The sequence below is a fragment of the Phascolarctos cinereus genome, unplaced genomic scaffold (assembly GCF_003287225.1).
Source record: "Phascolarctos cinereus isolate Bilbo 61053 unplaced genomic scaffold, phaCin_HiC Scaffold_7;HRSCAF=346, whole genome shotgun sequence".
Classification (NCBI taxonomy): domain Eukaryota; kingdom Metazoa; phylum Chordata; class Mammalia; order Diprotodontia; family Phascolarctidae; genus Phascolarctos; species Phascolarctos cinereus.
The window spans coordinates 89589650-89733828 of NW_027556180.1; the positions used below are offsets into that span (position 1 = coordinate 89589650).

General features: G+C 39.7%; 2 long non-coding RNA genes across 6 annotated transcripts; one reads left to right on the top strand and one right to left on the bottom strand.

Moving 5' to 3' along the window:
- Window positions 1-2217: 2217 nt before the first annotated feature.
- LOC110197575 (uncharacterized) lies at window positions 2218-25562 on the bottom strand. The gene is made up of 3 exons (XR_002321529.2): window positions 25421-25562; window positions 4425-4511; window positions 2218-2363 (listed from the first exon to the last, which is right to left on the bottom strand). It is a non-coding gene; the product is annotated as an uncharacterized LOC110197575 (long non-coding RNA).
- Window positions 25562-85894, top strand: LOC144454804 (uncharacterized). 5 transcript variants are annotated; one of them, XR_013483352.1, is made up of 4 exons: window positions 25562-25980; window positions 31061-31143; window positions 51646-51718; window positions 85771-85894. It is a non-coding gene; the product is annotated as an uncharacterized LOC144454804 (long non-coding RNA). The 5 variants fall into 5 exon arrangements; XR_013483353.1 differs by lacking the exon at window positions 85771-85894 and adding an exon at window positions 80972-81041; XR_013483354.1 differs by lacking the exon at window positions 85771-85894 and adding an exon at window positions 53144-53239.
- Window positions 85895-144179: the final 58285 nt, after the last annotated feature.

Below are 144179 nucleotides of genomic sequence, written 5' to 3' on the forward strand. Positions count from 1 at the left end.
TTTTTTCCCCAATTGCATTTTTTAATTTTTTTAAAAAAAAGTTTTGAGTTCCAAATTCTATTATTCCCTCCCTGTTCCCCTCTCTGAGATGGTAAGCAATACGATATAACTTATACATGTGCAATCATGTAAAACATTTCCAGATTAGTCATTTTGTATAAGAAGATTCAAATAAAAAAAAAAAAGAATGAATGAATGAAAGAAAGTGAAAAATAGCATGCTTCAGTCTGTATTTAGATAGTATCAGTTCTTCTTTGGAGGTAGATAGCATGTTTCGTCATGAGTCCTTTGGCATTGTCTTGGATCATTGCATTGCTAAGAATAACTAAGTTATTCATAGTTCTTCAACATATGATATTGTTGTTACTGTGCACAACGTCTTCCTGGATCTGCTTACTTCACTTTCCATCAGTTCATGTAAATCTTTCTAGGTTTTTCTGAAATGATCCTACTTGTTGTTTCTTATAGCACAATAATATTCTGTCACAATCATATACCACAGCTGGTTTAGCCATTCCCCAATTGATGGGCATCAAGAAGTGACCTTTTTCACAAAGGTCAACCCTTTGACATGCTCACTTGACCCTATCCCTTTCCACTTTTCCCAGAAGATTAATCACGCTATAATTCCCTCTCTCTATCATTTTCTATCTCTCTGCTTTCTACTGGTCCCTTCTCTGCTGTTCACAAAGATGTCCAGACTTTCTTTATCCTCAAAAGAAAACACTCACTCGATCCTACCATCCATGCTGACTGCTATATTGCTTTTCCCCCCCCCAGCAAATCTCTATGTCAATAGTCAACTGCCTCAACTTCCTCTCCACTCACTCTCTTCTTTAACCCCCTAAAATATGTTTTTTGACTTTATTACTCAACTGAAATTGCCCCGATGGCAATTCTCACCTAGTTGCCTTGCTGTAGAATGGGAGAGGGAAAGGGGAAAAGAGGGTTCCAATGTTAGTTGGGTTGAAGTGAGAAGTGGGGAGAAAACAGGCAACCACAATTCAGAGACTTTCAGGAAGAGGAATTAGGTCTGGTATATAATATATATATACACACACACATATGTGTGCGTACATATAAATATATAATATATATATGTGTGTGTGTGTATATATATATATGTATATACACTCGCACACACATATATACATATATAAATATATAAGACTGGATCCTGGGTGCTGGTAATACAAAGATGGAAAACAACACAGTGCCTGTCCTCAGGGAATTTATAGTCTTATGGGCAGCAGAGAATGACACTGAAAAGATCTATAAAACACATAACATTGAACTTTGACTTGCAAAAGTTGAAATTCTATTTGGAATTTGACTCTTTCAGCAGTAGCTGGTTCAGTGGATAGAGCACTGAGCCTGGAGTCAGGAAGACCTAAGTTTAAATCCAACCTCAGACTCTTACTATCTTTGTGACATTTAGCCTCTTAATCTGTCTCTGTTTCCTTAACTGTAAAGTGGGGATGATAACAGCACCCACCTTGTAGGATTGTTGTGAAAATCAAATGAGATGATATTAATGAAGTGCTTAGCACAGTGCCTGGTTATTGCTGTTTAGTTGATTCATCATGTCCAATTCTTTGTGACCCCATTTGGGTTTTCTTGGCAAAGATACTGGAATGTTTCGCCATTGTCTTCTCCAGCCCATTTGATAGATGAGGAAACTGAAGCAAACTGTGTTAAGTGACTTGCACGGCATCACACAGCTAATAAGTGTCTGAGGCCAGATTTAAACTCAGGTCCTCCTGACTCCAGGCCGAGTCCAGGATCATACAGGCAATAAGTGAGGTCAGATTTGAACTCAGGTCCCCCAGGACCATCACTGTATCCATGTGCCAGCTAGCTGTCCCTACCTGGCTTAATAAATGCTAATTGCCTTTCTCTTTCCGTTTTGAGCTAAAAAAAAAAAGTTTTGTCAGGGAAACAACAGGACGTATTAGAAGTGTAGATGTTCTTACTTCTGTTTTCAAGACTAGCTAGAACTATAATGTCTAGGGGGTACATCTGAAGGGGGAGCTTTATCAAAGAACTTTAAATTCAAAACACATTCAATTCCCATAATTCAATCAATTCGTATTTATTAAGCATCTACTCTTCACAAGGCACCATGACTAGGTACTGAGAATAAAGACAGAAACAAAATTCTGTAGTCCTTACCCTCAAGGAGTTTATATTCTCCTGAGGGAATATAGGGGTGGGGGGGTGGGGGAGTGGTTTCTGCCGAGAATGAGCAGCCTCCTCAGCTGATGCAATCCCCATGGGGAAGAGGCTTAGGAGCCTTCCTCTGAAAAGGCACGATGACACCATGCTTGATCACAGGCCCTGCCGGCCCCCATTCCACCAGTGCACTAGAACACAGACAAGGAAACACAAAGTACACACGAAGGATTTTCAAGATGTAGAAAATGCTATCGATTTGGGGTTGGGGAAGCGATCAGGGAAGGCCTTGAGCTATATTTTGAAGGAAGCTAGGAATTTTAAGAGGTGGAGACCCTACCATTAATGCCACTGTTAATGCCATGGTGCCTCCTAGTGGAGGCATGAATTCCATGGGGCAGGAGATAGAACTTCGTGTGTAGAGAATAGCTGGTAGAGATTTAGAGTTGCAGTAGAATTTCGTGGTCATCTAGGCCGGTTCTCCCATTTCACAGATGAATAAACTGAGACTCAGAGAGGAAAAAGGTCACAGTTGTAATAAGCACCATAACTGGGATTCAAATCCAGATCTTCTGATTCTCACCTCCAGAGTTCTTCCCAGGGCACCAGCCTGGGACACACACACACACACACACACACACACATACACACACCACACACACACACACATATATACATGCATATGTGTATGTATATATAGACAGACAGATAGACAGATAGATAGATAGATAGATAGATAGATAGATAGATAGATAGATAGATAGATAGTTAATGATATGCTGGTAAATGTTTAACGACCAGATCTCTGTAAACCAATACACTTCTAAGTTTAATCTGCATTATTAAGATTTTCTTCATCACTTTCTTAAGTCTAAGCAACGAACAAAGTAATGAATCAGATATGAGACAGCTCATCACACAGTAGATAGGCTGGTTCCGGAGTCAGGAAGACCTGAGTTCAGATCCATCCTTAGATGTTTACTAGCTGTGTGACTCTCCACAAGTTACTTAACCTCTCTTTGCCTCAGTCTCCTCAATTAAGGGGTGGAGTTCTACATTGATGGAGGGATTTTTCTTACCTGGGAGTTCCCTATACCAATTAAATTACAGGTACGATTCTCATCCTTATTTTTGTTATAAGATATAGAAGTACAAAGAGGAGATGGTTGTTAGAAGTGAGAGCCATGCTGCTATTTTCAATTAAGTGTAATGCACAAACAATAATTCCCCATGTCTATACATTTCTGTGCAATGCATACATGTACCTTGCCTTGACTGTTAAGAAATTTCGTAGGATCACAAATCTAGAGCTTGAAGGTACCTTAGGGGCCACCTGGCAACTTCCTCACTTTGTAGATGAAGAAACTAAACTCCAAGGTCACAGGATTTTAGATTTTAGAATTAAAAGGGAGATCAGAAGTCATCTAATCCAATCCTCTAATTTTGCAGATGGGGAAATTGAGACCTAAGGAGATTCGGTGGCCTCTCCAAGGTCACGTGTCTAACAGAACAAGTGACAAAAGCCAGGGAGTGAACCCTGGGTCTTCTGAATTCCAATTCAGCCATCTTTTCTGCGTAACCTTGCAACCTTCTACCCGCTAGTAAGCTACATGGCACAATGGATAGAGTCCTGAGCCTGGAGTCAAAAAGACCTGAGTTCAAACCAGACCTCGGATACTTACTAGCTGTGTGACTCTGTGTGACACTTACTCTCTGTCTGCCTCAGTTTCCTCAACTGTAAAATGGGGATTTAATTAATTAATTCAGACTATTCATTGGAAGGACAAATACTGAAGCTGAAGCTTAACTACTTTGGCCACATAAGGAGCAGACAAGATGCGTTGGAAAAGACCCTGATGTTGGCAAAGATTGAAGGCAAAAGGAGAAGGGGATGGCCAAGGGGGAGATGGATGGATAGTGTTATGGGAGCAATGAACATGAGTTTGGACAGCCTTAGAGAGACAGAGGAGGATAGAAGAGCCTGGAGTGTTATGGTTCATGGAGTCATGAAGAGTTGGACAAGACTGAACGACTAAACAACAAAAATGGGGAGAATTATAGGGTTGTTGGGAGATTCAAACAAGATAATACTTGTAATGGTGTTTAGCACAATGCTTAGCACACAGTAGACACTCAATGAACGCTTCCCTCCCCTACTCCTCTGTTAGTAAGCTGCGCCAGAGGACTCTTGAGGATGCACAAAAATTATTAGTCTTACAGATTCCCCCTCTTTAGAGCTGGTATATGTTTACCATGGCTGGGGCCAAATCCTTCCCACCTCCTTCTTCCCAGCAGCATTTGGCCCATGTTTCTGAGATGACAAAGTCCTAGAGGAGAACCTGCCGTAAGACAGAACAGAGGTTACATTAACAATAACATCTACCTCTATTTCCTGCCCTAAGGCCATATTGACAACAGAGAAAATCTATACAGAAATGCTTTTTTTCCACCAAAATGTCTTTTTATTAGAGCTACTAGTCAGCCAGGGGATTGGAGTCTCTAGGGGATGTAGATAGAAGACCTGTTTCTTTGGGGAATTCACAGACGGCAAGCCTCATTTCCCATCTGTATAGAATTTAACACTTGGAGATCATTACATCCAACCTTGTTTTATTGTGAGCAAAGTGAATCTCAGAGAGGGGATACAAGACTTATTCAAGGTCACAAAGCCAGACAGAAACAGAGCTAGGATTAGAGCTCAGGTCTCCTTCTCTCCTATGGGTATCTTGGTTTTCCCTCTACAATACACTATCTCCCAGGACAAAGCATGTCTCCCTCTCCTATATGCTAGGAAAATAAGGGAAGAGATTAATATCCGTGGATGGGCTGCAGCCAGCTCAAAACAGAGTTTAAATTCTCAGTGTGAGTATTTACACCTCGCTAATCAGCAGATTCTACAAATCAGGGCTTTTTAAAAAATGTGTAAACTTAAGAAAATCATACAGAAAATGATGATAATGCAGATTAAATTTAAAAGTGTGTCAAGGATACATTTTTTTGGAGAGTCAGTTGTTAAACATTTACCAGATTATTTGCTGCCTGCCTCAGTTTCCTCAATTATACAAAGGGGACTTAATTAATTAATTCAGATTATTTACTGGAAGGACAAATACTGAAGCTGAAGCTTAAATACTTCATAATATAGAATACTTCATAAATAAAGCATCCCAAAAGTTTTAGTGCAGTTTTCAGCTTTAATAGTTACATATTATATTTTTAGTATACCCCATATGTTATTTTTATTCCACTGCATCCTTACATCTACTCGTATTTTTTTAGTCTCACACAGTCACCTTGTTAAGTTTTGTTGTTGTTCAATCATTTCAGTCATGTCTGACTCTTTGTGACCTCATTTGGGGTTTTCTTGGCAAAGATACTGGAGTGATTTGCCATTTCCTTCTGCAGCTTATTTTACAGATGAAGAAACTGAGGCAAACAGGGTCTTATCTAGGGTCACACAGCTGGTATACATCTGAGGCCACATTTGAACTCAGGAAGATGAGTCTTCCTGATTCCAAGACCACTGCTCTATCCACCACCATTTAAATGCCTACCTTATAAATTACTTTATCCTAATAAATAGTAGTGTATTCTATCCTTATTTGAACATGCAGAAACCGAGAAACTGAGAGTTGAAGGAACTTCCTCTAAACAACAGAGTCAGCAGTGTTTCGGATTTTGTTGGCTTTCAAAAAATATTAACTGCCATCCTAGAGAGCAGGGGGTTCTTAGAAACCTTTTTTGGATCATAGACCCTTTTGGCAGTCAGTCCAGTGAAGCCTATAGACCCCTTCTCAGAATAATATTTTCAAATGCATAAAATAAAATCCCCCCAGATTACAAAGGAAAGCAATTATATTGAAATACAGTTATCAAAATAATAATAAAACAAATTCATGGACCCCATGCTAAGGGCCCCCTGCTCTATAGACAGTTAGAACCTCCTGGCCCATTACTCTTTCTACTAGTCTACAATGCCTCCTTAAATGAAATGCTGGTCCAAATACCTTAACCCATGACTAGAGTAGTAACTATCACGTTGGTGTTAACACCAGAGGGAAGACTTTCTTCCCATAGAGGTCCTCTAGGCCTGCCAACCATGAGCCTCCGAGGCACCATAAAGGCCCTGGCCCTTCTCCAGGCCTGTACTCCCTTCCCCCTCAACCTTCTCTCCCCTCTCTCTGCTTCTTCCTGGGGAGTTGCCTGGAGCAACTGCCCTTAATGGGGACTGACTATTCTGTGCATCCAACCCTCACCCCTATCACCAATTTATCTTGGGTGTCCAGAGTTCTCCTTCATGCTCCAACAACCATCTTTTCCAAAGTTACTTCTTTCGTTATAACCTGGTTCATATAACCAAAATAGAATTTTTAAATTGCCAGGTGGCATTCTCAGGCACTTGGGATTATCACCTTTTGGTAACAAAAGGAAATAAGAAGGATTTTTGGATTTTTCAACACTGATGACCACTCTTTGGTCACTTAAATAATATTCACCCCCACCAATTTAGTAGACCTGTGTGCCCAGCTTTCCTCTAGTCTAGGCATATTTCTTCGTGACTCTTCCATTCCCACTTCCCTGCTCTGGTTCTCTAATTCTTACTGCCTGCTGAAGGAAAACGCCCTTTTTCCAGCATGATTCTCCATGGACTGGCCCCCCTTGTGTTTTCTAAGACAGAGCTGCCCTTTTGTTCTCAGCTCTGTGGGGAACAGACCCAGATACACCACTACAGGGCCTCTCTTCATGCCAGAATTTGTCCCTTCTTCAGCCTAGTTTGAAGGGAGGTGAAAGTCTGTTGGAAGCTGGGGCATATGACCAGGGGGATCTGGGTGCCTGTTTTTTTTTTTGTTCTGTTCTGTTTCTCCAGAAAGAAGTGAACGAACCATGGTGTAGTCCGCCTTACAGAAGCACAATTTATAGCCAGTAATCTAACGTGCTGAAGTATTCTTGCAAGACCAGCCTCTCAGATTACAGCTTTATGATTTGCCTAAAAATAAATCACCTATTTTAGGCCTAGACTCGAGAAAGAAGAAAAACAAAGTCTCAGGATAATTTTTTCCAAGTTTTCCATGGCACTTTCCATGACATGCTTCATGTTTTGTGCCAGGGGGAGGTACAGGGGAAAGCAAGTTGAGGTGTGTGTGTTTTTTTTTAATGGAGATAGAGGGGAATCAAGCAGAATTTTCCCCTTAGACTGTTTATGAGATTGAATTTCCCTCGCCTTATATATTATTATCCATTGTAAGACTTACAAAACTAATTTACCATGTGTTAAAAATTATTTTAGCTCATGTCAAATATATACACATATGGATATAGCTATACATATATGCATGAATATATATATAGTAGATATGTTAAACACACACATATATACATACATATATATATATATATATATATACATATAGTCAGAATTTTTCCCCTCAGATTCAGCTTATTCTTTGTAGATACTGTTTGTGTTCTCGTTGCCATGGTGACGGAGAAGGGTTAAAATCAGAGCCTGAGGAAATAGGGAAACTGTGTGGTAAAGTATTAAAAATTGTACACTTGCTCATTCAAAATATGCTTGTCAAATACTTCAAGAATTTTAATGTCACTTAACCGAAAAATAGTTTCCTGCTTCTGCTCGATAGTGCCTCTAAGAACAAAAGGAAGGGAGGGGGAGATAGATTAAGCAAACAGTCTGTGAGGAACATTCTAGGGAATCTGCTTTCTCACTCCCCAAACCTTCTTCTCTCCCACAGCCATTTGTCTTCACAGAGACAGAATATGCGAATGCCCAGGAAATAGCTCTGTTTTTGTTTTTGGATATCCAAAGAAAATGTCCCAAAACTATGAATCAAATTGGTTTCCTCTCTCTTTGATATCTCCCCTTTATATTCACCATGTAGGAGGAAGAATGTATGCATGTATGTTCGTGTGTGTGTGTGTGTGTGTGTGTGTTTTTCCTGTAGTTTGTTTTTCGTCTAGTTAAGAGCTGGATAAACAACCCTGGACCACACTGGACAGTGCCAAGAAGTTAAACATTTACCACCTAGAAGAATTCAAAAGCTTCTTTTTATCAGCTAAGAGATAGCCTCCTACAGATTGAAGGTCCTTCTTATTTCCTTAAATCTGGTGAGATTTTTTTTAAACACAGGTTCATTTTCCATCACTGTCACACAATGTGTCAGATGGCCATCATTGCTTTAAGGCACAGGGCCATTTCAACAACATTCAGTGCCTGGCTAGGTCAACAAACCCCATGGGATCATAGATTATAGATGGAAGGGGCCTTAGTCAGTTACCTAGAATACCCTCCCTCTTCTGTAGATGATGAAACAGGCTCAGAGGTTAAGTCACTTGCCCCAGATCACACAGATGGTGAAGTCAAGGCAGGCTTCAAACCTAGATCTTTTGATTCTAAAATATTGCCTTTTTACTCTTCTAGCCATCACCACCAAGTTCCAGAGAAAGACAGCATCCTTAGCAAAGAATGTGCATCTATACCCAACATTCCTTTACCTGGAAATTGTCCAGAAGGAGGAGAAAAGGTTTCAGAAGAGAATTTCAATTGAAAAAAAGTTTCAGTGGTATAGACAAAGAATGCCAGATTTGGCATCTGAGGACCTGGGCTTGAATACCTCCTCAGCTACCACACTCGCATTCTTTCGTTTATATCACTGAAACATTTTTTCAATTAAAACCCTCTTCTGAAACCTTTTTCTCCTCCTTCTGGACAATTTCCAGGTAAAGGAATGTTGACTATCAGTGGTTACTCTTTGCTAAGAATGCTGTCCTCTGGGCACTTGGTGGTGAGGCTAGAAGAGAAAAAGGCAATATTTTACAGTAGAAAGAGCATTGAATGTGGAATCAAAAGATTTGGGTTTGAAACCTGGCTTGGCTACATTAGCTGTGCCACATTGTGACTTAACCTTTGAGCTTTGGTTTTATCATCAGTAAAATGAAAATATTTCCACTACTCACCTAACAGGGTGGTAATGAGGAAAGAACTATAGAAACATGAGAGAGTATTAGAAATGTGTTGAATTGTTGACTCTCCATGTAGATTCCAGTCTTCAATCTCCTTTTCAGTTTTCTGGACTGTGTTTAACAGCTCCCAATAGCCTAGAACCCTGACCAAGTACTCCTCATTCTTTTACTTCTTAAGTCATACAAATAGCTCCTATTTGTTAAGAATTTTTTCTCATAAATAGTAACCATAAACAGTTTATCATAGACAGTATAATGAGGACAAAATTGTTGCCCTGCATTTGAGCACTAGCATGTTGTTTTTGGAGTTTTGTTTTGTTTTGTTTTTTTCTTCTTTTATACATGCCATTTCCAATATTTGCAGTAGTTAATGTGAAGCTTAACAGGGTTCCAGCTTTGATGTCTTGCCATCTAGTGGAGAAATAGATACTGGGAGATGAAGGAAGTGATCTGGCCTTCACTACAGAATTAAACAATAACGACAATAATAATATTAACTCACTTTTTATAGCACTCTAAGATTTACCAAGTGTCCTCCCCACAACTAACCTCATTATATAATCTCATAAATTACGAAATACCAATTATGTTTAAGGCACTGTAGCAGGTACACTGCCCAGTTTAAGACGGTGCAAAACACAATGCTTGACCTTGGGCAGATTTTTAACCTAGTAGGCAGGCAAGACAATCTGACACTAATTTTGGGCAGTCCATTGTATGTCTCTGGGCCTCTGTTCCCTCTCCTATAATAATGATGATGACTCACCTTTACACAACACTTAAGGTATTTTATTATCAAAGAAATTTCTTCACAAGTCTGTGAGGTAAGGTGTACAAATGTTGTCATTCCCATTTGAAGATGAGGAACACCGAGGACCAGAGAGGTTAAGTCACTCATCATACTTATAGCTAGTAAGCATTAGGACCATGATTTGAGCCCATTTGAGAAGAGAAGTTAAGTCACAGATCATACTTACAGCTAGTATTAGAACCATGATTTGAACACATTTGAGACAAGAAAGGTTGAGTCAGGACTCATACTTATAGCTAGTATTAGAGTTAGATTTGAACCCAGATGTCTGTCTCCTGATCCAAAATCCAGTCATCTTTTCATTATACAGTTGCCTATCATAAACTGGGCATTGGTCTAACTCCTTTCCAGCTACAAGACTTTCAGGTATAACATAAAATAGCCAGTAAGGGTAGAGTTCTAGAGGTATTTCAGAAGCTATCTAATCCAACACTCATTTTACCAATGAAGAAATTAAGATTCGGTGCTCAGTGTCATATAGGTGATACTTCAGGGGTGGGATTTAAATCCAGGGACGCTGACTCCAGAGCCATGGTTTTGCTACCATATGATGTCATGTCTAGGGTAATGTAAGTGCTATGTGAGTGGTACTTGGTGAGAGGTAAAGGACTACGGAAGGCCACAGATAAGATCAGACTAATGATGACTAAATGTAAAGGAGTGGGTCCTATATCAAGTGAGATAAAACTGATTCAGTTCCTTATACTTGACCTTTGTAGAGAATAAGCATTTTATGAGATAGAGTCATGAGAGATAAGCCCATAATAAATTACAAAGGAAAATTATGATGCATAGACCTGAGCTAAGTATTTCTTGACTTAATCAGTAAAATGAGGGTCTTGATCTCAATGGTTGCTTAAGCCCCATATTTCTTGCTGTTTGTCAGTTTTCTAAGAGGACCAATGACATCATGGGGTGATGTTTTGACTCGTTCGTGAATTGGATTTTTAAGTGAGGCAGAGTTGCACAAAGTCATTAGCCTCGCTCTCTCTTCCAATGTCATTGAAGTCCAGTGGTAGCACAAAAGTCAAGACAACTGGCGATGGCTAGTGGATAATCTTAGTGTCTTTGATGTCTGACCAAGTTTTAAGAGCTTCACAGTACCTATTTTGGCTGCCTTCATGGCCATGGAAACAAATTGTTCTTATCTGCCCATTCCACCATGGAAGTCTTCACATGCTTGGGGTAAACATCCCCCTAACCCACAGATGGGTTTGAGGCCTGTCAATTACCCTCAACCTGGTTTAATAACTGCCAAGACAGTTTTATCAGGGTGTAGCCACTAGGCGCAGTATAGCTTCTGGGAGCCACAGGTAAGAGTTGGGTGAAAGGTGGATACCAAAGGTGAATGAACAGCCCTGAAAAGGACATGGCAAGCCCTCACATCAGAGTTGCTAATTCTCTCTGCATACCCCATGCACTCCCTGATATGTCTACAATTCTATAAAAACAACCTGGTATACCATGCGGTACCAAACTCAAATAGGAAGGATCTCTGCCTGTGTATTGACTTAGAAAACAAAGAATTAACGTTATCTATGTTGCACTGTGTTTTTATTTGTTTTGTTAAACATTTCCCAATTATAGGTTAATCTGGTTTCGGATTATAGAGGAATTTTGCCATGGATAAAGTGGTAGGCTCAAGTCAGGAAGATCTGAAGTCAAATCCCATCACCAACACTTGTGACCCTGGGCAAGTCACTTAACTTTGTTGCAGGTCAGGAAATTCTCTAAAACTTAACTACTAAATTATAGACCAGTATTCATTAGCACTGATGGAGGGAGTTCCCACACTGGGAGTTCCCCAAGCAAATGAAAACCCTAGATTCTCCACATTTTTATGTATGAGAAGAACAACCCTGGTAGCCACGTTCCATTCACTGTCTTCTCTCAACTCCTATGGCACTCATTGCCTGTATCACACAATTCAACCCTCACTTATCACTACTTTGCATTGTTTCTTAAATGTTTCATGTGGATGAGTTTTGACTCCTCTTCCATCTAGACTGCCTTGAGGGTAGGGACTGCTTTTTTCTCTTCTTTTCTCCTTAGCACCCGGCACAGAACTGAGCATATCTTAGGAAAATAATGAAGACTTGCCAGATTAAAAAAAAACAAAAAACTTGAACAAAAAGCAAAGGCTTCACATAAACAAGAGTCCCTTTGGATGGGTGGGTAACTATTGAACTAATGAGATCGCGGGAGTGTCAAGAAAAGAAGGGGTAGGGTATTCCAAGCAAAAGAAAAAAATAATCAAAGGTATGCAGGGGTGGAGAACCTGTGTTTTTGCTGGGAATATTTTTTATTGCTTATTTTGCTTCTTTGGGGTGTGAATGTTTCATTTCCCCCTTGGAACAGCTGCAAAGCTGCTATTACAGTGTACAGATAGCTTCCCTGTTATCTCCATCAAATAGTGGCTCTCCTGTGCCACCCGTGCAGGGCTTTTCAGTATATTAAACGTTATATATAGTACAGTAATCAAGCTCTGTCTTTTGTCTATTCCTAGAATCATAAATCTAAACTTGGAAGGTCCCTCAGTGACTATCTAGGCCAGCCATCCCATTCTATAGTTGAGGAAAGGGAAGTTAAGGAGCAGAGCTGGAATTTTAACTAAACACCTCTGGCACCAGAGCTATTAATCTTTCTATTGTACTGCAGTGTCTCCATATGATAATAATAATTTGAAATAATAATGGCATTTATGTGGTGCTTTAAGGTTTATAATGTGCCTTATAAATATCTCATTTTATCCTTGTAACAACTCCGGGAGACAGGTGATGTTATTAATCCCCATTCTACAAATGAGGAAACTGAGGCAGAGGTTAAGCGTTTTGTCTGAGGCCAGATTTGAACTCAAGTGTTCCTAACTCCAGGCCCAGCTGCACTTAGCATTGGTTACCAGAATTTTACCGTGTTTCCCTAATTTTCTAAGAGTAAAATGGTGGAAGATTGATCTCGTACTTATTTGTTCTGGACAGATTGAGGTTGGTTCACCAATGGGACACTAGGGTCTGCTTTCTTTCTTCCATGTAAGTGAAGAGTTCTCTTAACTTTACAATTCTCTAGCTCCACCAGTCTAATGTTCTCTTCGTTTCTACTTCTTTTCAGCAATGAACAATAAGCTATTTGAAGGGTCGGACCTCCCTGAATAAACAGTTTTGAGAGAGAGAAAGATTTTAATGAAGATTAATAACCACATGGACTTTCATTCAGGGGAATTTCTGGTTCAAGATAAACATGAAAACCCATCAAAAATGACTCCTGTAAGTTGCAAATATAATTCTTAACTGTAACCCTAAAGATATAAGACATGAAATATCTCTGAAAGGAAGATGGGAGTGGATTTCCTCCCCTGCTTTCCCTGATAGAGATAGTCTGAGAGAGCAAGAAAGACGGATACCTGGTCCTTCCTTTGTGCATTATGGAGGGAGTACTCTAGAATGGCCCCCAACATTTGTGTTTCAAATAGACGACAGAAAGACCAAGAGGAGAAAAGGAGAGTATTGCCTTCTGCTCTGTTACCCACCAGAAAAAAAGAACTAGAGAGGTTAAGTAACTTGCTTGGGATCACACAGCTAGTAAATGTCTGAGGCAAAATTCAAGTTCAGATCTTCCTAACTCCAAGTCCCTCACCATGCCACCGAGGTACCAAGATGTAATACACATAATTGTCAGTCTTTCACATAGAGATGATAATTGACTAATTGGTTTGCTGTAGGGGTCATGGAAATCAAATCCCGCCTTAAACTTTGCGACGTTCTTCATAAAGCACTTTGACATCATCTTATTGACCCTTAGTTCATTGCTGTAGTGGTTTGTCCTTTTTCAAAGAGGATCAGTGACCAGGTGACAGCTTGACTCGTGTGAATTGGATTTAGGTGAGGCAGAGCTGTACAATGTCGTCGGCTTCAATCTCTCTTTCAGAGTCACTGAAGTCCAGCGGCAGGAGCAAAGTCAGGACTACGGGCGCTGGGCTGCGATGCAGTGGATGACCTTGGCATCTTTGATGTGTGACCGAGCTCTAAGCAATCCATAGTGCCTGCCACATGGCTGTTGAAACAAATTGTTCTCATCCACCCATTCTACTGGGGGAGTCTTCACATGCTTAGGGTAGACATCCTCCTAACTCACTGATGGGTCCATGGCCCATCAGTTACTCTCAACCTGATTTAGCCCTTCTGCTGAAATGGTTTACCTGGTTGCGGCTGCTGGGCATGCTAAGCTTCTTGGAGCTACAGATAAGAGTTGAGTGCCAGGTGGACACCGAAGGTGAATGAGCAGCCCTGAAAAGGGCTCATCAAACCTCACACTAGAGGTACTAGTCCTCCTTCAACACCCATACGGCCCTTAGTTAATTGGATTTAAGAGATGGAAGGAAAGCTAAATGGCACAGTGGATAGAGTGCTGAGTCTAGAGTTAGGAAAACCTGAGTTCAAGTCTGGCCTCAGACCCTTTCTAGCTGTGTGACCCTGGGCAAGTCACTTTGCCCTGTTTACCTCAGTTTCCTCCTCTGTCAAATGAGCTGGAGAAAGAAATGGCAAACCACTCCAGCATCTTTGATGAGAAAAACGCAAATGGGATCACAAAGAGTCAGACACAACCAAAACAACTGAAGAACAACAGCAAAGATGGAAAACACCTTAAATATTGGTTAATCCAACTCCCTCATTTTACAGATGACAAAGCTAAGACCGAGAAAAGAAGTGAGTCACCCAAGGGTATACAAGTAGCAAGTGGCAGCAGTTGAGATTCAAACCCAGGACCTCTGCCTCCAAATCCAGGACAATTTCTATTAGACCACACTGTCACTGCAAAGAGTGAAGAGAATGAAGAGGACCATGAAGGTCCTTAGGGAAGGGGTGAGGGGAGGGACCAGCCAAGGAGACTAAAAGAAACTTTAATTATCTTGACATTTGCTGGAAATATTGTTCTGCTGAATTCAAAACATCTGACAAATTCTTGGCCTGCCTTGCTGATAACTTTATTCTCAATATTCTACGCCTCTTATGTGGCATTGTGTGTAAGTATGTCGGTAGTTGGTGGACTACAGTTCAGACTGAGTCACTGCCATGGGAGGACCAGACAAAGGCCACCTCAGTCATATCCTAAAGAACAAGCGTGTGAGGTTGTTGACCCTGGGGAAGGCGAGTGGGAGTTTTAAGTCTGTATGTTCTCTGAAGTTACTTCATTGGACTTTTACCTTGTGCAGTGTTTTTAGCTTCTTATCTTGTGCACTCAGCACACACTTAGTTTAATTTAATATTTGGTGAAAATATTTTTCTTTTGTGGTAGGTTGGAGAATTTTGCAGAAACGACTAATCTACCATCTTGCCCACCATGTGATACTTGACAACATCTCTCATGACAAATGTTTGGACAAGATAGAGAAGAGTGGGTTGGGTGATACACCCATAACACATGATTTCAGATTTGAAAGGGGCCTCTGTAGCTACAATGTACCCAAAGAATGGTTATCCAACCTCCCTCCACTTAAAGACCTTCAAAATCTGCTACCTCCTGAAGTGCTCCATTCCTCTTCTGGATGGCTCCACTTGTTAGGAAATCTTTCCTGACAACCAAACTAAGTTGGCTTCTTCGCAATGTCCACCCATCGTGCCTAGTTATGTCTTCTGGGGTCAAGCAGAACAAATCTAACCCCTCTACTTTATTATTATTATTTTATTTTTAGGCAGTTGGGGTTAAGTGACTTGCCCAGGGTCACACAGCTAGTGTCAAGTGTTTGGTCTGAGGCTGGATTTGAACTCAGTTCCTCCTGACTCCAGGGCCGGTGCTCTATCCACTGCGCCATCTAGCTGCCCCTAATCCCCCTTCTAATACTTGAAGATGGCTGTCTGGTCCCCCAGTCTACTCTTCACCAAACTAAAAATCCTCCAGTTACTTCAACCAATCTTTCTTTACTCTTCATGCCATGGCCCTTATCTTCCTGATCCACTCTCCAATCTGACATTCCAAGCTCCTTCCTTGCTTCCCTAGGATCTCAATTGGTGAAGTTTCTCCCTATCTAGCAGGAACCCAGATCTATCACTTTGCTACTTGGCCATCTTCATTACTATACTGTGCTATCTGCTTGAATGCCCTTCCCATTAACATTCTCCTTTTCCCAACTCTAGTCCTGGGAACAGTTATCAAGTTTGCATCCTACCATTTTTTGGAAAGGACACGTGAATCAATTTTCCTATGGTTCATCCCTGTGATTTTATGATTTCTTAGGCCAAAGTATCTCTCCTTGGCCACCATTCCCATATGGCTGTATATATACATACACACTTATATATACACTTCTACAAAAATATACATATTGGGCAGCTAGGTGGTACAGTGGATAGAGCACTGGCTCTAAAGTCAGGAGGACCTGAGTTTAAATGCAACCTCAGACACATAACACTTATTAGCTGTGTGACCCTGGGCAAGTCACTTAACCCCGTTGCCTAAAAAAAACCCAAACCCACAAACAAAGGGGCAGCTAGGCGGCGCAGTGCATAGAGCACCGGCGCTGAAGTCAGGAGGACCTGAGTTCAAATCCAGCCTCCGACCAAACACTTGACATTTACCAGCTGTGTGACCCTGGGAAAGTCACTTAACCCCAATTGCCTAAAATACATACATACATACATATATATGTATGTGTATATACATAGTATATATATGTATGTATATATATGTATATATGTACATGTATATATGTACATATTTCATAAGTGCGCACACACACACACACATATGTAAGCTCCTTAAGAGGAGGGACTGTCTTCCATTTTGTATTTCTATAGATGCTTATTCATTCATTCATATGGCATGATCTATATCAGAGGTAGGGAACCTGCAGCCTTGAGGCCACACACGCCCCTCTGGGTCCTTAAGTGTGGCCCTTTGATTTGTTCTGGGAGCTTTGAATCCCGTCAAAGAGCCACACTTGAGGACCTAGAAGGCCACACGTTCCCCGTCCATGGTCAATATCATATCGTTTCACAATCCTGGTTTCCTTCCTCTGAATATTCTCCATCTTAAAATCCTTTCTAAACTGTGCTCTTAAGAACTGAACAAAATATCGACCAGGGCACAGGGCACCAGGACTGTCCCCGCTTTATCACTGGAAGCCGTGCCTTTCTTAACACAGCCCAAGATCTAGTTATCTTTTCTGGCTCCATATCACCCAACTCCACCCAATTCCAGTAGGTTGCATCCAGAACTAGACAAATAACCAGGCCCAAAGATAATGTATCAATACCAGTGTCAAGGGAAATTTCAAACCTCAATCCTGCTAGTGTTGATATTTTTCTAAGTGGCTTAAAAGAAGAGATAAAGGGCGTGCTTCTCAAATTTGCAAAGGTGCAACAACAACCACAAAAAACCCCCCAAAACCGAGAGGGATCATTAATAAATTGTGTGGTAGAATCAGGATCCCAAAAGGCTCAATAGTCAAGTATTTCTTGACTAATTAGCTAACTAGAAGGTGAAATTTAATAGGAGTAAATGTCAAATCTTCAATTTACATTTCAAGACTTACTGCAGAAGGTAGATACACCATAGCTGCAATGCTCTCACTCCTTGTCTCTACCTCCCAGCTTCCTTGGTTTTCTTCAAGTCTTTAGCTAGAATCTTACCATCTGTAAGAGGTCTGTACCAGTCCCCTTAATGCTGGTGCCTCCCTCTGACGTTAACTGCACTACTATCTAGTGATATAACATAGCTGTTTATTTGTTGTTTCTCCCTTTAGATTTCAAGCTCCTTGAGGACAAGGATCATGCTTTGTGCTCTTATTTGTATCTTCAGCGCTCAGTACAGTGCCTGGCACATAGTAAGCACTTAATAAGCTACTGATTGACTTGACTTGATGAGACTGGATTGCATTTCATGCGAAGAAGGCCTAGGGATTTTAGGATGCTACGAGCTCACTATGAGTCAACAGCCGTGAAAAAAAAATGTTATTGCGATCTTAGGTTGTATCAGAAAAAATGCCATTTCAAGAATGAGGACAGTAAAATCAGTGCCCTTGTACTTAGGACTGGTCAGATCACCTCTGGAGTACTGTGATCTGTTCTAGGTGCTTCATTTTGAGAGGGCATAGCCCAACTTGAGCAACTCAGTTGCTGTTTTATTGTTGTTCAGTCATTTCAGTCATGTTCAACTCTTCGTGCTTCCATTTGGGGTTTTCTTGGCAAAGATACTGGTGTGCCATTTCTTCCTCCAGATCATTTTACAGATGAAGAAACTGAGGCAAACAAAGCTAAATGACTTGCCTAGGGTCACACAGCTAGTAAGTATCTGAGGCCAGACTTGAACTCAGGTCTTCCTGACTCTAGGTCTGGTGTTCTATCTATTGTGCCACCTCACTGCCTCTTAGCCCATCCAGAGGAGGGAAATCATGATGTTGAAAGGAAAAGGAGTTGTGGATGTTTAGTTTGGAGAGATGAAAGGCAGAGGAAGACATAATCGCTGTTTTTAAATATCAAATGTTAAAGAGGGATTGGTTGTAAAGAAGAGAAGTAGGACCAAAGGGTGGATGTTTTAAAGAGATAAACTATAATTGGCTATCATGAAGACTTCTCTATCTCCTCACCCTAAAGGAGTCTGAAGGTGAAATTAACTGTCCCATCCTGGAAGATGTTTGAGAAGTTGAATGACCACTTCTCAGGTGTTTTGTAGAGTAAGGTTGTGCATTGGTTAGTAGGTTGACTTCTGGAGGCCTTCCTAATTCTAGGATTCTATGCTTCATTATTTCTTGTAACTCAGTATTTAGCACAGTATCTGGCATACAGTTAGCATTTAATAAATGCTTATCAATTGAATCTTTGCTGTGCATGTTTATAATGAAAAGGAGCATTTTTAAAATGATGATTTGGGGGGAAACGTTAGATTCTGAGAAACAAGGTAAACTATTTTTAAATACCCAGAAGATCTTTGTATGAGAAGAAATGGAGTCTCTATACTTGAACCGTCTCCAATTTCATTCCTTCACAGATTTATAGGGCTAAGGAGAGCTGAGTTGTGATAATGATCATCCTACTCACAACAGACTCAAGAAAAGTGATAGTCTTCTCAAATTAGATGAAATTCAATAATACTCTAGCTCTCTCCTAGTATATATCCAAATGAAATTTCTCCCCCACTGCTGCCAAATGGAGCTGTAAATTAAGGAGAACACACCATGCTTGTTATTGAATCATCTATAAATTCCATGGAAAGGTGAATTTTTACGCCAACAAATTCTGGCTGGAGACCTTGAGGACGGGAGGGGGATATATTTCCATAGTAAAAAGTGATTATTGGCAGAATCTGATGCTGTATGTTCCTTTGACTTCAAAAGGACACTGCCAAAAGGAAAATATGACACCCCTCAAAGCCTAAAATCATCAGTAGGAATAACATGAAGGAGAGGTGAAGCTAACTAAAGGAAAGACTTAATTTGAGACATTGGTAGATTTGTGATATTATCGGTCTGGTAATTTCCACATGTGACACAGCTACTCTTTCAATCCGTCCATGCCTTCTTATCTTGGGGCATTTCTATCTGCATGTTTTCATAAGTGCTGTAAAGAAGATCTGTCTATGCAACACGCACATGGGTAGGCACCTATCCTACAAAACGTAATAGTTTAACTAACCTTTGAGATGCCACACTCACAGCTGGCTGGTCTGTGTTAGACACACCAGAGTTTCTGTTACAATGGCTTCTGCTTAACACAGTTTCTTTACCCTGCTATCTTTCATCCTCTGGTGGCTGGATTTATGTGATGCCTCAATCCAATTTACTTCTGCTCAGCTCTGTTGTAGTCAGTCCATGAGCATTTGTGAATCACCTATAATGTGCCAGGAACTGTGCTAAGCACTGGAGATACAAAGAAAGACAAAGGACACTCCCTGCCCTCAAGGAGCTCACTGTCTATTGGTGGAGTCAACAAACAACCATGTGCAAACAAAATGTATACATGAGAAATAAGAAATAATCAACAGAGAAAAGATACTAGCATTAAAGAGGATTGGAAAAGGCTTCTTATAGAAGGTGAGATTTTTTTTTCTAATTTAATATTTTATTTTTCCCCAATTACATGTAAAAACAATTTTAACATTTGTTTTTCAAATTTTGAGTTCCAAATTCTCTCCCTCCCTCCCGTTACCTCCCCCCATTGAGAAGGCAAGCAATTTGACATAGGTTATACATGTGTAGTCATGCGAAACACATTTCCATGTAAGTCATGCTGTGAAAGAAAACACAGACATAAAAAAAGAAAAATAAAGTAAAGAAAAAGTATCTTTTATCTACTTTTAGGCTCCACTAGTTCTTTCTCCAGAGATGGACAACATCTTTCATCATAAGTCTTTCAGAGTTGTCTTAGATCATTGTATTGTTGAGAATAGCTAAGTTATTAACAGAAAGTCATCATACAGTATTGCTGTTACTGTGAATGTTTTCCTACTTCTCATTTCACTTTGCATAAGTTCATGTAAATTAGCTAAGACTGGAAGCCAAGGAAGCCAGGAGGCAGAGATGAGGAGGAAGAGCATTCCAGGCATGGGGTGTGGTCAGTGAAAATGCCCAGAGCTAAGAAATGCAGTGATTCAGATTTCATATTATAGAATGGACTATCCCTTGATTTAAACCCTTCTACAGTTTTCTCTATACTCAAGAAACTATGTCCCATCATGGGATTTAAAGATGGAAGGGACCTCAAAGGTCCCTAGTCCAACTAGTGGGCTAAAAAGGCTCACCCAAGGAGCTGACATCCTGGAGGAGAGGCACTCCACTCCCTCCCACAGAGACTGTTTTCCTACTCCCCAACCCCCCAGGCTTCTAAAGGGCAACTGCCCCAAGTCCACGCTCCACAGTATCCCATCACCCATCACCATAGTGGCCTTCTGAAGGACTCCCCTTATTTCCCATCCCTGTGGGGATGAGGTCTGGTCTGCTCCTTTTCCTGGAAGAACTACATCTGGGTCAGGCTGACATTTATGTTGCCACTGCCATGCCCTGCCCCAAATATTTTTAACTGTAGGTTAAAATACTACTAGTCACCCCTCAGAATCCAAATCCTTTATTTTACAGAAGAGAAAACTGAGAGCAAAAGAGGTGAAGTGGACCACTGTTAGTGAGTGGAAAAGCCAGGATGTGAACCCAAATGTTCTGTCTTCTCCTTCATCCTAGAGAAATCTTTACTTGCTCCAGTTATCTCGGGCTCTGCTTTACCAAACTTTCTGACCCTACCACTTGGCTGAAATGACTCTCTCCTAGGTCACCAGTGATCTCTTAGCTGCTAAATCCAATGATTTTTCTTCATTTCTCATCTTCCTTGAACTTTCTGTAGCCTTCCATTCAATTCAATTCAACAAACTTTGATTGTTTCTCTATCCCTTCCATTGTACCCTCAAAGGATCCCTGTTCTGTTATTAATAAACTGCCAGTTATGTTATCATATAAAGAAAACCTGAAGTTTACAACTTCAGGTACAAGTCAGTAAAAGACTTTAATTTACCCATCGTTATGAGTTGAGACAGACAGAACTATCCATTGACACAAAAAGAAGGAAATTTCTTTGGGCAACTGGATTTCTGAATTTGAGCCATTTACCATAGGTATGTAGAAAACTACAGATGCTCAAAAAAACCATATAGTCATTCCGAGTTCACAGCCAGTCACCACTGGGCTTGGAGGTAGTTTATTGTGTTCCTGGGGAGCAGACAGAAATTTCCCAATATTCTAAGTCTGTTGTTGGCCACAGTTCCTGAAACAAAGATGACTCTTTGTGCTTTGGCTGCTAGAGCATAAGAATTGGGGTAAAGGATGATAAAATAGGGGTTGTATGTGCCTGCCTGTTTATATGAGAATGAGGGCTTATTCTAGTATAGCATTATTCATGTTAAGAAAGGGAAAATGCAAGCCTCCCTGCTCTATGCCACAAGAATTCTCCATTTTGAAGCTTTCTGAGCTTCATCCAACGGTTTCCATCTTTATAGCTCTATATATGCACCATCAGCATTTGAAGAGCAGGAATTAGGGGGAATGGTTTCATGGTGTTACCATCTTTGAGATGTTGGAGAGCTCTGATTATGTACTTGGAGAGATAGAGGAAAGTAGAAAAGCAAAAAGGCAAAATGGGAATTGGATTGGTAGGAAGGAGACCCAAGGAGACATGCCTAGATCAGGAGATCCAGAGAACAGGACTCAATTTGAGTTTTTGGTTGCCAGATGGCATAGGAGTAGAGGATTCAGATGGTGTGAAGGCCATGGTGTAGTGCTATAGGATAAGAAGCATCCTTTTCTGAGAGTGTATGTGAAGGTAACATGCAAAATGGAGGAGAAAGGGGTGGCAAGGATCTTCATGAAGTCATTCCTTTGCCCTGTGATTTATAGGTCTATGTCTGGTGCTCTGATGGCAAGTAGCAATACTGCTAGGTAACAGAACCTGAGATGGACACTTCCAGGAGATTAAGAGGTGCTTTTCTCACTGATGGACCCAATCTTTTGATTAGAAGTTGTGATAGGGGGTGCCAGGTGATCCTGGAGCAACATTTGGTACAATATTATAATTGTGTCTGCTTAGAAATTTGCTTTGCATACATTTGCATTTAATTTTCAGTGTAAATGTTATTTTCCCCCAACAGAATTGAGGCTCTTTGAGGGCAGAGATGGTTTTATTTCTGGTCTCTGTAGCTCCATGACCTAACAGTCTAGTTCCTAGCAGATGCCTTATAAACACTTCTCAAATATAATTGCATTACTGTAATTGCACATTCCATTTTGTTGTTATAATTTCTTCTAATTTGATATTTATTTTGACCTTTGCTCTAACCAGTTGATCATTCATCTGCACAGAGCCAGCTGATTTTAATGATTGCCCTATCTGTAGACAGTTATTTCCTGCCCATTCATTTTTGTCCTCTTCATTTTTTTTTTTTGCTATTATTCAGTGCTTCTCATGTCCAGTGCTTCCTGACTCTTCCTGAGGAAGGCATTCACAGTGAACATGTGTGAGGCTTCTGAGTCTCCTTCAAGATGACTGTCTTCTTTTATCTGACCCCAAGGTTAACACTACCAGAAGGAGAAGGAGGTGGGTGCTCCATTAAACTGCACTGCTCAAGACTACGCTGATAATGAAAGCACATCATCTTGGATAGAACACCCATTTCAAAACAAGCCACTGTCTCTCTGACTTTTATAGCTTCTCTGTATAATCTTTTATTCTTCATGTAACCTGTATTGACTCCCCTAATTTGGCAACTACTGCTGCATTTGTTTCTTACTGAAGGTACTCCAGTGAACCATAGGCAACTTGGCTTTGGGAATAAAGCCATTCCTGCAGATAGGAAGAACTGAGATCAAATCCTGATTCAGACATTTACTAGCTCTATGACCCTGAGCAAATCACCTTACCTTTCTCAGCCCTGGTTTCCCTCATCTATAGAATGTGGCTAATTATATCATTTACCTTACAGGATTGTTCTGAAGATCAATTAAGATAATATACGAGAAGCCTCTGCAAACTTTAAAGGACTAGACCACACCCTCTTTTTCTCTAAAGGGTTCTTCCTTCTGGCTAGCAATTAAGGATTTTCCTTAATTGCTAGCAGATATCAGCCCTATTCCCCTAGATGTTTGCTCATCACATTATTCTGGACAAGTCACCCAACCCTGAATTCACTTTATTTTCCTCATCTGTAAAATAGAGAAGGTAATAGCATCTATATCACCAGGTTGTGAGGATCAAATGAGAAAATGTATGTACGCCTTTATAAACTTTAAAGGAATATAATACACACATAAATGTCTACCCACACACATAACTATATATACATATAGGTCTATACACACATATATAAGCATACACATATATCTATCTGAATACATAAACACATATATGTACATATACACAGCTATATGCATAGGTATTACTTTCAGAGATATCTCAGGTTCCACCTACAGTTCTTCCCTCAGGTCCTCTGGATTTCTTTTAATTACCTTCTGGTTTTAGTCCCCTTCCTCCAGGACTAAGTATTCCAAAGTATTTTTCTTTAAGAGATCCAATCTAATTCTCTACCCTACCCAAGCTCCCCACAATGGCCAACACTTGTTACCCTGGAAAGCCTCCAATAACAAATGAAGCAGTTTCCCAGAACTAGCTCTGTTCTGGGATGTGTTTACTGTCATCTAAATGGCGCAAATGGCTTCAGAAACAGGTGGAGTGAGTTGCCCTTCTTGGCAGTGCAGGGAAGTTCCCTCAAATCTTTCCCAAAGATCAACAAGTCAATCTCCCAGGGGTTCTGGGTGAATACAAATTGGTCATCCCCACCTCTGGGAACAAGCCTGGCTCCAAACTTGGGAGGTCCTGTGGTACAATCAGAAGAGTCCGGGATTTGAAATCCAAGAAGCTCTTTTTAAAAAATAAGCATTTATTAAGTGCCTACTATTTTCCAGGCACCAGCACTATGCTAAGCATCTTATAAATAATACCTCATTTTATCCTCTCAACTATCTTGGGAGGTAGGTGCTATTATTATTTTCATTTTACAGATGAAGTAACTGAGACAGACAGCAGTTAAGTGACTTTCAGCTCAGAGTCACACAGCCAACATTGCCACCTACTACTTGCATGAACTTGGACAAGTCAAATGTTTTTCCTTTGTTGATTATCTCCAAATTATTCTGTAGATATCTCATTTGTACATTTGTTTGTATTTTGCTTCCTCTGTTAGATTGTGAGCTCTTTGAGAACGCAGACTAGGTTGGGTTTTTTTTCTCCTTTCTTTGTATCCCCAGCATAATGAGGCAGCTAGGTGGCTCAGTGGATAGAGCCCTGGCTCTGGAGTCAGACCTAGGTTCAAATCCAGCCACAGATTTTTGTGACCCCAGGCAAGTCACTTAACCTCTGTTTACCTTAATCCACTGGAAAAGGAAATGGCAAACCATTCCAGCATCATTTGCCAAGAAAACCCCATGAACAGTTTTGGCATGCATGGTCCATGAGGTCACAAAGAGTTGGACATGATTAAACAACAACAACAACTTGGCATGATGTCTGGTAAACAGTTTCCACATCTGTAATATGATAAGATTGGACAGGATGAACTTATGAATGTCTACTTGTTCACATCCTGCTTGGTAGGACAAGTTGTTTGCTGGGCTATTCCCTATTTTACAGCTCATAAGAAATAGGTAGAGAAATTTCTCCCTAAGCTTCAGGAAATACTCAAATGCTTGAACCCCACCTTCTCTCAATTAATCTACAAATACCAACTTCTAGAGTCACTGGCTTCTACTGGAACAAGGAACCACGATAGAATATGATGCTATATTCTCTTGTCAGACCCAGTGTCAGGATATGGCATAGAATACTCTTATTTTGGTAAATCACTTTGTTGAGAACTACCTACAGTGAATTAACCCATGTGTAGATAGTCAACAAACTTCCCAAGTTCGTCCAACAACGTTGCTACATTGAGTCCTACCTGTGATTGTGATTGATGTCATAGGGATTCCTCTGCCCATCTCCTGGTTAGCTCTCCATTAGCTTAACATGTGACAGAGAACAGTCTCTACCATTCTGATGGTACCAGGCCTTGCCCATCCTTGCTGGAAAGATTCTGAGTATCTATGGATCAATCTACTTGTAGTTGTGAGTAAGGGTTCATGAAGTCACTCATTCCTCACTCTTTTCTAGATCAACCAATCTCATAGCTTCCACTATGATCTTACTGCCTCCAACCCTAAATACCATACTTTTAAACTATAGGAAACTAGGACATAGACAGAAAAGAAAGGGGCCAAGCATCTCCAGACCAATGTCAAACAAGCAGGTTAACATTGTTTAGCAAACTCAACATCACTGCCACATTCCAGTGGCAAACTACAACTAAAATGCTGTCATGGAAACCATGATTTAGACAATGGATGGAACAGCCACTGTGATAGGTCCTCCTGAAGACCATGCTTCAATCATCTAGTGACCAGTCTTCTGAGAAAGTCTTTTCCTGTCAAACAGTCCCTTGTTAATGGATGTAACATAAAAGTAAGTCTTGTTCCTTCAATCCCTCTATCTTATCCCAATAAGCACAGATCCAGAGAAAGAACTGATAAATCGAAGCATGTTTGGAACAATTTTATATACATATGTATAGATATAGATATAAATACAGATATATACATACATACACACACATTTGTATCTAATGGTAGTCATCTCTAGGGCAAGGGAGGAGAGGAAGGAAGAAAAAAAGAGAAAAAAGAAAGTTACATGGTAATTTTATTATATATTTAAAAGGAATAGCAAGTTGTACATAATAGATTTGCAGTTTCATGTACAATCATCTTTTTTATTCTACTATGTAATGGAAATGCTTGTATTATTTCACAAATTAAAAATAAAATTAAAAATGTAGTGAGAGAAACTAAAGGAACTAAGGAAAGGGAGTGAAAAGGACATCTGTCATTAGAACATTGTTATTAGAGTTAATAACTTCCTGAAAGATTTAGCATGTTTTCTTAAGTTGTCTGTCACTTCTCTTGCCATGAGTGTGTCATCTGCTGAGGGTTTAGGAGGCTGTTGTTCTAATGCTATAGTTCACAAGCCCCCACCAGTGTGTTCCCTCTACCACTATCAGTGATATCAATTAGTCAGCTAGAGTCAATTAGCTTTTAAAAATTAGTGTATTCTCAGGTCATGTATTAAAAACAGTTGGAAACAAAACCCACTGTCCCACTAGGACCTACAGAATCTAGTGTGCTTATGTTTCTTTTTTCTTTTTCATCTGAAATGAAGCTTTACTGAGAAATCTGCCACACAGAATAAAACATTATTTTTCTTTCTTAAATTGGAGGCCAATGATTACAATGGTAATACAATACTAATAGCTGATAAGCATATAAAAAAGCTTTGCATATGTGCATGAGACAACATAAAGAGCAAGCAGCTGACATTTAAATTACAATGTCTTAGACTGATGTGCTTATGTTTCGAAAGCACGGGTGGAAAAGTGGTAACTGATAGCTTCTGAAAATCCTTTTGCTAGAGTCTTCAAGATGGTCCCTTTACGTGTGGTGTAGCCGCATCATGCTTTCTCAGGAGCACTTTGTAGAACCTTCAATCTGACTTTCCTCATCGAGTCCAGTCTGTTTTAAAATTACGATGCAGACACTGACACCAGCCAATGCTGTCCTGGAGATGATGCTAGGACATGGATGGGAAGCTGGAAAGTCTAAAATCCTTCAGAGCTCTCAAAGTTCTCTTCCAGCCAACAGAGGCCATGTACAAGCGACTGAGTCAACTGTCTCTTCCACCCAAAAGCAATTCCTTGCCAAGGGGTTGGTTGGAACAATTCCCACCACTAAGCTGCTGTATCCTCAATGATTTTAAAACCACTAAGCTACTTCATTCTCAGTGATTTCATGCTGGCCACAGAAGGCAGGACCAAGACCCTCAGCCAATCTCTTCCTGTTTCACTTAGGGAGGCATCCAGGCATCGTTCACACCTGGTGAACTAGAGGTGTGTTCTTACCTGATAAATCTATCAGGACTAAGTGGGGTAGATTGAATTTGAGCCCTACTCATTTTACCATGGGCTGACTCAAGCTATCCAGCTAGTCACCATCTTCAGCTTTGTCACTGATCAATTCTTTAGTCTCTGCTCTGCTTGCTATGGGACTTTTCTGATTTGCCACTCCCTGTAAGGAATTAGGACAACTGAACTCTGCTTTTCTCTTCTCTTTATCCTTTTGACTTTGTCATATCCAACCTCCCCCAAACTAATATCTGGCTGTGCAAATGACCCTGAACCTTCACCATGCCTTTGGAAAACACCAGTAATGCTGGTTAGGGAGATAATGAGCTGGTGGTCCCTGCCATCATTTCTGCCACTATAGCAGAGTAATCTTTTTCTATTCAAAGTGAGGTGCATCACCCTGACTTTGGGCATGACCTCAGTTTCATGATAGGACAATGAGGAATAGATTTTAAGCAGGTGGGGGTCTCACAATTAGCCCGGATGAAAAAAAAATGCCCCCTCTCCACCCATGCATAGGATCAGCTCTGCCCATGGATTTATTAAAAGCTTACTTTCATTTATTTATAGATTTACCCATTCATTCATTCTTTTGTTTGTTTATAGTAGTGTGTTATGCCTGTCTTATAGCTGGTTTAGGCTGTGGAGGGACACAGGTGTAGAGAAATGACAGGGAATAAACAGAATTGGTGTTAAAAGGAAATGGGGAGGGGTGGTAATCCTTCCTCTTCATCTCTGAAGAATTATAGCCGGTGGTCTGAATCTTCCCTGAGACGAAGAAGCATTCACCTAGCTGTACCTGACCTGCCGCTCAGAGGGAATCTGACTATTAAAGGTTTGTCTGAGCTTGTGGTTATCTTGAGAGCCTGACATACTGATCATTAAGCCAGTGTTGAGTAGCAGCTGAGTGTTACCATGGCAACAGGCACAGAGCTCTCCAGTCAGCTTGGGAACAGAAGCATTTTTATTATGGGTCATTAAGGGTAAAGAGCCTCATTTAAATGATTTCCTTTAAAGTCCTGTCATTTCAGGTAAACGCTTCACCCCCCACCTAGGGGGCTGTTTCTGAAATGGCTGTCGGTGTTCTTTCGGTTTTGTTTTTTAAGAAAGGCGGGGGAGAAACTGGCAATTGATTTCCGTTGAACTGGGAGTCCTGGTGTTCTGTAGCCGGAGAACAGCATTTTAGCATCAGGATGTAGGCTGAAGAGACATTGCGTTTTTGCTGTTTCTGTTGTTGTTTTGGGCTGCTCAACAGAGAATTTTGACTCAGAAAATAGAATTTTTGCCTAAGCTTGAATCAATGAACATGATTCCTTGGGAGCTTGAGGGGCATGTGCATCAGCACTTAGTCTAAGTGACCCTTCATTCTTAATAGCCTACCTGAATCTCAGTCTCAACTCTGTCCAAACCTGCTTTTTCCCAGTTGTGGCAGCCTCTCTACCAGGGTGTAACTTACCAGGACCACAGACCTAGAGAGGAAGATTGGAGTCTAGTCTAACCCCTTCATTTTACAGATGAGGAAACAGGCTCAGAGAGTAACTTTCCCAAGGTCATATAGGTAGTAAATTGACCGAATCCTCTGACTCCAAACCTAGTGTTCTTCCAAGTGTACCAAAACTGCTAAATCAACAATATGGTGATAGACTAGGCTAGTGGAGGTAAAGAGAGGGGTGGGATGGAGAGAGGAGAGGGGCATTCTCAGGACTCCTATTTTCTCTTACGTAGGTATATGGTGAAGACAGTGTGGTATAACAGGCACAAAGCATTGATCTGGGGATCAGGAAGCCTAGTTTTGAGTCCTAACTCTGTCAATTGACATTTGTGTGTGGCCAAGTCATTTTACTTCTCATTCTTGATTTCTTCACCTGTGAAGCAGGGATAACCTTACCTATGATACAAATTTGAACGTGGACTCTGATCCTCAAGTGGCAGATCAAATATCTTTCATCCCTGCCCTCTTTCTAGCCCTGTAGACTTCTCTGGGGCTGTTGGCATGATCAATATCTCTAGATTTGCCGGTGGTCCTGACTTTTGTCTTGCCATGGGATTCGATGGCTCTGGAAGACAGAGTGAGGCTGACAACTTTGTGCAGCTCACTCAAATTCAGTTCCTGCACAAGTCATCACACTCTTCATGTCAATGGTCTTCTTCAAGAAGAATGAACAACCAAACAAAAATCTCTAGACTAAGGGTCTAACCTGAAGACCGTGGATCTCTAGTGGATCTGTAGATAGATTTCAGGGAGTGGGAGAACTTGGATGGAAAATACATATATATTTTATAATATTATAATAATATCATATATTATATATTTATAATATATTATACATTATATAATATTATATATTATATATATTATTTCAATATATTGGGTTTCTCTTATAATCCTATGCACTCTGTTTTATTTTTAGAAGATTATTCCGAGGCAATAGACTTTCCCTTATTACTAAAGAAAGCCATGACACACACAAAAAAGATTGAGCTTCCTGCTCCATACCACATCTCGCCCTGCACTACCTTAGTAATCACTCTTTGTTCCATCTGGTACTTGATATACCTTAGGAGAACACTGGTTTCCTTTCTACATAACATTCCACGTGTGCACTTGACCTTGGGCACTGGAAAGGTACTATCAGGTCCTCATTAATTAGAACTTGCCTGCTGTTCCCTACCCTAAAAGGACTTGTGAATAGTCAAACTCTCATGGTCACATGTTCATCCAGTCACTAGGGGACTTGGAATCATTAGGGAAGTCCCCATCTTGTGTTTACTTTTTCTCATAATTCAGTCAAGTCAAATTTTCTGGTGTTTAGGATATGTTCAGCGTCTTCCAGTTCTGGTAAATATTTGCAAGAAGCACCTAACAAAAAGTAGGCTCTTAGTATTTGTCCATTTAAATTGAACTGAACTGAATCGGTCAGCAAGCATTTTTATGATTTTACTAGATTTAGAAACTTTCTGCCAAGAACCTTAAGGTTGCCCCCGTCAGTTTTAGGTGCTCAGCAGGTCCTCACAGACTTCCACACCAGAACACAGGGCAAAGGAAGAAGTGGCTGCTAGGTCCACTCGGATAACTTAGGATCTGGGGGGAGGGGAGGAGAATGAAATTTAGTGTGCTTTCCTTTGGTTCACTAAGAAAAAAAAAAGAGTTCCACAGAAAGAAAAAGTGGATCTAAATCTTGTCACAATTGTAAAGTACTTAACACAGTGCCTGGCACATAGTAAAAACTATACAAATGTTAGCTACTATTATGGGATGGGGGAGGGAAGAAAAAAAATGGGAAAAAAAAGACCTTTACATGATAACTTTATTATACATTTAAAAGGAATAGCAAGTTGTATGTGATAGATTTGCAATTTCATGTGCAATCATCATTTTTATACTATGTTATGGAAGTGCTTGTTTATTTATTAATTAAAAACAAAATAATTTTTTTCAAAGAACACATATGCAATGAGGGCTGTCTCAGGGAGCATGCTCAGAGCATGCTCTTCCTGATTTTTGACACAAAGGTGGGAACTTTGGAGCTTGCTTCTGATGGTGTGTGACTTGTTTTTTGAGATGACAAAGAATCCCCTTATTTGTTGCAGATCAGGAAGAACCGATGTTTTAGTGGGTGTTTAAAAAGGAGTATCTCCACACTCAGCTCCCTCTTTCCTTTCTACTGCCTAAGGTGAGCTTGTATATTCAAGAGATTTGAAGATAACTTGTCTATTCGGATAGGAGTTAACTGAAAGCAAGGGGAGGAATCCCTAACTAGCCTACTCCAGCCTCTTGAACAATACAATCACGAACCAGAGGACTGCCCCTAGTCTTGCCCTTTTACTGGAAGAACCGCCAAGAGTGGTTTGGACAGCACGGAAGTGAGGTGAAATGTAAAACGACTAATCATTGGTCCTGCAAACTACTTTATGTTCTGATTCAGCTTAAGTAATAAAATAAATTTTAAAAATAAAATAAATAACAGACCTTAAAAAAGTATCAGCCTCCTCAGAAAGTATAATGATCATTATAAGACACACATTTGCACTGTGGGTCTTTTATCACCATCAGCATTTCTTTCTTGTGTGGGAAATAAATACCTGTCCCATAATTGATTTAAATTACAATTCCTTTTTACTTCCCACTTTTGGAGAGAATGCGAATCACAGCCTAAGCTTTAAATAACTTATCTCAAGTTAGTGTAACATGAGAGCTTAATGAGTTGAAACATGAGAAAAGGGAGGCTGGCCTCATCTTTCAGGATCCTCTAGAACTGAACTTGGTATAGACTGTGTGCCAAGGTCCAGAGTAGAGGGGCCTCTTAGTGAAGAATGGAATAGCCACACTGTCCCAGTCCCTCGTAATCAACAGCAATTCTTGATGTTAGACATAAGCACACTCAATTCTGGCACATCAGTAATGATCCCTCCTACATGGGATACACATGTGATACATATTACTCAACAGCCCAACATCACCAGGCTCTCTGGGGCATCAGCCGAGTTTGCTTTTCCTCTCGATTCTCAGGGTAGCTTGCCTTAAACTCTACCACTCAGTATATGAGATCATCTTCTATCAGTCATTCTCAACATTTTTTGTTGTTGTTTAAAGAACCTTTTGGGCAGTCTGGTGAAGCCTATGGATTCAGTAACAGAATAATGTTAAGAAATATCATATTTATTTTTAAAATTTCCAATTTTTAAACCAGAAAAATTATTTTTCTCCCTCCCCCACCCCCTGAAAAAAACAAAAACAAAATCAAAATCATTGTAATAACTATGTAGAGTCAAACAAAAGAAATACCTGCATTGGTCACGTCTAAAAATATGTTTCATTCTGCACTCTGAATATATCCCCTTTCTGTCAGGAAATGAGAAAAATATTGTATGATCATTCCTCTGGAATTATATTGTTCATTGAGTTGATCAGAGACCTTGCATATTTCAAAATTGTTTGTATTTATGATGTAATTATTATATATACATCTTTCTCTTGGTTCTGCTTACTTCACTCTGCATCATGCAAGTTTTTACCAGCTTTCTCTGAAACCATCATCATCAAAATTTCTTAAAGCACAGTGGCTTTCTGTTATACTCATATATCATAATTTGCTCCATCATTTCTCAATTGGTGGGTTCCCTCTTGGTTTCTAGTTCTTTGTACACCACAAAAAAGTGCTGCTATAAATACTTTTTTTTGGGGGGTGCTATGCAGTAGGGTTAAGTGACTTGCCCCAGGGTCACATGCTAGCAAGTGTTATGTGTCTGAGGTCAAATTTGAGCTCAGTTCCTCCTGAATCCAGGGCCAGTGCTCTATCCACTGTGCCACCTAGCTGCCCCTGCTATAAATACTTTTGTCCATATGAGTCTTTTTCCTCTTTGATTTCCTAGGAAGTATAGACCTAGTAATGGTATCTCTGGAGCAAAGGGTATGCATGACTTAGTAACTTTTGGAAACACAGGTCTAAATTGCTTTCCAAAATGGATTTACCAACAGTGCTTTCAGTAGAGTGTCTATAAATGTTTAATAACTGGCTCTCTGAGGGAGGAAATGTGCACATAGCCCATTTTAAAGTTTAATCTGCGTTATTAATATTTTTTTCCCTGACACAAATCAATGGAATAGATTAGTTTAACCTTGATGCAATGTAGGTACCCAGTGTTCTGGGAGTTTCTCCCAGCATCAGGTTTTGGTTTCACTTTTTCACAGTCCAAAGTCCGCTCACCGTTCTCCAGCTCTCTTCTCTTGACATCAGATGTGTGCATTTAATTGCTTCTCTTTCCTTTTAATACCAGGTAAGTCTAAGATTTTCCTCCACGGGATAGAACCTTCCTGGATATCAAAGATTCAAATTGGGGAGGGGTACATAGTTTGTTGAGCTCCAGGGCTATTTCTCAATCTTCATATTCAAACATGTTTTAAATCCCCCCTCCCCTAGCCCTCTTGGTTTTTCCATCAATCACATACATAGGGCACATTTCTGGACTATAATCAGCACCTGGAGTCTCTGAAAGGACAGAGAGTACTAGAGAGATTAGGATAATCTGATGAAATCTCTCAGCACCACTTCCTAGCTGGAACAAGCAGGGTCAGATATAGCCTTAAGATATCCTGATGTGTAAACTAATACGTTGGGATTTCTTTAGCATCATGCAACGCTAGGCAATAAGCCTTCAGCCCTCATACAGGGGGAAGAGAAAACAGCCCTTATGACAGCTAGTTTGTTTACTCTGCAAAATGACTGAGAATTAAGTTAGGTGGGGGCCTGATAAATGAGGTTGTCCTCCTTCTCCCTGTGACATGTCACACGGTGTTATGTCTGTATGTATAACCTGGGGAGGGTTAGTGTCCATCAGCTTAAACTGGGTTTTTTGGGAGCAGAGGAGTACTCTTTAAATGTCACAGGTTACCTCTAGCTAAAGGAGAGTGTTTGGCACGTGAATAGTTTCTTTAAAAGGATTTCAGTCAAGGAGGTACTTTATTTTGGAAGAGATTGATTCTTTGGCCTCCATCAATGACTATATGGCTAATTATAATTGAAAGGGTCAAAGTCCCCAAGGATAGAGAACAGTTTATACAACAGATATGATACTGGATTAAAAGACCCCATGGGAGCTAAGATTCTTCCATTTATCTACTTCTCAGGATTAAATAACAGTGAGTTTTTGTCATAAACAAGGATAACCAAACTGGGTTTAGTTGATACATTAAATTCATCTCTTTTGGGGGAAGTCTATTTTCTTTAACAAGAGATGCATAAATAATTTCTATAAGGTTAAAATATAAGATTTTTTCCTTTCAAATTTCTTAGTAACTGAACCCTACAGAAATCTAGAACATACCAGAGATTAGATTTGAAGAGAATATACATTTAAATGAATATTTAGTAAGTACTGATAACAATAAAAACCAATGGATACTTGCTATACTATGTAACAAGAAATGACAGCAGCTCTAGGGAGGATAGAAAGACAAAAAAAAAAAAGCTTGTGGCTTCCAGGAGCTAACTTACATATAACAGGAGGGTAGGATGGGGAAAACAATATAAACACATGTACCGTAACAAACTATTATAGCTAATAATAGCTAACATTTATGTAGAGCTTGCCATGTGCCAGGCCCTGTGCTAGGTGCTTTGCAATTAGCTTATTTGATCCTCACAACAATCTTGGGAGGTAGGTGCTATTATTATCCCCATTTTACCAATGAGAAGACTGAGGCAGGCAGAGGTTAAGCTACTATTAAGTTTCTGACCTCAAATCTGAATATAAGTCTTCTTGCCTCAAGGCCCAATACTCTACCCACTTCAATATCTAGTTGCTTAGCATTAACTTATTTATTAAGAACTTTTTATCAGCTTTAGTGATAGCCTAGACCAGTGGGTCAAACTCCAATAGAAACAGATCCCTTCCAGCCTCATATTGACTTATAAAATAACAAATTAACATTATCTGTGTTGTATTGTATTTTTTTTTATTTTGTTAAGCATTTTCCAATTACATTTTAATTTGGTTCTTTGGGAATTTGGATGGGAATTTGACTCCTCTGGTCTATACTATCAAATTCAGTGCTTCCCTCTCTGAATGAATGGATTGAGCTGCCAGGGGATAAAGTTAACGGATGATAATGCCTCTCTAGTACAAAGAGAATTTTTTTTTTACTATTACTTATAAAGGAAATATTTAAATGGTTTTTCCTAGTCCAGATAATGAATATAATCATAAGTTTTGTCTTTCACTCACAGCATTCAGCAAGAGCATATACTATCAGAGCAAGGCATTGGGGTCTTCTTCCCCACTGAGGCTATTTGTACCATGAAGGGCCCCAGCAGTTTGCATTTGTTTCCATTGTAAGTGGAGGGAAGGGAGCCCCCGAGACCTTGTGATTTTGAGGAGACTTGAACTTCCAGGTTAGATTTTGCAACCGGTCCAGCATCGAAGCCCCAAGAAGCAAAGGGTAACCTTCTGGACTCGAGTCAGTGAAGGTGGAAATGAGGACTCATTAAGCAGTGAGATCAATGTTATGTGGAAACTAGGCTAACTTGTGCCTGCTGAGGCTGAGGGGCCATGGGGGGAAGTATGCCTCTCAGGGACGAGGGGAAGTGTTTATGCCTTTGCTCCTTCTATAACTTTGAAGTAAATATTCCTTTATGAAAGTTAGATGATGTTAAATAGTTAAATGGAACTGGGATGCTGGTAGCTGGTCCTTAACAATGGGGAAAAATAGCTGGTAGGGCCTCAGACTGATGACAATAGAGAAAAGACATCCCCTAAACCATCAGACTATCCTAAGATCTTGGGGGGCAGATGTATCAGAGCTGGCCTTGAGACATCTCTACCACATGAGTGTGCTCATCCTCAGCTTCTCATGAAATGTCTGTCTTATTTATCCATGGCAAGCCAACACATTTGCTCTTGCCTAAGACTGATTCAGGGTCATGGCTAGGAACTGAGGCTGAGAGTGAAGAAGCCCAAGTTTTGCTGTTGATGGATAACCCGTGTGGCTACGGGAAAAATGATTCGTTGTCCATATGCATCAGTGGAGGGAGTATTCACACCAGCAGAGTCCAGATGAAGAAAGACCGAAGCCAAAAAGAAAAAAAAAACACCTTTAAAGAAAAGTGGGGGTAGGGAATCAAAGTGGTTGTATGAATTAAACAAAACAAAAATATAAATGTTATTGGGATGTTTGTCACTGTCTCCCATGACCTGGGGCAGGGGATGTTTGTTCCACCCACAGAAGAGACTCAGGGATTTAAGTTTAGTCTTGGGGGAAGTTGATCCCTAAAAGAGAAAAGATCATACATTTTCTTTGGCTATCTGGCTCATTGCACTCTCTCCTAGAGGTAAAATCTTTTAGGTATGGTTTATGTTTAATGTCTTCACTCAAAAGGAATTAATAGGATGCTTTTTAGGAAAAAAATGCTCACTATACAAAAAGTAATCAATTTTGGGTTTTTCTTGGGCAGCTAGGTGACACAGTGGATGGAATACTGGCCCTGGAGTCAGGAGGACTCATCTTCCTGAATTAAAATCTGGCTTCAGATACTTACTAGCTGTGTGGCCCTGGGCAAGTCACTTAACCTTGTTTGCTTCGGTTTCCTCATCTGTAAAATGAGCTGGAGAAGGAAATGGCAAACCACTGCGATATCTTTGCCAAGAGAACACCAGATGAGGTCACAAAGAGTTAGATATGACTGAACAACAACAGTTCAGATAAAAGTACTTAACACATGAAACAGTAACCCCAATCACCTCTATTTTTATTCTTTTGGAGTAGGTAAAGACTCCCGGGAGTTTTGTAGGATTGCTGAACTGATATTTCATATTTGCCTCAGATTTGTACTGTCCAAGCAACTCCAAAAATCCAAATCTTCTGTTCACGCTTGAGCTTTCTTAAATTCACCTACCTTTAGTATTACCTTGGCATTGGCCATCTTCTCTCATGAGAGAGGTGTGTGGTTGTTTATAGGAAACACTTTCTGCTGGGCAATCCTGACTCAAGAACTCTGGACCTCTTGAACTCACCAGGTCTCCCGCAAGATTGGAAATATCTACCTGGAAAGATCACTGTTTAGGGAAAGAAACACAAAGCATGAGAAGCAGCCGAGGACCCTACATCTTGTTTCAGACTCCTTTAGGCTAGAACAAGTTGTTTGTTAATTGCCATGAGCTTGAAATCTTCCCCACCCCACCACCACCTATGTTGCAACATCAACCCTAGATGTATCCCAAAAGGAGAGAAAGGAGAGAGGAATCTCACAGCTCTTATACTCTACTACAGAGGCTACTGTTTCTGTCTGAGTCACCAAGTGTCTTCCCCCCAGCTCCTAGTCACAAGGACACACAGAGACCAATCTGGAGTCAATGGGTGTACATGGTTCCAAAAATGGACACATCCCTATGCATGCTCCATGGGAGAGCCCCTCTTACATAGCCTTTAATTAGTTATTTAAGGTTATTTTTTTAAATCAGCTCATTCAAATCAGTGCAGGAGTGCAGATAAATTAACTTTAGACTCCAGTTGGATATTCCTTTTTAGTATTCTAGCTTTCATCCCCCCTTCTTTTTTCCGTGATGCACACACATCTGAATAGCATTTTAATAGCTCCAACAGGCTTTCACTAACTGATTTTGAACTTGTCAGCTTGCTGGATAAGAGAACTGTTCATGCTTTCTTTGTTTTGTTGAAATGGCCAGAAGTGTCACAACAGTTTTCTTTTTAGGAAGGAGAGTTTACAGACTAATTTGAAAGCTATAATCGCCAACCCTGTAGAGAGCATTTCTAAAATGGTTATCTCAAGCATGATTAACAAAGAGATTCCCTCCTGCTGACAGTGAGATTTCTGAGGTTATCATAGCAGAGGAATAACATTGCTTTCTTATTTATGTTGTACCTGTCTCTAAGGAGTTTTAAGTGTCTCACAGACACTACCTAATTAGTCTCCTCAACAGCCCTACATGTAGTGCAGGAATCTTCTTATTTTAAGAAGATTCTGAGATGCTTTCTTGAGCATTATGTAATAAATTTATAACACCTGCATTTTTATTACTTTTAGGAGGAAAGAAAATTACTTACAATGTTTTTTTTTGGGGGGGAACAAAATCTATAATTTAATTGGTCTAGGGGAATTAACAAAAAAAGAAAAGGGAAAAGGGAGAAGAAGAAGAAAAAACCTTGTAAAGATGGGGTTGATACGGGGCCATGAACAGTAAGGCATGAAGAAAATAAGTCTTGTGAGTGAGAAACCTTGGTTATACTTTTTAAAATAATATTTATTAAACTTCCTTACTCTAGACAAGAACTTGGGCTGTGTCTATATATACAAACTAATTTGGTGGGCAAGAAAAAAATTAACAGATTGAATTTCATTGAATAATTGTGTAGTTATGTAAAGCCATTGACACAAATGTTTCAGTCAAAACATTTTTAGTTCCCCCGTTCCCTGTAACCACCATTTACACAGCTGCAACAAAAAATATTATCTTTTGGCAGAAGGACCTTTTTTTTTCAAACTGAAAACATTTGCTATAGATATCAGTTTCCCCATCTGCAAAATCAGGGGATTGGATGCTGTAAGGTTCCTTCCTTCCTAATATCCTATAATTTTTTTATTCTCTATCCTACTTTCTTGGGTTCTCTGTAAATTATGGAGTCTGAGAGAACATCCTGGAAGTGCTCGCATGCTTACAATTTAGTGCAGGTTCTTTAAGAAGCCATCAATTCCCTTGACAAACTGCCACCTTAGTAGAGTTTTCCATGCTTGTTAATCTTTTTAAGCCACTGGATAATTGAGGAGGCTGAAGGAGTAAAACCTTTAAGCTGGTCTGTCTTTCTGACACGAAGAGACAGGGGACCATAAAGATACAAAATGGAATCTTGCTTTCGGTCAGTGTTTGCTCTGAAGAACTTGTTTTAGTGTCTTAGAAAAAGCCTTGGATTTGGAGGCAGAAGACTTCCTTTCTTTCTTTCTTCCTTTTTCTTTCTTTCTTTCATTCCTCCTTTCTTTCTTTTTCTTTCTTCCTTCCTTTCTTTCTTCCTTTCTTTCTTCCTTTCTTTCTTTTTCTTCCTTCCTTCCTTTCCTTCCTTCCTTCCTTCCTTCCTTCCTTCCTTCCCTCCTTCCCTCCTTCCCTCCTTCCTTCCTTCCTTCCTTCCTTCCTTCCTTCCTTCCTTCCTTCCTCCTTCCTTCCTTCCTTTCTTTCCTTTTCTTCCTTCCTTCCTTTCCTTCCTTCCTTCCTCCTTCCTTCCTTCCTTCCTTCCTTCCTTCTTCCTTCTTTCTTTCCTTCCTTCCTTCCTTCCTTCCTTCCTTCCTTCCTTCCTTCCTTCCTTCCTTTCTTTCTTTCTTTCTAAAAGACTAAATCATCTACAAGGTTGCTTTCAGCTCTAAGTCTGTGCTTCTATAAATCACTTAACATCCCTGAGCCCCAGTTTTTTCATTTGAGAAGTGGGGATAAAATATTTAGAAACCCTATGCTATGGGGTTATGGGAAAGTTCAAATGAGATAATGGGGGGGGGGAAGCACTAAGTAAACCTTAAGATACCATATTAAAGGAAAATATTATTGTTTTATGGACTTATAGGTAGGCTCCTTAACAAAGTGTTCAATTTCACAACATACAAAATAAGCTCTCCTGAGAGGTGTGTTAAAAACAAATATTTGTTTAATAACTTTAAACACATTAAATCATTAAACATGCGATTCTTTGGCACTGTGCTAAGCACTAAGGATACAAAGAAAGGTAAAACCAGCCCTGACCTCAGGAAACTTAGAGTCTGATGGGGGGAAATGGCATGTAAACAACTTGTACATACCTACCAATATACACAGTAGAAATCTCAGAGGGAAGGCTCTGACTGGGAGAGACTGAGGAAACGCTTCTTTCAGAAGGAAAGCTGAAAAATCAAATTCGATCACTTTGGATACTTCAAGGACCTATGTTTTCACCTCTCTTCTTTAAAGCAGATCACAATCTCAGGACAGGGTCTTTAGAGAAGCTAGGTGCTAGGCCTAGAGTCAGGAAGAACTGAGTTCCCATGTAGCTTCAGAAACTTGGTATGTGACCCTGGCCAAATTACTTAACCTCTATCTGTCTCAGTTTCCTCATCTGCAAAATAGGAATAATAATAGTACCTACCTCCAAGGGTTATTGTAAGGATAAAATGAAATGCTATTTGCAAAGCACTTTGCTATATAAATGCTAGCTATTGTTGTTGTTATCTTGGTGATGGGTTATCTGAAGATGAGTTTTGCCCAGTTGGGAGAGAAATGTAGCCCATCTTCAGGTCTGTATTTGAACTTTTTCAGGCATGGTAGAATTCACCCTGTTGGTCTTGCCTTCAAGAACTAAGGGTCAACTCCATGCCACAGGGAGGCATCAGAATAGGGCTTTAGTGGAGTACCTGTATAGAAATCTGAATTTTTCATGTGTCATCGACAACAAGCTAATATATACTATATTACATTATATATAGTACATAAGATACATTATATTACATATACTAATGTTATATAGTAATATAATTATATGCAATATATTACACAATATGTCATTGTTGTTTGTTGACTGGTTTCAGTCATGTCTGACTCTTCATGAATCAATCTGGGGTTTTCTTGGCAAAGATACTGGAGTGGTTTAGCCATTTTCTTCTCCAGCTCATTTTACAGATGAGGAAACTAAAGCAAGCAGGGCTAAGTGATTTTTCCAGGGTCCTACTACTAGTAAGTGTCTGAGGCTGGATTTGAACACAGGTCTATCCTGACTCCAGGTCCAGTGCTCTGGCGACAGAGCCACATCGCTGCACCACATGACATTTTACAACGTAATACATCAGTAGGCACTCACCTACTGATTTGTAAATAAATATCAGTTCACTTATCCCCAAGATTTTGATGGGATGAGGCTCATGATCTGAAGATAGCCATGAGAAGATGTATCTAATTCAAATGAAACCAATCTTAGCAAAGGAGCAGCGGACTATAGCTGTCTGGAGGAAGACGCACACCAAGAAAACGCAGCGGGAAGAAACTTAGGTGAAGACAGAAAAAAGAAAAAAGAAGAAATGGTGTTGTTGTCATAGTAAACTATTGGTGGGTGGTGATCAGAGGTCCATTACAATTTAAAATTCTATCATTTAAAATTAATATAAAATTCTGTCATTCTATCATGCCTAAGGTAACATCTCAATGTAATATTTGAATTAAGTATTCAGGGAAGTATTTTGATGAATAATGAATAAAAGTAAATGTGCACAAATAATTATGAAAGTGTACAAAGTTTTAAAACTCACGTAGGAAGACCTTTGAGGGCGAAGATTTTGTTCTTTATTTAGTAGTATAAAAATACTATACTTAAATCTCTCATGATATAAAGACAAAAACAAAGAAGCTTTACTAAGACTTATCAGTCCCTTGGTGTGTTCTCTAGAATTTTTATATGGGAAAATTTTCCAGGTTACAGAATATTTAAAAGATCAAATTTCAAAATGACGAAATCTCTTGGATAAAGCAAATCTAAAAAAAGCATCAACTGTGTTAGGAACTAGCCAGACCACAGACCTGTTATTGAGTTGGCCGCTTCTTTCCTCTTTAATTGTTGAGTGGAAAATTTCTTCTCATGTCTCTTAAGAAGCAGAATGAAACTTGCTTCTGATTCTCAGCATTAGATGGTTTTCCTCTCTCTCTCTCTCTCTCTCTCTCTCTCTCTCTCTCTCTCTCTCTCTCTCTCTCTCTCTTGTTTTTACTCTTTCTTCTCCTTTCTTTTTCCCTCCTTCCTTTTTTCTTTCTTTTCTTCTTTCTTTTTCCTTCCTTCTATCCTTCCTTCCTGTCTTCCTCCATTTCTTCCTTCCTTTCTCTCTCTCTCTCTCTTTCTCTCTGTCTTTCTTTCTTTCTCTTTCCCTCCCTCCATGTGGAAGAACCAGGAAAAAGGCAAGCAGTATGACAACACCATCTCTACCTATATATAATGAATATATGAATATCAGTGCTGCTCATAGCTTCTCCCCCTTTCTATACCCCCCCCCACCCCTGGTGATTTCTCTTCAGGGGTTTTACTAGAGTGCCATGTTTTCTCCAAACTCTGAAAGAACTCTGGTTCTAAACTACCTTGATAACTTATAGACAAACTCTGGGATATGACCAAATTTCTTTTCCTATCCACACATAATTCTTGTGTAATGTCATTCCGATTCTAAGGACTTTTAGTTCTTACTCTAAGCCTATGATTGAGATTGATTCACTGGGCATTTAATCACTTACTTTAAGTGGGAAGTGGGATGGGATAACTTGATTCATTAAAGAAATCTACCCCATTCTTGTATGCCCAAGAAACTTCATATGGTTAGTATCATTGCAGATATTTTACTACTTACCTATCAAATAAGTAAGATTAGGGACTGTTCATTCTACTTCTGGAAAGATCATATTTTCTGATACAATAAGGTTTTTTTGTTTGTTTGTTTCTCAGGAGATATTGCTGAATTTTATAAACTTAAGTGTATGGAACACAATGATTACAGCCCTTTCTAGATACGAAGCCAAAGGGCACAGAACAATATGTTAAGACCAAAGAGAATTCCAGTTATGCCTTCTGTTTAGTGGCAAGAGGGAGAGTTATATAAATCAGAGGCTATATAAAAAATAATAGACAGAAGCCTGAGAGTTCATTAAAGTTTATGGCTTTTGGAAAAGGTAAATCTCTGTGTGAGAGGCAACACTCAATTAAAATATGCTTGGCTGGGCCCCATGGCAGGTACATCATTAAGGTTTAATGCAACTGTATTTTAGGATGGAACAGAAACATTATTTCCCTGGTGCAAGGCATCAAATTGAGAACATTTATTAAGCAATATGACCAGGTTCTCGTGTCTTGGGATGGTCTAATGAGAAACATTTATCTATTATGAAAAGCTTTCAGTCCAAAACCTGCACTTCCTACTCCAAGGGAACTTTGATCCAAAATCTGAGAAGGATCACCTAGGCCAACGGACTTATTGAAAATATTCTAGGCTTATCTTTCTTGACTGAAATAGACCCACCAACTCATCATCTCCTCCACTCCACCAATATCTGGACATGTAGTTAAGTGTTTTTTTGTATAGATGATGCCAAGGGAGGTATTATATCAAATTTTTAAAAATGATTTGTGCTTATAAAGGATCTATGTGATATGAGAAAATTAACTTTTGTGAAGTCTATGTATCACTTCTCAGAATAGTGGTTTTAAATTAATAAAATACATAGGATTATAAAAGAAACCAATTATGTTGAAATAGTTATCAAAATATTTTCCAGAACAAGGTTAATAACCTCTGCCATATACCACATACTAACTACACATACACATATATAAATGTCTATGCATATACAAATATGTATGTAACAAGACACAAATAGCCTTGAATTGAGGCTGGGTCCCATGTTGGGTCCAGGAATTGCTCCTGTTCAAGAACTGGAGGTAGCACTTGGATGTCAGGTATGGGACATCCCTTATTTTAGCATATGTCCAACAGTATTCGCAAAAATTACTGAAGATGTATGTAAGTGAAGGAAAAATAAAATATCACTATCAAAGGACATTGTAAGACAATAAGAAATGCAGATGGTCATTTTCTCTCTCTCTTTGCCACTAAGGGGTCCCTAGAGTCTGGTCTTCACAAAAAGGGGGTCCCTTTTCTTGGACACTCTAGCTCTTTATCCCTCCCCTTAAAGTTTAGATTTTGTTCATGTCTTAGGTCTCTCCAAAAGGGGTGAATAAAAAAGTACTCAATGTACAATGTAAATAAAAAGTAAAAATTATTTATTTCCTCTACAAAAAATAAATGCCCCAAACACAAAAGTCTCACAAGCTTGTATTAACTTCATCACCTAATCATGAAGGAGTAACTTATAACAACTATTACAGCATCCCAAGAAGGTGATAATTAAAACATCAAATCATAAGACATTCCATGAGATCGCTGAATCTTCATTTCACTTCTGCCTGGACTCTGCAGTATCCAAATGATTCCATCCAGGTCCATGACTTCTGGCCAGCAGTTGAGCTCAGCCTCTTTCCAATGGTCATTTCCCCTTGCAGTAGCCGGACGCGGCACCTCCTCTAATTCTGCTGGCACCAGCTAAGAAACCCGGGAACTCCTGACCTTTCACACTTGTAAGGTTACCTTCAAGGCTAGAAATGTCCATCTCAGTTCTTTGTTGCTCAATTACCTATGCTCTTGGAAAGAGACACAAAGCAGAAAAGGCACTGAGGGGCCTATTTTTTCCCCATAACTTCTTTTTTAAAAAAAATTAATTTATTTTTAGTTTTCAGCATTTTCTTCCATAAGCTTTTGAGTTTTAAATTTTCTCCCCCTCCCTCCCTGTCTCCCTCCCCACAACCGCAGGCAATCTGATAAAGGCTCTACATATACATTCCTAATAAACATTTTCACATTAGTCTTGTGGTAAAGAAGAATTAGAATCAATAGGAGGAACCACAAGAAAGAAGAAACAAAACAAAACAGAATGAAAAAAAATAGAGCAAATAGTATGCTTCAATCTGCATTCAGACTCCACAGTTCTTTATCTAGATGTGGATAGCATTTTCCATCATGAGACTTTTGGAGATATCTTAGATCCTTGCGTTGCTGAGAAAAGCTAAGTCTAATAAAATTAGTCATCACACATCGTGGCTGTTAACTGTATACAATGTTCTCCTGGCTCTACTCACTTCATTCAGCATCAGTCTATACAAGTCTTTCCAGGTTTTTCTGAATTTTGCTTCCTTATCATTTCTTATATCACAATAGTATTCCAGGGCAGCTAGGTGGCGCAGTGGATAGAGCACCAGCCCTGAAGTCAAATCCGGCCTCAGACCAAACATTTGACACTAGCTGTGTGACCCTGGGCAAGTCACTTAATCCCAATTGCCTAAAAACAAAACAAAACAAAAACAATAGTATTCCATTAAATTCATATACCACAACTTGTTCAGCCATTCCCCAACTGATGGGCATCCCCTCAATTTCCAATTCTTTGTCACCACAAAAAGAGCTGCTATAAATATTTTTGTATATGTTGGTCCTTTTCCAATTTTTATGATCTCTTTGGATTACAGACCTAGAAGTTATATTGCTGGGTCAAAGGGTATGCACATTTTTATAGCCCTTTGGGCATAGTTCCAAATTGCTTTCCAAAATGGTTAGATCAGTTCACAACTTCACTAACAATGCATTAATGTTCCAATTTTCCCACATCATCTCCAACATTCATCATTTTCCTGTTTTGTCATGTTAGCCAATCTAACATGACAAAACAGGAAAATGATAAATGTTTATTAGGAATGTATATGTAGAACTTTTATCAAATTGCCCGTGGTTGTGGGGAGGGAGACAGGGAGGGAGGGGGAGAAAATTTAAAACTCAAAAGCTTATGGAAGAAAATGCTGAAAACTAAAAATAAATTTTTTTTTAAAAAAGAAGTTATGGGGAAAAAATAGGCCCCTCAGTGCCTTTTCTGCTTTGTGTTTCTTTCCAAGAGCATAGGTAATTGAGCAACAAAGAACTAAGATGGACATTTCTAGCCTTGGAGGTAACCTTAGAAGTGTGAGAGGTCAGGAGCTCCTGGATCTCTTAGTTGGTGCCAGCAGAACTAGAGGAGGTGCCCCGTACAGCTACTGCAGGAGGAAGTGACCATTGGAAAGAGGCTGAGCTCAACTGCTGGCCAGAAGTCATGGACCTGGATGGAATCATTTGGATACTTCAGAATCCAGTTGTTTTGATTTGCATTTCTCTAATCAATAGTGATTTAGAGCATTTTTTCATATGATTATAGATAGCTTTAATTTCTTCATCTGAAAACTACCTGTTTAAATCCTTTGACCATTTATCAATTGGGGAATGACTTGTACTCTCATACATTTGACTTAGTTCTCTATATATTTTAGAAATGAGGCCCTTATCAGAGATACTAGTTGTAAAAATTCTTTCCCAGTTTTCTGCTTCCCTCCTACCCTTGGTTGCATTGGATTTGTTTGTACAAAAACTTTTCAATTTAATGTAATCAAAATTATTCATTTTGCATTTCATAATGTTATCTATCTCCTGTTTGGTCATAAATTCTTCTGTTCTCCATAAATTTGACAGGTAAACTATTCCTTGCTCTCCCAGTTTGCTTATGGTGTCAGCCTTCATATCTAAATCATGAACCCATTTTGACTTTATTTTGGTATATGGTGTGAGATCTTGGTCTATGCCTAGTTTCTGCCATACTCTTTTCCAGTTTTCCCAACAGTTTTTGTTAAATAGTGAGTTCTTTCCCAGAAGCTGGGGTGAAGGGCCTATTTTTAAGCTCAGCTCACCTAGTTGAGCCCCTATTCTACATGTGACACACAAACAGTGGACTATTTCTGCAAGGGAGAGACCTGCTGCAAGCTCCCATGAGAGGAAGGAAGAGGATCAAAGGGCAAGAGTCACTCTTTCTATATTTTACTGAGTGAGTGTCTCTTCCTAGCTCAGTGACCCGTCCTCTCTGGTGCAGCTTTGATGTAGCCTCTCTACAAAAGGGATGTTGTCAAAACCGCATCACAGAAGAGGGATGAGGCAAACCAAGGGACCAGCCAGGGTTTGCTTTACAATTTCATTTTCCTTCAATGTTGAGCCACACTTCCTCCAGAAATTGCCATGGGAACTCAGAGAAAGTGTTATAGGATAACCTATTTACATTGATCCCCACATGGGGTGGATTCCATGGAGTGGTGTATTCCAGTGCAATCCATGCTGCACACACATATTCATCTCTACGCATAAAAGTGAATGTAAGCATCTATGCACATATACATACATACATATATATATAATACATATTTGTATCTATATACTGTATACCACTTATAAGAGGGAAGGGGACAAAGTAATTAGAAAATAATTTGACGTTACAACACCAAAAGTATAGAAATAATTTTTACCATCCTCTCTAGCTTCTCCCCTTTAGTTGGAGGACTGGAGGGTGGAACATTGAATTCCTCCCAAAGCCTTCCTTTATATAGAGGGCTCACAACTTTTCAGATAATTCTATTTTCTATTTACATCTCTATTGGACTTTGACTCCACAGAACTCCATACCCCAAGCCTTGTCTCTTCTTCCCACATTAGATTATAAGCTCCTTAAGGGTAGAGACTGTCTCTTTTTCTTTTTGTGTCCCCAAGAGTTAGCACTATGCCAAGCACATAGTAGGGGCTTAATAAATGTTTATTGAATGGAATCGAATTTTTCCAAAGTTACACATAACAACAGTAAGGTTATACATGTGTATGCATATACGTATGACACTGGTAAACACACAAACTTAGCCTTTTCCCTTTTTAATTTTGCTATGCATGGTCTCAGTTGTGTATTTGTGTGTGGCGTATTAGACCCAACTTTGTGAGGTCCAAACAGAAAAGTCATTATCCACAGGGGGATCTGAAAATACTTATGAAAGACATGGCATTTGAATTAGGGTTTAAAGAACTGATTAGAATCCAGTGGGCAAAGAAGGGGAAGAGATGATACTGAAGGCATAAAGAATGATAGGAAAATAGTTACAGGGGCAATGAAGCACAGAGAACATTTGGGGACCAGCATAATCCAGTGTGGCTGAAGTGTGAAGGACTTTTAGACTGAGTAGAAAAAGTGAATGTTACTCAGTCAACAGCAGGGAGCCATGCAAGATTTTTGAGGAGAGGAGAGACAGGAACACACCTGGTGCATAAGGAAGATAATTCCAGCTTCAGTATAAAGAATAAATTTTGCTGAGTGGCTAAAGGTGGGGACAGTTAAGAGGAGGCAGGAAATGGAGAAGAGAAGGTCTATTAGGAGACTATTGTGATCATTCGGGTTGATGGTAATAAGGGTCTATAATGGGATAACGGCCATGGGAAGATAGGTGAGGATGGAGGCAAGAAGTATTGAAGAGGTAGATCTAGTGACTGGTTGGATATTAGAAGAGACTGTAAGGGAGGGAAAGAATCCAAGATGACTCCAAGGTTTATGCAAGGAAGATGAGAAAATGGTGGTGCCAGTAACAGAAAAAGAGAAATTAGATGAAGGAGCAGGTAGAAGAGAAAGATAATAAACTCCATTTTGGACATTTTTTTAATTCAATCTTCAGAACAATTCTGTGCAACCTGTGACTCAGGGTCCTCCAAGACTCTGAGCTCACTTGAACTGGCTTTGATCCTGGGGGCTAACCCTGAGAGGGTAAATTTCTGTCTTTTGTTCATTGCCTCCACCTGGAGTTATTCCAGGAAATCTCAGAAATAAATCTTATTTCCATAAGAAATGAAAATAGTTTCAGAGGAAACTAGAGAGACCTCTGTGAACTGATGGGGAGGGAAGTGAGCAGAACTAGTAAAATAATTTATATAATGAGTTACAGAGAAAAAATAATTTTGTAAGACTTTAGAACTCCGATTAATGCAGTGATAAACCATTAGTCAGGGAAATGAATTATTAACCACACTACCCATCTCTTCCTGCCAGAGAGGTGACAGACTTAAAATGTAGAATGAAACATTCATTTTTGGACATGGCCAATATAGGAATTTGTTTTGCCAAACTGTATATGTTTTTATGGGATACTGTGTTTTGTTTGTCTTCAGTTTTTTGATGGGGGGCACTGGGAGGGAGAGACATATGCTTGTAAAAATGAATAAATTAAAATTAAAAAAAACCTTGGTGTAGCTCATGTCTCAGTTTTCTCAGATATAAATTAAGGGAGTCTATAGTTCCTGTTCAAGACCTGAAGGTAGCACATGGATATCAGGTATGGGACATCCTTTATTTCAACACATGTCCAATAACATCCACAGAAAATGCTGAAGATATATGCAAGTGAAGAAGAAATAAAATGTCACTATAGAAGGAAATAGAAATTCAGATGTTGTAAAAACTATTTGGCATCCTTGGATTAGGAGACAATTGTAACTTTCTCTTAATGATTAATGCAACCCTTTTATCTTAGATCAAACAGACTTCTTTAACAGTTATAAAAATGGCTGATCTCCACCTCTCTGCTGCCCTTGAGAAGAATATTTCCCACTTCAATAAATAATTATGTCTGCTCTATGGCAAATAAGTCCCCTGAAGACCCCCTCCCCTTTTTTCTTTTCTTTTTTCATCTTATTTTCCCCTGTTTGATCCCTCCTGGCCTTTATCCTTTCCTCTCCCATGAAAGGTGTTACATATCTATCCTAAATTGCCACAGAATGCTGCTGATTGGTTGTGTCCTCTAAGTGGGCCTAAAACCAAATTATTTGACCCCTGGTCAACAGATCTAGCTGGTGACAGATGATCCCTGGACTGTCCAAGAGCCCACACTGACAAATGAATTTCTTTCGTATGCTTCTGCAGGATGTATATTAATACCTTGGCTATTAGTATTTCTTGGGCTGGGAAAGTTCACTCTCAAAGAAGTTCAGTTAGTGAACTATAGGCAAGCATATATAACCTCCACGTGATCTTACCCTAAGAAAGCCATTATTCATTCCTGGCATGGGAGAGTGGGGGAAGAAGAGAAACCCTATCTTATCTACCTCTTTCTGAGTTACAGAAGAAAGTATTATAGGAAAAGGTGATGAAAGAATCCAGAAGAGAGAACCTCCAGAAGAGGTGGTTCATTTGAAAAAGGGTTCATCTTTCTCAGTCCCAATTAACCAGTCATCAGGAGTGCCCTATGCTCTCTCTGCATTTCACCAGTGAAATATCCACACTTCTCACACAGATAGTAAATGGCAGGGTCCAAACTAAAACTCCAGTCATGCATTCAGTTCCGAATCTAGTGTTCTTTCCACTTCACAACAGCTATTTACAAATGCCAAATATTCATTGGCTGGGCAAGATAAATATAATTACTCAGGTATTCTGGAGAAAGGTTCCTTACTAGCTGAAACAGTTTAAACTTAGACTGTATCTTTGTATCTCATATTCAATTGAAACTTCTGCAAACTCAAGCAGTCACTGGTCATTGATGTGGCTTGAGTCTCTAACAACTGTACTTCTATGTAGTTGGAATCATGGCTGATGGGGTCAGCTAAAAGCTAGCATCTAAATGGTTCCAGAGTGTTATCACTGACTTTATGAACTGTGACTTTAGGCTCTGGCATTTTGCAAGCCCAAATCTGCTGGTTGAAGAAGAGGACTTTCAGATTGTAACAATTCAAGAAAAATAAACAAAACTCTGATTATTATGATGGTGCTGCAGTTATCCTCTCTCCTCTTTTTATCCTCAGTAAATAGAATGGGTAATCCAGCAAATGTGCCAACTAGAGTGTACCTGTCACAATGATTTCTCATCATAGCCCTTAATTTCAGTGTTCAGGTAGGGTGTTAAAAGAGACAACATCCACAGCTGTTACCAACAAATTGAGACTGAGCAGTCAATAAATAAGGGAGCCTGTTAGTTAAATTGAACTGCTTTCATGAAATTCTCGACATGTTTCTTTAAATTGGGGGAGAGAAGCAAAAATCAATTACACGTTACTCTGTCAGTAGTTTTCTTCATGTTTGTCAGTTTCATAATTAAAAAAAAAGAATTTAAGGATAGGCTGGAAATCAGCAAAGAGGAATAAAGAAGGTATCACCAGCCTGAGGATTAGTGTGAGTAAAGGTACAGGAGTACATGAGTATGTTGGGGGGAGGCCGGGAAACAAAGATAGCTGAGGAATATTTTGGTATAATTGGCTTTCTTTCTTTACTTTTAAAGTGCTTTAACTGAGAATGTTGTCACAGAATTATAGAATTTCAGTGCTGAAAAGGAACTCAGAGATCATTCTAGTTCAACCAAAACCCATCCAGGAATCACACAGAATACAACACATCTGATGATGGTCATAGGCCTTCACTTGAAGATCTCCTATGAAGAGCAACTTATTTTCCCACAAGGCAACTCATTTTGGACTGTTCTACCTGTTAGAAAGAAAAATTTATATATCAAGCCTGAATTGACTCTATAAAACTTCTACCATTTCTAGTTCTGCCCACTGGGGTTAAGTAGAACAGGCCTAAACATGGGACTTCCATGGGACAAATGGCTGCCCTTGAAAACAATGATCATGGCTATCCCCTCCACACCAAGTCTTCTCAAGGGTAACCATTCTCAGTTCCTTCAACCTCCCAGATGTATAGGACATCTCCTAACTCCTCGACATCCTTATTACCTCCAGTGTTTGCCTTCTCTTAGTACAAAATCCTAATATTCACACTGGGTATGTGTTAGCTTGTGACAATTTCAGGTTGTTGTTGTTACTGTTAAATATCATCATCATCAGTGATCATTTTATCATTGAAAGGCAGCATGATGAGAGCTGGCAGAAGACTGGGTTCCAAGATTCACCTCTGATACCTATTGACTGTATGACTGATCAAGTTGCATAACCCCTCAGTCTCCTCCCCTGGGAATTCACCCCTATGCTAAGGTTTTATCATTGCTTCAAGTATCTTTAACTACCTGCCTCATCTTCACCCTTGGAAACAAAACTAATAAGCAGTGGACAGCAAGAGATGCATTTTTGTATCTACAACTTACGAATTCCACATCTGTTCCTTTACAAAATGTTGTATAAACATTACTTTTGATGAAGGCAATTTTAGAGAAACTGTTTTCCCCCATGATATTAAACCAATGTGCCTCTCTTTGATTGGCATGTTAAATTTGTGTCTTATTTTTTTTCTTTTAGGGGAAAAAACTCTGTTGCTTTGAAGTTCAATGAACCAGATGGCGGATATTCTGAAATTTTTTCCGATCTAAAAGTGAGTCAAGTCTGTCACCTATTTTAATAAGCAATAAGCCCAGTGGATGCTTAGTAAAGAATTGCTGTCTCTGGTTTAAGAAAGAAAAGCAGATAGGAGAAAGAGGTTTTATAGCTGATGATAAGATTTAATTAGAGGGCATAGAATCCTGGTGAGTAAAGAGCTGGTTAGGCTTATTTGCCTTGTTCAGAGTGTCAACCTAAGATGTTTTGCTGTTCTGATTGGAGAAGACACGCATCCTGGTGAGTGAATAGGCTGGTGTTAATAGATCAGAGATAGCCAGCCTGATGAGCACTTCAGTTTTCTGCCTTAAAGAGCACTGTTATTCAAATTAATAATATAACATTTTTTCAGTGTCCTTTTAAGGGTGATTGTAAGTTGAAGAAATTCGAAATGGGATTATGAAGAGGGGATGTGACTGAAACAACTCAACACAAATGATAAAGTTGAAGAAGCTTGTAAATGTCACAGTGATTCAAATATAGAAGAGTATTTGCTAGGCTGGAGAGCAATGAGGACCAGTAGATGAGCAGTTAGCAGAGTAGAGGTTACATGTGGTAGATGTTCCTTGAATAATCCAGTGACATCAAAGCCTGAAAAAAGTCCAGAACTTTATGTTACTCTGAGCACAGGAGTTTTCCTTCCTTATGTGTTTTCCTGCCAAATTCCTTTCAGTGTCTGCCCATTCTCCCTCCCCCTACCCCAAATACATAGTATATTAGTGGGAGAATGTGACCCAGGTGCATGCAGGATTATGATGTGTTTATTATTATCATGATACAACTATTTTAATATATTGGTACCTGTAATGTTATTATTTATTTTGTCTTATGCTAAGTAAATGGTTGTGTTTAAGATCTTTTAAAAATGTCATTATTGTGAATGGCTGTTTTGTGTAAATATAAACACATTAGTGGAGGCCCCAAGAGCTAAAGTTACATATTTCCACCAGGGTTATCCTTTGGACCCTGAGAAAATCCGAGTATAATCCTAAGGTGGTGATGCTTCTCTGGGAACATAGACTTAACAGATGAAGGCTGATGGAGTGAAAATAATGAGAACAAATCTCTCAGCCCAGAGAATGAGTAAATGTCTTTATGCTCAGGAGAAAGGCTTGAAGCTTTCAGAATGTCGTGGGTGGCCACTCTGCTCATGGCAGGACTGGTTATAACACAGACTATACAGAATACATACAAAGTGATTACAATGTTGCTGTTTGTTCTTCTTTATTGAAGAGGCCCATGACATCAGGGATGTGATGCCTGACATGCAAGTGAACTGGATTTAAGTGAGGGTGGGCTGTTCAAAGTCACTATCCTCACTTTGTCCCCCAGAGCCATCTGGGTCCAATGTCCAGATATGGATCAGGACAACCGGAGATGGCCTAGGATGTAGTGGGTCTTTTCAAGCTAAAGTCTTTAACAGATCTCTTGGACTGAAACAACGCCCATCCAGTGATTTGGCTTCATGAAGGAGATGGTATCTAAGCTGAGTCTTGAAGGAAACAAGGCAGAAGTAGAAGGTGTGTTGCACTCTCTTCCAAGAAACAGAGCTAAGCAGAGAGTATTTTAGGCTTGGAGGGAAGAGAAAATAGAGGGAGGGGGCTGTTTGAGGAAAAGGTGGGAAGTCCAGTTTGACTGGATTGTAGAGTGAGGGAAGGGGAATAATATATGATAAGGCTAGGAAGGAAGGTTGGATCTGGGTCGGGAAGGACTTTAAAGATATAGTTTACATATTACCCTAGAGGCAATAGGGAGCCACTGGAGTCTGCTGAGTAGGGGAATGATATGACCAGACATATGGTTATAAAATTCACTTTGGCAGCTGTGTGAAGAGTGGATTTGAAGCTGTGCACACTTTTATGCTGCACACCTATAATCCCTGCTACTGGGAAGGCTTGGTCTGTTGAATTGCTTGAACTCAGGAGTTCTGAGTTTCAGGAGGCTAAAGCCTATGAAGCATCTATCCTAAGTCTTGCCCCCAACGTGGTGAGTCCCTGGGGAGGGGGAGGGGCACCAGGCTGCCTAAGGAGGAGTGAATTGGTCAAGGTTGAAAACAGAACAGGTTACAGCTTCCCTGCACAGCAGTGGTGGGGTCACTTGGTTGAGTGGTCACTACACCTCCAGCCTGGCTGAGATAGGAGTCCTAGTTTTTTTTAATGGATTTGAAAGGAGAGAGACCAAATATAAAGCTATTGCAGTAGTCCAGGTGAATGATAAAACATTTATGAAGTGCTTACTACATTCTAGGCACCACAATAAAGGCTTGAACTAGGGGAGGAGCCATGTGAGTAGTTAAAAAGTAGTCAAATGGTGGCACAGTGGATAGAGCACCAGCTCTGAAGTCAGGAGGACCTGAGTTCAAATATGGCCTCAGACCAAACACTTGACACTTACTAGCTGTGTGACCTTGAACAAGTCACTTAACCCCAATTGCCAAAAAAAAAAGTGGTCAGATGCAAGGGCTGTTGTGATTATAGAAATGATGAGATCGGAAAAGAGAATGGATATGTTGGGGTGAGGGACATTGAAGAGTCAAGGCTGATACTAAGTTTTTGAATTTTAAGAGGTGGTATCCTCAACAGAAATAGGAGAGTTCAGAAGAAGAGTCAGTTTGAGAGGAAAGATAATGATGAGTTGTGTTTTGAACATAATGAGTCTGACATGCCCACAGGATATCTAGTTTGAAATATCCAGTAGGAAGTTGGTGATGTGGGACTAAAGCACAGAAGGAGATACAGGGGGCTGCATATAGATAGATAGATAGATAGATAGATAGATAGATAGATAGATAGATAGATAGATAGATAGATATGGAAGCTCTGGTGAGACCATACCTGAAAAATCTGTGAACAGATCCCCTCCAATATCTAGTAAGTCATCCCATCAATATGAAAGTGGGTGAGCATCAATCCTTGCCAAAAAAAAAAAAATCCGAATTCTGCACAATGACAAAGGGCCTCAATCTTCTTTTGCCCAAGCAGTTAGATCCTTTAAAGAGCTCATACTCATTGCTTTACTAGACTTACTCCATTGTTTTCCTTATGAAGGGAACGCTGCAAATCAGGATGTCTCTCTCTTCACAGCTGAGCCTCATCTTTGGGGAAGGGGAAAACCAGGGACTGCCTTTTAACAGACCCAGCTTGGAATGTCAAGAGAATTGTCTTTGTGAGAAGCAGGTCTTGAATCTTGCTGCTGTGAGGAGATACACCGTCCCTCCTTGCTCCCTCCCCAACATGCCTCCATTAGCTGTTAAAACTTATTTGAGTACCTCTCCTAAAGGTATATAGGGTTGGTCACAGAGGCAAGAAGAGCTGGCCCTAACACATAAAGGACCATAAAGGCACAATATGGAACTGGGCTGTGGCTTGTGAACACTATCAACAGACCCCTACAATTGGAAAGACAGGATAATCTATTGGCATTTGACTATTTCTATTTCTTGCAAGGATACTGATCCTTTGCAATAATAATAAAAATAACTACCATTAATTTAGCACTTCAGAGTTCCCAAAGTACTTTAAATGTTATTTGATCCTTACAACAACCAACCCCAAGAGGTAAATGCAATTACTATCCCCTTTTACAGGTGAGGAAACAAGGTGAGATATTAAAGAACTTGCCCAGGGTCACACAGCTACTATGTTTCTGAGGCAGGATTTGAATTCAGGTCTTCCCGACTCCAAGCCTAGCTTTCTATCCACTATGCCAAAAACTCTCCTCAGCAATGTTTTTGTAGGGCCTGCTTCTGCACTGCTGTGTGAAAATAATGCTTTGCAGTTAGACTGGATTCAATCCACGTCCTTGAAGACACGGTCTGTCTCAACCCACTCAGTTTTCCCTCCCTCCTCCTCCCACATCATAAAAAATAAAATTAATTGTTCCTAACCTAGGGCTGTTTCTATAAACTTTTTCTTATGTGCCTCCTTCCTCTCCCACACTCCACCACCCCGAGAAAAACAGAGCCCTTCTCATACTACAACAATTAAATCATGACACAAACAATCGGGAACAATTGGTTTACTGTACCAGTTAATCGAGTCTGAAGTCCTGCTTCCCGGAAAGGCCCATCTACAGATGCTTCACAGGAAGGCAACACTCCCCCGTAGTGGACCTCACGGTTGTGTAATTCTGTAAAGAGGGAATAAGGGAAGAAAATTCCTTCTGTGTGATGTGGCAATCTAGTCCTTTTTTCTCTGGCAATATGGCTCTCCTTTCCTATGCTTTCTTATATCAGACCTTTAGCTTCATGACTTCCTTTCTTCTCTGTCACAGGAGTGGGGTAATGTGGTGGAGGACCACTCAGCCTTGTGCTATCACTGCTGGATCAGAGCCTCACTTACCTCGCTATTCATTCTCTTCTCCCCTTGCGTTGGCCACCAATGACGAGAAGTTGCCTGGGATACTTTTTGTTGTTATGAATGGGGTGTCATTAAAGTGAATCTTGTTTACTCCAAATGTCTCTGATTGGTATATCACAAAAAGTCAATCATTCAATCCTCTAAGATTGAAACCTGGACAGCAACTCAACTCTGGGAAGGTAACCTTTCTGTTCTACAGAAAATACATGGACTCCTCTGTGTGATCTAACCAATCTATATTGGTTTTATTCTGGTCATATCCTTTTACTATACATAGAAATAGGAGATGATCCCTGTGAAAGTGGAGAGAAAGCCTGTCTCAGACATTGGAAGACCATTGAGGACTGCCTGACACACGTAATGGATATGTGACCCTAGGCAAGTCAAAAGTCCTTTTGGATCTACCAAAAACATGTAGTGAGCACTTACCTCAATGCCTCCCTGCAAGTCTCTTAAGACTTTAAGGAGTGGAACAGCTACTGCATTAGTAAAGAGAGTTTCTTCCCCAGAAAGTTCCCTGCCCCCAGTAAAATCACAAGTTAAGACCAAAACAAAAGGACCACAGGAATATAATTGAATTAATTTCCACAAATCCATACTTCATAATTTTGTGTCTGAATATTGCTACTAGAGTTGAAAGCAATGTTTCCATTGTATTCTTTGTATTTGTATTTTTTGTATTAACAGCAGAAATTTTTCATTATGTGATTGAATAGCAAATGTTTAGTGGGATCCTTCTTAGCACAGGACCTGGTACATAGTAGGTACTTAATAAATGTTTTTTGACTGACTGAAGGAGCCACAGAACAGGAAATTGGGAGGATAAATAGAAATTACAAGTTTTTAACGCCCTATATGCTTCCAGAGATTTAGCATGGTAGGCAGCTAGGTGACACAGTAGGTAGAGTACTAGACCTAGACTTGGGAAGACCTGGGTTCACATCCAGCCTTAGAGACTTACTAGCTGTATGACCTTGGGCAAGTCATTTAACCTGTATACCTCAGTTTCCTCAACTGTAAAATGGGAGTAATACCTCCGAGGGTTGTTTGTGAGGCTCAAATGAGATACTATTTGCGAAGCACTTAGCCTGGCAGATATATAAACATGTGGCCACATAAATAGCACTATATAAGTCATTAGCTACAATGTCTAACAAGATAATAATAATAATAATAACTAGCACTTACATAGCACTTTGAGAACTTAGCACAGTGCCTGGCACATAGAAATGCTAGTTATAGTTTCTAACAAAAAAGTAGCTAGCATTTACATAGTGCTTTGAAGTCTGCAAAAGCTCTTTGTGCGTTATTTCAATTGGTACAACTCTATGCAGTAAGTGTTATTACTATGCCCATTTTACAGATCAGGAAATAGAAGCCCAGAGGTTAAGTGACTTTCGGGATCACTCAGCTAATAAGTGGGGTGGGAGAAGCTTCTTAATCCATCATTCCATGCACTCTGCACCACCTAGCTTCCTCTGACACTAGACCTCAAGAATCAAAAAGACCTGGATTCGAATTCTGCCTCTGACAATTGCTAGCTGTCACATCGCATCTTCTCTGCACCTGTTTCCTTGTGTGTAAAATAGGGATAATAACTCCAGTAGAAACTAACTCAGAGGGTGGATGCTGTAAAGGGCTCTGTAAATGTCAGTTATTATTAAACTACATAGTCGTTATGAGGCTTTCAATGCTGCAAATTTTATTTTTCAAAGGCAATGGAGAAAGCAAAGGATGCCTATAGATCCCTGGCAACTCAGGGCCTTCTGAATTTCTCTATCCACAGCAATTACATTTGTTCTGATGCATGAACTGTAAAATCTCCAGCTTCAGTGGCAAAACCATGCTGTTTTGCCCAGCGGGTCTGTGACTTAAGTCTCTCTCTTCATGTAGGAAGTTAGGGGAAAAAAGGCTTAAACAGCTGATGAATGGGAACTGAACATTTTCCATTGAAGCACAGAGTGCCTCTGGTCCCCCTCAGAAGTAAAACTGACAAGAAAAAAAATAATAAACCCAAAACCGGGGCATGAAATTAAAGTCAATAATTAGCCAGTCAGTCCTAGAGAGGAGATCTTGGCAGCCTTGCCTCAGGCTTTATGCTGAGTGATTATCTAGGCCAAAAAAGAAGACTCTCCCTATTAGCCTCCCACAACCCCCAGAGTTCAAACAGGTTTTACCTCCGGATAAGACCATGCACTGAGTAGAGCCCAGTGGTAACCAAGATAGAGGGAGAGAGATCAAAGGATTGGCTCAGCCCAGGCCCCTTGATTCAAAGCTGGGGCCCTGTCTGGGAGAACTAACCAAATCATAGATGCTTGGAAAAGGCTTGCTCCAGCTGAGCTGCCCCCAGGCCTTCGGGGCCCTCTGAGCTGAGCATGGACAGTGCCGTCTGCCCTTTTCCAGCATGGACTGAGCTTTGAACTTTTCACCTCCCTTTCAGCCTTGGCCCGGCATCAAGGAAAGAAAGGAGAACCACAGAGAATAATTCAGAATCATCCAGGTGCTTCCTCTGGAAGGAGGCGGTCCTATTCTTTTCACCAAGGAGATGAAAAAATCCCCAAGTTGAGGTTCAAGTCAACCAGGTGGCTTCCTCAATGCTCATTGTCCTTGCTGTGGTTCCTCCTCCCTCCTCCCATTTGTCCCTTCCCAATTTTGTGTCTTAAGGGCTGTCTCCCATATGTGACATGAGGGTGCCCTTCATTGTATGACTGGAAAGGAGGTAGATGGGAGGGTTCAGCCCTTGCTACACTTGCTTGTAGGAAAGATCAGAAAGTCTTGAGTTTTATTCACCTGGCCCATTATATTTAGAAGCCACTAGAAACATCCTACTACTTCATAATAGAAGGTAGGATGATAGCTTAATAGAATAATAGCATAACAAAAGTGGGAAAACACTCCCATTATTTTGATAAGCAATGCTTATGAGGACAACAGGGCAAGCACCCTAGTCCAGGGGTGGGGAACTTGAGGTCTCCAGGACACATGTGGCCCTCTAGGTCCTCAAGTGTGGCCTTGAAGCCCCCAGCTCCCTACCCTTGAGGCCTGGTCCATTTGTCAGAACTATAACTTTTAAAATTTGTGGTCTCAGGACCCCTTTACACTCTCAAAAATTATTGAGAACCCTAAATAGCTTTTATTTATATGGGTTATGTCCATACTTACCAAAGCGAAATTAAAACTGATAAATGAATAAAATATTAAATCATTTAAAAATAACAAACCATTACATGTTAACCATTTTCCAAAACAAAACAAAACAAAAAATCGGTATGAAGATTGGCATTGTTTTACATATTTTTGCAAATCTCTTTAATGTCTGGCTTAATCGAAGACAGCTGGATTCTCATAGCATTTGCATAAAACTTGAAAGTTTGCAAAGCACTTTACAAATTTTATTTTATCCTCGACAACTATGTGAGGGAGATGGCTATTATTATCTTCCTTTTACAGATGAGGAAACTGAGGCAGGCAGAGGCTGAGTGACTTGCCCAGGGTCATACAGCTACCAAGTATCTGAGGCTGAATTTGAAGTAGGGGCTATCTTGCTTCCATGCCCAACACTCCATCTACTTCAGTACCTACCTTCTCCAGACAAGCTGTTGTCTCACATAGAGAGGTAGTTGAAAAAGGAAAGAGTATTTTAATAGGCAAATAACATCTTTATATTATTATGTAAATAGTTTTGATCCCAGGACCACCAGAAACGGTCTCAGGGACCCCTTTGAGGGGGACACTTGGAGAATCTATAGTTTAGAGATTTAGGGAGTCTTTGGGAGGTAAGGGTCATGCTCCCAGCCCTTGCTTAAGAGGAATCTACAAAATATGGGAGTCTCAGACCTCTTGTCCAGGGTTTCTAAGCTAAAGATGTCCTAACGCAGGGGCAGAGGTCAGGAATGTCAAAGGGCATTCTCATGTGGCCCTTAGGAGGCAGCAAGAGGTTTGGAAGAAGGCAGCAGGTGAAGCAAGTGGTTTATTTAGCAAAAGCTCATAACCAGTAACAACTGTAGCCAGAAGAAGGTTGACATGAGTTGGGGTCATTCGTGGGTGGAGAGTGATAGCAGAGGTTTGACCATACAAGAGACTTACGCAGAAGACTAAGGTGGTCTCGTCTTTCCCTAACTCTTATCCGAGGAGGGTAGACATGGCTAGGGCCTAATACTAAATCTGTCCCACTGAGGAGGCAGGGGTCAAAGGGGTGCCATTGATTGGTAATAAAGGAGCACTAGACTCAGGGCCTGATATCCTAATTAGGCAACCCTAAGGTGTCAGAGAAAGCTACAATAGTGAAAGGGTTGGCTGTAAGGGTGGGGGATGCAGAGCAGTAAGTAGGCCAAAAGTCACTACAATATTAGAACATTGTTTCTTTAGTTTAGAATTAGCGGAGGAAGTCTCCTTCCCCTCCACCTCCCTTCTCTGTCTTGCAGAGGAAGAAACAGAGCAGACTATTAAGCTACTTGCATAAAGTCACACAGGAAGTACCAGGGGGAGGATTCTAACCCTAGTTTTCTGATTCTAAATCCAGTGGGTTTTTATTTGTTTGTTTTGTTTTCTTTTTTTCTCCCACTGCATGGAACTGGTACCTAAAGGTCATATGCCTAACAACTGTAAAAGCTACAACTTGAACCGGGGTCCTCTGGCTTCAGACTCGGCCCCCTTTTTCAATGAAGCAGACATTTAATCTGGTCTCATGACTCCTTGTAAAAATAGGTGTAGAGCTGGAAGGGACCTTGGAGGCTAGTGACCCCAAGCCCCTCAGCCAGCTTACTGGCTTAGGATCACACAGCTAGTTAAGTGTCTATATCAGGATTAGAACACAGGTCTTCCTGGTTCTAAGTGCAGCATGCCAGCTTCTCTGCCACCCAGACTGAAAAAATCCTCATTTGATTTTAAATACCCAGAAATCCTCATCAGCCTCTTCCAGTGTTTAGTAACTCCTGCCCCATAATAATGAGCTTTAAGCAAATTTCAGTTTATCAAAACAGTTTCTGCTGGGTATGAAGGGTATGTCACTGGGGTTTGAAACTTTTTGCCATTAATCAGAGATTAACAAAGCTGCTAATATAGTTGTCATTGGCAAACTATAGGCATGTTAGATCCATGCAGTGAAATGTGAAATCTGGGCTTCCCTACTTTGAAAGAATTTTAGTATCCATTTTCTTTTGGTAATTGCCTTATGGAAAATATTAGTGGTTCCTATGAGCATGGTTTGTCTATTGAACATAGGTGTCTGGAATTTTTTATTGAACTCATTAGCTCAAAAGATAAGAAACAGGAATCCTCATGTTGACTGGTTCACAGGATGGCCAGAACACAGCTGAAAAGACCTACAAAATGAAAAAATGATGTATGTTGGCAACGACCGATTTCTCCTAAGTCCCAAACCAACGTGCATGCATTACACTAGGTCATACAGACCACCCCAGCAGAAATTCTGGCCCTTGACTTGTGATTAGCTAGAAAAGTTGGTCACTAAAGATGTCTAGAAGAGGGAGAAAGGATACAGCAATAGAGATGACCTCTGCAAACTCCATCCCTAGGCTCATCCAAGATGAGTCTGGTGTGGCTGTAAAAGGAAGGGCAGGATACAATTTGGCTTCAATACAAAGGGACTAGGTTGAATGGAGAATAGATTCTTCCTGGACTGAGAGGAAAGAAAGGAAGGGAACGGGTCAGTATGAGCTCAGACTTGCTGAGTAGGCAGAGAAAGGCAAGGCTGGGCCTCCAACTGAAGGAAAAGGAAGGGAGCAGCTTTCTGGCAAATCTCAATGAGGGTGTGTGTATGTTTCTCTCTCTCTCTCTCTCTCTCTCTCTCTGTCTCCCTCCCTCCCTCCCCTTCCCCCATCTCTCCCTTTCCTTCTCCCTCACAATATCCAGATACATATGTATGTATATTTTTTTCTAAAAACCAAAACAACTTCAGACGAAGAAGAAGGAAAAAGAAGCCAGGAAGTCAAGTAATCCTAGACATATACTCATGTCCCCTTCTCTCCCATTTAAATTTTCTGGAGACACCAGAAGTGCTGTTTAATTAGCTCCCCTGGGAAATTCAGTCTGAGTCAACATCCTTTTAGCATAATTATTTGGGTGTTTCCTTTAAAAAAATAAATAAATTAGAAAAGTAAACATTTGCTGAGCAAATATTGTTAGGTGTAATAGGCTACAGGTGATGAAGGTTATTGAAAAGCAGACTAAATTTAAAGGGTGTTCCATCTTTCTGAAACCTGTCCCCTAAAATTCTTGTTTGTTACTCCTACCCCTCAACCCAGGAAGATGAGAATTCTATTGGTCGGCTTCACAAAGGTCATCAGAGTATGAATGAGAAATGGGCTTTTGGTGGTGGTTGAAGGGAAAGGGGTCAGTGACTGGGAGATACTCTTGGTGTTTCTTCCCAAATGTATTGTCTGGCTCTAGATAGGCTCTTGTCCTTTGCTGGTAGCCCTTTCCAATTCTGGTTAATAATTCTAATGTATCTTATAATATTAGGGATGTTATTCAAATTTAACCCATTTAGGGCAGCTAAGTGGTGCAGTAGATAGAGCACTGGGCTTGGAATCAGGAAGACTGATTGATCCTCATGAGTTCAAATCTAGCCTCAGACACTTCCTGTGTTACCCTGGGCAAGTCATTTAACCTTGTTTGCCTCAGTTTACTCACCTATAAAATGAGTTGGAGAAGGAAAAGGCAAACCACTCTAGTATCTTTGCCAAGAAAACCCAAATAGGCTCATGAAGAGTCTGAAACAACTTAAAAGCAACAATAACAAACCTATACTTTATTTTGTATAATTCTATTCTCCAACTTATCCACCTTTCCCCTAAAATGGCAGCTAAGTAGTCAGTCAACAAGGATTCATTAAGTGCCTACCTACTGTGTACCAGGAACCCTGCCAAGTGCTGGGGATACTAAAAAGGCAAATACAGTCCTTGCCCTCAAGGACACTCTAGTGGTGGAGACAACATGAATGACAACAGCTATGGTATCCCCTACTAAAGTGTTCCAACAAGATCACATATCCTGTTGAGATAGTGATTAATGGGTTATGGTGGCTAACTATATGTTACTCTCTTTCTTGTTCTACCTTAATTCATTCCAGATTTCAAGGATGAAGTGAGCAGATAGTTTAGAGTATTTCAATGATGGACGATGTTGGGAATAAACAACCTGTATTGTCCAGAAATCACAGTAGTCTTAAAGCAAAGAATTCATCAAACCCAAAAGAAGTTATACCCACTCTTCCCTCTTTCTCATCCATTCTAGTTCACTTTCCACTAAGATTTGGGTTGAGGTGTGGAGTGGTAACTTTCAGGGCTTTCATAATGATATGGTGGCCAAAGAGAGACAGGGCAGCTAGGTGTGGTGGTCCAGGATGAGGCTGAGGCTGGCAGATGGCTTGAACTCAGGAGTTCTGAGATGCAATAGAAGTTGCACTGGCACCGACATGGTGAGCCCACAACTCCACCAAGGATGGAGGACCATCAGGTTGCCCAAGGAGGGGAAAACCAGTCCAGATTAGAAAAATGGAGTAGACCATAGCTTCCACACCAATCAATATTAAGATTACAACAACGAGTGTCTGTTGTACTTCTAACCTCGGCAAAATAGGGAGATCTAGTTTTTAAAAAAAGAAAATGGAAGGGAGTGGGAAGATGTCTGTGAGAAGATGTGCAGTTTTCCAGGAATAAAGAATTTCTGAAGACCTTAAGATTTTTTGAAAACTGTTTCCAAGGCTGGTGATATTCAACTATGAAAAAATTTACAAAGTTCCTACCATGTGCAGAACATTGTGTTAAGACTACACAAATTTCAGTCTGCCCCTAATGGAACTCGCAATCTTATAGATGGAATAGACATCAACATCAATGATACCAGAATATACAGAAGTGGTTTAAACCAAGTGCTATGTGAAGTTAGAAGTGGGGAGGAACCACTAATAACTATAGCAGTCAAGGAAGAGGTGGCACTGGAACTGAGGGGGGAAAAGGAGGGCCTTGTAGCAAAGCAAAGATTTCTAAAACAAATGAGTTAAAATGCTCCATTTGTCTACTATGATATATTTGTAGTTATCATTTATGTATAAATCACTTTACAAATGACATTTGTAGATATCATATAATTGTATTTATCATATATATGAATATCATAGTACTTGTTTTTATCCTTTATGTGGAAATCATTTTACAAACAGCATATTTGTAAAATAATATTTCCATTTATCATATATGAGTAACTTATTTGCAAGTGACATATTTGTAAATATCACATCTTTGTATTTCTGATAAACATTGATGGTCATAGGTTAATGTAGCAGGAAAAGCACTAGACTTAGAAGTTTAAAGCCTAACTGTGATATTTACAAGCTCTGTGACCTCATGTAAGTGACTTAATTTACTCAGTTTCCTCATTTGTAAAAGAAAAAGAATATTTGTAGTAGGTTTGTCACAGGCTCATTGTAAAGAAGTTTATGAATCTGAGCTTTTCTCTCCTTGATATCCACTTTGAAAACTACAGATCTCAAATACTAATCCAGGCAAAGGGATAACTTCATTGGCTTTTTCTCATAACAGAATAAGAAGGAATTTCACCAGTAGGTCAAGTAAGCCCAAATACCCAGTGGTAGGTTGTCGGTCTTTATCTGCATAAATCATTGAATTATGCCTTCAAAGTGTCTCCCAATAGCTTCCAGGATTCCGTATCAAACACAAAGTCACAGATGCTTTTTGTGTCTTGACTAAGAAACAACAACAAACAATATTATTTTTTACTGTTTAATCAAAGTTTTATTGTTGTTATTGTTTTTGCGAGAAGAAGAGGAATGTTGTAAATAATAAGGCGGGGGGGGGGAAATCTGACAAAAACTGCTATGAAATCCACCTTTTGCCAATTGTAGGCCAGTGATGTACCTGGCCATTCCTTGGGCCTTTGATGGGTCATTTCCTGAGCACTGAGACATGAGAGAAGAAAGGCAATTCTTTGGCATCTTTGTTTAATAAGCAAGGGCATGACCCACCCGTTTCAGTTTCTAGTTGCCAGATACTTCAACTTTCAGTCAGATCTTTTAGCACATGACCCTTCTATGTTGCCTGACTGTAGGGCTGGCACTCTATCCACTGAGTCACCCAACTGCCTTTAGAGATAGAGTGACAGATCTTCAGTTAGGAGGACCTGAGTTCAAATCTGGCCTCTGACAGTGACCACCTGTGTGACCCTGGGTGAGTCACTTCACCCTGTTTGCCTCAGTTTCCTCATCTGTAAAATGAGCTGGAGAAAGAAAATGGCAAACCATTCCAGTATCTCTGCTAAGAAAACCCTAAATGGGATCACGAAGAGTTGGACATGACTAATCGACTAAACACCATGACCACAGTATATTCAGCCACTCTCCAATCAAGGGTATGCATTTTGTTTCCCGTTCTTTGCCACCATAAAAGTGCTGTGATGTGTATGGAGCCTTTCCTTTTGCCAGTGACCTCTCTGGAGTATATTCTTAGCAACAGACTCTTTAGATCAATGAGTATAAACACTTCAGACACTTAATTTACATAGTTTTTCATTGTGTTCCAGAATAATTGTACTAATTCACGATTCCACCAATAATGCATCAGTTTGCCAGTCTTTCAACAACTCCTTCAATATTGATGATTCCCATTTATTTTCTTCTGCCAGTTTTCTGGGTATGAGGTAAAACTTCTGGGTTGTTTGATTTGCCTTTCTTGCTTTAGGCATTAGGACATTTTTGTTATGAAATGAGTTTCATACAGTGTTTTTGTTCTTAATTTTTTAGAATAATTTGTGTAGTAAAGGTATTAATTGGGTCATTTCCTGAGCACTGAGACACAAGAGAAGAAAGGCAATTCTTTGGCATCTTTGTTTAATGATCAAGGTCATGACCCACTCGTTTCAGTTTCTGGTTGCTAAATACTTCAACTTTCAGTTTGAGATAAAATACATAATTGTTCCTTAAAAGTTTGGTAGAATCATCCTGCAAATCCATCAGTGTCAGGAGTTTATTTTTTCTGTCTAATGGTGCTTTTTCAGCTAGCTTATTTTTCTTTTCTGAGATCAGGTTATTTATAATCTCTATTTTCTATTTTGTTGGTTTATGTATTTTATTTTTTAAAGTAATCCTCTTTTTTGTGTGTTCTCTTTTTTGTTTAGTTTTTCTTGCCTTTAGCTATTCACAGTGGGTTAAAATTGACTATATTTTAACAGACAGGAAAAGACTTATTATGCGAGTGGGAGTTATGCCTGAGACAACTGTCTACGTACAGTCAGGCCATTGACTCATCCGAGTTAATATCAGAATATATAATAAACAAGAAGAAAGAATAGTATTGAGAAAAATATGTAGTATAAAATTCATAAGATTTAACCCTGAATTTTTCAACAAGCTATTGACAATCCAAAGTTGCAAATGAACAAGAGAAATCACATCAGTACTAACTATAATAATGTTTTTCAGAAGTTAAACACAGGCAAATTAATTACTATGACAAGGAGACCAAGAAAATCCAGAAAATACCTTAGCTATCAAACATTTGATCTATTTGCTAACTGGAAAGAGATGACTGCCGAAGGTAACATCAGATTAGAATACAAACTTTTATAAAATCTTACCAAAGATAATGCTGGATGATTACGAGCAGTTATGATCTCATAAAGAGAAGTCATGGTAGGCAAAAGCGGTCTAAAGAAAGTTTGCAAGATATCCAACTAAACAACGTCATTCTCATGGCATTTAAAGACAAGAATGCAAAGAGGTCTATAAGTATAAGAAAAATAACAAGGTTTGCAACAAAAATTACTACAAATATTTTTTCCATCAAGGATAGTGGAACCATTACAACTGAACTCTAATATCACAGTCTTTGAGATGTTTACAGAAAGAACAGAAGGCACTAAGGAGAACAAAGAGAGGAAAAGCAATCAGATTGAATCAAATATATGTGGAGGATATATATGCTGGAAGTGAATACAATTGAGGGACTTATTTACAAGAATCTAGTGGAGGGAAGATTTCAAAGATGATACCCAAAAAGGTAACCATGAACGAATCAATGACTGCTGACCTATATGCCCATTCTTCTATCTACAAAATCATCATGAGCCATCTATTCACAATATTCATTGAGGATATTAAGTAGGAGACAAACAGACTTTCACAAATAATATTCAACCATGGACCATTTTCCTTTGTGAAAATTTACTGGAAAATATAGGAAATATAAGATTCCATTGTGTTTATTATTGATTATGAAAAAACATTTGACTAGGTATGACAAGATAATACCTTAAAGAATCTTCTACCAGAAAGTGTCTCCTATCCATCTATATCTATTTCTATATCTATCAAGCTAATTCAAGATTCCTTGGAAAATATAACAGAAATAACTCTGTTCATTGACCCTGAGAGTAAATATTAGATGAGTAGTAAAATAGCAAAATAGATGCTAGGCAAAAGCATTTGCCATTGAGATGGAAGCGATCTAAGCATAAGGTACAGGCCCAAAACAGATTTCTTATGGATGATGAGGTCCTCCAAATGCTGCTATTTGTAAGAGAGAAAGAGAGAGAGGTAGAGAGACAGAGACAGAGAGAGAGAGAGATTGAGATTACGCCGATTGCATCAAGCCCCAAGACATTGCAGAGTCTCCTGGAAGGTATTTCTCATCTTCTCATCAATCAAAAGAGTTTAGCTTATTCATCTACACAGGAATGACCAAATGTGGGGCAGATAGGTGGCGCGGTGGACAGAGCACTGGCCCTGGATTCAGAAGGACCTGAGTTCAAATCCAGCCTCAGACACATAACACTTACTAGCTTGTGTGACCCTGGGCAAGTCACTTAACCCCCACTGCCCAACCAAAAAAAAAAAGGAAAGAACAAATGAATGAAGAATGTCTATTGCCTAGATGTCAGAATATATCTGAAAAGATGTCCTAAAGATCTTGTCTAGTAGTACATATATCTGAAAGACAATATAAATGAACTATGAGCTGATCTCCGAGTAGAAAAAGAAGTGAAAATATAATTCCTTTTGGGAAACTGCAAAATACTTTTTACTTACTCCTAACTTCTCATTACAGCAAATGCCCATCTTTTCAATACTAGCATTTTACACGTCTTGCTATATGGCATCAAGATTTGGAATACCACTACTTCCAAAGAATGGACAATGAGAATCACACAGAGGGCCATGGAAAGATGCTTGGTAGATGTGGCAAGACGAACGCAAAATATAATCCATGAAGAAGAATGAAACTAAAAGATGTCGTCAAAGAATCATATGACAGAAAGAGAAGATGGACTTTTGTGGTGAACTTTTGGAAAAAGTAAGCATGGATGGGTTGTGAACTGCATCATTGGAGGGAACTCCTGAATTAATGAAATAATAGCTGCATTTGAATATTTGAGAGAATGCTAAATGAGTAATGATATTATTCTGACCTCTTCTAATAGCATAAGAGGAATCCTGGGTTTTCAAAGACTGTCCTAGCAGAGAACAAATTCTGTGTTTAGTTTAACTAAGCTCAAAAAGCTTTGAACATATTGTGGACTGTATGCTTATCATGTCAGCGCTAGTTTAGGGAGGAAAGTAGAGGCTTATCACCAGAAGGTTGTCCTAGTACTAAACAGATATGTGTGTGTAGAGGGGTAACAGTATTGGCCACAGAAACTCATGCCAGTTGTCTGCCAATGCTCATATACATTGTGCTCTGCATCACTTGAGGAAGTAACTAGAGTCATAAGTAAAAATATTCTTAAAGGATTTAAGTAAGTCAATTACTATTACAATAATGTTATTGTGGTTACAGGTAATTTAATATTAAAGAACAAAACATCTTCAAATCTATTGTGGCTGACCTTATCAGGACAGATTATTATAGTGATTCATTGCTATTAGATCAAATAATTCTCTGCTGGCTGTAGGCAGCTTCTCCTTCTCCTCTCCTCCTCCTCCTCCTTCTCAGACAAGGTTACCATTACTGTCCCCTGGCAAATTGCAAGATCCTTTTTAGGGGACACCTAAGGGCAAGATAGAGTCAATTACCATTTCAGGCAAGAATCAGGTATCAGGAATATATTCATTATAACTGAACACACAAGCCATTGGTTAGGAGGAGGTATAATACAGTGGAAAACATGCTGGATCTGTAGCCAGATGACTTGGGCTCAAATATCAACTCTGAGCAGGGATGTGCTGATAGATGTCAGGAAGTCCATTATTAGTAAATCTGAAGCTAGACTTGAACTCAGGTCTTCCTGATTCCAGTTCCAGGGCTCTGTTCACAGCACCACCTTCTCATTTCCATTCTTCTGCTGTTTATCTATTTCTTCTTCCCTAAGAGCCAGTATAGCAATTAATTTAGGAATTTTATACTAATGGGATTCTAGACATAATTATAAGGTGCAAAAAAGCATGTCTAATTGGGACAGAGCTTTCAGCTAGAGCCAAGGAATTATGAAATGGTGCCTCATTTGTCCTCAGTGTCTAGTGGTAGTTTACATGTAGTATATAAATGCATAAAGGACTTATGATCTTGTCTTTAGAGGGACCTTCCTCCACCAACAAACAAGTAAGTGGTCTATAACTTAATAGAGAAGTCCTAGGCATCTTCCTGAGGCACATAGAAGTTGTGATTTGCCCAGGTTCACACATTAGTACTTAAATGTCAAAGGTGGAATATAAAGCCAGGTCTTCCTCACTTTGAATTTAGCACTCTATCTATACTGCCATGCACCCTACTACACATAGACACTTAATAATATTTAAATCAATTGATTATTAATTACTAAATCATTACATAATCATTAATTAATTATTATGAACTATTCATTAATTTAGCCATACTATTTTAGGGCAACGTCCTCAAATACTGCAGCATAGTAAAGGCTCTGCTCAGACTGTGTTTTTGGTCTTCTGTAATTTTATGCTACTCATATTACATGTTCTTATTTTTAATTTCACTATGCATTATATGGATTTAATTAGTCATTCATGGCTTCTTTTGAACACCCTCTTTCTCTTCCCACTTAGATTACTTTCTTTTTGCCCTTTCCCTTCATCTCAAGAACTAGGATACTCACCCACCTGTATTTCTTTTTCTTAAAATTCTTTGTAATATCATTTTATACTGAGTTTGCTGTTTCCCTCTTTGTCCTCCCTTGATTCTCTGTTTCTCCCTCCCCCTCCTTTCTTGCTCATTGGATGTCAGATGAAGCTATTTCCTCTGAATAGGCACCCCTCCCTCTCTGTTTCTCAGCAGGAGCTGCCTTCTTTCTGTTTCCTTGCTGCACTATTTGTTCCTAACTACATTCTCTGCCTTCCATCAGCTTTTTCTCCCTTGTCTCTGCCTGAAATCCATCTTCTTTCTTATTCCTCTCTACCCTTCTCCCCCCACCCCCGGTCTTCCTGAAGCTACATACTGACTTCTCATTCTCTTTCAGATTCAGGTGACATCCTTGTGTTTATTTAGGCCACAGACATGAAGTCTTCTCTCTTAGGTGACCCTAGATTGGCCACCAATGTCACTTTGGAACCCTAAGGCCTAACAGGAAACCAAAAAAGCTAAAAAAAAAACCCAAACCCACAATGGTCGCAAAAGCTAACATTATCTTAGGAAGTGTGAATAGAAGCAGAGAGCACAGAAAAAAAGAAAGTGATAGTATTCTGCCATACTCAAGCCATTATGGAAGGACTGTGGTCAGACTGGGGTACTATGTTTTAGGAAGGATGTTAACAAAATGGAATACATTCAGAGAAGGGCAGCCATAATATCAAAGGATGGGAGGCTTTGCCTTCTGACAGTCAGTTCAAAGAACTTTGAATGTTTAGATTAGAGCAGAGGTGGAGAACCTGTGGCCTTGAGGCCACATATGGCCTTCCTGGTCCTCAAGTGCATCTCTTTGACTAAATCTAAACTTCATAAAACAAATCCTTTTATTAAGGATTGTTACTATTCCCTTAAAATGAAAGCTATATTGGGGTATCTTAAGAGTTTTAATGTAGAGCCAGATGAGACTTTTCTTGTTTGGAACCAGAAAGTTAGAAGCATTGGAGGGAAGAAAGATGGGCATTGACTCAGCATAAAAGAAAAACTTTAGAATAATTAGAATTATCCCAAAGTGGAGGGAGCCTCTTTAGGAGGTAATAATGATTCCCATTTCTAAAACGCTTTAAGGTCTTCAAAGGACTTTCTTCATAATAATCCTGTGAGGCATATAGTATAAATATTATCATGCTCGTTTCACTAATGAGGAAATTAGAGCTCAGAGAGGTCAAGCAATTTGTACAAGATCATATAGCTTTCATACAGAAACAGACCTAGAATTGGAAGGGAATTCAGATATTATCTTTTTTTTTTTTTTGGCAATTGGGGTTAAGTGACTTGCCCAGGGTCATACAGCTAGTTAAGTGCCAAGTGTTTGGTCTGAGGTCGGATTTGAACTCAGGTCCTCCTGACTTCAGGGCCAGAGCTCCATCTACTGCGCCACCTCACTACCCCCAGATATTATCTTTTATAACCTTTTCATTTTATCTGATTCTGTGGGTAAGCAGGTTGGTCAGTCACTCCTATTTACCCACTTCCATCCAGCTAATGACTCGTTTCTTAAGTGGGCTTCCAAATTTAAATGTTCCTTCTCTTCTTTGGGAAGTTGTATCAAAGGACACGTAATGCAATCTTTTTTAAAAAAGCTCTGAGCCCCAAGCCAGAATGCCCTCAAAGTTAGATTTCTCTCTTCCTTTTCTCTGAGAGAAAGGGAATCTTCCCTATTCAATTGTGTCCTTCTAACTGAATTTCTAAGAAATTTTTTTTAAAAACCCACAGTTATTTATTTTTACTGCAAGTACATGTGACTCAGGTATCATTTAACAAGACAAAATAAGTATTTAAAACACCAAAAAACTAGACTTTCTTCATGCTCAGGGGGAAAGTCTTCACACTTCTATGAGAGAGACCAACAGGAGAAAGGAGATACAGAATTAGGGCTTTGGGGATCTGTAGCCCAGAAGGATTTCAGCAACACAGAGCTTATCTCAAAATACTTCTTGACTTCTTGCGCCTTAACAGATCACACTCCTAGGGTCTTGGTCCTGCTCAGTGTGGCAGCTGACTTTGCTCATGATTCTGTCCTCTCAGATCTCAAAGCCTCCTTTCTTCGTCTCCAGTCCTTGGCTGGGGTAGAGCTTTTCTCTTTCAGAAATAGCAGGCATCCTTGCCATATAACTGGTAGTAGCCTTGGTTTTGAGGTCTGCCATATCCCCAGAAGATAGGAGTGCTGGGTCATTCTACTAGACTTTGTATTGAACCTTGGGCAGCTAGGTGGCACAGTGGATGGAGCACCAGACCTGGAGTCTGGAAGACCTGAGTTCAAAGCCAGCCTCAGACACTCACTAGCTGTGTGACCCTGGACAAGTCATTTAACTCTGTTTGACTCAATTCTCTCATTGTAAAAAGAGCTGGAGAAGTATGTAGCAAACTATTCCAGTATCTTTGCCAAGAAACCCCCAAATGGGCTCACAAAGAGTCTGACACAAGTGAACAACAACAACATTTAGCCTTTCCTTAGCACAAGACTGAGTCAGATTTCAACCTAACTTATGGGGCCTCTCCAGTACACTTTCCAAATCTACATCTCTGCATTCCAGGCCATAACTAGAAAGGGCTAGTTACTTAATAATAAGCAAATAGGTCTGAACTATAAAGTGCCCCACTTGAAAAAAAAATTCTATGGAGGAGGGAAGAAAAATTTGGCACTCAAAATCTTATAAAAATACATGTTGAAAACTACCTTTACATGTAATTGGAAAAAAAATACTATTCACAAATAAAAAGGAAAAAAAGGAAAGGAAAGAAAAAAGAAAAAATTCTAACTCTCTTTTGTTGTACTATGTAAATGCTCAGGGGACATATTCATTGTCTCCTCTGGCTACCCAGTAGCATTTCTAGCCTTTTCATATGTAAATGAGCTAATCAAACCTTCCCTTGTTTACAAGATACAAATGAGCCCACTCCAAGCTTTACATCCTTTACCAGGTACAGAAAGATTCACTCATATCTGAAAGGAGTTTACCTACAAGGGAAAAAAATGAAGTCTGAATGGGATGCACTCTTACATTTTACTGCCTGTATTTGCTCTTTACCTCCTAAAAATCTGCCTAAGGGTTTACATACAGATGAAAAAAGTGTGACCCTCAAACTTGAGAGTCCACATTCCTTTCTCTGTACCAGGCTATTAGAGCAGAGTCAAACCCAGCTCTCTACTAGCCTTTCTTTTGTGCTCCACTGCCTTTTCAAGTGGAGTCTGGATGACCACATGTCAAGGATGCTATCAAGGAAGCTCTTTGTCAGTATGTTTTTATTTTTTATTTTCATTTATATATATAATTTTTATGTTATAATATATGTTGCAGCTAAGTGGTACAGTGGATAGAGCACCGGCCCTGGATTCAGGAGCATCTGAGTTCAAATCCGGTCTCAGACACATAAACTTACTTGCTATGTGACCCTGGTCAAGTCACTTAACCCCATTGCCTAGACAAAATATACATACATATACATATATATATATATATATATATATATATATATATATATATATATATATATATATTGCATTTTTTTTTATTACCACTGAGGTTTATTCTAACTCATCTTCAATGATCCTGCGAAGCATGCTGAAAGAAAAACTGGCAATAATTTTTCATCACAATGATTATCACAATACAAAAGCAATTTCTTTAACATGTGATTTAACATATCCCAATCCCAGGTGCCCCATGCCCAGGCAGAAAGCAAACTGAACTAACAGTGATGGTGACAGTCTATGAAACACTGCTGGGGACCCTCAGATGTGCTGTTATTAGGTAGAAGTGACACTACTATGACTATTATAATGGCTGCTATGACTAGAAGCAGCAGGCCCTAAAGCCAGATTCTTTTCCATTACTCATTCTTGGTTTTTTGTTTTTTGTTTTTTGGTTTTTGGGTTTTTTTTGGCTAGGTAATGGGGTTAAGTGATGTGCCCAGAGTCAGACAGCTAGTAAGTGTTATGTGTCTGAGGCCGGATTTGAACTCAGGTCCTCCTGAATCCAGGGCCGGTGCTCTATCCACTGTGCCACCTAGCTGCCCCCCATTACTCATTCTTGCCAAAAGAAAAAACTTCCTCTGTCCTATTTCATATGTCAACTAGGAGTCTATCCAACCTGATAAGGGCTGTAGATTTAGAGCTATAAGGAATCTTAGATCCCTCAAATCCAATACTTCTCATTTTAAAGCTAAGGAAACTGACGCACAGGGAAAAAATGTAAGATTTGTCCAGGGTTATACAGGTATTAAATGTCTGAAGGGAGATTTGAACCTAGGTCTTCCTGAATCCAACTCTCATATTCTATCCCCTATACCATGCTGCCTCTTGGAAATAGTACCCCATCATTGTCCAACTGAGTTCCTGGGACACTGCCCAGACAAAGGATACTCTAGAGCGACAGATAGCAAGAACACTCTAAATAACTAGATAGAATGAGAAGAGCATGGCTGAAGGTTTAGAGGGTATTTTTTTTTATGAAGAAAGAGAATGAATAGAGTTGAATCCATGGTTCTTATCCTCTCAATAAAGGAGCAAGGTCATCTCCTGAAAGTGCAGTGCTTAAGGAGAGTAGAAAATGTTTGGAAGTCATTGTAGCATATGGGGTAAAATGCTGAAGTACAGAAGAGGATCGTTAAGAAGTTAGGAGGACCCAGCTGGAATTCAATAGTTACATTGGCAGAGGATTCAACTGTATGATTTAGTGACACTTTCTGCTCACTAACAGAAGCCCTGGAGCAAAAGAAAAGAGAGAAAATAGTAGGGCTTGCTCAGTATTTTAAATTGGCAAGTTAATTGCCCCTGGCCAATTTCCATATGGCCGAGGAAACAAGAAATCCTTGAGAGAGAATCACAGAAATTACTTGTCCAACAGAAAGGCTCTGGAAAAGAAGATGGTGGATCTTTCTGTAGCCTGGAAGGCATGTTGCTGTTCACATAGACACAATAATGACAGATGTTTGAACAAAGGATTTGAGGTGCAGAGAGCTGCATAGCTTCTTAGGAGCCTCACTCAGCCTTTACTGTTCTTGCTTTCCCATATCCTTTCATTTGCACAGAAGATCCCAGATCTCCTAGGGTCCAAAGAAATCCAGAGATTTCAAACCTACAGCTCTTGTTTGTGTATCTGTGTATGGGTATGTATGTTTGTATTTTTAAATGCAGACCTTCCTCCAACTGATTTTGTGGTCGTAGTATTCCCATAGGTGGATAATTGGAGATTATAAGGAATTTCTTACACCAAGTCAGATAGTTGTCCAGAAAAATGGATCATAATTCATCTTAGACAGATTGAACACCTGTGGTCTCTAATTAGCTGGCTGAATGTTCTTGGGTCCAAAAGAAACTAAGATTTTCTAATTTTATTTTTTTTAAGCAATTGGGGTTAAGTGACTTGCCCAGGCTCACACAGCTAGTAAGTGTCAAGTGTTGGTCTGAGGCCAGACTTGAACTCAGGTTCTACTGACTTCTGGGCAGGTGCTGTATCCACTGGGCCACCTAGCTGCCCCAGAAACTAAGATTTTAAGAAATGACAGATTTCTCTCCTTCCAAAGGGAAAAGTCTCTTTTCCCTAGCCTGAGGACTGGATGTATGAAGGGTTTGCCTTTCTTCTAAAAGGAATAAAGTTTAGAAGGCTTATCCCATCCCTCTCAATTCAAGTACCTTTTAATTATTTCCTATTTATCCCGCAAGCTTGTTTGTATATATTTGTTTGCTTATTGTCTCCCATTAGATTGTGAGCTTCTTGAGGGCAGGGACCATCTTTTGCCTCTTTTGTGTTCTTGGGACTTAGAACAGTGCCTGGCACTTAGCAGATGCTTAATGAACGTTTGTTGGCTGACTGACCCTTTGCTCTAAGATTAAAAAAAAAGTCAGAGGCTACTCATTTTTTTAAGGGGACAAAATGGCTTCTCGGTTGAAGACTCAGGCTTAAGCCCAGTAAGTGGTAAAAGGTAAAATAGATTGAGCAGGAAGTAAGGGAGAGTACAGCAGATATTCTGTGCAATACTCAGTGACCCTGAAGAAATTGGAGATATGCTTTGTTCCTCTGGGTATATCCTAGCTACATGTATGGACTTATCAAAGGTGTGTCCTAGTCATATGTATTCACTATGAGAGTGGTCATTCCCCCCCCCCAACATACCTTCTGGCAGTATATTTTTTTGTATCTATGGGTCTTATGTGTGATCTCTCTCTTTGTCCATTCTTCCCATTGATGGAGTCTCTGTGGGAAAATGTAGCCCAGATTGTATGTGTGTGTGTATGTGTGTGAGTGTGTGTGTGTGTGTGTGTATGTGTGTGTACACGTATGGATTCTACGGCTACTTTTCTCACTGTTATTTCATTAAATGCCTTTACTTTGAACTAAGTGTGTCCTCTGGTTAAATAGTAAAGTAAACACATGGTGGGGACTTGAGAGTTATGGGTTTAAGGGAACATAGATTCACAGAAGCTATGCAGAGATCCTTAACCAGAGGCAGCTTTGCCATTTTCAAGTGGAGTGATTCTAGGCATTATGTTCCAATAATAGTTCCAGGTATTACAGGTTTTATTTACATGTTCAAAGCTGTCCATTTAGCTCTACACCTAAGTTGTTTTCAGTCTTTATCACATTCCTGTAGATTTTTGTTGGGCCTCAACTTTCTTTGGATTTCTGGTTCAGAAGCCTCTAAATGAAAAGCAAATTGTCCTTCAAGAAGTCCCCCAGATATTCAGGGACAACACATTAAGTTAACCTTTTGGGGTGAGATATGCTATCAAAACACTTCCCCATGGTGTCCCCTTTGAGCCCCAAAGTTTCCCTGAAGTCAGGGGAAAATGTCAGACCAGATACCTAAATACAGCTTCTGAGCAATGTTATTTGACTTCTAGTTCAATAGGGTGGTAAAAACCTCAGACTAGTACAGTAACTTTCTAGGGACTTGAGAAAATCCTCACCAGGCAGGTCTATGACATAATGGTACCAGTTCCCTGCCAAACAGCCACTAAAAATTGAATTAGGATTAGGCCCTCATCTCTTAATGAGTCCCTGTGTTTTGTGTCCTGCAGGGGTTGGTTTTTATCCCTGGGCCATCAGGGAGCCTCTGACTTGCTCAAAATTCATCTCCATGAACTGGTGACAGCTGAATTCCATTCAGTTTGGGGCAATAATAATCATTCGTGTTATTGATTTCTGCTGCAGCTAATGGCTGCTTCTCAGGATGAATAATGGGAGAACAGCGCCTCTGTGGCACATGTTGAAAGTTCAGTCTCAGTAATGATTGAATGCTCCCTTAGGGGGCATGAATAAATCAGAGAAAACAGATGCGCCAATTACTAAACTCCATACTCCATTCACTGCTGAGGGGGAGGGAAAAAAAAGTTAATTAGCTAATGATAAAAAGCACACTATGTTCAGGTTATTTTATTCTAGGGTTTTCTCTGAAGTAAACACGATAGGGTCATGACATATGGTTTTAAAGCACTGTCACCAAATAAGAAACTACCTACTGTCATCTATCACCTACAGGCAGATCAAATTTCAGTGTAGACAACTCTCAATCTAAACAAGCAGGATTCCAGATTTAGCTTTTGGAGAACAAACAGCATATGGCCATGAAAAGAAAATTAGATTTTTTTTTTTGCAAGAGGCCCCTGAAGCTGGAAGGAAAATGCTGTTATCTACCTGGTTTATTCTTCCCACACACTAAAGACTAGGTAAGTCAATGGATGAAGAGCTGGTGTATTTATGCACACAGTGTCTCATGCTGTCAGTCAGCACTGGGTGAGGTGTTCAGCACCTAGAAGTCTATGACTTGTCATTTCTATTCCCAACTCATCCCCTGTGAGGCAAAGCTAAAAACTCAACAAAGGAGCTACCTTCCACTGAGGTATTTTTTTCCTTTTCTCTTTTCACTGCCTTTTTATTGGTATTCTTCCCCCATAGGAACAGTAAGCATATTACATAACCTGTTTGCCACAAAGCCAGAATCCTCATATCTACTACACAAAGTAGGTGAAAAAGCGTTCAGGAGAATAAGAGTCAGTATGAGAGCTTACAAAGAGTGATAAAGGTTTGGAATAACCAGGGGGTAGCACACTAGGGAATTAAGAAGTGGTCAAAGGATTTTTAAAGCAACAGCAAGGAACATGAAAAGATGGTGAAACAGGAAGCGATGCAGCCTAACTCTTCTACAATTAAGAATGTCAGACTCAGCAGTGATTGGGAAAGTTAAGTAAAACCATATTGGTTCATTTATCTAGCCCCAGATAACAAACTTGACCCACTGAAAAGTGATCAGGTCAGGAACTGTGGAAGAGAGGTAATCTGGGGTTGCAGACTCAGCCCCTGGGCTCTGAACAGAGCCAGAGAGCTATAACTCAAACATCTGGACCTGCAGAGCCTTCCAGCCAGGTAACTTGGGCTGGGGCCATCAATTGCATACTTGAGTTCCACCTAGGGGTAAGGCTACAGCTCTGTGGCCCAGACCCAAACAGGGGTCTAGAGCCTAGAAAACCTGAGAGGGCAGCAATCAGACTATGCCTTTGGACAAACTGTATAAGACTCTTTGAAAGTTTGTGGCTCCCTGGCCCCAAGCCACTCCTTTATACTTGAAGAATGCATACTACATACCTGGGCAATGTAGTGACAGGACCACAGATAAAATGGGTCAGGACACATATGGCCACAACAGTCTCAAAAGAACTTCACAGACCTGGCCCTAACACAAAATCCCAATTTGGGAAGTAAAGCTGGAATAAATGAATAAACAAACAATCAAACAAACAAACAAAAAAAAAAAACCAGGACGCCCAAGGCACAAGCCCAGAATTTAGAATAACTCCAAAAACAGCTATAAGCAAAGCCTCAAAGAAAGAGAGTTTGACCACAAGATCAATAAGAATTACTAGAAGAAATAAGAATTTTTGAAGTATATTTTTCTCTTTTGCTTATAATAGCATATAATATTACATGAAATTATATTATAAATAAAATTTACAAGTTAGAGTGAAGAACTAGAAAACAAATGAAAGTTTTAGAGGAAAGACTTCAAAAAAGAATTAACAGCTTAGCACAAAAAGTGTGAAATCTTACCAAAGAAACTGAATCTCTGAAAATTAGAATGGACTAAACACGAATTAAGGATTCTACATGATAAGAAGAAATATTAGAACAAAGTCAAAAGATTGAAAAATAGAAGAAAATATGAAGTTTCTCATATAAAAAAACTGACTAATATGGAAAACAGATTAAAGAGAAATAACTTAAGAATCTTGGATTTCCTCGTAGCCATAAAAAAAAGAGCTTCATTGTCACATTCTTTACAGTAATAAAAGAAAAAAAAGGCACTTCCCAGATATATTAGAACAAGAGGGCAAAGTGAAAATAGAAGGAATCCACCAATCACATCCTGAAAGAAATCTGTAAAGGAAAGCTCCTAGGAATTTCATAGCTATTAGCCAGAGTTTCCAAATCAAAGAAGCAACGAGGCAAATTTAACCCCTTAAAATTGGGCAGCAGAAACTTGTTGAGGGATGTCATAACGGTTTCACTGAAAAATTCTGTTGAATGAATGAAAAAACACCTACTATGAGCCAGGCACTGTACTTATCACTGGGAATACAAAGACACAAGTGACATAGTCCCTGATATCAAAGACCTTGTCTTCTATTTCTTCCATTCAATTTTATTCTATTTTCAGTCAGATTCTCTTCTTCCCACCAATCCCTCCCCCACCCATTGAGAAGGCAAGAAATACAAAACCCATTACAAATATGAAGTTATGCAAAACAAATTTCCATGTTAACCATGTTCTAGGGGTGGGGGAAGAAAGAAAAGAAAAGAAAGCAAGAGACAAAAAATATGCTTCAATCTACACTCTGAGTCCATCAGTTCTCTCTCTGGAGGTGGATTGCCTTTTCCAAGAGCTTACATTCAATATAAAGTGAGAACACATATAAGGAAATGGTGGCCAGGGAGGAAACTTTGGTCTAGAGAGCCACAGGGATTATGAATGGAAACATAGCACAGCTGATTATCAGGTCCCTTCAGGAAACTACATAATATTGATTTACTTAATATCTCCTGGAGCAAGAGGTGAAAAGGGGAAAAGGAGATGGGGAGGGGGTAGAGTAGAGTCGTTGTGGTAAAGCAGATGGCCAGATACCCCCACTGGGCAGGACCTGATGTCCTGGTGGATTGGTTGATTAACTGATTGGATGAGATGTAAAGCATATTAGGGAACAGCTTGATACAGTGGGTTGGGTGAGTTTGCCCTCAGTCACTCATTAATAAAGACAGTTCAGTCCCAGGCAGAGTTCCAAAACTGATTAGCTCAAGGAGGTGAGGAATTGTCTTAGGAAATCTAGTCTAAAGCATAGCAGTTCCAAGTGGGGATAAAAGGGGCAGTAGGAGGGCAGAGTGACTGGCTTGGACCACGTCATCTGGTGGGTGGTTAGTGGACACCCAGAAACAAGAACAGAGAAAGCAGATAGTGGTCTGGGGTTCACCAAGGTGGGGAATTAGCATAGCATACTTGAAAAAAGTTGAAAGGAGCAAGTGGGCCCAGGGGAACAAAACTACTAGCACTGTTCTGAAGTAATTTGTATATATTCCTTACCCCTCTCCCCCAAATACTGTAAGATCCTTAAGGACAGGGGCTGCGTCTTATTTTACTTGCATCCATAGCATCTAGCACAGTGCCTTGTGCAGTTAATACATAATTAATGTTTGTTCGATTAAATTGAATTGAATTAAAATAAGTGATTATGAGGAAAAGGATGGATCTAATAGTAACTTCCTTTATTTCTCTCCGTTCTATGTGAAGGCAGCAACCAATATAGTCCAGAATTATTGAATTCTTTCATGAGTCAACACATTTTTAAACCTAGGTAAGAAATAACTCTTTTGAGGAGATATTCATCCATGTAGAGGTACAGTTTGAACAAAAGCAGTGGTGACCTACATGAAACCTGTGGGGTGATGGGTTTATTTGATAAGTCTGAATTCATCAAGTAGAAAGGTGGTGGGTTTTTTTCTGTAACAAAAAGTGATTGCCTAAGGGCAACTAGCAAAAAGTGAATAAAGAATACCTGCTGGAGATTACGGTAAAACGCGAAAACGAATCAACTCTTTTTACCTCTACAACGTTTCTCAAATAAGCCCTCTTCTCTCCTCTGACTCTGCCACTACTTCTAATGCCTGGACTATTACAATAGCCTGACGTGGGTCTGCCTGTCTCAAGTCACTCCTCACTCCAATCCAGCCTCCATTCTGCCCCTAAAGTGATTTTCCTTAAGTGCAAGTCCCACTATGTCACACACACCCTTCTCCCACTGACTCAGTGCACTCCAGTGGCTCTCGATCACTCCAGAATCAAATATAGAATCCTCTGTTTGGCATTCAAAGCCCTTTGTAACCTAACCCACTCCTACCTTTCCATTCTTCTTACTCCTTACACCCGTGTACTCTTTGCTGTAATAACACTAGCTTCCTTGCTGTTCTAAGAACAAGACACTCCATCTCTATCTTGGCTCCGTGCACTTTCTCTGGCTAATCTCAACCTCCTCATCTCTGCCTACTGGCTTCCCTGGCTTTCTTTATATTCTAACTAAAATCCCATCTTCTACAGGAAGCTTTCCCCAGTGCCTCTTAATTCTAGCCCCTTCCCTCTCTTATTTCTTGTTTATCCTGTACATGCATATCTCGGAGATATTGTGGGTTCAGTTCCAGACCACGACAATAAAGGGAATATTGCAATAAAGCAAATCACAAGAAATTTTTGGTGTCCTAGTACATGTAAAAATTATGATTACACTTTACTGTAGTCTATTAAATGTACAATAGTATTATGTCTAAAAAAACCAATTTACATACCTTAATTTAAAAATACTTTATTGCTAAAAATACTAAATATTTACTAAAATTTAGTAAAAATACGAAAAATGCTTAAAAAAAATACCATCACCTGAGTAATGTTTTTGCTGGTGGAGGGTCTTGCCTCAGTGTTGGTGGCTGATGACTGGTTGGGGTGGTCATTGCTGAAGGTTGGGGTGGCTGTAGCAATTTCTTAAAATAAGACAACAATGAAGTTTGCCATTTCAATTGACTCTTCCTTTCACGAAAAAATTTTTTTCTGTAGCATGCAATGCTGTTTGGTAGCATTTTACCCACAGTAGAACTTCTTTCAAAATTGGAATTAATCCTCTCAAACCTTGCTGCTACTTTATCAACTAAGTTTACGTAATATTCTTCAATATTGTTGTGTCTGAGGGATTAGGGAAGCCCGAGGAGAGGGAGATGGGGGAACTGCCAGTAGGTGAAGTCAGAACATACACAACATTTATCGATTAAGTTTACCATCTTATATAGGTGAGGTTCATGGTGTCCCAAAGCAATTACAATAGTAATGTCAAAGATCACTGATCACGGATGACCATAACACATATGATAAATAAAATATATAATATATAAATAATACTAATAATCTATATTATATAGCTATCTATATAACAGATATAATAATAATAATAATAAAGTTTGAGATATTGTGAGAATTACCAAAATGTGACACAGAGACATGACGTGAGTACACGGAAAAATGGCACAACTAGACTTGCTCGATACAAGGTTACCATAAACCTTCAATTTGTAAAGAAAAAAATGCAAAATTTGTGAAGTGCAATGAAGCAAAGTGCAATAAAATAAGGTATGCCTGTATAGAGTTTATTTATACACATCTGTTTGCATGTTGTCTTCCCATTGGACTGTGAATTACTTAAGGACAGGGATTTTCCTTTGCCTCTCTTTGTATCCTCAGCGCTTAGCACAGTTCCTGGCACATAGTACGTACTTAACAAAGATTTATTGACTGACCTGTTTGAATGAAATGGTTTTCTCCTATAGAACCTAATACAAGATGAGTACACAGTACATACTCAATAAATACTTGATGAGTTAATCAATAAATCAATCAACAAGCATTCATTAAAGACCTACTATGTGTCAGACACTATACAAAATATAGGGATACACACACACACACACACACACACATACCACGCACAAAAGTGAAACAGTTCCCAACCTCAAGTAGTTTGCCTCCTAATGAGAAGACAACATGTACACATACAAAAATACGCAGAATATATACAAAATGAATACCAGTAGTTAGGGAAGGAGAGCATTAGCAACTATGAGGATGAAGAAGGGGTTCGTGGAGAAGGTGATGCTTGAAGGAAACTAGGAATTCCAAGAAATAGTGGGATGAGGTGGGATGGCCTTCTAAGCATAGGGTGCAAAGGACTCTTTCCATATGATAGCTTATGTAGGTTCATAAAACATCCTGAGTCTGAGGATCTCAAAGATACTAGAGGACTTGTATGATCTGGGCTCTCTGATTTCAGGAATAGAAATGCTTGTTCCACTTGTTGCGCACCTTCTGGGTATAGAAATATTGCCTAATTCTTTCTGCCCAGGGCTATTTGATCACCACTCTTGGAATTCTTAAACTACCGTCTTCTCATTTCTCTCTATAATCTCTCACAATGATTTCATCTATTCCTACAGATTCAGCTCCTATGCAGATAACTCCAAAATATAACCAGTTGTAATCTTTCTCATACACTCCATTCCCATGTTGCCAAATGCCTTCTGGACACATCTCCACTTGGATGCCACATCGACATTTTAAACTTAAAACGTCTGAAAGTGAAGCTCATTATCTTCCTAAAAAAAATCCACCCCTCTTCACAAAGCCCCTATCCTAATCCAGGGCTCTACCACCTTGATTATAACAATGATTTCTTAATTCTTGCTTCTAGTCAACCCCTTCTTCAATGTATTCTTCATGCAGCTACTAAAATAATCTTCCTAAGGCTTATGTCTGAGTACGTCACTCTCAAAGATCTCCATTGGTTCCCTATTAGCTCTAGAAAAAGATGCAGACTCCTCAGTCTATCACATAAAGGTGTACATAATCTGGCTCTAACTTAGCTTTTCAGACCTTTTTCATATCATTCCCCTTTATGTACTCTACCTTCCAGCTACAACAGTCCACCTGCAGTTCCCTAAATTCAACCTTCTGTATCCCATGTCTGGGTTTTCAAGTTGGCTGTATTCTATGCTCAGAACGTACTCTCTTTACCTCTCTGGACTTCTTCAAGGCTAAGTCTAAGGGTCCTATCCACCCTCCACCATGACCATGAGTCCTATTTATCTCGTTTGCTAATATTTTCTCCCTCCTCAAGTTAATTTGTATTTGTTGATAGTATTTAGGTCACCATCCCCTCTCCCCCCCAGAAAAGGGGCCACAAGAAAAAGCGATCTTAGATTTCAGGTACTCTGTGATATGTTTATTTAGACTAGACACAAAACAAAATTAGCTCAAAGAAAAAGTATGTAATGAAATAGAACATTTCCACATAAACCTAGGACATAGACACACTATAAGTGGGAAGAGTAGACATACCTCAGGAACATAAATGGAAGGTTTTAAACATGTACATATATACCACTACAAAGTCACCAATGTCTTCTGGTGATGTCATTATGTTCCTTCTTCTGGATCTGTTCCCTGTTGGCCATGTAATCTCTAAGGGGGTGGGGTACTCTATTGGTCTTCTGATTATAGAACTTCTCTCTGCTTATAGCCTCTGCTGTAAGTCCTCAGCTGAAAGGCTACTTCCTCTGAATAAGAGGCTGAGTGGATTCTATCATCTCTCTTTTCACTTAGATCCTAGAGGAATAAGCTTCACCTCTTTTAAGGATGTACTCTCCTTCCGTATGCCCACTAGGAAAAAAAAAACCATCAGCTGCCTTCCTCCCCACAAAGAGAGGGAAATCCATGAGTTTTCAGAGCTTTGGCTGTGGTTGACTTTTTTTTTCCTCCTGAAGGAATGTTTTTGGTTCCAGGGGCTGAACTTGTAAGGAACACAGAGTAGCTAAACAGCTAATTAGTGCAAATGGGCATTTAATTTATGCCTTAGTGTTCTCATCTCTAAACACCCTCCAATACTAACTCATCATTTTTGCCAATTTGCTAGATATGATTTGAAACCTCAGAGTGGTTTTGATTTATATTTCTATTATTTGGAGCATTTTTATATAGCTGTTAATAGTTTGCAAATCTTTTAAAGTTTTTTTTATATCCTTTGACTACTTATCCATTAGAGAATCATTTTTTCATCATATATTTTTGTTGGTTGCTTAAATATCTTGAATGTTAGAGTTTTGTCTGAGATAAATGATGCAAATTTTCCCCCAGTCTATCACTTCCCTTCTTATACTAGCTACATTAATTTTGTCGATACAAAAGCTTTTCAATTTCAGGTCACTGAAATGATCTATTTTATCTTTTGTAATTGCTTTTTTCTGTTTTCAGTTAAACATTCACCCCCCCCAACCATAGCTGTGAAAGATGTGCTTCTCTTCTGATTTTTAAAAAATGTATAATATTATATTCAAAATGTATAATCTATAATATCAAGGAAGTGAGATTTCAGGTGGGGTTTTTTTTTTTGGCTATTTGTTTTGTTTTGTTTTTCAGTGGAAGAGCAGTTAGTATATCAAAGCTTTAAGCCTGGAAGAGACCAAAGGTATCATTTAATCATTCCTTTCATTTTGCAGACAAGAAATTTGAAGCCCAAATGAATTTGAGTCCTAGAGAGCTTCAGAGGCGTTGAATTCAACTCCTGCAGTTGAAAACCAGTCAGCAAAACCCCCAAGCATGGCAGAACCAGATTAAAAAGTAATTGGGAAATGTGTAACAAAATAAATAAAAATGTAGTACAACATAGATAATGTTAATTTGTGGTCTTCTAAGTCAATATACAGTGACATTTCTATTTGAGTGCTCTACTACTGCCTTAAATAACTTCCCCAAGGTCACACAGGTAGTGATTGGCAGAGGCCACTGTCCTCTGCCTCTAAACCCACCACTCATTCCATATGCTTCTTATCCTCAGTACCATTGGGTTTAAGTTTTTATTTTCATATTATAAAATCCAGACCTTTCCATGGATTGTGCTGGGCATTTTCTTAGAGTTAACCTAATAGCATATTTGGGGGAGGGGGGAATATTAAATGCTGGGTTGCTACCAACCAGTCCCTACAATTGCATAAGTGGATACTGGGGCCATGAAATGAGTAGATTCCCTGGAACTAATTCTTCCATAAGTCTTTCCCCACCATGAGTGGTGAAAGTTGAGAATCTGTGTTTGTATGTGTGTGTGTGTGTGGGGTGTGTGTGTGTGTGTGTGTGTGTGTGTGTGTGTGTGTGTGTTTTAAATGATTTGCAAGCTCCCTGTCAATGACAAACAGTTTCCACTTCCCCAATCAAGCATACCAGGGAACAATCCCTGCCTCTCCACCATGCCTGCTTGCCTCCAGCCAGGCAGGAGGCCTTCATTTGCTTGTTTTTCCTAAGATTATGTAGCTTCTCTTTTGCAATAACAAGACTCAGGATGATTTCCCCCGAAACACCCCCTCTCCTCAGGACACATGGTCTTTCTGTGACTCAAAACAGCCCCATCAGCATCTGCTTGGGCAGGTCGAGCATGCAGCTGTAAAGGCACAGCGAGCTGCTGGTGGCTGCCAAGTCAGCCCCACTGCTTCTCCCCCTTTGGAGGCTCAGCCATTTCTGAAGCATGTCCTAAATTTTCCATTTGAGCTTGAACACTTAGCCATTCTTCTTCCTTTGGGGCCAGAGAAGGGGGCTCATCCGAGCAGCAATCAGCCCTGCTTAACAGTCTATAGCATGAGGTCCAGGGTCTGACTCCAGTGGTTTGCTGGCAAGAATTCAACATGGATATTTTAATGGGATGGTGACAGCAATAAGGGTTTAATAGCCAGGCCTGGCGTGAGCTGCAGGGGTGAGAAGGGCCTTGAAAGCTATTATACATCAATATTCACGTTCAGAAAGTGTGTATATAGCTCAGCAGATGCACCCAAGGGGCTCTGTACAATGTACCTCTCATCAGAGCTGAGGGCGTTCTGGGGGTCTGTTAAGAGTTCTGAGGAGCTAAAGAGTCTACTGGTAAGAGGAAAAAAGGAATGAGAGGGGAGCAGAGAAAAATAAAGGGCTTGAGCAGAAATTCCTCTTTTTCTTCTAGAACACACACACAGTCACCACAGAAGGGGCCTTTAGGTTACAGAAAGCTTCTCACCTTATGGGGCAGTCAAACCCCAAGGCAGATAAGAGCAGACCTAAGCTTCACTACTGAAAGTGGTTAAAAATTCACACTGTGAGTCCCTTGAGAACAAAGATTATTTTGTTGTTGTGATTGTTTTTCTCTGTGTCTCTAATACTCAGCACAGTGCCTGGCACTTAGCAGGCTCAATTATTTTTGGTAGTAGGCTTAATTAATAAATGCTAGTTGACTAACCTAGGCTCCCCATCTCTCCAGGCTTCTTACACTTCACATCCCTTCCAGCATGTACTCTTTGAACCAATGACACTGACCTCCATGCTGTTCATGAACAAGATACTTCATCTATCAACTCTGGGCATTTTCACCAACTGTCCCCCATGCCTGGAATCCTCTCCCTCCTCCTCCTCATCTCCTAGCTTCCATGGCTCCCTTCAAGTCCTGGCTAAAATCATCCTACCTTCTACAGAAAGCCTTTCTCAATCCCTCCTAATTCTAGTGCCTCCTTTCTCTTAATTATTTCATATTAATCCTCTATACAACTTGCTTGTACATGGTCATTTGCATGTTGTCTCTCCCAGTAGACCGTGAGCTCTTCAAGGGCAGGGCCTGTCAATTGTCAAGTCTTTGATCCCCAATGCGAGCACAATGCCTGACACATAGCAGGAACTTAATAAATTCTTAATTGACTGATGAGAAAAAAAAAAAAAAGGACTGGAAGAATAAGGCTCAGGTACACTCCAAAAGCCTGGGATGGAGAGAAGAGGTATTGCCATGGAAGGACCAGATTATAGCAGAAAGACAAAAAATCCCCATTGTGAGGGAATGAGGGACAGGCTAGAATAGGAATTCCTAACTTTGGTTTTTAAGAAATACTGATTTTTAAAAATTTTGTATATTTAAAAACATTTCTTATAGAGAAGTCCATTGACTTCGTCAGACTGCTAAAGATGTCTATGACAAACAGAAGATTAAGAATTCCTGGGCTAGAGGGTGGTCTTTTGTCAAAGTGTGGTTTCGGGGATTCGTGTGTTCCCTGTATTCCACTAAAGTATCATCTATGAGTATAAGAAGGTTAGTTAAGTAATTAATGGGGTGAAGGGGAGAAGGGCTGCTTCTACATGAAGGATCAGTTGTCCATTTCAACTAAATTCATTAGTCAATTAATTCTAACAGGTCAATTCGGACAAACTTGTTAAAAAATCTAATTGGGTTAATTAAATTGCCTGGTCCATTCAGTTAAGAAATCCCAACTAATCCTATGAATATAGCCTAAAAACATTGCTTTGACACCCTTGTCCATATCCTTCCAGAGTATTCTCAAAGAAAGAACTACCTGCAACATTTTGTCATTGTTTACTTACTTGCTACATAAATCATATCTTAGGGAGGAGAAAAATGGGAATAAGAGAAAGGGAAAGAAATTTTGTAGAAAATATGAAAAACCTTGGCATTCTGCCTCAATTGAATTGGTTAGTGAGGCCCAGACCATAATAGTATCTTAAATTTGTATAGCTCCTTATAGCTACACAAAAAGCTAGTTTTACAACAAGGGCTAGTTCAAAAAGCCTTTTCACATACACTAATTCACTTGACCCTTGTAGTAATCCTCCAAGCAGGTAAGCCATCACTTGGGAGAGGCAGATGGGACTTCATCTTAGACTCTGATATCCAGAAGGTGGGCTTCCCAGGGAAACATATTTTCTCCTAGCTGACCCTGTGCTCTCCTCAAAATTCTCTGCCAGCACATGCTGTTAAGGGGCTGGGGGGATGAGATTTATGAAGACATGGGCCCCAGAAGATAAGGTAGCAGAAGGTGAGGAAGGGAATGGTCCTCCTTCTCTACCAGCAACTATACCATCCCATGCATGGTCCCAGAAGAAGGTTATGCTCATATACTCATAGTCAGACTGTCTTTTCCATCACTACTTCTTGCTCACCTTATGCTCTGAGCTTCCACATCTCTAAAGATTATCACTACTTCACATCTTCTGCCCCCCAATTATTTTTGCTCTAAGTGAGAAAAAATTCTCATATCTCTGCTTATCTTTATTTTACAGATGTGGAGAGAGCCAGGGCAGACAGATAACTTGTCTGGATAGATGTCTCTAATATAGGAGAGAGAATAGAGCCAGAGGATCTTATTTGTAATCACTAATACACCATTTTCTACCTGTATGGTCCTCAGTTTCCTCATCTACAAAATTAGATTAGCCTAGATGATTTCTAGGGGTCATTCCAACTCCAAATCCTATCATGTCATGACCATCTGACCCCAAGCCCAGTGTTCTTTCTGATAGGCCATAGCTGTCTCAGGGCTAATATTTGGTAAGTTCCCCATGTGAGATTTCAGATGATAAGGGCAGGGGAACTGAATTCCCAGGCACATTTTGAAGGGCCCAATCTAAGCCATCTCTGCCCAGATGGTTACAATAAACCCTCCTTTCACATAAATGAAGAAACCAGCATGCTTATGCATACCATTATCCCAGGCAAACATGGGAAGTTGACCATCTGAGTCACCCGTTTAAATCAAAGGCAAGTTTTATTTTCAGTAGACAAGGTTAGTTGTTATTTGATACCCAAGTGAATTCTAGAATCTTATGTCAGCTCTCCAGTCTGATGATTTGCTGATCTTTAACTGAGTGAGACGTTACTTATTTGTTGAGTTCAGCTTGGGGCTAAACCCTGGTGACATCTTGAGCTCTATATATCAAAGTTCAGTGCAGAAAGGCAATGATCAAAAAAGAGCTTACTCTAGGCAGCTTTTGTATACACACACACACACACACACACACACACACACACACACACACCTTGTTTGTGTGTGTATATGTGTATGCATGTACAAATATACCTACATGTATACATCTGCTTGTAAGATTCCATTTGTAAGATGTATATACATATTCACATATGTATACATATATACATACACACATATGTATAGTTTATGAAATTGTTTATATAGGAGCACTTAGGTTTTTCCAACAACTTTTAAAAGTAGTGAATATTGCTCATGGACCAGTCATCATTAACTCTTCATAGACTCATAGGTTTTCTACCTCGTAAAAAACATGTGTGTATGGAAATACAAGGGATATATGTATCATATGTGTGATATGTATATATGTATGATACGTGTGATATAAATTAGGTACCTAGGTGCTGACCCAGTGAATAAAGCACCAGATCTGGAATCAGGAAGACCTGAGTTAAAATCTGGCTTCAGGCAGTTTCTAGACATGTGATGCTAGGAAAGTCACTTGACCCTTTATCTGACTCAGTTTCCTCATCTGTAAAATTAGGATAATAATAGCACCTATACCCAAGCCTACAGTGAGAATAAAATGAGATAATATTTGTAAAGCAATTTACAAACTTTAAGTCACTATATGAATGCTAGCTATATAGCTAGAGACAGAAAAAGATATAATAGAGAGATAGATCACTTTAAGCTTTAACTCAACTGCACTAAGATTTTTGGGATACCCTATGTATAATATATCTATATATTATGCATTCAGACATATATACAGTCTGTACAGCCATTCAGCTGTCTATCTGTCTCTCTCTCTCCCTTTGTTAGAGAGTGCAAAGTTGATTTTGCCCTAAATGCAAAGGGACTCCTAATGCTATAATGACCTGCCCGACTTTCAGGAGACTTGAGGATCCTAGTCACTAAATAGACAGATTCAAGCTAGAGAAAGGCAAGTAGGATTCCATGGTCTGTCACTTTTCAGACTCAGCCCTCCCAATTGTTTTTTAACATCACTACTGTTACAAGGATAGCACCAGCAAAATGTTTTTAATAACATTTTATTTTTTTCAGTTAAGTGTGTTTTTTTTCTCTCCCTCCCAACCTCTCCCTCTTCCTCCCATCCTCCTCCACTTATTGGAAAAGAAAAAAGAAAAACAAAACCCTTTGGTGCGACCAGTGAAATGTAATTCTTTTAAAAAAAAATGTTAAGCTTATTTTTATATAGTGCTGCAAATAGAAATATTCATGGAACATCCAGGCTGCCCAGCTATTTCCAGAAATTTGGCTAATGCTTCTTGAAGAAACACTTACTCTTCCAGGAAGGTTTGAGTCTCTGTTTTAGATCTCATTGGCTTCTGGATATTTTAATGAAGTCTAAGAAACTGAATGCTATAGAAACTGTCCAAGAACACAGCTGGGGCACTTAGCAACTGTCTAGTGGCACCAGGTCATGATCCTTCATATTGGTGCCCATAGTTTGAGGCAGGAAAGCTTTTCCGGTCCTCTTCCTTCTTGGTTAGGCTCACTGTTCTCTGACCAGCTGACCCTTATCCTTCTCTGTTTGTGGGGGTGGCTAGAGTCATCCTCTTGTTGGCTCTCATGTTTCTAGATCCCAGCATAGCACAATGCACCAGCAAGCTTCTGGGAATTGTTTTTCTCTTGGGCTAAATCTGGTCAGCCAAGTCAATTACCACTCAAGACCAACAAAAATCCAGTGGTGGGAGAACCATGGAGTGAGTGCAGCCTCTCACTCTTCTTACCTTCTTGTTTGGTTGATGAGGGAAGGCTGGCCAGGTCCCCAGAGCAATTGTAAAGTGGAGAAATTCAGACAAATGCCCCCCATTATATCTATAAAAATGAGATGTTTTCTCCTCCTGAACTGTCTTACTTTCCTACTGCGCTATAGTTAATAAGTAATAATAATAATTCACATTTATGTGGCACTCTAAGATTTATGTAACTGTTTTCTCCAAACAACTCTTTAAAGTCTGGAGTATTACTCATGGACCAGCTAGGATTAACACCTCATAGACTCACAGGCTCATGTTTATGGGAGGGTATTTTCTGGTGAATGAACCCCATGTGTCTCAAGCCCTCACATCATAAGGAAACTATTCAAGTTTAGATAATCAATTGTTTCTCTACCAATAGAAAAGTAAGCGAACAACAGAAGATTACTCAATCATCTAATTAAAAAGGATAAAAATGTAAAAAAAAAATTAGAAATGTTCTCAGCTGCCATCCAGTCATCCTGATGAATATTTGGCCACTGGACCCAGATGGCTCTGGAGGAAAAAGTGAGGCTGGTGACCTTGCACAGCCCTTCCTCACTCAAATCAAAATCAATTGCAAATCATGTCATCATCTCCCTGATGTCATGGACCTCCTGAGAAGGAAGGACAAATACAACCTATGAGTAATCCAAGCTGCCTGAATAGGGACCCCCTGGCCAGTTCCAGTTGGGTAACTCAACTCGTAGTCCTCTGTCCCCTCTCCCTCTCCTTCCCCCTCTTTCTCTCCCTCCTCTCTCTGGCATTTACTGGCTAAATTTCTTTCTCAAAGACCAAGCCTTAAACCCAATTCATTTGGAGCTGATAGATTGGACAATAGGTCCCTGCCCAAGAACCACTTCATGGTTATTTTTTGGGCCCTTCAAGCTCAGAGTGAATATAAATAGTAACTATTTTTCTTTTGCCCAGCAACCCCCCTGAGGGTCTTCCCTTCTCAGTTTGATTTTTTTTTTTTAATTAAAGGGGCCATTCCTTGACTCTTAAAGGGCCTAATTCACTGAATGGGCGTTATCTCACTCAAAGTGAGAACCTGAAAAGACCTTAGCTAAAGAGGTTCTCCCATTGCATCCTGGGCCATCTCCAGACGTCCTGATGAATATCTGGCCACCGGACCCAGATAGCTCTGGAGGAGAAAGTGAAGCTGGTGACCTTGTACAGCCCTCCCTCGCTCAAATCAAAGTCAATTGCAAGTCATGTCACCATCTCCCTGATATCATGGTCTTCTTTGAGAGCAAAGACAAGCACAACAACAACAACAACAACAACAATCACCTTGCTTTGACTATAATCCCCTCACCACACATGCAGCACCCCATAAGAACACACAGCCTCAGTCATTAGACCCAATTTGGAGAGCCTGAGATAGTGGGAAATGTATTTCCTAATTCAGTGGGTTTATCCTTGCCTAACACAATAGGAAGTGTAGACTTCCCTTTATATAATCCTTATTAAATCCATGCTCAAGTATCGATCAGCCTAAAGCTGACAGCCTACTTGGGAGAAGGAAGCACAGTATTGAAATAGAGAAAATAAATATGTGATTATTTGACTAGAAAGAGAGCACAAGCAATTGTAGGAACTGAGAAAGGTTGCCCATAGGAGGTGGTACCTAAACGAACCTTAGAAGTGGAGAGGAAGAGGGTGCAGGCAGATATCACTTCTCAGTGACTCCCTTCCCTTCTGCATCCATGGTTTCTACACCATGTATGGATGGACTGGTATACTTAAACCCTCTGGCCTGCAGTCCCAATCCTAATCCACAGAGATGGTCCAGGCCGGCCAGTGCTGCATCCACTCCCTAATGGGTCAGGCTCTTTAAGTGATCTGAACTCTCTCTGGACTTCTACAATTGGGAAATCAACTAGAAAAGTCTTTGGATTCATCCCTGTTTCCTCTCCCCTCTCTTCACACCTAACCATCCATGAGATGAGCCCCTCAGATCAAGAGACTGTTGGCTAGCTACCCCAACTCTCAAGAAGATACCAATATATGGTTTCTTCTTATTATTAATTTGTCCTGGATCCTTTCTATATAAGATATATGGAAAGTACCAGCTGTCCATTAAATTGGTGGGTCGGTCCTTCTTGGGCAATGCGTCTTCATCTTTCCAATATCTTTGTCCTCCTGGTCACCAAACAGTCCAATGATTGGCTGCAATGTGCCATCTTTGCAGGGCCCTATTTTTTTAAGGCTATTTTCTAGATTGACAAATTACCCAATCTTTCAATACTTTGAATGGAGGTAGCTCTCTTCCAGCCACTATGTTGTATTTTCCATTACTTTTCTTATCTCTGACTGGAGGTGCCATTTTCCTGACAAGGAAATGCAGGATAATGATGTTTTTTGCTTGTTTGTTTCTGAGCTCTTCTGAGATGGTGCCACAGCTAAGTGGTAGCTGTTCCCACATCCAAGTCATGAGAATATTGGTTGTATAACTCCTTTTTCTGAAATCACAGATCAATAGGGAACCATAACTCATAAAGTGAAGACTGGTATCTTTCCTGTGACTTTACGTGCATGGCTTAGAAAGGGATATTCAGTAGCACGTAATTAAAAACTCTTGCTGTGCATCTCCTTAAGGTTGGTATGGTGTAATTCTAGGCTCTCAGATTCCTGCCAAGTACCTCAATGAAAGGCTGACTCTCAATGTCCTGACCCTGAACAGAATTTGTAGATGACATGAATCTAAAACACAGCTAAAATGCTGGCTAAAGGAATCAGGATACAAAAAAAAATTGTGGGGGCGGGGCTAGAAAAATGAGTTGAATCTAAGAAGGTTTATGGAAATGAAGTCAAGCGGTGGGCAGCTTTCAGAGCCAATGATTAAAACTGGAGGATGAAAGAGTAGAGTTGTCTTGCTAATGAAAAGAACAAAATTGGAAGCAGGGAAGTGCTGCCCCATTCAGATATGCCGAAGCCGGAGAGCAGTATCTACCGTGCCTTTACGTTTATAGATTCTTGAGCTATGTTGGGGATGAAGGGTGATGGATGGAGGCATTTTAGAGACATGAAATCAAGAGCTGTTTCCAAAACCTCAGTTCATGTTCGTTCTTGGTGAGGAAGCAATGCATAGAACAGTCTTCTATAAGATCAGGGACTAAGGATTCCAAGCTGGGAGCAGAGCCAAAGGCCTATTCCTTGATGCACAGAATAGTATTTGAAGACTGTCTGTGCATTATAGAATGCCCCGGTAGATCAGCCTCTCTTACCTTACTTCCTCATAAACATTCAGTGTGCTGTCTCGGACCATCTCCTGTGCTCCAGCATGAGGAGCCTCGTCTGGCAGCTGGTTTTTGTTCCTGGCTCTCATATTTATCACTTTCTTCTATTCCACCTAATTTTTTAAACAAGTACCTTTATTTTATAAAAGTAAAATTCAAAACTGGGGAGATAAAAATGTTGTATAGCTCTTGATTTGATTTTAGATTGAAGGAAATAAAGATAGAAACTTTTCTTCTTCAGTGTCCTTTATGGGCCTAGCTTAGGACTGAACTAAAGAAAAAATATCAATTTCATTTAAAAATGAGATTGCTGATGTTAATTATTATAAATTGTAACAATGAATTCACTTTTTTTTAATATTGATGAAGCAATTGGGATTAAGTGACTTGCCCAGAGTCACACAACTATTGAATGTTAGGTGTCTGAGGCTAGATTTGAACTCAAGTCTTCCTGACTCCAGGGCCAGTGCTCTATCCACTGCACCATCTAGCTGACGCAAAATTTACTGTGTAATCCCTTCCTCAAGGACCACTCATAGAGTCTTGGTGGGCCTCCATACATAGGCATGTATCATTACTCAGTTTCTGAAGTTTGGGGGTCTAAGGCCAAAAGTTGAGCTGGAAAGGAATTGCTTTTTAGGAGAAGCCATGTAACTGGAACAGAGAAAAGTCACACACAGTCTCAAAGTAGGGGGAAGTGTGGCCTTGTCCAAGTCCATGCTACTCCTTCCATGCTCAGAAGGGAGTTTTGAGAAGGGCACGTTGGAAATGAGACCAGAAGTCACAGCAAAATGCTGACCGGATGAGACGAGATGGGATTAGACCAGACAGCAAGAATGGGATAGAGAATGCAAAAGACCAGGCTGAACCAGTAGAGTAGGTGTGATTACCAGAATCCAGTATATAGCACTCTTCTCTGGAGTGCTACCTTAGGAAGTCACTCCACCCCCGACTCTTTATCTGTCTGACCACTTTCTTCCCGGTTCCCTTTCTGACCAGTGAAGAGGAATGGGTGGAAGAAAGACACTAAACTGGACATCAACAGCACATCTAATCACAGCTTACTATGCTTTGTTTTCATTTCTATGCTGTTTGAAAAAGCTATTAAAAATACATGGCCATTTACAACAATTCTTGTCCAAACCTGTAAGCATCCAATTGGAAAGGGAGTGCTAACCTAAAAGAGAGAGGAGATTCTGCCCCGGTTCAGTCTGGAGTAGAGGTGAGTCATCTAGAGAAAGAATTTCTGTAATTTTAGTAGTGTTTGGAAAATGCATGCCCTATTCTGCATTTTTTTTAACCTGGAGAGAAAGTTAATGAGGAAATTAGTCAGGGGAGGTTAGTTTGTTTGTTCAGATAATTACATAGATTACCCAGACAAAGCTCCACCTGTCCACCTACATAAACAAATATGATTTTTAAATGCAATGGGACACTTAGAAGTTAAATGATTTAGTCTATCTTTCCAGGTTTCCATTGTATCTCTCAAGGCTGATTATACATTACAGTACATGGCACAGTCTACATTCCATGCACCATGACCCACATGCTCTTCTTTATCCATGACACACCTTTGTACAGGCTGTCCTCCGCGCCTGAATGTTCTTCCTCCTTACTTCTGCCTCTTGGAATCCTGCCCTCCCTTCAAGAGGCCTTTCCTGGTACTTAGTTATTGAACCCCTCTCTGCCCCTAAATAACTTTGTAGTTTTTGTGTATATCCCATATTTATGTAATTGTGAACATATCTTATTCTTCCCACCTCCACCTAGAATGCAAGACCCTTGAGGGCAGGGACTGTTTCACTTTTGTCACTGTGTCCCCAGCACCTAGCACAGGGCTTGGCACATAATAGGAACCTAAAACAAGCTTGCTGATTGATCGCATACAATTAAAACAAGTTCAGTTTTGTAATCAGCATTGTGCATTTCTCCCCACTACAGGAACATGGAACAAAAGCCAAGAAACGAGTGCTGCACCTGCCTCCCAGCTTCAGGTGTGAAATTTAAGAGGAGATAAAATTATTCAATGTGACTTCAATCACTTTGGAAAGTAGGAAGATAACAGAGTCTTTAGAGCTACCAGCTAGCTTGAAGAGAGTACTGGGCAGAAAGTTTGGAGGACTGAGTTCCTTTCCTCCTTCTACCCTTGAATTTAAATGAATCATTAATCATATGGACCCCACATAGAACTGTGAATCTCTTTTATATTCTGTTGCATTTGAACCACGTGTTATTATTCTTCCTATTAGTTTGTAAGCTTTAGGAGGGAAGGGACTGTCTTATTTTATCATTTTGGATTATTTGCCTGGCCCAGTGCTCTGCATATAAGATGTGCATAACGAATATTCTGTTTAACTAAGAACAAAAGAAAAGAAGGAAGGAAGAAAGAAAGAAAGAAAGGAAGGAAGGAAGGAAGGAAGGAAGGAAGGAAGGAAGGAAGGAAGGAAGGGAGAGAAGAAGAAAGAAGCAAAGAAAGGAAGGAGGAGAAAAGAAGAAAGGAAGGAAGCAAAGAAAAGAGGGAGGGAGAGAGGAAGGAGGGCAAAAGGAAGGAAGGAGAAAGAAAGAAAGAAAGAAGAAAGAGAAAGAAAGAAAGAAAGAAAGAAAGAAAGAAAGAAAAAAGAAGAAGAAAAGAAAAAGAAAGAAAAGAAAGAAAGAAAAAAGAAAGAGAGGGAGAGAAGAAGAAGAAAGAAGCAAAGAAAGGAAGGAGGGAGAAAAGAAGAAAGGAAGGAAGGAAAGAAAAGAGGGAGGGAAAGAGGAAGGAGGGCAAAAGGAAGGAAGGAAAGAAAGAAAGAAAGAAAGAAAGAAAGAAAGAAAGAAAGAAAGAAAGAAAGAAAGAAAAGAAAGGAGGGAAGAAAGAAGGAAGGAGAAAGAAAGAGAGAGGTGGAAAGAAAGAAAGAAAAAAGGGAAAGGAGGAAGAAGGAAGAAGGAAGAAAGGAAGGGAGAGAGGGAAGGAGGGAAGAAAGGAAGGAAGGAAAGAAAGAAAGAAAGAAAGAAAAAAGAAAGAAGAAAGAAAGAAAGAAAGAAAGGTGGAAAGAAAGGAGGGAAGAAAGAAGAAAGGAGAAAGAGAGAGGTGGAAAGAAAGAAAGAAAAAAGGGAAAGGAGGAAGAAGGAAGAAAAGAAGGGAGAGAGGGAAGGAAGGAAGGAAGGAAGGAAAGAAAGAAAGAGAGAAAGAAAGAAAAAAACTTTGCACTCCATTAGACTGTGGCACCAGGGCTCCAGGTGACCTTGTACAACATTGTTTACCTGCTGCTAGTCCATAGAAAATTTTTACCAGACCACAAAGCTATTGTTACCAAGGATTCTTACTCCTTAAAATTTTATTCCTTAAACTCCTTAAACTTTCCTCTGTATCTAGCTTCCATTCCCAGGTTTCTTCTTCTCCCTGGCTACTGTTCCTTGCCCTCTGTGCTACTGGAAGCCTATCTATCTACTGAAGCCACAGAGAATAGCAGTCTTTCTTAGGCTATTAAAAGGTACTCTCCTTAAAGGCAGTGATTATGTTTTCATTAAACCGTGTATCTCAACTCATGGGCACCTAGGTGGTGCAATGGTTGTAGCGCCAGACCTGGAGTCAGGTAGACTCATCTTCCTGAGTTCAAATCTGGCCTCAGACACTGGCTGGATGTGTGAATCTGGGCAAGTCACTTATCCCTGTTTGCCTCAGTTTCCTCATCTATAAAATGAGCTGGAAGAGGAAATAGCAAACCACTCCAGTATCTTTGCCAAGAAACCTCCAAATGGGGTCATGAAGAGTTAGACACGATTGAAACAACAAATCTCTCCCTTTTTTTTTTTAAAATTTTAGGCAATTGTGGTTAAGTGACTTGCCCAGGGTCACACAGCTAGTAAGTGTCAAGCGTTTGGTCTGAGGCCAGATTTGAACTCAGGTCCTCCTGACCTCAGGGCCAGTGTTCTATCCACTGTGCCACCCAGCTGCCCCTTGAAACAACAAATCTCAACTCATTCAAACATCCACCATGACATCAGGACCTACCCAAAAAAGGCATCTTATCATGTACCTGCCACTGCCCACTTCTCCTCATCAGGAAAAGCAAATCTCAGAACCAGGACTTCTAAGGAACCTAGCCCATCCCACCCAGGGAAATGAATCCGCTGCTCAATGTCGGGACTTACCCTGCGGCAGTTGCCTAGCTTAGCCTCATAGTCCTCAACCAAACCCTCAATAGGCAGTCCTAGAGGGAGAGTTGGAAATCTCCTTGCTCCGCATCAATATTTCCAGATTCCTTTGGCCTCCACATTCAGCAACCTCTCTTTTGAGGCCACTCTATCCACATTTATCACCCAATCTAGATAGTGATGTCTGCTCTCCATGCCTCTAGGTCATTCTCCCTCCTTTCTCAGCACTTGACTCAGTGTCTTCCTTGAATTTCTAAATTGTGACCTTATATTAGGGCAGTTCTGCACACATGTCTATGTACTCACAAATACCTTAACCTCCCAGTTCCTCATCCTCCTGAAATTCCTGGCCCTAATCCTCCAATCTCCCTTAGCAAAACTCAGGATGGTCACACACATCCATGATTGATTTAAAAAAAGAAGCAAACCCCCAATGCTGACATTTCCTTCTGTGTTCACAACCTCCTATCATTAGATCTCTCCATCCTAAACCTATGCTTCAATCACCAGCTCCTTCACTTCTCAGGACCTGCTCTATTACCCTTACTCTGATGTGATTTTCCTACCTTCCCAATCTCAGTCCCATCTGGACTTCTTTGATCTCTTGCCTTGTTCCTGTTCATGCCTTTTCAAATTCCAGCCCTAGATTACTCTGGACCTGACTAGTCCTAGACAAAATTTATGTTATCTCACCTCTCACCTCAACTGTACCAGCGCTAAAGAAAGACAATCCTTTCACTTTCCCCCAGCTGCTTTTCTATCCCACTTCCTGCTCCCCAAGCCTATTCTAAACATTCTCTTGTCTCCACAAGTCTCCTATTTCCCCCTCCCCATACCCTAACAACTAAAAGCTTCACTTTTACTTTATTGAGAAAATTGGGGCCATTCACCATGAGTTCTCTGCTTTTCCTTTCTCTTCATCCCCCAAATCCCTTGACATCATTCCCCACTCTTTATTCCTTAATCCATTCTCTGGTATTGAGATGGCCTTTTTTTCATCATGACCAATCTTTCTACAAGTCCTTTTGATTGCCTTCTGGAATATTTGAATTCCCTTTTTCTCCTTTTTTTCATTCTCTCCCTTCTACTGGCTCCTTTCCTGCTGACTACAAATATGCTCATGTCCCCTATTCTTAATCATTGTTGTTTTTCCTTTGTTTGGAAGAGGACCAATTGACATTATGGGTGATGTCCTGACTTTTACATGAATTGAATTTAAGTGAGGCAGAGTTGTGCAAGGTCACCAGCCTTGCTCTCTCTTCCAGAGTCATCAGAATCCAATGGCAAGACAAAAAGTCAAGATCACTGGCAATGGTCCAGGATGTAGTGGATGACATTGACATCTTTGGTGCCTAACCAAGCTCTAAATGCTCCACAGTGCCTGGGTCATCCACCTTCATGGCTGTTGGAACAAATTGTTCTCAACTACTCTTCTGCCAGGGGAAGTCTTTACGTGCTTGAGGAAGACGTCCCCCTAAATCACCAAAGGGTTTGAGGACTCTCAGTTACCCTCAGCCTGATTTAACCCATCTGCCAAGATGATTTTACTGGGGTGTGGTCATTGCTCATGCTACAGCTTTTTGGAACCACAGATGAAAGTTAGGGGTCACGTAGACACCAAAAGTGGATGAGCAATACTGAAAAGGATTCAGCAAGCCCTCACACCAGAGGTGCTAGTCCTCCTTGAATACCACCTTGAAGACCTCAACAAGCCTTACCTAGACTTCAAGCTATTGTCCTGCATCTCTCCTCCCTTCTTCAGCCAGATTTCTAGAAAACTCTGTTTATATTTGGAGGAAATTGCTTCCATTTCCTTGTCTTTCAAGCCCTCCTCAACGCTTTGTAATTTATTACAATTTCGTGATTACCAATGATCTTTTAATTTCCATATCTGGTGGATTTTTCTCATTTCTCATCCTTTTTGACATTTTTGCAGTATTTGATACTGTTGACAGTTCATTCCCTTGAATATTGTCTTTTGTCTGGGTTTTCATGATGCTACTCTCTCCTGGTTCTCTTCCTACATGTCTGACTACTAGTTTTCAGTCTTTTTTTTTTTTTTACTAACTCATCATCCATAACATACCTCTGAACTGTGGGTTTACCACAAGTCTCTATGTGGGGTCTTCCTCTCTTTTCTGTACTGTCTCTCACTTAATGACTTCATAAGCTCCTATGAATCTATAAAACCTATGCTTATGATTCCTGGTTCTATATAAACAGTCTTAGGCTTTCAGAAGCTCTAGCCTCACATCACCATCTTCTGAATATTTCAAATGAGATGTCTAAGAGATATCCCAGATTCAACATGTCTAAAAGAAAACTTATTATTTTGCCTGAAAACCCCACCCCATTTCTCAAGAATGCCACCACCCTTCCAGTCTCCCATATTTACAAACAGCATTATTTTCTTTGTGTTTTTTTTAAATAGGCAATTGGTGTTAGGTGACTTGTCCAGGGTCACACAGCTAGTGTCAAGTGTTTGGTCTGAAGTCGGATTTGAACTCAAGTCCTCCTGACTTCAGGGCTGGTGCTCTATCCACTGTGCCACTAACTGCCCCAAAAGCAGCATTATTTTCAACTCCTTATTGTCAGTACATATATACAATCGGTCGCCAAATCTTTTTTCCTTTCCATGATGTCTCTTGCATTTTTCTCCTCCTCACTACCCATGCAGCCACCCCTGTAAATTCAGTTCTGTCCTGGATTATTACGATGGCCTCATAATCTGTCTCTCAGCCTCAAGCATCTCCCCATTTCAATCCATCCTCCACAGGGCTGTCGAAGTGATTTTTCTTAATAGCTAGTCTGTCCGTGCTGCTCCCTATACACAAAACAATTGCATTGATTCTATGTTTCCTCTAGGATAAAATATAAATTCCGCTATTGGACTCTTAAAGCCCTCACCCCACCTACTCTTCAGCTTCATTGTACATTAATCTTCTTCCTGTATTCTACACTTAAACCAAATTAATCTTGTAGCAGTTCTTCACATACAACACCCCATCTCCCATATGTGAGTCTTTGTAATAATGACCATTCCCATGCTTTGAATATACTACATCCTCACATCTGTCCCATAGTATCCCTTAATTCCTTCTAGACTGACCTTTTACATAAAGTCTTTCCTGATCTCCCAATTGCTAGGGCCTTTCCTTTCCAAATTACCTTGCATTTATTGCTAAACATGTTTTATATGTGCATGCATATATATGCATATTATACACACACACACACACACACACACACACACACACACACACACACATGAAATAGATAGAGTTTCAATAGGTATGAGTAGATAGAGTTTCAGTAAGTATGTATACATTGTTTCCCCTGAAAGAATGTAAACCTTTTTAGGGCAAGGATGGTTTTCAATTTTGTCTTTATATCCTCAGTGCCTAGCACAGGATAGGAAAGGATTAATACATTAAATATATTAATAATTGATTAATAAATGCTTATTGAAAGATTGATCAATCCCCTATCTAAACAGGAACCGGATGACACTTCATTCAATAATCCCCTAGGGCACCAAAGCCTGGCCAATGTGAGCACCTCATTATCTGCTCTACTACCATAAATTCTATGTATCATCTATAAACTCCCCTTCTCCCCCACTCCACCTTCCTACCCCTCGTTTTAGGGAATAGTAATCAAATCAGTATTACAACTGCTACTAGAAATGATGTGATAATTTACTGGGAATCCATTCATAATTACTTTAACTGTCTAAACCACCTCCCAGATACATAATGCATCCTCATTAGTGGAATTCAAATGCCTTGATGGAAAGAATTGTCTCATTTTAAAATTTATCACCAGCACATAAGACAATGCCGGGCATATAGCAGGGATTACATAAATGCTAGTTGATTATTTGATTGAAAGTAGGTGTTTCTATGGCTATTATGGAAATACGTTTTGCATGATTTTACATGTATAATTGATAACAATATCTGGCAATAGCTTGCCTTCTCAGTGGGTGTGAGAAGGAGGGAGAGAATTTGCAACTCAAAATTTAAAAAGAAATGAATGTTAAGAAATAAGTAATAATTTAAAAAAACAGAAAGCTCTAAATAAATTTTTATTGGGTTATAAATATTTTACTATATTGTGTATACTATATTAGATTATATACATATATATATACTATGTCTATTATACATACTATATTAGATTATATATACTATATCTATTATATATACTATATATTATACTACATAGATATTTTACAGTATAGTTTGGGTTGAGAGACATTATTCTAGGGATGGGAAGCTTTTACGGTCAATGTCTAAAACCAAGAAGTCAAAGAGTGGAAAGTCTACACCAAATGAAGAGACTTAAAGTGGAGGCTAAGAGATGTTAACCAAGTCACATATGGAGGAATCACCCAGGAGCTGGACTTACTGTCTTAATATGTTGGTTATTCCTATCTATTGCCATAGCTCTTCAAGCCATGGGGAATGGAAGAGGATGAGAGGAGGCATGCCAGAGGCTTGAAATTCACATTTTCCAACCCAAATTGTACCATGGTCAATAGTATCTATAATAAGATGTACTTCTCTTGGCTGGCCACCACCATCCTCCCAATCACCTAGACTTGTCACCTAGGTATCATCCTACACTCCTCTGTCTCTCTGTGTCTGTCTCTCTCTCTGTGTCTGTCTCTCTGTCTCTGTCTCTCTCTCTTCCTTTCTCCATCTCTCTGTCTCTGTCTGTCTCTGTCTGTCTCTCTCTGTCTGTCTGTCTGTCTGTCTCTCTCTCATTCAATCAATTGCTTAATGCTGTTGATTCTGCTTTTGGGACATCATGGAATTCTTAGCCATGAAAATAACTATACCTAATGGAAAAATAGTGATTACATAATTTTAGTAGGTGGGAAAAGTCTATGAAGAAGCATATAAAACCCTTCAAATTAAATAAACATACTTGGTTATTTTGATTCAAAGGCAGGCATAGGGAAGGACAGCAAAAAAAAAGTTGAACAATATGGCTGAAGATTAAGAAATGAAAGAGATCAAAAGCTTGTAGACTATACCAATGTCTAATAACTATTTCATGAATACTGGCTTTGAAGAGGATTGGGAATCATGATATAGGGCAAAGCACCAAATGAGTTAACACATAAGAAAATGAAAGACCATGACTTTACAAATAGGAAGAAAGTAGATACTGACGTGGGGGTCAATTCCAATTCAGCAGTCTGTGTACAGTCAGACTTTTAGATCAAAGATCAAAATTAACACCAAGTTACGAAAAGAATAAATATGAGAAGAAAATACAGCATGCAATTAAATAATCTTCAGCCTAAACTGTTAGTTCTGAAACAATGGGAAATAACTTCTAAACAAAAAGACATTGACAGATTATGTCCATGTTTTCAAAGCAAATGTAGTCAGTGTAAATCAATTTCCACAATGACATAACCAAAAAAAAGTCTAGCAATGACAATAATAAGTGGTATTTATATACTGCTTCAATATTTACTTATATTATCTCCAAACCACCACAGTAAGCTAACACTTGATACCCTTGCCAAGTGGAAAGATATGGCAGCCAAGTCATTTAAGAACATAAATTCATCTGTAAAATCATATTGAAGAGGAAGATGGAAGATTATTATAATAGCTAACATTTATATAGTGCTTTAAGGTTTGCAAAACACTTTACAAATTTCTTATTTGAACCTCACAACAATTCTAGGAGGTAGGTGTTATTATTATTATTATTATTAATCCTAGGAGGTAGGTGCTATCCCCATTTTGTAGATGAGGAAACTGAGGCAGATAGAGGTTTAAGGGACATACCTAGTACCACCCAACCAACTGAGGTGGGGGGAGCAAATCTGAATTGAGGTTTCATGAACCAGACTCAGTTCAATAGCCACTGCTCATCCTAGCTGCCTACTAATTATAAGTAGTATCATCACCTCAGGAGGGAATAAGAAACCAGGGTAGTAGAAGCAGAATAAGTTTGTAGAAAGCTTGGAAAAAGGCTCAATTAAGCCAAATCATCCGAAGAGCATTTAAGAATGAAACTAAAATGAGCAAAACAAAACAGACTAAAATTAGAAAAACATGTCACGCTCCATCACAAAATATCTATGACAAGCTATTTCCCCAGCAATTACAGCGTAACCACCATGTTTGGACTCTAACGTCACAGCCCCAAACATACCATGTGAGGAAGCAGAGGTGGTGTTAAAGAAAACAAAGATGAACTAAACTAAGTTTACCGGGAGGAAGCCTCTGTTGGAGGAAGACCCATTTTGAAGGTATTGAGGGATTGATTCTCAAAATATCTGAGAGAGGAGATGACAGCAAATAGCTTGGAAAAATTAATGGACTTTATTCCTATCCTCCAAAAGTCTACTGAAAATTCTTGGAATGTTTCCTTCTCAAGTTTGGTCATGAAAAAAAAATGCAGTTTGAGAGGGTAGGGGGCATCCAGGACCAAAGGGATTACACTGTCCTTGGCTTGGTGTGCACACTGGAGGGGTGGGTGTAACACTTCTGTCTTATTGACCCTGAAGATGTCCTAATATTAGTGATGCTGTAGTGATGGTAGAGTGATTTCTGGTTTCTCATTTCTCATTTCCCACAAGCTGCATTCCTTGGACTTGGACTCCACCATCCCCCATGCAGTGTACTCCCTCCCCCAGCTTTTCATCTTTTGTGTGTTGTCTTCCTCCTTTAGACTGTAAGCATCTTGAGGGCAGGGACTGTCTTTCTTTTTCTTATTTGTATTCCAGCGCTTGGCACAGTGCTTAGCACGTAGTAGGCCTTTAATAAATGTTTATTGCCTGCCCGCCTGACTGACTGACTGACTAGGTGCTTAGCTCCCTCACTCACCTCCCCTGAAGCTCTGTTAGCAAAAGGAAGTGTGGAACCCAACATCCCAGTGGCCTACAAAATGCCCTGGCCTTTCCCTTCTCAGTCATTTTCTTATCACGTGTTTGGAAATCTAATGTTTTCAATGAAGGAGCAGTGGATGATGGATATTTAAAGTGGAAATGTGCTAATATAAGAAAGGCAGAAAGGTATGAATAAAACATTTGAAAATGTATTAGCATGCTCTACATCTTCTCCAGCCCACTTGCAAATTTCTAAGGCAAAGCCTAACCTAAAATGAAATAATATGTGAGAGTACTTTGGAGGGAGATGAAGAAATATATTATCTTTTGAGAGTATGGCAGGAAAAAAAAAAAGATAAAAAAAAACAACTTCTCAAAGGCAGGAAGAAAATATACTGCTTGTTTTTAACGACCCTGACCACATCCAACTCAAACTGGTGGATTTTCAAAAGTATTCATTAAAACTCAATTAACAATAGCTTCAATGTGAATTCACTGTAGGACAGAATGAAAATGGCTAATGGGAAAACTGAAAACCCAAGATAAGTGAGCAGAGGGTTAAAGAGCACCTGGTTTACTTAATTTGCAGGTGACATGAAGCTTGAAAGGATCAAGAAAAAATTGGACAACAGATTTACAATCTGAAAATAGGCTAGAATGATGGGCCAAATCAAATAAAATGGAACTTAACAGGTATAACTATGAAGTCCTACCTACATGAGGGTTTTTAAAAAAAATCAACTGCTGTGTTTTTTTGCTTATTTTATCTGTTTATACAGTTTTTAGTAAAAAAAATAGCTATTTTGTTTGAGATGATCCTTTTTATATTTTCATGGGGAGTAAGGTTTTCTGAATTGCAAGTATTTGAATTATGTGCATATCTGTATAATTATCTGAAACCCAAAATATGCTGCTGATACATCAGTACTTCTGTAATGAAACTACTCATTTTTGAGCATACCTACAAAAATATTGTCAGCTCCAAATACAATATGTATCGTTTTGTCTTATTCCTGTAAAAATTAAAGGGCATTTGAGATAAAAAAAAAAAGATCAACTTCACTAGTACACAGTAGGGGGATACTTAGCTGGACAATTATTCACGTGAAAGAGACGTAGGCATTCTGGGCTACAAGCTCAAAAACAGTATGATTGGCTATTGAAAAAGGGATGGATTTCTATTTTTATGAGAGCTTTAAAGATTATGGAACATATTCCTCACAAACACCCTGAGAGGTTGTTAGTGAGTGTACTATTATTCTCATTGTACAGACAAGGAAAATGAGGCCCAGAGAGATGGGATTTATCAAATCACACAACTAGTAAGAATCAGAGAGCTGTGATTTGTGCCCATTTCTCCCAATTCTAAGACCAGTACTCTCTCCATCGCTCCATGCTGCCTCTAATTGCATCAGCAAAAATAAACAAACAAATAAACAAAATAATGTGATCTTGGGCCTGGTTAGCAGAGAAGTTATATCTAGATAGAGGGAAGTTAATTTTGCTAATTTGTCATTAATGAGTTGTTTAGTGTTCTGCTGTACTGGCCAAAGCACACCTGGGGTCTTATGTTCAGTCTTGAGTGTCACATATTTACAAACTGGAGTGTGTCCAGAGAAGGACAAGTATAATGGTGAAGGCCCTTGACATTAAGCCATAACTGGATATTTATAGCCTAGAAAAGAGAAATCTGGGGGAGGGAGGGTCATAATAGTTGCCTTCAAGTATTTTCACATGGGAGAAGGATTTGATTCATTCTGATTGGCTCCAGAGGACAAAGGAAGAGCAGGAGTCTTAGACAGAGGCATTTTTTTTTTCAGTATGAAGAAAAAAATGTCTTAAGGATTACAGCTTCCCATAGCAGATCGGGCTGACTTAATTTGGAGTCACTGGAAGACGTCAGCCTAAAGTCAGGTATGCACTTGACTATGTATATTATAGAGAGGGTTGCTCTTCAGATAAAGGTTGGAGATCCTACTTTGATATCCTGTGATCTCTCTGATTCTCTCCTTATTAGCAACAGAATGTTTTCAGTGTTTCTTCTGAAGAGAATTACAAAATATGTTACACAATGTAGGCTTCATAAGAACCTAGATCAATAGCTGGAAAGGGACCATCTATTACAACCCCTCATTTTACAGATAATAAACTGAGGCCCAGTGAGGTGAAGAGTGACTTGCCCAAGGTCCCAGAAGAAGGGAATATCCGGTGGAATTTGGAGCCAAATCTTCTGACTCTAAATTCAGCACACTTTCCATGGCGTCACATTTCCACCGAGAACATAATCTGCTTCTTTTGATTTGCTCCATGTGAAGCCATAGCAACATTCTAGCATCCTAAGAGGAAGCAAAGGCAATTACTGGTTTGCCACAAGCACTCTTACTCATGTTGACAGGCGTCTTTACTGAAGAGGTTGGGCAGACCAACACAGACACCTAAATATGGGAAGGGAGAAAATGATGGCGTCAGGATGTGATAGAATAAGCACTGGTTTGAGGATGAGGAATGCTGAGTTCTAACTCTGGCTCTGTCCTTAACTAAGCTGTGTGATCTTGGGCAAGTCACTAAGTCTCTGAACTCTTAAAACAGGTGACTGAAGAGAAGGTGGATTAAATATCCTCCAAGGTTTCTTTCAACTCTAAAATTCAATGACTCACAACGTAAATGTTTGTCTGATGAATGTGAACCAACCTGGAAACTAAAGAATTGGACATTTGCAAAAAATTCTACCCTAATTTTGTATCCCCAACTTTCCCTTTTCTCCCAACCCAAAAAGGAAGGAAATGAGCATTTAATAAGTGCCTACTATGTGCTCAGCTCTTTACAAATCCTATTTCATTTGATTCTCACAACCCTGGGATGTAGGTATTATTATTATTCCCACTTTTACAGTTGAGGAAACTGAGATAGAGTGATTTGCTAAGGATCACACAGCTGCTAAGTGACTGAGGCTGGATTTGAATTCACTAATTCTTGACTCCAAGCCCAGCTACCCAGTTGGCTATAACTTTATTTTTATTTTTTATATTTATATTTTATTTTATTTCTCCTGAGAAACGGAAGACTTGCATCTGACAAAGCCAGGTGGCAAAATAGAAAGGGCCCTTTGAGAGACTGATGTATACCTGTAGGATCTACATTGAAATGTTTAGGACAATTTAGGATTATAGGTTAGGATGAATGAATGAATGAATGAATGAATGTATGAATGAAATAACATTGAAAGCTTACTATGTATCAAGTACTGTGCTAAGCCCCTGGGAATACAAATGTAAAAGCAAACACAAAACCTACCCTTCAGGATGTTACATTCTAATAGTAGGACATATATATATATATATATATATATAGGGGATTCGGGGACCAGGGAAGGATATTTGGTTTGGAAAGTCACAAGAAGATAATCAGAGCTGTAGATTGACTTAGCCTTTCCAAAAGCAATGAAGGTTGATCTGATTATGGTTCCAGGAATTGGGGGTGGAGGGCAGGTTGCATAGCAGCTAAAGAGGAAATGGTCAGGGCACAAAATGGCAAATGGCTGGAGTGGAGCCTAAAAGTAGTGGGGGACTGAAGCAACCACCAGTCATTACAACAGGACCCCAGAATGAGAGCTCTGGAAATAATCGGGTTTAGACCTCAGGGGGTTGTTTTCTGGTGTGGCCAACATGGCAGATGGGGAGATGGCCCAGAGTGAAGTGAAGTTGGCTGGAAGCAGGCTTTGATATAATGTTGACTGGGGTGTTAGAATTGGAAAAGAACTTGGCAACCATCTAGTCCGACCGTATCATTTTGATGAGGAACCGGATGTCCAGGAAGGGTAAATGACCATTTGCGGGCAAGCCTCAACGGTTCAGCAGTATTGCCTATTTTCCTTACAAGATGAGTAGTCAGGTATCATGCTGACAAGTCTTCCAAAAACCATAGGAAGCTGAAATCAATTCTTTAGGCACTGTCATTGTGAATTATATCCACGAACTGAAGTCAAGGTGACTACTAGCAACTTAGCTGTGGTCGAAAATACTTGGAGGACATACACGTCTTGGTTTTCTTTTCCCTACAGCAAGACTCCAGCTAGATTTCAGCATCCAGAGAAATATGAAAAACACGTTAAGAAGCCTAAGTATTTTGGAGAGTGCTACAAATTGGTATTATTTTCATTTTGATATTCTACAGAAATTCAATTGTTCAGACAGGTGGCATTCAAGATTGAGGCCCACAGGAGACGTATGTAAAACAAGCCAAAGACAGCTGCTAGATTATACCTTGATTCTGTCTCAGAAAGCCTTTTTTTTCCTAAGGCTAAGAATAAAAATCCAATTCCAGATAGCCCTAGATTTTCCAATGTGGGAAATAAGAAGAAGACTAATAATTCGATATAGTTTTGTATATTCAAGCATTAAAATAAATGGATGAACCAATAAGGATTTATTAATCACTCTTTCTATCTATCTGACCTCTCTTTCTCTGTCTCCTTTGCTGAATCCTCTTCCAATTCACACCTTCTAACCTTGGGTGTCCCCAGTTCTGTTCTAGGCTTTCTCCTTCTATATTATTTCACTTGATGATCTCATTAGCTCCCATGGATTTAATTAACATTTTCATGCTAATGATTCTGAAATCTGCCTTCCCTACCCCAGTCTCTCTGCTTACCTCCAATCTTGCATCTCCAACTGCCTCTCAGACATCTCAAGCTGGATGTCCAGTAGACATCTTAAACTCAACATGTCTAAAATTGAATTTATTACTTTTCCTCCTAAATTCTCTTCCCCTCCTACCTTCCTTATTATTGTTGAATGAGGGCAACATCATCCTCCCAGTTCCCCAGGTTCACAACCTAGGAGTCATCCTCAACTCCTCACTCTCTCTCTCACCCTCTCTATCCAAGTTGTTGCCAAGGCCTGATGATTTCACCTTTGCAATATGTCTCAATTACTCTGCCTTTTCTCCTCTGACATTGGCAACATCCTGGTGCAGGCCCTCATCACCTCATGCTTGGACTTTTCCAATAGCCTGCTGGTGGGTCTGCCTCTCTCAAGTTTCTCCCCACTCTAATCCATCCTCCATTCAGCCACTAAAGTAATTTTCCTAAATCAGAAGTATGACCATGTCACCCTCTATTGCCTCCAGAAGCAAATACAAAATGCTCTGTTTGGCATTCAAAGCCCTTTATAATCTATCTACCTCCCACCTTTCCGGTCTTCTTATACCTTCCTCCTCAACATGTATTCTTCCGTCCAGTCCACTGGCATCCTGGGTGTTCAGTGAATGAGACACTTCCTTAGCTCCAGGCATTCTGTCTAACTGTCCCATATGCTTGGAACACCCTCCCTCCTCTGATCTGACCACTGACCACCCTGACTTCCTTTAAGTCCCAATTAAAATCTCACCTTCTACAGGATGCCTTCACCAACCTCTCTTAATTCTAATGCCTTCCTTCTGTTATTTCCTATTCATAGCATATATAACTTGTTTATACATATTTGTTTGCATGTAGTCTCCCCCATTAGATTGTAAGCTTCTTGAGAGCAGGGTCTGTCTTTTTCCTCTTTTTGTATCCTCAGTACTTAGTACAGTACCTGGCACACAGTAGGTCCTTAATAAATAATGATTGATTGATTGATTGATTTCTATGTTCCAGGCAGTGTGCAAAATGCTAGGCATGCAAATACAAAAGTTAAGAAGTCACTTCCTTCAACTACTTATAGTCTAATAAGAAGAAACAACATATTTAGGGCAATGGTGGCCAAAGAAGGGTATTTTGGTTGAGAAAAGCACAGAGGTGGTGAGTGAAACAATGGAGCAGTTCACTTGCCCTTTCCAGAATAATGGTGGTGTTGATTTAAATTTATGGAGCAAAAGCTAGAAAGTGACTGGGGGGTGGGGATGGGGGTGGATATGGGAAGAGGGAAAGGTCATGGTAGGGTGGAATATGGTGGCCTCAAGGAAGAAATATGGTCACAGGGAGTACAAATCTGAGTGGTTTGGGTTCTCCTCATTGTTATCTGGGGAGGTATGGTTTGGATAGTAGGGCAGCAGCTGTTGGCAGAGCATAAGACAGACACAGCCTTGTGGCACAGTGGTTAGAGCATTAGGTCTAAAGTGAGTAAGAACCAGCTCTAATCTGGCCTCAGACACTTAATAGCTGTGTGAACTTGGGCAAGATGCTTAACCTCTGTCTAGCTCAGTTTCTTCAACTGTAAAATGTGGGTAATAATAGCTCTCACCTCTGAGGAATGAGATAATACTCTTAAAGAGCTTAGCACATAGCATGAGCTTAGTAAATGCTTGTTTTCTTTCTTCCAGACTGAAGAAGAGATATTCATCAACTGAATCTGTGATAAAATGGAAAAAAATTGTATGCTCTCAGATAATGGAATATTTCAAATCTTGGAAAGGGAAGAAGTGGGAAAGAAGGTAGCCTGCAGTGAAAAAATTCACCTTTTTGTCAGATGATCAATAAACTCCAGAGAAAGATACTTTGAAAAATAAACCTGACTGGTAAAGATTGACTTTAAAATAAAAAGAAATGAACCAAGCTCCTGAATACATGGGTTTGGTTTTTTTTTTCCCTCTTAAACTCAACGTCTCCATCTGTGGTATCATGAATAATTGTGTTCTGCTCTTATCATATTCTTTCTTATATTTAACACCTGATGATGTCATATTCCTTGCCTGTTTATGGCATAGTCATGTGTAATGTCTGACTAGTTTCAACCAGCAATAATGATGTGCCTGTGGTGGATTAGATACCAGTCATATTTATAGATCTATTCAGATTAAGATGTTCTTCTTAAGGCTGTCCTGCTCCTTGCAGCCCCACCCCAGGGCTGCACAGGGGCTATAGCTGGGCAGGGTGTGTGGTGCTGACTGAAGCCTTCTCTTACTCATAGTCCTGGAAGGGAACTTAGATTTAGAGCTGGCAGAAACCCTAGTTTCTGGTCCAGTTGCTCTCATTTTACAGTTGAGGAAATTGAGGCCTAGAAAGGTAAAGTCCCTTGTATGCAAGTCCTAACTGTCAGACCCAGGATTTAAATCCAGTCCCTCATCTAGGTGGATACAGTGCTGGGCCAAGAGTCAAGAAGACTAGCCTTCATGAGTTCAAATCTGGCCTCAGACACTTACTAGCTATCTAGTCTAAGTGTCTAGCTTAACCCTACTTGCTTCAGTTTCCTCATCTCTCAAATGAGCTGGAAAAGGAAATGGCAAACCCCTCTAATATCTTTGCCAAGAAAACCCCAAATGGAGTCAAGAAGAGTCATATTTAACTGAAATGACTAAACAACCACCTGAACTTCAGGTTTAGTGCTCTTTCTATTGTATCACGTTGTTTTGGTTGGCGGGTGGGGGTCGGGGTGGGCAGGACAAGCTATTTAAGTACAAAATAGGCTTTAACCAGTAGATTCCGGGCAAAGGAAGGACAACATTATGGCAGAATTAGGCAGAAATCAGTGGCTAGAGATACACGTCTTGGAACTGAAAGAGCCAGGCAGTCCCGATGTCTGACTTGGAAGCCAAAGCTTGCACAGCTCCGTTGATTTCAGAGCTGCATTAGCCCAAAAGCAAAATGGTCCAACAATGAAGTTAGGAGAAACCAGTGGGAAACAGATTCCAAGGTTGAAGAATCAAGGCTTTGGTGTGGGGTGAGTAATAGGGCCTCTTGCTAGACAAAGAAAGCTCTGATTGACCAGGTTATTGGTTCATGCAAGTTTCTAAGCCAAGCTGAGTAGAGCCAGGCCTTGTCCCCCAGCCTCTCCTAAATTTCCTGCATGTGGAGATACCTTGCCATGGCTACAGCTCTCATTGACTTCCATAATATAACTCTGAAATCTATATGTTGGCAGACAGTAACCTGATTTTCATTTTTGTTGTAGATTATTCAATTTGCTTCCAAATAGTAAACTGAATCCATAAAATCAATACTAGGCTTGTTAGTATTAAATGGACCAACTAAGTGCATTATTAACTGTAGGACATTAGATGCCATACAGAGAATTGAGAATTTTTATCACATATTGGTAAATACATTCAACATGCGACAATTCCTCTTATATTATTATCCTTATTTATTTCTAATATCATTTCTCAATATTTAAATAGTCAATGATATACCATGTAATGAGTGTTGCTAGCATTATTATTGCTGTTATTATTAGTCAACATTTACACAGTTTTAAGTTTTGCATAAATACCTTATCTCACATAACCCTCCCAAACAACCCTGTGAGGTAAGTATAGTGGTATTGTCAACTCCATTTTGCAGATGAGGAAACTGAGGCTCACAAAGGAGATGTGATTTGCCCATGGGGTAGGATTTGATTTTAGGTCTTTCTGACTCCGAACCCATCCATGCTAAACTCTTGTGAAACTTCAATTAAAGTAAATATTATTGGAAATGATAATTACCAAAGCAAGTTTCAGATGCTTGAGTCAAATCAAAGTATAGAGCATAATCATGGTTACCTGACTAGGAAGGTAGATTAAAAAGAAAAATCTCAATTTTTTCTTGGTTAGGAGCAAAACAAACCTCACTAGCATCTATAATTTGTCTCTACCTAGACACTAAAGACTCTTTGACTCTTTCCTCTACTAAACACCATCATATGGGACAATGTTGGGACTGAGGTTTGATCCTTTAAAGGGATTCAACACAAGATCCTTGCCAAAGCTGAGTCCATGCCTACCACTGATATACTATGTTACCTTTCTTGAAAGGTCAATGGACTCAGAGGCAGGAGACCCAGGCTAGTTCTGATTCTGCCACTAATTAACCATGACTTTTAGCAAGTCACTGCCTCAACAAGACTTGGTTTCCTCAACTATAAAATGAAGAGTAGGGACTAAATCATCTCTGAGGTCCTGTTGAGCTTTAAAATGGTATTAATTTGATATAACTAATGGTCTTCCTGATTCAGTGATTTTTTAAAATAATGGAGTGTTTGGGCACTTATGTCTACACACCATTTATGTACTGATCAATGCAGTGAATGTGAAGGGAGGTGAAATTTAAATTGATTGTCAGTTCGTATAAACAAATAGCAGGTGGATTGAATAGATATTCCATTTTTCAGTTACTTCTGTGACATGAAGAAATAGGGCTTTATCTCATTTTAAACCTTGAAAAGTAGATTTTGTGGCTGTGATAAATTTTAATGGTTCATGTAAGGAGATGCCCCACCCACTACCCTTGGAAAGAATTATTTGGACTGGGGACTTCCAATCTTTTCATAAAGAGGTCTTGAGATCACTGAGGTGGATACCAATAGTAGAGGATGAAAAGCAATGCTAGCAATGAAATACAGGCCAAGGAGGAATAGACAAGAGTAAAAGTTGCTGGAAATTATCTTTAGGGTTGAGGAAAAAGAGATGCTGCTGCTGGCTGCTCTCTGAGCATCATTCTCCATGAAAAAGCCCAGGAAAGAGGGAATTAAGGGAGTGTCTTGTCTAAGGGGACAAAACACTTCTTACGAGGAAGTCCCACTGGAAGGAATATCTGGGAAAGGATCTACCATGTAAGTGCTCAGTCTACTAGTCTGGTAGCCATGATTCATATTTAAAATTTACTGTGTATTTAAACTTTGTTTTATAACAATGCAATAAGATCATCTAGGTCCTTCAGACACCTGAGAAAATTAAGCTCTGATCTGTTGTGCCATCACCAAATTCTCCTCCTCTGCTCAAAACTCTTCCGTAACTCCCAAGTAAATTCCCTACCAAATGAAGTTCAAACTCCTTAGTCTGGATCACAATGTATCTTTCTTGTCTTATCTCACATACACACACACACACACACACACACACACACACACACATACACACATATAGATATTTTATATATATATATATGTCTACATAGTGGTCTCCAACTAGACTAGACTATGTTCCATGTAAAGACTGAGGTTTCCTATCTCTCTGCCTTTATTCACACTGAACCTCATGCTGTAAATGCCCTTGTATTCTGCCTAGGAAAATTAAGGACTTGAGTGGATTATTGGGTCTTGAGCTCTGTCATACAGAAGAGGGACTACGAACAATGATGGGGAGTAATGATCATTTCTTTGATCCAGATATTGTTGGTTAGTTATTCATGTGTAAATGAGGGTTACCACTCAGTACTCCACCAGGAAATAACCAAAATCAGATGGCCAGTACAGAAACCAGATGACTTACTCATGCAGAACTGAGACTTGAGTTTTAGAAATGGGAATTGATTTGTTTCTTGGCTTGTGGGCAATTAGAGCAAGGGAGAGCTAATAGGTAGATCACATAAGATAGCAAAAGGGGTCAACAGTGCCTTTCTTTAAGACTGGGATAGAACCAGTGTTTGCCAGAGTTTTTCCATCCCCTGCAAGATGGATTAGGCTAGTTCTCTCTAAAAGGTGACAGAGCTGTCGCTAGGACTCGATTGATCCCTTCACCTACCTTGATGCATCTTCCTAATGACTTCTGAATATATTGACATGGCTATTCTGATCACCTAAGGACATAAAAAGACCTACCCCCATGGAACATGGAACATTTAGACATGTGAGTCACCACACCCTGCCCTATTGACCAGATGCATTTCCACAAGGAGGTAAGGGGAACTGTGTCTATCCAAGTATCCTTGTTGAATATTCTTTCTATGTTATAGCTAAGTAAGCTTCCTTTTGTTAATTGTTCAATAACCTATGAGTGTCTTATTCCATTCCAACTTTGGACTTAACAGGGTGCCTGTGTGAATCAGGGCCTCCTTTTCCTCCAATACATGACCACTAAAGAGCTGGGACTTGGGAACCAGATAAAACAGAAGATAGGGGAGTTTATTTACGATTTAAAGTAAACAACAACAACCTTAACAATCAGCTGCGGAACATACTAAGGCAGACTAAGCATGGATGAGACCAGTCATACTCTGCAGAAAGCTCCTGAACCAGAGTGAACCTCAAGGTCAGTCATAATAGAGAAGAAGAAGAAGAAGAAGAAGAAGAAGAAGAAGAAGAAGAAGAAGAAGAAGAAGAAGAAGAAGAAGAAGAAGAAGAAGAAGAAGAAGGAGGAGGAGGAGGAGGAGGAGGAGGAGGAGGAGGAGGAGGAGGAGGAGGAGGAGGAGGAGGAGGAGGAGGAGGAGGAGAGGAGAAGAGGAAGAAGAAGAAGGAGAAGAAGAAGGAGGAGAAGGAGGAGGAGAAGGAGGAGGATCTGGAGGAGAAGGAAGAAGAAGAATTAGCATTTAAATCACAACTTTAAGGTTTATTAAGTGTTTTGTGTGTATTATCTCATTTGATCCTTAAGGCATCCCTGGGAGGTAAGTGCTATTATTATTCTCATTTCACAGATAAGGAACCTGAATCTGAGAAAGATTAAGTAACTTGCCCAAGGTCACACAGCTAGTAAATGTCTGGGCAGGATTCAAATTCAAGTCTTCCTGACTCTATGTCCAACATTCCATCCAATGTTCCACCTAGTCCTATCTGCTCAACCAAATGGAAGAGGGCAGAGCTGTCACCCTTAGCCAGAGAATAAGTAATGTTTCTTAAAGCTAGAGACCACAGAAATGTCCAGGAAAGAGCAAAGGGTGGTCTATTGAAAACAGTGCCATTTGCTACCTACATGGCCTCAGGTAAATCCCTTGACATCTAAAAGTCTCATCTTCCTCATTTAGAAAACGAGGGGATGGGAGTACATGACCTCTAAGGTCTCTTTCAGCGTTGTCTGTGATCCAAAGAAATGAGGTGACACCAAGAAAGCAGAGGACAATCGAATGCCAAAAAGAAGAAATTTGGGGACCTCAGATCGGAAAGCCTCTTTCTCTTCCAGGAGCCAGGGAACTAGACTAGATTCCAAAGAAGGGAGAGTGGTAGCCAAGAAAACACTGACAAGACAAACCCAGACTCCTCCACCCTGAGAATCTAGAACCATCCGAAGAACCTCCCTGACTCTAAGCCTCAGGCTCTAACATCAGGAAGAGAACAAAAAGAGAGTAAAGAGCTAGGACCCAAAAGTCACAAAAAGCAGCTAAGCAAGAAATTGGAAGTGAGCTCAATTTACCATTTTCTTAAGTTCCTAGGACAGCTTTTCTGGAAACTCTGATTCATTGTTTTTCACTCTCCCCCTGTTGTTTTCTGACTGTTTGTTCAGCTAGCAGTAAGTGCTTGGGGAAGCCAAAATAATTATGTGATTGCTTGAGGAACACAGCAGGCTAAGGGCCAATGGTGCTAGGGCCTGTGTCCTGACTCCTTGGCAAAACAGGCCTTGATGGGAGACAGTCACTGGTGGCAATGAATAGACAACGGGGTTAACCCTTGGAGCTCAAGGGTTCAAGACTCCAGGGCCCAACAGGGTGAGTTGATTATGAAGGGATGATATCTAAAAAATAAAATTAAGGGGCAAGAGAGGATTATACTGGGAGAAGGAGAAAGGGGGAGGTAAAATGGGGGTAATTTATCTTATATAAAAGAGACAAGAAAAAGCTTTTACAGCAGGGGAAGAGGGGAGAGGTGAGAGGGAATAAGTGAATCTTATTCTCATCAGATTTGGCTTAAGGAAGGAGTAACATACACACTCAATTGGGTATGGAAATCTATCTCACCCTATAGGAAAATAGAGGGGAAGGGGATGAGAGAGGGTGGATGATAGAAAGGAGGGCAGATTGGGGAAGGGGGTAATCAGAAGCAAACACTTTTGAGGAGGGATAGGGTCAAAGGAGAGAATAGAATAAACAGGAAGCAGGATAGGATGGAGGGAAATATAGTTAGTTTTTCACAACATAACTATTATGAAGTGTTTTTCGGGACCACACATATATAACCTATATCAGATTGCTTGTCTTCTCAATGAGGGTGGGTGGGGAGGGAGGAAGGGAGAGATTTGGAACTCAAAGTTTTAAAAACAAATGTTAGAAATTGTTTTTACATGCAGCTGGGAAATGTTATACAGTCAGTGGGGTATAGAAATCTACCCTGCCCTCCAGGAAAATAGAATGGGAAGGGGATAAGAGAAGGATGTGGGTTATAGAAGAGAAGGCAGATTGGGGGAAGGGGTATTCAGAATGCATGCTATCTTGGGGTGGGGGAGGGGAGAAATGGGGAGAAAATTTGGAACTCAAAATCTTGTGAAAGTGAATGTTGAAAACTAAAAATTAATTAATTAATTAATTAAAATGCTCCAGGGCCCAGGGAACTTCCATTGGAGGCAGGGGCTATTCCCCAATTTGACCTTCACAGAATTTGAAAAGTTCATGGCTGTAAAATGAATGGAAGGAACAATGAACAAGTGATTAAATCTGAGCTTTGCTGCTGAAACCCTGGAAAATAGCAGTGGTTCCTACAAAAGCCTTGGCAAGTACAACTTGTTGGCAATCAGATGGAGAGACAAGTATAATGGAATTCAGCATGGCTGGACTCTCCAAGGCTGAACCTGTCTGGGCTTTGCCCTCCCCTCAGAGTCCTGAGAATAAGCCCCTCCTGCCTTTTCTCCACCGTGTTCCCTAAGCGTCACCTGAACTTAGTGGTAGAGTTTCCAGAGACAATGGTGAGACAGTGGAATCATGCAGTCACTCCTTTGAGCCACTCAAGTAAGACCTATTAGATTCACCTGGATGTCACAAATGGAGTAGGGTCTGTGAGGTGAGACATGAAGGAGGATGGGTGCCAGGAGCTGAAGTCTGACTTGTCATCAAAAAGAAATTACGTTTCCTGGAAGAAGAGTGATGTCTTTGGCCAGGTGTGCTGCGACTGGCCTGATAACAATCCCAGCTCATCCAACAGCTTCCATTTTAGGGGGTTACTTTTGTCCATATGAAGTAGGATGTCCAAAACTTAACGTGTCCTGGGGCAGAGATGAGGCAAGAATACTGAATGTTTCTGCTAGTGGTCATGACTGCCAATGAAAGAAACAGAGAAATCCTTAACAATGGGAGACTAAAGGGGGCCTGGATGGGTGCAGAGACAGCAAGTATAGTTATGTAATCTTTTTACTTTGTGCTAAGGTAAGAATAATGGAAAGTCTTATTATTAGCTTTGCTTTCTACTTTCACTGAGGCTAGAATGAGAATATAGAAATCAAAATGGAAATCAGAGGGACTTCAGTTAGCATAAGGCAGAATGAAATTTCATAAAGATACTGTAAGAAATATCTTCTTGTTTTTTAGTGAGTTTTGCAAAATTTAAAGGTTTTCAAGGTATTCTTGTTTTATAATGATAGGATCAGAGACTTAAATTGATGTCATCAAACCCAACCCTTCATTTTATTAATAAGGAACCTGAGGTCTGAGCTGCCCAAAGTCACAAAGGAAGAAAGGAAGTAGCTGCACCGAGATTCAAACTTTTTTTGGAGATCTCTTCAAAGAGATTATTATATGATATATATATATATTTATAATTATGTGTGTGTGTGTGTGTGTGTGTATATATGTATATATATGTGTATATATATATATATATATATGTATAATATATATATATATATATATATAATATATATATATATATATAAAACACAATATATAATTATATTGAAAGATTTTTATCCAGTCACCTTGGAGGACACTCAATGAGATGATGGCTTTCTAGCAAGTACATGGAGGATGGCAACTAGAAACATTGAAGAATACTGCCAATGCTAATTGGAAGACCAAGACACAGAGCATCATTAAGAACATCAGAGTTCTAAAATGCCACGTTAACTATGGCAAGAGAAGAGTAAAGGCAAGTTTAGGAGGTTTTGGTGTAGGTCCTTGATCACTGGCAATTCAATTCAACAAGCTTATATTAAGAATTACCGCAGGGCACTGTGCTGGCACTGGGGATGCAAAAACAGATGTGATATAGACCCTGCTTTCGAGGAGCTCGCATGATCGACAATTAGTAGTCACTTAACAAATGCTTGTTGTCTTGATTTGACTTGGTAGGAGACAAAATGGTACAATAAAAAACAAAAGCTCTGAGTAAATGGTCTGAGTTTTACTCTGTGTTCTGCCATTTGTGGTATGATTTTGGTCAAGTCTCCTTGGGTATCAGTTTTCTCATGTGTAATAGGAAGGAATTGGACAGGGTGGCCTCTGCAGGTACTTCTTGCTCTAGGTCTAGATGAATGAGCCAGCAGATGGAGAATTATGTAAATAACAAAAAAATACCATTGAATAATTTTTTTCCAAATGTTCATTGAATTGAATTGCTGAATTTGAGGTAAACTATATCTAGAAAATTCCCTCTTTACCACTTTTAATAACTGTCAAAAAAACAGATTGAGCACATCTGGTATGACTTGTTCTTGATAAAGTCATGATGATTCTGTAATTTGAACCCTTCTCTGTTTACTTCCACTTTTATGAGAGAGCTAGGTAGTGCAGTGGATAGAGCATTGGGTCTGGAGTCAGGAGAGACCTGAATTCAAATCTGACCTGAGATACTTACTAGTTGTATGACCCTGGGAAAGTCACTTAGTCTTTGAATATTTCAGTGACAAAATGGTTTCTTTTTTCCTTGCATTGATCTTCAACTAAATTTGTCTACGGAGAAGCCTCCTCAGATTCATTCTACTAGTGTGGTACCGATGTATGGGATGGCGGATAGTAGATTGGTGATTACTGTTGCTCCTCAGAAGGATATTTGTCCTCATGGGAGTACATATCCTATGAAAGCAGTTATTATAGTTATTAGTAGCAGAATTACTCCGGTGTTTCATGTGTTTTTGTATAGGTATGAGCAGTAATAAATTCCTGGGCCAATATGGAGAAAAAGGCATATGAAGAAAATTGATGCTCCGTTAGCATGTAGATTTTGCAGTACCTCCTCCATCCCATTCCTGGACTTCCTCATGTAGTATGCCTGCTCAAAACACAGTGCTCCCTCCTTTTCTTTCAGCTACCTTTTCTCTTTTGAATAATGTACATTTATCCAGAGTTACATTCCAATCATGATATTCATCCTATCAAGTTTCCATTATTCCTATTAGGTTAAATTTGTTTCTTTGATTTAAGACCTCTAGTTCATTTTGTTTGGGGTCTAACTTTTGCACATCTGTCTATGGACATTTGAATCTGTGGATTTTATTGCTGGATCTTTCTTGTATTTTGTCTCTTATGAATTACTGCATGTCTTATCTGCTAATCTTCCTTCGCTCTAGCTACGTTTTTTGGTATCCAACTTGATAGATGCAGAGTAGGTAGTTTTCTCTCTCCATCATCCTTCTTATTTGAAAGGTCTTTTGATTAGATTTGCAAGACACCAAGCATATATGTTCTTATTAGCCTTTGTCAGGTTCCCCCCTTTTTTGATCATTAACTTGTCATCCCATTATTTCAACCCATCGAAATCCAGAAATTCAAATCCCATTCTCAGATACCACCTTCATAGCTAGCTCCTCTCTTCCTAAACCAACTCTCATCTTTTGCATCCTTTGCCTTCAGTACATAATTTGAGGTTAGAGAATTTGAGTTTGATCCTTAATCTACCACTGAGTTATTTAACCTTTGAGAAGATACTTAATAATAATAATAAGCATTTGAAAAGCACTTTAAGGTTTTCGAAGCACTTACAAATATTGTCTCATAACAATCTTGGGAGGTAGGTGCTATTCTTATTCCTATTTTACAGATGAGGAAACAGAGGTAAGCAGAGGTGAATTGAATTGTCCAGGGTCACGCAGCTAGTTAGGATGTGAAGCTGGATTTGAATTTAGGGCTTTCTTACTCCATGTCCAGCCCTTTGCCACCTTCTGGGTAACCCTTAAGTCTTAGTTTTCCTAATTATTAAATGGTATTCACACTACCTAGTTCTTAGGGTTATTGTGACAAAATTGCTTTGTGAACCTTAAAGTACTATAACATGTGCACTGTCATTCATCTTTATATCCACCATAGCACCTAGTATAGTCTTTTGAATATGGTAAACAGTCCAGTTCAATTTCTTGAAACAATTAAATTGAAATGTTGTAATCATATGTTCGCAAAAAACACAAGAGAAAGAAGTCATGAGTATGTAGTAATCTGCGGTGATTAAAAATTGGTGTCTACATTTAGGATGTTCTCTACTTTCAAGTTCCAAATTTATTGTTTAAGCATCTTTGGTCTACGTCCAAGGAACAGGAAGTTGTTACATGCTTAATTCATTAGGCTGGGGTTTAGGATGGAGGTACACTGTAGCCACAAATGCTCAATGGATTTCTTATTCCTCCTATTCCCCAGCTAAATCTTCTAAATTCAGTTCAGCTCAACAAGCATTTATTGGATGGGTTCAGAACACATCAAAGACAAAAAGATCTGAGTCGTCTAGGAGTTCATATTCTATGGGGGGGGGGGGAGGATTAACACAGAATCAAACAGAAAAAAACATGAAATAATTGACCATGAAGAAAGCACTAATGACCAAAAACTTGAGCTAAGCCTTGAAGAGAACTAGGGAATCCAACAGGTGGATGTGAGAAGGGAGATCATTCTAATGATGGGATGTAGTAGCTTTTACAAAGACACCATGGTGGAAGATAGAATGTCAGATATGGGATGAACAGCAAATAGGACTTTTTTTTAGCTGGAACAGGGAATACAACAAAGGGATCGATGTAAAATCGATAGGGAAAAATAGGTAGAAGCCAAATTAAGATGGACTTTAAATGCCAAGCAGAGAGTTAGTATTTTATTCCAGCAGCAATAAAGAAGTCAGTGTAGTTTCTTGAGCACAAGAATGACAAGATCAGAACTGGGCTTTAGGAATATTCATTTGGCAGAGGGGGGGAAACTGGAGGCAGGTAGGTGTTTGCAATAATCTTGGCAAGAGGTAATAAGGGTGTAATCTAATGTGGTGGTAGGGAAAGAGTCAGTGAATAAAGAGAGATTGAAGAGTATAAAAAGTGATGATTGAAGGGGGCACACTTCATAGATGGGAGGAGAAAGGAACAACAGCACAAGCAGAGGAGTTGGCCTTGACAAGAAGAAGGATCACCTCTCCCTTAAAGACTGGAAAAAAGGAAAAATGAATAGTAGTGTGTGAGATGCTGAGGGGATTTGAGGTATAGAATGAATGAAAAGAGGGGATTTAGGATAGGTAGCCTCAATTTTCTTAGAGGTGGTCCTCAATCAAAAGAGGAGAATAATGGTAACAACGGTGACAAAAGATGCAGAGAGAAAATTTGGAACAAACTGTATGGGGGGGTGGGATAATGAGACAAAGATTGCAGAGCAGTCACCCCAATTCACTGCTAGCCATGCTTGGTGCTGAGAGCCCTATAGATGGGCAACAGAGAAGCCAGTTGGGATAGAGGAATGAGCTTGGGTGTGCTCTCAATCTTCCCAATACCCAGCAGCCAGTGTTGGGGGCTGTTTGATATCCATTTCATTCAAACCTTTGCCTGCTTTGGCAAAGACAAAGTACATTCTACTTAATGAGAAAAAGATTTCTCTAACTGAAGAAATTGAGCCGTATGAAACAAAAAGGGATTTTTCGGAAAGAATGGCTATGCTCTTATCTAGACTGCTCTTCCTCCAGCTGTGACACAGCTGGATACTCGGAAAGTCCCCAAGCAGCCCATGCTGGGAGCCAGAGTTGCTGTTTTAATGCGAGAAAAAAAAATGGGATTATTATAGAAACATTTTTCTTAAGATTGTCCTCAAAATGGAGGGCTGGGAAAAATCATAAAAGGGGGTTAGTAAAATAAGTAAATATGGTAATTATACTCTCTTTTGAAAAAGAGACCCACAGAGTTTAAAGACACTTGGAAATTTATTTAATTGGCTATTAAATAGATTTTTCAGATTGGTTTTAAAGAGCATGAGGCCGCAAGTTTAAGGAAATCATTTCAATAAAACACTTCAGCCAATTAACAATGTAATAGAAGCTTGAAAACATTAGTTGGTGGTACCCAATTCCCAATCTATACACATTGACTATTTATCCTACAGTTCTGCTGTGTGGAAAATTGAAGGTGAGTATGGTAAAAATACTTTAAAGAATCACATGCCCCAGGGCATCATAATAGCTACAAGACCACTGTCCCTATAGCATCAAGTGTCATTACCCTCATCCCCTGATGTTCTCATGATGGTGGCTTCTGTTGTGGACACACAACTCTCTTACTTTTGGGGTAACTGATCAACTGACTGACCTGAAGTCTTATAGAGAACCATTTAAGGAATAGATGGAGACTCCTTGTTCTTATTCTTCCAACATTGTTTTCTCACAAAGCCAGTCCCACCTGTCCCACTCCTGAGTTATGGATGATGTGAATTTCATTTCTCCATTAAATCTGATCTTTTGAAAGCTTTGAGGAACTTGATAGAATGATGCAATAATTAGTTTTCTAAACTCAACTGCTTTTCATTACCCCAGCCTCGCTTCAGTGAAAATACTGAACAAAATGTTCCATGTGGGATCAGGAACAATTTCAATGACAGGGTTAAAAGTCTTGGCTCTCCTTCCCCCGTCAGTACAGGGTTGTACTTAGTTATGTTTTATTTTTGGAAACCGCATTTTTTTAAATGTAATCCCTTTCTATTTGTATCTTGAAGTCTGTAGGGCATATGTGCTCTAGGAACTAAACTGTGAGCACAAGGCAGGAAAGGGCCAAACAGCTGTCAGATGGCAAGGATACTGCCCTGAGTCAGTACTGATCTTTTCCGTTAAAACAGCAACCTTAAGGCGAGGCCTCATATTCTATCCTAATAATTCTGTGCCTTTCCCAAGCCAAGATTTATATTTTCCACTCCCCTGTCTACCAAGCCAAGTCTGTTTCATCATGGAGTTAATAAGCAAGAGTCGGCTAGCAACATTTATTTGTACAAACACCTATCCTGTTCTGAGGACCATCCTAAATATTTGTAGCATAATGTAAATGGAAGAGATATTTAGTTCTTCCTCCCACCTCTCCCTCATCCCCAGAGATCTTCAGGGATATCTATCATAGAGGGGGTTCTGATTCAGTTCTCATTTGTACTAGATGGCTTCTGAGGTCTCTTCCTATTCTGAGATTCTGTTGTTGTTTCACCTGACAGTTCAGAGAAGGGAGAGGCCAAACCAATTCAAATGGAACCTATCAGAAGAAACATGAAATCTGTTATGCATTCATTATCATTTCACTCATGCTAATAGCTTATTAAGGTGATGAGAGTGACCAAAGCTGAGTGACCTGGTCTGGGAAGGATTTGTTTAATTAAGTTCAACAAGAAGATATTAAGAGTTGACTAAATGAAAGGCACTATGCTAAACTGAGGATAGGAAAACAAAAATGAAAGAGACCCCTGCCTTCAAGGAGTTTACATCCTATGAAGGGGGGATATGTATACAAATAAGGTAATACAAAATAAATACAGTGTAACGAGGGAGGGGAGGAGCACTAATACTAGAAGAATCAAAAAAGGCTTCTTGTAGATGACCCAAGACACCTTCATGGAAAAAGTGTGTTTGGGGAAGGGTTTTGTAGTAAGAAAGACAGAGTCTGATGGAAAGAAAATGCTGGGCCATGGTGACCTGAAAGTGGAATCAGGAGGGCTGTGTATAGCAGAGAGCAAGCAAATGGCCTTGATTGCAATGCATAAAGAGTCACTGAGAGGCAGATTTAGGTATAACATAAAGATATTTACTATTATAGCTATCTAAGAGGGGTGGGGTTAACTCTAGAGCACTGTGAGCTCCCCATGGTGGGAGGCTAGGTGTCAACTAGTCAGGGAATCCCTATTTCAGGAAAAGACCAAATAACTTCTGAAGTCTCTTCCATCTCAGAGATTCTGTGAAAAGGAGCAAAGAGCAAAACCCAACTCATCTTGGGATATAACATGCAAAAGAATAAAATATGGATGAACACCCATCCTGTTTCCTTAAATTACTAGTCTCTTTTTTGTTTGTTTTTCATTTGAAATGGTTAATTTTTTTATTCTAAACTTGACAATCACTAACAAATATGAATATTTTCATACTCAAAGAATAGAAAAAGAGGATTATATGTGAAACCACAAATATCAATTATATACAGCTTGCTTCTTTTTAAAAAAAATAGCATGTAATAAATTCAATACATTGGTTTCAAAGCTGTCTCGCTTGCCAATGTCTCCCTCTGAACTTCCTTCTGTTCTTCTGTGCCTTTAAAAAACATGGTTCAATGAATCTCTCTTCTAAATCCTTTTCTTCCCCTTTTGGCATCACTATCCCCCAATGACACCTCCTCCCAATTAAAAAAATTCCTTTGTAATAAATAAGCATAGTCAAGCAAATCAAATCTACATATTGGCCACACATGAAAATATTTGTCTTTTCCTGCATCATAAGGCTAGCACCTCTCTGTCAGGAAGTAGATAACGTCTTTCATCATTGGTTCTGTGGAGCCAAAGTTGGCCATTGTGTGGATCAGAGTTCTTACAAACTATGAGGCTCTTAAAAGCAAGGGCTAGGTTCTCCACTGCTATACAATGCCAAGTTGCACACTCAACAACAATGCTGAAATAATGGTTGAAGCTTCTCCACCACCATCCCCTAAGGAACAGAGATTTTTGAACTTCAACGTTTTTCAGCTATTTCTCAATCTCCAGTTCAGCAAGGACTTTAACTGATGCAGGCAACTTATCAACTGAGCTATTACACAGAGCTTTGACATGAAAGAGTGAAAACCAGATGTTCTCAATCTTTACTGAAAACATTAAGAGAGAAACCATCTATACTAAAGCTTGAGAGATTTGGTTTGAAAAAAGATAGCTTGATAGGCCTTCATGAAGCCTACTTTGATCCCCATAGCTGTTCTCTCTCTTTAAATTTCCCTTGAACACTCTGTCTAGATCTAGCCTTTGCCAACACAACATTCTCTTTTGTTTTAAAATATAGCTGTATACGCATTCTATGCCCAATAACTTAACAGAAGTTTCCAGAGAACTAGGATTGTCATTTTTTTCCCCTTTGTATCACCAGAAGCTAGCAAAGTACCCAGCATGGAATAGGAACTTAATTAAATACAGCACAAATGTACACCTGCATGTCATTGTGAGTGAGTAGTTCTTTGTCACAGAAGTATTAATAAAAAAAAAAACACCATTCAATTAATGAAGGTCATGGCACCTCATCTTTAGCTTAGGTATAATTATGTCATTTGCAAGGAATGTGACAAAGAGCAATTTCTTTCAACAATCAGCTGAAAATAACATGAGAGATAAGTAATCAAAACTCAATGACTTACTTATGTGTTTATCTGATCATAGGGAAAGACTGATGTCTCAAAAGTTATCTCCATAAGAATACGACTTTGGGAGAGGGGTCCATTTCCAGAAACATTAATTTACAATTTTTACAATAACATCCTGTGACACACCTATCGTAGTGGCCAGAGTATAAACCTGCACCATAGAATCAACTCATGTGAATTGTCAGGAGGTAGGAAGTTCTTGTATCTTTTAAATCCTTTAACACTCACAACCAACTTCTAGACCACTGTTAAGACCTAAAGATTACTAGTGAGGACAACATTGTAGGTACATAGGTAGATTGATAGTAGAAAGATAGATGATAGGAAGGAAGGAAGGAAGGAAGGAAGGAAGGAAGGAAGGAAGGAAGGAAGGAAGGAAGGAAGGAAGGAAGGAAGGAAGAAAAAAAAAAGAAAAAGGAAGAAAGGAAAGAAAAGAAAAGAAAGAAAGAAAGAAAAGAAAAGAAAGAAAAAAGAAAAAAGAAAGAAAGAAAGAAAGAAAGAAGAAAGAAAGAAAGAAAGAAAAGAAAGAAAGAAAAGAAAGAAAGAAAGAAAGAAAGAAAGAAAGAAAGAAAGAAAAGAAAGAAAGGAAAGAAAGAAAGAAAGAAGGAAGGAAAAAAGAAAGAAAGAAAGAAAGAAAGAAAGAAAGAAAGAAAGAAAGAAAGAAAGAAAGAAAGAAAGAAAGAAAGAAGGAAGGAAGGAAGGAAGGAAAGAAAGAAAGAAAGAAAGAAAGAAAGAAAGAAAGAAAGAAAGAAAGAAAGAAAGAAAGAAAGAAAGAAGAAAGAAAGAAGGAAAGAAAGAAAGAAAGAAAGAAAGAAGAAAGAAAGAAGAAAGAAAGAAAGAAGAAAGAAAGAGAGAAAGAGAGAAAGAAAGGTAGAGGGAGGAATGGAGGAAGGGAAGGAAAGAAGGAAGGAAGAAAGGAAGGAAAGAAGGAAGGAAGGAAAGTAAATGGATACATAGTAGATAGATAGAGGGGTGGAAATGAGTGAATGGATAGGCAAAGCATTTGTTAAATACTTAATATATGTGAAGCACTGCATTGAGAATAAAAGTACAAGTAAATAAGAAAGTCCCAGTCTCAAGGATCTTACATTCTAAAGGAAAAAGACAAAATAAGAAGGGAGCTAGAATGTAGTAAAGAGTAGTGGCAGTGGGTGGATAAGAAGGGAAGTAGTATGGTAGTTTGGGTCCTGGCAAGATAAAACAGAAGCTCATCTGTTGGGGTACTTGGTTTTCTACCCAAGATACTTGTGGTTAGGTCTCTCTACCCTTTCCTTGAACCTTAATGTGAATATTCCATTATACAGGCATGCCTCCTTTTCCTGCACTTAGCTTTATTGTATCATTGCAGATACCATGGTTTTTGTGTTTTGTGTATTGTTTTTGTTTTTTGCAAATTTAAGAGTCGTGGCAACTTTGCCTTAAGCAAGTCTGTTGATGCCATTTTCCCACATCATTTCTCTGTGTCACATTTAGGTAATTCTCTTGATATTTCAAATTTTTCCATTATTATTATATCTGTTATGGTGATCTGTGATCAGTGATCTTTGATGATTATTGTAATTATTTTGGGGTCCCATGAACTGTACCCATGTAAGACAGTAAATATAGCTGATAACTGTTGTATGTCTGCTCCACTGACAGGCCATTCCCCATCTCTCTCCCTTTCCTTGAGCCTCCCTATTCCCTGAGATGCAATATTAAAATTAGTCCAATTAATAACCTTACAATGGCTTCTAAGTGTTCAGGTGAAAGGAAGAGTCAATCAATGCAGCAAACTTCATTGTTGTCTTATTTTAAGAAATCGACACAGCCACCCCAACCTTCAGCAACCACTACCCTGATGAGTCGGCAGCCATCGACTTCTAGGCAAGACCCTCCACCAGCAAAAAAAATTATGACTCTCTAAAGGCTCAGATGATGGTTAGCATTTTAGCCATAAAGTATTTTTTAATTAAAGCATGTACATTGCTTTTTTTAGACACAATACTATTATACACTTAATAGATTGCAGTATAATGAAAACATGACTTTTATACGCGTTGGGACACCAAAAAATTCATGTCATTCGTTTTATTGCAATATTTTTTTTGTTGTGTTGATCTGGAACTTAAACCACAACATCTCCAAAGTATACCTCTATTAACCGTGATTCCAAGCTGCTCAGTTACCCCAAACCAAAGTTTTAAGCTACTGCCTTCTCCTAGTAAGTAAACATGGCTGCAACCATAGAATACAACCATCTCATAAGAATCCATTCTGCAGGTGATCCAAAGCATTCTAAATCAGGCAGCTAGGCAGTGTAATGGATAGAGTGTTGAATTTGGAGGCAGGGAGACGAGCTCAATCTGCGTCAGGCATTAACTAGCCATATGCCTTTAGGCAAGTCACTTAACTTCCATTAACCTCAATTTTCCCATCTGTAAAATAGGAATAATTATGACACCTTTCTTATAAGGTTGTTGTGACCACCAGGTGAAATATGTAAAGTACTTTGCAAACATTAAAGCACAATACAAAGAGTAGCTAGCTATTATTAAGGAAGAAGTAACATATCATCAACCATAATATACACAAAAATAGCATAAAATTATATTATCTTATGGATAAATGGGATTTTGAAGATAAGCACAGGTAACTGTGGGAGGAGTTTGCTTCCAGAGTTTCTTGTACTGATGAAATCATAGGTCTAGGTTATTTTTTAAAAAAAGGTAAAGAATAATTTTTGATTCTGTTTGTAGAAGGCTAGACCAAATAATCTCTGTGGCTCTTTCTCGTTCTAATAGTCTCTTTCTGTGAAGGTTATTTTTTTTTTCACAAGAGGCAACTTGTTCTATGGGAAGGAAGAAGACAAGCATTTATTAAGTAGCTAGTATATGCCAGGCACGGTGCTAATGATTGACTAGATGAATTCAGATCTTCCTGACTCCAAGCCCAGTGTTCTATCAACTACCTTAGTGTATAGAGACTTGGCCTTAGAGTCAGGAAGATCTGAGTTCCAGTTCTGCCACTAATACATATTGGTTTGGTGACCCTGGATCATAATCTAGAGCTGCAAGGGACCACAGAAGCCAACTAATCTAACTTCCTTATTTTACAGCTAACGAAACTGAGGCCTGCAAGATTAAGTGACTTCCCCAAGGTCATACCGGCAGTTACAAAAATGGACTTTAAACCCAGGTCCTCTGACTCCACAGCCTTTGTTCTTTCTACAGTACAAGTTAGACAGTCAACTAGCATTTATTAAGCACCTACTATGTGCCAAGGATTGTGCTGAGCACTGACTACCATACTCCCTCAAGTCACTAAATTCTCAATGCCCTAGGTAATCCTTTTAAAATATCACAGAGTAATTGGAATCTTCCTTATTGACATTTCCTATACCAATGAAATCACAGGCATGAAACATATATGTATGAATGTGAGAAACAATCCATTTGGACCTCCACTCTTTCCCAATCAGTATTAATCAGGTTAATATGATTCCATAGGGGTGGTGACTATAAGTTCTGTACATTAGGCCCCAGGAGCTGTGAACTGTAGATTGTAAATTCACTTGCCTAATCACAGGAGGCTAAATAGAGGCTTTCCACCTTTGTTTTTCTTTTGCTTTTTTTTTTGCCTTTTTTTTTTTAGGCAATTGGGGTTAAGTGACTCGCCCAGGGTCACACAGCTAGTAAGTGTCAAGTGTTTGGTCTGAGGCCAGATTTGAACTCGGGTCCTCCTGACTTCAGGGCCGGTGCTCTATCCACTGTGCCACCTAACTGCCCCCACCTTTGTTTTTCCTTATTAGCCAACATACAAGCCCAGCATGTAAGAGGTGACTCAATCACATGGAAAGTCCCCCAACTTATTTTTGTGACTCCAAACCACTCTCTCTTGTCCAACATGAGCAGGTGACCATCTTAAGACCACTTAGTCAGTAGGGATGCCCCATACTTTGCCCAACCCTAGACCCCTCTGCTGATGTATCATTTTTCGGCTGCTACATCATTTTTGGCTCTTGAAGCAAGGTCTATCAACCAATGGGAATCCTGTATTTTGTATAGCCCCTTTGGAGTGTTCAGGCATGAAATCTGGTATGAAACCTTATAAAAATAAGTCTCTTGAGGAAGGGGGCATCTCAGACTGTGAGGAAGGTCTGAGGTCCACTTCATTAGAGGAGACCATGGATCATTTAACAAAGTGCCATTGGTTCAGAACTCTACCTCAATTTTTTTTTAAGTTGGACAATTTTAAATTCCATATGTACATGTATTTACAATATTGTGTGTACACACATATAACATAAATAAGTAGTATGTATATATATATATATATATATATATATATATGTATAGACTATTGAATTAAATAATAATAATTGCTGGCATTTAAAACACAGGAAATACAAGAAATCCTTAGTTTCCCCAAGGGACACAGAAACATTGCCAAATTCTACACAGCACCAAAAAAAAAAAAAACAGGCAAAACCCAATGCTAGGCCCATAGTGTACATAATACAACACTGATGTGTTTTCTGAAGATGCACTAAATGCTGGGATGGATCGACCTAAGATCAATTAATCTTTAGGAGAAAGCAGATGGTTTTATAGTGTGTTTTGTGAGTCAGATTAATTCCTGGAAAGAATGAAAATAATCAATTGACAACCCAGTCTCTTTTTTTCCTCACAAAAGACAATTAAGATGACACCAGGAAAAAAGAAATCCTGCCTTGACTCCTCCCAGAAATAAAGGTTAATGAGCAAAATAAATTTTGTCCATATAGTTCAGGCACTTCTCCTTCTCTTCCTTCCTTCCTTTCTCCCCTCCGCTCTACTTTCTAAAATTAAAACAATCCTTCCCTTCCCAAAGAGCTGACAGTGTGTCTCTTTGCTGAGTCAGCCGACGGAGTGTTTGTGACTCTGCAGACAGACTGGCAAGCACACTTGTCCCAGCAGACAGACACTTGGGATTCAGTACATTCCATCTGACTGACGGGCTTCATCTTGGGATGATGGAACAGAACGCAGCATTTCCCAGGCATCCCCCAAATTCTGTCCAAGGGCTGAGAACACTGCAGCAACCTGTCAGGACCCACGAAATGAGACCTTCTTCCCTTCTTCCCTCACTTCTGAGGTGATGAAGGAGCCTCTTACTTCCTCCCCTCCCCCTTGCAGCCCACCAGCTGATAAAGACGAGGAAGATGGAATGTTAGCTTGGGAACTGGTGGTTCAGACAGCAGGCATTCGAAGCATTTCTCTGGTTATTTTTATGGTGCTCCAGAAGGAATGCAGCATCGCGCCTTAGCCGTAGCATCTCCTTGGAAGGACAGAGTCAGCTGCAGTTGGGTGGTTTATTGCTGTTCTAGCCCTGGGGGAGCGGGGGAAGCTAATGAATTTGGAAGTTGAGAAGCAGAAGTCTCAGCAAGAACTTATCAAGAGCAGTGTTGGAGGAGATAACCTTTTGTATGTTTGTGCTTAGCCTTTGAGCTCAGCTCTAAACATGGAACAGGAAGAAAAAGAAATAAAATCCTGTTCAATCAAACAAATATTTCTTAAATGCCCACTCTGTGACAGTTGCTGTTCTGGGTTCTAGGGCATAAAAACAGAAACAAACAAACAAAAAATGCCCCTGCCCTCAAGGAGCTTACATTCCACCTGGCTTGAGGTTCCATTCTCAGATGGAACACATGAGGTATACAAAGTAGTAAATGCAATATATACAGGATATGCCAAAAGTCTTAGCTTAAAACTGCACTCTGACACTTGAAACACTGTGTGTGTGTGCGCGCGTGTGTGTGTGTGTGTGTGTGTGTGTGTGTGTGTACAGGACAGGAAATAAGTGGATTGGCTTTCAAATTATTCTTAGGTGGATAGAATGTGATTTGTACTCCAAGATCTGGGACAAGGCCTGTACATAGTAGAGCAGACTACAATTAAGCATGGTTGTCATAACCATACTGATTCGGCAAAAACCTGAAACGTGTCATGGAACCTTTTCCAATATGATTTAAAAATCATTGTTCCACAGTCCATTGCTCTATAATTCCTTGGGTCTCTTAGCCTTTTGGGTATTTTGAGTTTATTATATTATTTTAAACTCAAATATAATATCTAATATATTCATGCATAGCAATATATTAAACACAAATATATAATTATATAAATAATGTCTATAATTATTATATAAATAATACAGTCATATTATATAATAGTATAATTGTCACATGGTTATATGTTTTATAGTATAATTATATAATGTAATATATTATTATATTATATATATAATTATATAAATAAATTATATAATAATTATACATGGTGATGTATTATATATCATATAATGTTGCATATATATTTTAGTTCAACCCAATATCTCATATGAAGAAATGCACAAAGTAAGTATTTCATAAATATCTGATGAATAGCTCAACCTTGAAATCTATTTAATCCAGGAAGAAATGCAGGCTCTTTCCTCTGTTTCCTTCCAACTTCAGATCTGTGGTCCTATGACTTGAGTAATATTCTTTGACCACAATTGAAATTCTGATGCATGAGAAAACAATCCTTTCTGAACATTTCTATGAGAGGAAATTTATTGATGTAAGTTCAGAAAAAAAAATAGAGTTCAAATGAGCTCTCTGAGTGTGGGCATCATGCTCATAGGTCCTATGACTCCTCTTTTAAGGAGATGAATGATGATCACATACTGGCCAATAAGTTTGATTACAGGGTCTCTAAACAAATTCTAGAAACTTCTTAGCCTTTGTCAAATGCAAAATCAATAACTATTCAATTAAGAAAAACCTTTCTTTTCATGACTCCTCCTGGAATGCAAGGTCTGTTAAGGAATCATTGAGATTCTTCAATCAACTTCTATACTCTGGGGAGACAGCAGATAAGAGTTGTAATACAACACCTTGGTGTGTAGCTTAAGTTCCTATCTGCCTAAGAGCTCTTCTAACCTCTCTCCTCAGAGTCAAGACATCATTACCCAGGAAGCTCTGGCAGCAATTTTGTGAAATATCTAGTCCATTGCTTAATGACTTTTTTTTCCCATCAATGCTCATTAACTCTTCCTGACTATTTTTTTTTTCAGTAAATCAATCAAGTATTTTTTAAGCACCCATCATATTCCAGAAACTGTGTTATTTGGTGGGATTACAAGTACAAAGAACAAAACAAGCTCTACTCACAAGGAATTTATATTTTAACCTGGGAGAAAATTACATATATACATAATATAGCAGAAATATAAAGTGAATAAATAGAAATGTATGGGAAGCAGCTAAATTCAAGGTAGTTTGGGAAAGAGAGCCCTAGCAATGGAAGGGATGAGTAAATGCCTTATGAAAAGGATGCTGCTTGGGCTGTGTCTCAAAGGAACAGAGGAACTCCATGAGGCAGAGGTTAAGGAGAGAGTAAATTCTGTTTTTCTTGTGCCAGCTCAACCAGCCCTACAATGGGCCATTGTTGGCCAAGTTTCCTTGCTTTCTGCACCTGTGTGGTAAATGCCTTGACAAGGGTTGGCACATTTTATGCAAATATCATCCACATTTCACTGAGTGGACAATGATTGTATTATTAAGTTTGGGATTTGGTAAGTTTTGCTTGAGACAGAATTAACTTAAAATGGGTCTGCTACTCCCACCTGAATATCAGGTCAAACTAATTTCTGTTTGACTTTAAACAGAAGATATAAATAGACCAGTGATGTCACTAGGAAAACCCACACTGAATCATAGTAGAGTGGAAAAAGCACCATACTGGGTGCTGCTTGGGAGTGGTTCTGCCACTAACAGATTGTGTAAGCTCAGGGAAGTCACATAAGCTGTATGGGTCTCAGTTTCTTCCTCCGTAAAATTACGGGGTAAAATTTGGATTTGGTCAAAAGGCTGAACTTAAGGATTTAGAAGACTTTAAGGCTGCAGGTTCTCCATCCTGGGTTGGATCATCTCCAGGGTTCCTTCGAGCTCTAGGATTTGATTCATTTCACAACTAGTAAAAATTTAGGTTTATGAATGTCAGCACCTTCAAGCCTTCTATGATAAAGCCTCATCTGAAAGAATGAGAGATGTTTAGACTAAAGAAAAGATTAGAGAGGGGCAGGAATGGGAATTAGGGGGATATGATAACTGTCTTCAAGTTCTGGGTTTATAGAAATTAGGAATTGTTCTGCTTGGCCTCAGTAGATAGAACAGGAAGCAATGGACGGAAATTGCAGTTATATTTTTGATCAGTATAAAGGAAAACATCCTAACAAGGAGAAGGGTCCACAAATGGAATGGAGGCAGTGAATTCCTTGTCAGTGGGGACAAGCCACTCACCCAAGATGATGTATAGGGAGTCTCTATTCAAGTATGGTTTTGATTCGATGATCTTCAAAGTTTCTGCTTCCAAATCTGAAATTCTGGGAAGTTATAAGGCAGTGGGTGGGATTTGACCGTAGGCCCTATGGCTCTAAATCTAACACATCTTCCATTATACTATCAACCTCTGAGGCCAAGGTCTAATCCCAACCCCAGACCTTCAGGCCTCTCATACTTTCATTGATCTCAGACCCACTTAGGCCTGTGGAGTTCTTTTTAGGGACATTTGTGGTGTCTTACTTTTTATATTTCCCCTATTTCCATCTTATTCCTATCATAGCCAGTATCATAGGAAAACATGTGGTCTTCTACCCTAATACACAATAAGCTTCTATAAAAATCCCATTATCAAGAATCCTTCTTGTCCAAAGTATAGGGAGAATAGGCAAGAGGAACATTTCCCCTTCCTTCCTTCCTTCCTTCCTTCCTTCCTTCCTTCCTTCCTTCCTTCCTTCCTTCCTTCCTTCCTTTCTCTCTTCCTTCCTTCCTTCCTTCCTTCTTTCTTCCTTCCTTTCTTTCTCCCTTCCTTCCCTTCCTTCCTCCCTTCCTTCCCTTCCTTCCTTTCTTCTTTCTTTCTTTCCTTCCTTCCTTCCTTCCTTCCTTCCTTCCTCCCTCCCCCTTCCTTCCTTCCTTCCTTCCTTCCTCCCTCCCTCCCTTCCTTCCTTCCTTCCTTCCTTCCTTCCTTCCTTCCTTCCTTCCTTCCTTCCTTCCTTCCTTCCTTCTTTCTTATGTTGGTCCTCCCTTGGTTAGTCTACCTCTTAGAGTAGAAAGAGCACAGAGAATTTGGACTTGGGGTAAGAGGACCTGGATCCATATCAAAGCCCTTATACTTACTACCCATAAGACCTTGGGCAAGTAATCTTCCCCATTCAGAATGTTCCTTCATCTGGAAAACAGTGTGATCTAGACAATATCAAAAGTCCTTTCCAGATCTTGTTATTTTTTTTTAATGCTACACATTATCTTTTTGGTGAGGTCACTTTATTCTTATGGGATACAGGGATGTGCTGAAGTCAGCTTATATAGGCTCTGAAGAGATGGTAGTTAAATTTTCAGTGTGAGAATTTACACCTGAGAAGTCTACACAAACTGTAAATCAGGACTTGATTTATTGTGTTGTTGATTGTTTAGGCTTAAGAAAGTGATGGGAAAAAATGTCAACAATGCAGATGAAACTTCAAAATGTGTTCTGAGTACACAAGAAAGCTGGTTGTTAAATATTTACCAGCTGACTGCTGAGTTAGAGCTCCTTTTGACTTTTCATATCATTTTGCAGATGAATTTGTTGTTGTTCAGTCGTATCCAACTCTTCATGACCCCATTTGGGGTTTTCTTTGCAAAGATACTGGAAATGTTTACCATTTCTTTCCTCAGACCATTTTACAGATGAGGAGACTGAGGCAAACAGGGTTAAGTGACTGGCCCAGGGTCATATAGTCAGTAAGTATCTGAGGCCACATTGGAACTCAGGTCTTCCTGACTCCAGGCCTGGCACTCTATCTTCTGCACAACCTAGGTGCTTGCAGAGGCATGGGATGGACTAAATGCTGGCACATAGTAAGCACTTAATAAATGTTTATTGACTGACTGACTAAATGATCTCTCAATTTCCCTCTACCTCTAAATCCTAAGACCTTGCGGAGTTGAAAGGTTCAGTCAAGTTCTGCTGCCAACAGAAGCTAACTGGTTTGCAGGTTCAGAAATCAGTTTGTCCTCACAAATGAATCACCCAGAAAGCAGGCAGGTTTTTTTTGTTGTGGTGGTGGTGGTTGTTTATTTATATGCTCGTATCTACATGTTATACAAAGTCATCTCCCATAAGTGGGAGTAATCTGGCAACAAAAAGACACGTTCTCGCCGACAGGGTCCTTTAACCTTTTCTCCTATGACATTGTAATTCAAAATTATAACATCAAAGGTGGCACTGAAGAAGTTAGGTTTGGATCTTTGTTAACTGCAAGCCAATAATTTGGCTCCCCCACTTTCTTCTGCTGGCTGCTGGGAGATCCTGAGAAAAAGGATGGCTTAAATTTTTTTAGAATAGTAATTCTTACCTTAGAAGAAGATGAAAGTGAACGCCCTCGTTTCCTTTATAGGAAAAACAGGAAAATGGAGGAAGGAGGTAGCTTTTTTTTGCCTGGTAACAGTTTATTTTAACCCAGATGCTTTCTCCATTTGTAATCCAGGCCCACTTATGTTTTCAGAAGGGCTGCCAATACTGATAGGTTTCCTTGGCGGGAACTTAAGAGGCAAGGCTAAACACAGCTGTCTGGTGCCTGCAATCCTTGGGAGTCCAGCAGGACCCGAGTAAGTAAAATAAACTCTGCTGAGGCAGTAGGCCCAGGGTCTCTTGAACCAAAATTAGCATAAATGGGCATAGAGTCAAAGAAGCCACAGTTCCTCCCTCCCGAAACCTCAAGGTCAGGAGCAATCTGAGGACATGCATTTTAAAAAGGATAAGTAAATTATTTATACTATTGTTACCATGAGAAAGTAAGGACCCAAACCCTGCACCTTAAGGCATTAGGATTGTCTAGATCAGCATTCTGATTTTGTCAGATAAGCTCTATTTGCAATAAAGGTTTCTTTGCTGGGAGTTTTTATTAGCACGCTGAAGTTCAAGTACTGCTTGGTCCACTTTAAGGTTTCTTATTTTGAGGTTGGATATTTCAGGCTAAGTGGTATCATCACAGCTATCCATGTGATTAGGTGTGGCAGCATTGAAAATGCATTGGTCTTAGAATCAGAAGACAAGGAGTCAGCTCCTGCCTTGGACACTTTCAGTGTGAACAGGAAAAGTGTTTCATCCCTTGCGGTCTCGGTTTCCTCATTTACATGTATCCTTCATGACAGAGCTTCCCTCCTGACATGAAGGGCCCAGATAGACTTTGGAGACCTCTCAGTCATCTTGCTCATTCCCTCTACTGAGACGGTCGAGGAGTGTCAATACCTGGCACTCCTCAAGGGCAGCCCTCTTATAGAAATAAAGGCTCCTAAGGTTCAACCTGTGTATAGTTTTACTTAGAGGTTAATGGAAGCAGATGACTCACACCTGAAAGAGTAATGATATCCCCCAGGGAGCAATCCTCCCCTCAGGGACCAAAACATGCTCTCTATCTTACAGTATGACTCTGGGCAGGGCTTTAGTCAAGGATGGGCAGGGTTTGCTCCCTGGACTAATGCTTCTCTCCACAGGTCCTCTGTCTGTGCCTGTGCTACTTGATGCCTACAGCTGTCCTCCACTCCCAGAGGACATCCCTGGAAGTCCTTCTACTTCTCACCCTGCAGCTCTTCTCTGCTCATGGCAAGTGGTGGGGGCTCTTCTCTGTTTATTGCTGTCATTGTCCTCTGCCACCCCCTACTTACTGGGGCTTAGTTCTCCCTTGGTTCACTGCTCTCCATACCCAAATTTCCTCCAGTAGGTAGTCAACATCAACCATTGGTTTTTCTTTTTTTATTGAACATCTACTTCATGTTCTTTGTAATAAGACCCCATTTCCATAGATAATATTGTTTCCCTTCCCTAGGGGACCAGTTTTTTAACTGACCTTGCATAGGACAAGTCTCAGATTATTTATTAACAATTCAAATTCATACTTTTGTTCTTAAACCTTCTTTTCCTGTATGATCCCCAAATTGCTTGACGTCTTTCACACCATGAGAAGAGGGTAAGATGTAGAGATTATGGGAATCTTTCTTATACCTCTGGGTTTCTCTTTTACATTGCTCAAGGGAGTTTCTATCTTTGATTCTATGCAGGCTTGTTTGGTGTTTAGTTGTTTCAGTCACGTCCGGCTCTTCATGGCGCCATTTTGCAGTTTTCTTGGTAAAGAAACTGGGGTGGTTTGCCTTTACTGTCATTGCCTTCTCCAGCTCATTTTATAGATGAGGAAACTGAAGCAAACAGGGTTAAATGACTTGCCCAGGTTCACACAGCTAGTAAGTGTCTGAAGCCAGCTTTGAACTCAGGTCTTCCTAACCCCAGGCCTGGCACTCCATCCACTGCACAACCTAGCTGCCATCTCTGCAGACGTGCAATGAGTCAATACCATTTGCCTCTCTCCCCAGAGCACAAATTGTAACTATTCTTGCTCCGAGTAGATGTCATTGGTCATACTTTGTTAGTGCTTTTCTAAAGTTCTTCCAATGCTTCCTGCAAGAGGTAATCCCTTCAGAGTTATGACTTCCCCTGAGTCTCAGGGTTCAGAGTAGCATTTTTGCTATCTCATAGATCAGAGGTTTTTAACCTGGAGTCCACGAACTTTTAAAAAATAATATTTTGATAACTATTTCAATATAATTTATGTCCTTTGTCATCCTACATACTTTATTTTATGCATTTAAGCACATTACTCTGAAGAGTCCATAGGCTTCACCCAACTGCCAAAAGGGTCCATGACAAAAAATATGGTTAAGAACCCATGTCCTAGATTATTCCTGTATCCCTCTATGTACCCTATTCCCCTGTGGCATATGGGCCAGATTATTAAAATTATCTGGGATTGCTTCTGGGAGAAAGGAAAGATGGCATCAGCTTCTCATAGAGGCAGATACCTAGAGGCCAGGAAGGGGGTGGGATTTGTGAGTCTTGCTATGAAAAGTGAAGAATTATAGCATTTGCGCTACTCATCATTAAGGATTGTTATGATGGAAGTATTCTGTTAAACTTAAAGTGCTACATAAATGCAAATTACCCTCATTATTATGGCAAAATATAAAAATTAAAAATAAAAACATGAAATAGAACAGCTTTCTTTGGCTTGAGTTACACAAGGAATTCCGATAATGGGACAAAGTGAGTTGGCTGCTTGTTTTGTTTTAGTCTTCATGATCCATATTATTCTTCACTGCCCATATTCATCGGATAATTAATGACCCCCTTTTCCCCCCACTTTGTACTTCATATTCTAACAGAAATGAGTGAGTCCTGGTTTACAAGGTACTCTATCCCAGAATCTGTTTTTAATAGATTGTTTTATTTTTCCAAAAGACCTTCCAATCATTTACTCATTATAAAAATGGGATCTACAAACAACAGGTAGGTGGCCATGAGTTCGAGAAAAAAAGGGACTGGATGTGGGTGGTAGGTGACACATAGGAAAGACAGGTCATGTGATGGAGGCTGCAAGATAAATATGGAAAGAAAAACAATAACAGACCCCATGGGTGTCATCTGCAGCCCAGGAAAGTAAGCAATATGTCACAGCCGACCTGATTCTTTTTACAGAAGCTGCAATTGGTCACTAGGGGCAGCGGCAGGAGTCAATCTGGGTGGTGGTGATGAATATTTCACTCTGCTCTCAATGCACATCTGCAGCCCTCAGCTTGTCATTGCCTCATCTGAGCATCTCTACAAGAAAGAAACTACAAGCCTGTGTACTTTTTGTTTAACCAACTTAACTGTTGGAGTAGAGAAAAAATTCCTAGAAGTGAGTACAATTCTGGCCTTTCCTGGGCCTGGAAAAAGAAGGAATATAAGGGGCAACAATGGTATGATAGCAGGATGAATTCTGGTGAGGAAGTCGGAAGCCTGAGGTTCTCCTTTTCTTAGATCTCCCCCTAATCAGAGCCTTGCCTCAGTCAAACTGAGACTTGTTAAAGACCTTAGCTTGAAAAGGCCAAGATCTCCTACTGCATCCTGGACCTCCTCTAGTTGTCCTGAGCTATATCTGGCCACTGGACCCAGAAGGCTCTGGAGGAGGAAGTGAGGCTGGTGACTTTGTATAGCCCTCCCTCACTATAATCTAGTCCACTTGCGTGTCATGGCGTCACCTTCCTGACGTCATTGTCCTCTTCAAGAACGAAGGACCAGCAACAATACCAACAACAATCCCTAATTATTTGTGCAACCCTTGACAAGTCACTTAGCTCCATTTTCCTTATTTGTAAATTGAGGGACTTGGATTCCATAACTGCTAAGGTCCCTGTCCACTCTTGACATTCTATAATAATGACTGCTAATAAGACTTGTAAGCAAGTGTTTCTGGCAAGAAGGATGCCATCCTGACATCTGCTGCTACTGACGATGAGTGCTTGGGTGTTTTATGTGCCTTCCTTTTCCAATTCAACTGCTCTCATCCAACTGTGAAGATGAGAGTTTCTATTTGAAACCAATACCAAATCATTTTCCATTTACTTGCAATGTGACCTTGGGAAAGTGACAATATATCGGGGCCTTAGTTTCCTTACAAGAAAAATGAAGGAAGTTCAATTAGGAGATCTCTAAAGTTGCTTCCAGACGTAGCATTTTATGTTGGCAAGTGATTTCCCAAAGGCCTTTTCCTTCCTATTAAATTCTGGGCTTTGGAGAGTTGTAAAGTTCTTTTCATTAATCTATACTTCTCCCTGGAGCAAAGATTCACCTCTTTTTAACACCAATATTCTTCTGTGTTAACAGACTACAAATCATAGATCATTACAGTCTTTGAAGAACTAAAGTTGAGGATCACACAAAGATCAATGTCGAAGTTCAAAGCTTACCCCCTCCTCACTTTCTTGTTTCTTTCAAGGCTCAGCTCAGGTTCACCCTTCCATATGAAGTCTTTCTTGGTCTCCCAGGTGCTAGTGCTTTCTCTTCCCAAGATCCTTACACTCATTTTGTAAATATTTGTTATATATGGGTATGCTTACTTGTTGTCTCCTTTTATAGAATGTAAGCTCTTTGAGGGCAGGAGCTGTTCAACTTTGTCTTTGTATCCTCAGTGCTTAGCACATTGGCCTATAGTAAGCACATAATAAATGTTTGTTGTCCAGATGGTTGATGGTGGGTATGACCCACCCAAAAGCGAGGCATTTTCTAGGGAAACTGGTGAAAAGGATGTACTCAGAGAAATGTAGGACTGTAAAAAGAAGATGTGCCTGTCATATGGCAAGGGAATAAGGGACAACTGATGGATGATTGTCCATGTGATTCATAGGTACCCTCATGTAATACCAAGAGAAAGTGAGGAAGGTCCTTAGGATGATGAGTCGATCCCCTGCAATAAACTTATGGGAGGATATAGATGGGGCTAATACAGGATAGACAGGCATTGATTTGGCTATGATCTATATCTTTGGAGAGAGGACCCATATAATGAATCCATTGGAATATTAGAGTATAATGGCATCTTTGTCATATGGCTGCTTAAATCCCAGAACCATTTTGGAGGAAACAGGACTGCTACTACTCCTACTACTCCTACCACTACTACCACCATTACCACCACCACCACCACCACCACCGCTACTACTACTACTACCACCACCACCATTACCTACTACTGTTACTACTACTGCTACTACTACTGCTATTGTTACTACTACTACTGGCAACAATTCACATTTACATAAGTACTTCATGGTTAACAAGGAAGCAGGAACTGTTCTGGCTCCAACACTAAATGTGCTTACTATGAACTCTTAATTTCTTTGAGCCTCAATTTCCTCATCTGAAAACTGGAGGTTTTCATTTTACATTTTTAATTATTTTATTTCATATTATGAAATTTGTTCCATTTCCCTAGTCTGTAAACATGTTTTTGGATTCTGTGTCTGTCATCTACTATATTCTCTCTCAGCTTTGTGTCATATGTAAGTTTGACAAGAATGTCTTCTATGGACTCATTGAAGTCATTGATATAAAAGTTAAACAGCCTAAGACCAAA